This window comes from Ixodes scapularis, unplaced genomic scaffold (assembly GCF_016920785.2).
Source record: "Ixodes scapularis isolate PalLabHiFi unplaced genomic scaffold, ASM1692078v2 PGA_scaffold5__190_contigs__length_132052651, whole genome shotgun sequence".
In the NCBI taxonomy this organism is placed as follows: domain Eukaryota; kingdom Metazoa; phylum Arthropoda; class Arachnida; order Ixodida; family Ixodidae; genus Ixodes; species Ixodes scapularis.
Window position 1 is genome coordinate 100,358,553 of NW_024609880.1, and position 144,179 is coordinate 100,502,731.

A 144,179-nucleotide genomic window follows, 5' to 3' on the forward strand; every position below is an offset into this window, starting at 1 on the left:
CTGTAGAAGAGTCTTCGAGATGGTAGGTGTTATTGCTGAGGGACTCGAATAAAGTTGAGTTTAAGAATCATAACTCCCAATTTTCTTTGCAATTTACAGAATTGTTTACGCATCTGTTCTCAAGCGACAATCAGGGTTTTCGCCAGGGTAAAACTTTTTTGACCACCTAAATCGCAAAATGTTGCGGGAAGCTCCTCCCACCTCTTTCCACCTTAGCGGCTTAGCGGAGCGAACGCCGGAGAAGGCGCGACTTTCCCTTCCTCGTTCGCTCCGCTGAAGTGGAAAGGGGTGAGACAAACTTGGACTGGGATAAATTGGGATTTTACTAATCGTACATTGTTTAGTGCGTCAAAAGAAACCTAGTACACGGGTAGGTAGGATACCCCCCCCCCCCCCCCCCCCAAAAAAAAAAAAAAAATACTGCTCTTCGGTACAAAAATTTTAAAATATAGCGGTCTATTTCTTTCCTCCTTTCCTTCACCTTTTCCCTGTAGTGCACCAGCGGTGAGAGACTCCGGTTATCCGGATTCCCGTGGCAGGTGTTAAACGAGGTCGTGGTACCCTTGGTTAAAAAAAAAAGTAAAAGGAGGAGAAAGTAGTGAGGGCATTGTTGAGGAAAAACGGTGGTCACATAGTGGTTCCATACTTGTACAAGGTATGGAATTCCAGCTTTTTGTTCTCAGCCCCTCAAAAAAATTACACAAATTTGTTCCTCGTTGGACTTAAATTTAAACAAATTTTCCCGACAAAAATATACACTAACCCTTTTGTGACCTGTACCTCGTGCGTAGTGCGCAGCATCCCTTTAACATGTTTTCGAACGTATATGAAGGTTAGACTATAACCTGTCTCTTAGATCAAAGGTCCCTAAACCCCGGCCCGCGAGCCAGATCCGGCCCGCAGAGGCGTTCCGGCCCGCAGAGGCGTTCTGGCCGGCCGGTGGAAGGCCGCGGTCTTTTTAGGGACGCACAGCCCGCGGCCCACTGCTACGAACGCAAAAAATCAGCACTTGTAAAAAAAAAAAAAAAAGCAGCGCCGCGACATGCATCAAAAGCGCAAATGAATATTAGAAAGGATGAGAGAAACGGTAGTGTTGTGCGAATATTCGAATAGTAGTTTGGAATAATACGCTATTCGATATTCGCTTCGAGGTGAACTCTGAGGGCAGATTCACGAAGAGCTTTTTAGTTTACGACAACTTAGCTAGAAGTTCGTAAGTTAAGAACATCGTAAGATGAGGAGAAATCGGTATTCACGAACGCGTTCTTAAGTGAGAGGAGGAAAGCGACGTTGTCGTACGGAAAAACTAAAACTTACCGGTGCTGTTGCTATGGCGACGGCGTCTTCGGCAGCACGAACAACCAATCGGAGAGCTCGGCATTTGTTCGGAGCCGTTCGGAGCACGTGGAATTTCCATAACAAACACAGGCAGCCTTTCTGCCACCGCTTGTCTGGGGTTCGTGTCCGTGCAGTGATATGTCGACGCTATAACACAATTTAAACACGCCCGAATGCCGAGGCCGGGATGCGTAACCGCCCCCATTGACTGCTACGAACTCGATCGCTACGAAGTCAACACAACTGTCATCGTTGGTAAAAGACGGCCCGCAGTCGTTTGCAAAGCGACGTAGATGGAAACTAATTGCCGCGGCGTTTTTCGCGGCCTCGGAGATGCAGGAGCGAGCCGACGTTAAAAAAGATACGTTTGAAGTACGAGAGTGTCAGCAAGAGCCACGTAATACCTGGACGTGCGCGTTTGATTGAAGTGCTGATTTCGCGCTGTTGGACCGCGAATTGATAAACGCTTCGGGACCGATCCTTTGCAATGGACTTTTTCCACATACCGACGGCACCAGGCGGTGGCTGCACGAACTAAAAGGAAGTGACCTACCTGCGTTACCAATCGCTAATGGGAGCTACGCTACCAGTTTCTTCGCTCTCTGAGCAGCAGCGCCTGCCCAATGCGACTTGAAAGAGGGGCATCCGTGGCGTCCACCCAAACGTCGTGTTTTCCTTTCCGTCGACGTTCTTTTTTTGTGTAACACAATTATATATATGCTGCAGTTACGTGTTCTACTCGCTGATATACAGCCTCCTTCCGAATTTCCTCGATTTTTTGTTCCGACTTCTGCCGCTTGGCATCGGGCGCTCGCGCGTGCGCAGAACGCTTCTCGGAAAAGGTCCATTGCAACTCGATGCTGACGTGACACCCGGCAAAGAAAGGTTGGACCGGCATTGCGACTCACGAACTGTTATAGCGATCGACAGTGAGGTGCAGTCGTGTCAGAATAAAAATGGAATACTAATAACAAAGTGTACATGCCGTGTTGCGAAGGTAATCCATACGGCGTTTATTTGAGCTCGATATCACAGAAAACACGGAGAAAGAATCGATGAGAGCCACTCTTCGACGACAGCGTTCGTCACCGCTACCTCAGGAAACAAGGAGATGACAAGAGGAAGATATTGACCTTTTAATCTAAAATTGAGGTCAGCGATCAAACTATAATACGGGAAGGGTTCACAAGGGTCGCGCGGGCATATTCCATTCAGCACGCCAGCCGGTCGCGGGCAGACGGTCTTGGCCAAGGACAGTCAGAGCACCGCTGCGCCGAGTCGGAGTGCCTGCTAGGCCTATCCGAGCTCGCTCGGTCGGGGTCCGTGGAATCGTGGCCGTTGGAGCTTTTCCTGGGTGTTCGTGGATCCAGCGTTCTTGTTCGTTCGTCGTGGTCTGTTTCAAGCACGTTTTACTTTTTTCTTGCTGCTTGAAGTCGGGACGCGTGAGAAGCGCAGGTAGAAAAATAAACGTCCGTTGGTTGTCGCGACCAACTGCGACGCTGTCGGCCATACTGATTTGATCGTAAGAAGTGTGTAAGACAGCTTCGGAGCTGTCGTAGGATTTCGTCGTAACCTGCGCAAAACTTACAAATATTTCGTTTCGTGAATACGAATGTGTTCTTAAGTTTTGTCTTACGCACATTTTTGGCGTAAGATCGTTGCGTGAATCTGGCCTCATTCGTATTTTTGAAGTGTTGACCGCGGCGTGTTTGCGCCGTTCAGGGCACTTCTTACCGAGCACCGGTGCACTGAGGAGAAGCAACATCCGTGGAGCTCGCTTCCGGGGGTTTCTCCGCAGTGCAGCCCTGCTCGGAAAGCGCTCTCTACGGAACTAGCTCGTCGCGTTCAACATTTCGAAAAGTACGAATATTGTTAAGAAAAGCCCTGTTCCAAAGCGGGATGCCGCACGCACGCGCGTGCAGTGCGTAAAAAGAAACGAAAACTTTGTGAATGTTGATGCACACTACAGTAAAATTTTCAAAATTGAACTGTGGCTATTATGCAAGAGTATATGTTAGGCTGAGATATCCGGACAACCTACGTTAACCATTCATGATTGTCTTTTATTATTTTCTCAAATTCTAGATGTAATAAAGAATATTTGCATATAGCAAGAATATTTACAAATCCCCTCAATTAGGTATAGCTGGGCTTCTCTATAGGTTTAATTTTATATCAAACGCATCGTCTACTTGCCACTCCCATGTAGGCAATGGACTTTTTAAAGTCACAGTTCATAAATATAGTTAGATTCAAATTAACATAGCTTGGATATGGACAAGTGGAAGCTTCAGAACAACCTTTACGAGTTTAGATGGGTTTTCAATTAGACATGGTGCTGTAGTGAAAAGCTTGGAGAAACTATTCAATATTCGACTAGAAAATATTTGGCCAAGACCACTATTCGCTTCGAACTCAAAATAAACTCTTCGCGCATGCCTGGAAAACTGCTTCAAAACGCCGGTTCTTGCGGCATATTATTTATCGTACATTGTCATCAGCGGAATTAATTACTATTCGCAGTTCCCTGCTTCATGTCTGCGTAGCTATAATATATATATGTTTCACGAAAGGTGGACAAATTCAATACTGCAAAAACTATGCGTCGCGCGCAAAAAAAAAAAAAAAAAAAAAATCTTGTGTCGTTTTCGTTTTGGGTTATATGGGCCTATTTAGGAACATTATTGAGGTCCCGGATAATTAGATTGTTAATTATTTTTGCGTAATTAACTTACTTAAATTAAAAAATTGCTCAGCATCGTCGAAAAACACCAAATAAAAAAATTGCAGAACTATAGAAGGCACGCGAAGCATTCCACGACTTTCTAAAAAAGCGCACAAATTCGACGGGTTTTTAAGTTTCGATTTGCAATCGGAGCACCTCTCGGCCCCGACAGCACCGCGCCCCGGGGAGAAATAGTGCAACCAACCTCTGCTGCGTTGCGCCAGGACAGCGCAGCAGAGGTCTGGTTGCACAGATAGTGCTACAGAAAGCAGAACCTTCTGTAGCACTAATATATATATATATATATATATATATATATATATATATATATATATATATATATATATATATATATATATATATATATATATATATATATATATATATATATATATATATATATATATATATATATATATATATATATATATATATATATATATATATATATATTGTTTTTAAAGGGGTTATGAAACGAATTTTGGGCTGGGATAAATGAATTTCGATTAGGATTTTGCTAATAGCATATCGTTTAGTGGGCCAAACAAAAGAAGGTAGAAAGTCGAAAGCCTGATTTGCGATAAGAATATTTTAAAACAGCGGATTATTTCATACCTTCTTCCTTTCGAGAGCGCTCTGCCTTTTCACTGTGATACATCCGCGGTACCCCCAAAGCGCGTCACCCGGTTCAAACGTACGTCAGAACGGGCCTCACTTATTCCCTTCACCCCTAAGCTGACAGTGCGGTGGAAGCTATGCGCTTGCCGTACCAATCAGCCGCCTCCCTTTCATCACCTGACCTCATTCTCTGCGCGTGGGTATGCATGAGGGAGCGTAATCACGTAGCAGAAATGTGGCGTGCCCAACGAGCACGTAGCTTCCACAGCACTGTCAGCTTAGAGGTGAATGGCGTGGGGAAAGCAACATTTGTCCGAGTTTTGAGCGACGGGGTAATCTGGGGGGAGAATGGCGTTGTCCAGTATTCTTCTACAGTTTCCAACATTTTTTTTTCTATAATTTTATTCATGTTTCATACTAAGTCTCTCTTCCTATTGTTTCTTTCTTTTCTTTTACAGACTCGTGAATAATGGCGCACTGCATATTTCCAAAATTAATTCAAATGGAAAATTTTTCTTCTGCGCACTAACGACACGATGTATACGTTTGTTTGTTTGTACTTCTGCAGATGTCGATGTGCTATTTGCTATGGCAATCCTGGTGCTGTCTCGATTATAAATGCAGAGTCCTATCAATGCATTGCAAATAAACGTCGAAAAAAATGAAAGAGGTATCGTTCTTAACTCGGCCAAAACGTAGGTAATCAAGACAAAACCTATGTAGTACTAATATATATATGCTTTTTTTTGTTTTTTTTTGGAGGGGGGGGGATTTTGTTATATGTACCGTATCCTAAAACAAATCTGGAACGATGATTAACGCAATTCACGAGGACATTGCGATCTGTAAAACATACTAGCAGCAGTTTTACTTCACAAGTCTACTGCAAGGTAGTGTCACTGCAATCATCCCTTTGCTGCGCTGTAGGGAATCGAGATATACACGAAATCGCGAAGACCGCTCTGAGGATGCCGCTGCACCGCAGTCCAACGGTACGCAACGAGAAGCACACTCAACGGGGCTTACTAACCCGCACGGACACGCCACAAACAACGAGGTACACTGGAAGACTCTCGAATGGTGTGCGTTTGATACGAAGATCAACTCGAATAATACTTTATTCGATGAGATAATCGAAAGTTGGGAAAATTCGCACAAGTGTCCTGTTACGATCCGTCAGTTACCGAAGCCTCAGCTATCAGCTTCCGTAAGGGAAAATTAACTTTCGACGTAATGTCGCCACAAATTCCTCACATTCGGCTGAAATGTTGGATGCAGTCTGGTAAGCGTTTTGGCGCAGATGGCGCATTAATCACATCACTGGCACGATCATCGCCATTCTTTGACCTATTTGTCGTGAGTTAGTTTTCCCTGAAAGTGATATTCAACGTCCCGGGGAATACACCGCAACTTCATCATACGTGACTTATTTTTTTATTATTATTTTTATTTTTTAGACTTGAATTTTGTGAGTTCGGAAAATGGTGAACTAGGCGTTCGCGTCGATTTCGGGTGGTTTTTATCTGCAATATATCTCGCCATCAGTGCAAAACATCAAACAAAACTCCGCAACATTTTTTTTTTTTTCTTGTTTTAGAATTTAAGTGTTAAATGTTTGACGATAATTCCTGGAGGGGAACATAGGGGGACAAAGGACAGACACAAATCTCCAAACACAACTATAGTCCGTTGCAACCTAAGAACGAAGGGCGAGGGTAAGACGGGCCGGGGAGGAGGAAGCAGACGGAACGCTAAAGAGAGAAGGTTTCCCCCTCTCTTCTCCAGCATTCCGTCTGCTTCCGAAAAAATCCGCCTGGTTCTGGTATTGAACCAGGGACTTCTCCATTTCCAGTGGAGCGCTTTACCAGCTGAGCTAACTAGGAGTTCGACGTCAATAGAGCAAACGGGCTTTATCAGCTGCTACCAGTCTAACACCAACAAGGGCAAACGACCTGCATTTTAAGGTTATGATGATAATGCAGTTAATGTAAAGGTGCAAGCGAGCTGGACAAGAAGGAGTATAATAATCCCTCGAGAAGGGATTATTATCGCTATTCTTGTCCAGCTCGCTTGCACCTTTGCATTAATTGTGTTATCGCCAAATATTTAGTTACTGATAAAGAAAACCAAAATTTCAATTTCCTTTGCACCCCAAAACATGAAGCCTGACCATTTAATCGCTGAGCAATGCACAATAACATGGCTAAGCACGGCAAGTGAACGTCGAGAGACTTCTATCAAGGTAGTATCTTTATTTTTCGTTTCAATAGGTGTGTTTCAGAATTTGCAAAATCATAAAACATAAAAAAAAAAAAAACTAAAGAATATCTGCAAAAAACAGTTCTTATTCATGTAAAGAAAAAAAAATCATAGATTCGAAGTCAATTCATTAGGGATATGCCTATGACATAAATAGCACAGTAAAGTGATTTGTCATTTGTAATGTGGCAAACAGTTCTTGTTCAAGTGAAAAAGAAGATCATAACTCTGAGTTAATTTGAAGTCAAAAGTTCAGTAGATATGCATTATATCTATAACATAAATAGTATTGATAGTAAAGTATGATTTTTTTTATTTTCTTCAAAGAAATGAAATAGCTAGCTGCAGCATGACAAACTAGCCTAGCAAACAATAACACACAAAAAAAATATTGTGTGGATTGTTTCAGTAATTAACAGTAAATACCATCTTTAAAATATAAGGCACAGCAGCATACATATCAGATGTCATGAAGACCAAGTATTGCATATCAATACAAGCTTAAATTCGTTTGTAGCTCAGCATAAATAACCTTTGCACACACTGTAAATGTCATGTTAACAATCTGTATGAAAGTTCTAGTCATGACAAATAGATGCTAGCAGAAAAATTGATGGCAGTCACAAAGCTCTATCAGCATATTTAACCTACACAGAAACATCTAGCTAACAATAAACGCTTCAAATGAACACTCCTACTCCTAACAAATATGCAACATCAGCAAAAAAAAATGTGAGTGACACTAAAAAGCAAAAGATGCCAACCAAAATAACTGATATTCAAAGAGAAGAACACATTTATATTTCATTTTATGCATTTAAGAAGCACATCAAGAGCCAACGTTACAAGCTCAAGTCAAAGCCACTACCCGATATTCTTTTGAGATTCATCGCAAATAAAACTACCGAGTTCTCAGTTACCAAAGTAACCACAGAGAAAAGAGACACATACCCCTCACTTTTAAGAAAACATAAAACATGAGTAGTTAAACATGTCACTTGAAACACCTCATTCTACAGAAATAAAAATTAAAAATAAACACCAACATGAGATTTCATATTCCATGGAACACGTCTATAAATAGGAGAAAGAAAATGAGGAAAGCCACGCCGAAGTGTTATAGAAGGCATGCCACTCACACTTACAGCTCTACGTAAAACTACCAATTATAAGCTCTGCAAAAACAAAACAAAAGCAACGCAAATAGTGCTGCAGACCTTTCTCGAGCGGCGCCGAGCTTTTTCGGCTCTCCATAAAGCTGTTAGTAGGACATCTACGCTGACGGCACCGTTTCGGCAAAGCTCCAAACCCGGGCGGCAGTATGGCATATATTAACTCTGTTAAATGCGTGCACGGGCCGGGACGTGCCGATGCCGCGGCTTAAGAGCAAGGCTGCCAAGCGATGGTCTTGGAGCTGGTATCGTACGCCTTCTTCAGGCGCTTCTTCAGCTCGCTCGGGAACTTTTCGTAGCAGCGCTTGCACACCGGCTTCAGGTCCACTTCGAAGAACTTGGTCCTGCAGGAAGCCACATTTGGAAGATGCTTGAACTCGTAACCGAAGGGCACTACACGAGCGCTGCATTGGCGTTCGGCTGGGACTCCCGTCTCCTGCTGATTGAACACGAGCCCCCACCGAAAGGCGATGAATCACTTGTCGGGGCCCCGTTGAGGCCCCCTCCGGTTTGTTATATAGAAAATTCAGCCCTACAGTTTTGTTGCCTAGAAGGTGCCGAGTCAGCTCGCACATACAATGGGAGAGCGTGCAGGAGGCGAGGGGCAAAAGAACAGGCATATCCTTCAGAGGAAACGGGGAGACTCAAAAGAGCAGTGTCAAAGCTGAAGTGTGTGACTGCAAGAGATGCAACTTTGCGTTCCACCACTCCCGCCGAAGCAATAGCTTTGGCGGGGCTTTGTTTGAGAAAAGCTGCTATGAGTAACGACGTTTGCGCCGTCGACGCACGAAATGCGTATGGAGTTTGTACCGTGCAACATCGCTGCGAAGCAGCGCACGACACATGCAATACCTTTTGTGTTAGCACAGCCTTTTTCTTTTTAAGGTAGCCAGGGGTTTCTCCTAATGCACAAAGTTTCAGAACCAATGTTTTTAAAGTGTTGGCATCACCCCACTTTAGAAACCTGTAGCACATGCCATCGCCTCTTCAGCAGTGAAACATCGCTAACCTCCATGTTACTGCAGAAACTCTGGTCGACCGGGTAGGACGCTCCGAACTTACTTTTGGCTCATTTTCTGGTCACACACCGAGCAGGCGAAGTGGTGCACGCACCAGGCCTTGTTCAGGGCAGTAAACACTGCGACAAGAAAGCAAACAAGCCGTCGTTATGCCAACAACAACGAGCTACTTCAGTGACTGTTAGTGTCTGGCGAGACACCAGAGAAGAGGTCCCCGAAATGGTGTGAACAGGCCCCACAGAGAGTTTAGGAAATGCTGGCATTCACTGCTTAAGGGGAGACACCCCCTGGGAGGGTCAACTTCTGAACCCTTGGCTTAAAATTAATGAAATTTACAGGGTAGGCTGGTGGTCATAACAAAATTTCAGGTCTGTCGGTTAAGCGGGAAGGAAATTAGGGCAGCTTGTATCAGCAATATGCATACATTGTTTAGTTAATCTATTGTCGGAAAACTATCACAATGTTCATGATTTTTATTCGCTAGATATGTAGCAGAATGCCTAGGAGGTGCGCCTATGGAAAGTGATTTGTAAAAAGTAATTGATTTCTATCAATTTTCTCGTCTGCAAAATTGGTCAACTTTTTGGACTTCTGTGTCTCCGACAAAATGTCAACATTTTTTATAAAAGACATCCGTAAAGTGGCAAACAAACTCCATAGGCGCATTCCTTATTAAATTTCACCCACGAAAAGTGAAGAACAAGCCTTCTCTGTATTGCCATTATCAAACAATAGATTGACTAAAATGGAATTTATACCAAAAAGTGGAGTGGAGAAAAATGTGTTCAAAGTGCTCCAAACCCTATCTTTTCTTTAGCTTCGGTGGACAGAAAATAATCTATAAAAAATGAACTATGCGGTGTAAACTAGTGAAAATTTCTGGGAATACTCTCTGGATATAGATGGATGTAAATATGTCAGCTTTTCAAAATCTATGTTTTTTGCAGAATGTTTTTTTTCTCTGGGTAGTGTCCCCCCTTAAAGGGGCACTGACATATCAAAATCATATTTTTTTTTATTATCCGTAACGATTGAAAACTATGCTGGGACAACACCCTCGAAATTCGAAACTTTGGAATTCAGTATTTCTGAATTTAAAAAAAAAAACAATTTCCAAATGCCGAATTTGAAATTCCCGCGCGATCCGCGCCAGTGCAGTGAGTCAAATTTTGCGGTCTCCTGCGACTCGACTTCCTTTCGGACCTCCGCTCCACGCTATGAAGCAAAGCGCCGTTGCCATCGCGACCTGAAGCGAGGAGGAGATGAGCAGGCGGGATAGAAATGTGCCGGCGTGGGAAAAAAACAGTTTCTCCCCCAACTCGCCGATAATCCTCTGCTCGAGCGCCGTTAAGTTTTCCGAGGGAGGATACAAATCCACGAAGCGACATCACACCGAAATCCGATTTTTGGTATTTCAAAAAGAGGGGCCGTAGTGCGTTCACAATTGCGTTAAAAAACATGTTTTACGATTTCCATTATTAAATGTTATAAAAATGTCGCCTACAAAGCTTCTAAATTTTTTTATTTTTGACGTCGCCGATCAAAAGAAGAAAGGAAGTGAGCGTGGGAGATATAAACGGCAAAAATAAAAAGGCGTGCACGCGTGCAAAACATTTTTTGTTTGCAATGCGTTTTTTTTTTGCGTGTCTATGACTACAACTTGCATCGTTTTAGACAATTAAGAAGAAAGCGACCTTTGGGGTGTCAGTGCCCCTTTAATGGAGAAACTATAGACCTTTGCAAAAAGAGCTCTCTGGCCGCCACCATTTTGTAACTTGACCTATCAGTCAGATATTTCTGCCACCAGCCTGAGCTGTGCAAACCCTTCAGTTACGAAGACAGTGAACAAGCAGCACGCAACACGGACCGTTTGACGTTCTTCAAGGATTACTTCAATTGAGATAATCTCAGAAAAGCCTTCCCGGCTATGTACCCGGTCTTTGCAAAAACTAGCTGATAGGGTCGGGTCCGGGGCATAGGGACGGTGTAGACACGTGCGTTCATTTGCTTTGGTGTTGTGCAAAAAAAACAAAAAAAAACATGCCCCAAAACAAGCCGGATTCTGTCCAATTGTCGTGAAGTGACTGTCGTCGACACTGTACATTGGATATGCTGTGTTATTTGAGACCTTTCCCAAATTCTGTTCGGATAATGCAGCACCGTGGGGTATGTGCAACATATGTTGTTTGATCGATGAGACTAATCGAATTTCATGTTCTGAGCGAGGAATACACAAGCATTTCGGCTATCCTGTGTGGTCAAATATTTTCGACAGTTAAGACATTTGCAGATTGACACGGCTGAATGTAAAAAAATCCACATAAAATGAAACAAACATTCCAGTTGCATTTGTTCTGTCGCGCATGAACTCGCTAAAAATAGCTTTTATTTTTGTTTTTGTTCCCGAAAATAGTAAAATGCTTTCTTAGAAACCTCGAAAAATTCTGTTCGCCATAAAACATAAAAGAAAAAAAAAAAAGAAAACGTTCCAATTCACCAGCGTCTGAAACTGCGCCTACGCGGGTTGCCACAGCCCACCGACGAGAAAACCTCCCACCTAGCGCAGTCGGGCAACACTGACGTACACTCTCAAAACCAGGAACGCGTGCTGTAAATCACTTTGTTCGAGACTGCCGCTGGAAAGGTCTACACAGGGTGTATTTTTTTTACAGATATGTTTAAAAAAGCTGTGAAAGCTACACTTATGCGGTTTGTGCAGGTGAGTTACACAGGGGGCCAATCGCAAGTCAGTCGGCTAATTGGTAATTTTTTAAATTAACTTTTGAATTAGTGAATATAGACATATGGTCCCAATTAGAAACTTGCCGAGCATCGTCGAAAACCACTAAATCAACTCTTTTTAGAAAGATATAAGGCAAAAGCAGCATTTTACGGCGTTCCGTAAATATGCTCAATTTGGATGTGTTTCTAGGTTTTGGATTCTTATCGGAGCGCATCTCTGCGCCCGCGGTCCTGTTCCCAGTGGCCGAAATGCACAACACATGTGCACCATACTTCCCTCCATCCTACAAAGGAGGTGAGGCGGTGGCTTTGTGCTACAACCACCGGGGAGCAGGACCGCGAGCACGAAGATGCACTCCATAAGAAAGCGAAACCTAAAAACACGTCCAAACTGAGCGTTTTTTCAGAATGCCGTAAAATGCTGCCCCTGCCTTATATCTTTCTAAAAAAAAGTTGGTTTAGTGGTTTCTAATGACGCTCAGCAAGTTCCTAACTAGAACAATGTCTCTTTTCACAGATTAAAAAGTTCATTAACAAATTAAACTTATATAGCCTCTATATTATGTCCCCCTGGCCATATAACTCACCTGCGAAAACTGCATAAATGTAACTTTCACAGCTCTTTCTAAAACAAATCTGCAAAGCTTAGAAAAACAGCCTGTATGAAATGCAAATGAGGAGTTTTTTTTTCTTAAAAAAGGCAAATACAGAAACTAAAACTAAGCCAATTTTGGCTGAAATTCGGAGTATATCTGAGGGTCCATCGTTTCCAAAAGGTGTTAATCTGAAATGGGTCATGTTATGCGAGATAAACCAATGTAAAGGTGACTGCGGTACAGGGCTCAAACCTAGTCCGATAAACACACATTCCTGTTCATCTCAGTTTTGTTTCACTTGAATTTGGCTCTTTTAAGAAGAAAAGAATCTCCTCAAATACAATCATTACAAAAAACCTAACATTTGGGTTAGACTTACCAAAACTAAATGAAAGAGCATCCACCTTCGGTTTAGTAACGAGCCTTTTTACACTGTATAGAGCAATTTTAGAAAGACTGACGCTATATTGAATGTGCTGTAATAAGACATGATAGCATGTAACGAGCCCAACTGGAGGGAAAGTTTACGAAATCCATGTGGCAGCCCTCCCCATTGAATGAACACATGCAGACAGCATCTTTCCAGACGAGCACGCACCGTCCCCCGCGATGACGTTGTTGCAGATGTAGCAAAGGTTCCCAAAGAGCTGGTGGTAGTGGGTCTCGCAGTAGGCCAGGCCCTTCTTCTCGTAGTGCCGATGTCCAAGGAAGGGCTTCTCACACTTGGCACACACAAAGTGCTGCAAGGAAGAAAAGAAAAAACTTCAAATACAATATCTTAATCCTGCATATAAATTAGGGAAACACAGCATGTACAGCACGTTTTAACCCTTTCCCTACCATGGACGACCAGGGTTCGTCCACACTGTTTGTGCCGCTCCCCCCGAAGTCGAGCTGGGCTCGTCCACATTGATTCGGGCCCCAAAACGCTACCACGGACGAACTGGGCTTGTCCACATGTTTCTAGTTAGCTTTGCCGTGGATAGATTAGATGGCGCTTCACGGAAAATGAAAACATAGTATGTTTCTGAATTTGGCAGAAAATTGTTCCAACGTAAAAAACAGGGGATTTAAAAATGGTGGCGTAAACTTCTGGTTGCTGCGTTTGTAGTGACGATCTTGCCTCAAAATTGGGGCAAAAACAAAGATATTGTGTGTCTCTTCAGATTGGGAAGACGAGGAAATGAATCTTTCGTCGGACTGCAAGAGCGATGCATTCGAGTTATTGGATTTTGGCTCAGATGATTCCGATTTCGATGAGGACATCGTGTTGGCGTGTCGGCATTGGACTAGAATCAATGTAAAAACTCCACCTCCAGCCCCTCCACGTTTTGCGCTTACTTTGCGTGCAAAGTGATGTGAACTGTCTGCAGTACTGCTACGCCCGGCCTGAACGTCCATGTGCAAGGTGATGTGAACTGTCTGCGGTAATGTAGTAAAGCCGAACTTTAGACTTTTTTTCTTTTGCAGTATGCTCAAAGATCTCTCATATAATAATTTTTTTGGCATTTGTTTTTGGCCATTGTATTGTATATTAAAATTATGGGGCACTTAAAAAAAATCGGTATTTTCAAATCATTTTTTTTTTAATCTTTGTGGTTGGCAAAGGGTTAAGTAGCGCTGACACGGACACAAATATAGTGTGACAAATTTAGTTGCAGTACATGTAAAAGAGTACCATGGCATGTCGGTGTCAAGTGACACTGCGTCACGCGACACCATGTGACCTGACATCGTATCCTATGACGTCAGGTCACGTGAGCACAGTCACGTCAATGACATTGCATGAAAACGTCTCCGCTAAATTTTGTAGGCATGTGGCGATTTTAGTGGCATCGCATTACGATCTCCTCAGATATCCCAGCCTTTAAACACATTGCGTGTAGAAAACGGATACAGATCCTTTCTCAGAAAGCATCAATACGACAATGCTACAATAAAGTCACTCACTACAGCCATAGCGCACTACTGCCGCAGCCCAAATAGACCTGACCACTTGGTTACCTGGTCCCACATGAATATACAAGGAGCTAGACACTGACTAGCCAACAGATAAATTGCGAAGTACAAATGATGCAGGAAAACTTATTTGTGCTGTAGTCTGAAACGCTATACGACACCACTCAGTTATTTTATGTGCAAAAATAACAGGTCACTGCCATGCAGCATCAACACGTGAACAGTATCAGCACCTGAGCAGCACTGTCCGTTACCATTGCACCTCCAATCAATGTTTGCAGACCCAATCTCCCCCATTATGAAACACAAAGTTCTAAAGAAAAGTTATTTTCTACACTTTGTTTTGAGCAGTCTGGACTTTTGGCAGCCATCTCATCCTTTTACAACAATTTACTGCCAAAGACACCCACCCAGCTCAGCAGCCATATGACATGCATTGACCAATGGCCTTGTCGAAATGGAACAATGAGCAACTCTTATCGAAGGCACTGCATTCTTCGGGGATGAATCAGTTCCGCACATATAGCTCTCTACTGTAAAAAGCTTCACAGGACACAAGACTGTTTTTGTAGGAGCCCTGGAGTTTAGGGACAATGAGGGAAGTGAAATGTAAGGAAGGTAACGATCACAAAATTGCAGTTGTAGATTAAAGAGCTACTCCAGCTAAAAACATCCGAGTCATACTTTCCCCGCAATAAGTAAGATTGGAGAGTCTCAGTCGTGATGTCTATACCTCAACACAACATAAAGAACATTCGGAAAAGAAATCAACATTAGAAGCCAGGAATTTCACCCATTCCATTTCAGAATCACCATTAAAGTAGCTGTGCAACGATTTTAACGTTGAAAGAATTGGTATCTTCTCCTTTTGATATTGTTCACCTTGTCACAAATGACAGAAAACACACCTCCTTTCATCGAAATGTTGCGATTCCACCGCGTAATAGCGAGGCAAAACTTAGAATATTCCCCGACCTGCCGTCGCGAGCGGCGGCCATGAGAAACACGCGGCATGACATCAACGGGGAATCTTGTAGAAAGATAGCAAGATGTGCGAATACCTGCTCGATAAAAGATAAATTTTCTATAAATCTTGTCGTTCCAACATGTACATAAATGCGTAAAAAACCTGGTATCATCGACAAAACTTTTATATACGGAGTTTTAGTGGCGCCACCTATCCTTGGTCCACAAAACCGTCAGCTCTACGTGCTACCGCGAACAGTTGCCAGAAGCCGGAGCAGGAGGGGGACAGGGCCGGACGGGTATGGCCGGACCCGGATGAGACTTTCCTCCTTTCACCATATTGTTTGTGCGGCGCCCGCCCGCACATGGTCATGCGGTCGCGAGCAGATGAGTTCTCGCTGCTCACTGATGGCTCCAAGGAGAGAACTTTACCGGAATCCCACGCCTACCCCATCAACGTCACTACGCACGTGACCCGTAAGACGACGTACGAGTTGAAAGGCGGCAAAAACATGGATCTTTTTCATTTTTTAAAATAAAAACTAGGATATCCAGGCAGAATCTGTTTTCTGTAGTTCACTCCAGAAGTGTCAGGCATCAACTTCCACAATTATTTATGCAAAGCCCTGAAATTGTTGCACAGCTCCTTTAAAAAAAAGCTGAAAAGGTCCTTAGATTTTAAAAAAGCTTTGAAAGTTTTAATGTAGAACCATTAAAAATGACGTCTTAAGTTTTCTTTAGATCTTATTAGTAGAATTGTTACAATCGCCTATTAGAATTTTGAAATAGACCCACCCGTTTTGGCACACCGAGCGCAAGAGTGTACGAGATTGAAGAGAAAAACTAGCAAGAGCGATGTCATCAGCAAAGTCAAATGACCCTTGCTCACCAATGAGCCAGCTCAGGGATGGCGTCACATGCCATCGTCGCATGCCCTGCGGCAATCACTGCACATACTTTTTTAGAATAAATATGGTTTATGTTTACTTTCGTCTAAGTTAAGAAGGAACACTACCCAGAAAAATAAATTTCTGCAAAAAAAGTTGACTTTGGAAAATGCCATATTTACATCCAGCAACATCTAGAGAGAATTCCCAGAAAGCTTCATTAGTTTACACTCCGTACTTAATGCCCTATGGACTGTGGAGTTTACACTCCACTGTCCATAGGGCAGTGCAACTGTGGAATCGTTTTTTGACTTTGTGGATGTCTTTTCTAGAAGATGTTAAGATTTTGTCGACAACATAAAAGGCAATAAATTTATTTAATTTTTCACTGTGATAATAGCATAAAATAAATTACTTTTTGGAAATTTTGTTTTCACTGTTGCACTTTCCAGGCATTCTGCTGCATATCTAGAGTAGAAAAATGTTGGGTATTACATTAGTTTTCTAGCGATAGTTTTCCTAAACAAAGTCTGTGTGTTCCTGATAAAAACGACGATAATTTATTTTACAATTCATGTACACAGATGAAACTTTTCACTGCATTCTGCCTTGCAACTGCCAGTATATAACTGTAACTTTGTGACAATGTGAACGGGACTTAAAAGAAGATGAGGTGGTGGGAGCGCGCAAGAGAGATGCACTCGTGGCAGAGGACCGAAGGCAGTGACCCAGATTGAATGTATCGCGACACCGGTGAACCGGACAAGCGAGTTAAAACCCGGACAGGCGTCGAAAGGCCTGTGGGGGCTGAAACCAGGCTTGCTGGGGATCTGCCGTCTGCTCGGAGTCATCGCCCTGAAGAATAACCATCTAGGCTCAAGGCTGCTGTGATTCCCAAGAACGAGCGGCACCTTGTAAGCGGAACCCCTCTGACTGACCTTATGTGGACTTGTTTATAGCTCGCTGTGCTTCCCATGCTTCTTGTTCTTCTTAATGTTTTTGTAAATAGTATCTATTCTTTTTCACATGCCATTCTGGAATCCCGAGTCCTCATTCCACCTTTTTCCATTACAAACTTTCATTCAAATTAAGTCATAGGTTCAAAAGTTGACCCTCTTGGGTAGTGTCCCCCCTTAAGTGCGACAATAGACCGACCTCACCAAGTGTTTGGCTCATGCGTGACACCGCCAAAACTTTAGTTCACAGGAGGAGGCACTCGGCAGTGCATAAGACGGTTCTTGCTGTCTCGTGTTCTGCAAACGCAGAGCTCCAGCGAGCTTGCCATATGTGCAGAAAGACTGAAGTTCCCTCGATGCATTGCGGCAACGGTGGCGTGGCCAAACTGGCCAATGAGATCGATCCACTGAATTCACGGGACAGAAAGCTATAGAGGTCCGCTCGTAACTCAGATATCCCGAAAAGTGCTTCCCTTTAACCAGATGGCTGCTGGCGATTCTCGGCTATGACACATACTTTGTGCTCCTTCCTTTCCACTGCTACCAGGAGACCTGATTATAAGCACACAGACAAGGATGAAGGAAGCATAAGAAAAGGATGTATGAGTGAAAATAGATTGATTCATTAACCCATGCAGTAGCACCAGGCCAGAAAAATGCAAGCTCTGGGTGTACCTCCACGTGCCAGTTCTTGCCCAGGGCTGTAACCACGCGTTCCTCGATGGGCCGACGGCAGGCGCCGCAGATGGGGATGCCCATCTTGTCGTGGCAGCGCAGGCAGTACAGGTCCCCCTTCACCTCTCGGGCTTCCGAAGTCAGCTCCACACTGAAGCAGGGAGCCACCAGATTCGAGCCATCAGACCAAATGGGTTACGCACAAAACAAGAGAACAAGGCATCAAATCACTGAGATCCCAATCGAAACGTGGCTTTCAAGAAAGCAATGTTTGTTGTGTTACTAAATGATAGCTCAGCTACATGTTTCTAGACTCAAATTACAGCTTAAGATTCACTTCAGTGGCCCTCCATGAAGTCGAAGGGATTGAGGTACCCAAACTGACTACATTTTCTGGATACCCAGGCTTCACTCATTCTGACATGCTACAGTAGGCTCGCGATAATTCAAACTCGGATATTTCACACTTCCGCTCAATTCAAACAAATTTCAAAATTTTGGCTGTCCCGCTATGTTTTTAATGTATTCATAAGCCGCTTAACTTGAACGGCGTTTTCGTGTATTTCAAACTTTTTGTTCTTGCAGCCCCGTTGAGTGCGCTTCTTTCCGAGCATTGGTGCACTGCGGAGAGACAACACCAGCGGAGCTTGATTCCGCAGGTGATGCTTCTCTGCACAGTGCACTGGTGCTCGGTGGGAAGTGCACTCAACGGGGCACCATGAGCTATGAAAACGCAAGCATCATGCCGAAATTTCCACAGCAACTTGCGAGGAACCCGTGACGTGGCGGCACAGCATAAGTCCACGTCACAGCGTCTGCGCAAGTTGCTATGAGAACCGCCTCGCGGTGCCCGTTTTCATCCCTCACGTGTCCCCTGCTTAAAAAAACACTAACAACCCCCTCGCCCCCCGCACCCCCCCCCCCCCCCGACCCCCCCCCCCCCCCGCCCCGCCCCGCCCCGCCCCGCCCCGCCCCGCCCCGCCCCGCCCCCTCTCCCCGCCCCCCGCCCCCCCCCCCCCGGGCAATGTATTATGGTGTGAGAAGACAACCCCATCAATATTTTGCTATAGTGTCATTTGCATTTTTAATAAATTCAAAAAACGCAACTGCTCGAAACCGAAACTCGACTGGGGAGGAAGAAGAAATATAGGGGAGGAGAAGGTTACCAAAATTCTTGTAACTGTGAAACTTGTTTTTTTTTTAAATCAAAGTTTTTGGAGTTTTTTAGAAGCCACAAAAAATGGGTACCATATTTTTTGTCCATTTCTAGTATTAAATGTGTGCCTTGGATGACCCAAAACTTTGATTACCTTTGGTGGTGGTGTCTAAACCATAGAAAACGGCACGTGACCACGGAGAAGAGAGTGAGCGTGACTCAAACCAGCCAGTTCTCGATCGGCGGTATTCGGGCGGAAAGAAAACAAATTTCGAGCTGCAAATAGTGTTCTTTGTAGTTGGGCTCTCGTATGTCACGTACAAATAAAAACCTTGGCGAGCATAAATACCCTGTCAATGTTCCTTTGATAGTTCACATCAGACAACGTTTTGGCCTGATAAACAAGTGTAATTTTGTTTTGAGTTGTCGCGTGCTGTATCAGTGATAGAAGAAGCATTTGAATCTTCTGTAGCAGGTTCTGGAGCATTTAAAATATTGGTTTGGAGCAGCCGCCGACGCTTTTGGAGCAGATGCCAACACCTATTAGCACATCGCTCGAAAAAAAGAAAAAAAAAGTGGCTGCATTTCTATTTGAGTTTGACTGTGATAATGATTGACAGTTCCTCTTTGATACTAGGGCATATTACTTATCACATTCTGTAATAAAAATAAATAGGTTGCAAAAAAACATATAGCCTTCTTTTTTTTTTCTTAAATAAGGCTCTGGTCAGGTTGGGGTGCATTTAAAACAGGCCCTAAAAATGGTTGAAAGATAAATCATAGCCCGACCCTTCAGTTGCGATAAAGCCTCCCTACCATCCCTGTATCAAACTCAGTAGTTAAATTGGCCCGTAAATATAATTTCTGCAAAATTACAGCAAAAACCAGCCTATCCGATACGCCAATAAAAACGCATCCCCCAAGTTTTATGTACCTGCCAAACTCTAGACACTAATATCATAAACTACACAAACAACCACTCACAAATATTATGAAAGCCTACACTTGTGCTTCACGTTGAAACCAGAATTAAATCAAAGTTCGCTGCTTGCTCATTAAACAGCTGCACAAGAACTAACAGTATTTATTCAAAAATAGACACCTGTTCGTTTTTGTTTTCTCAGCTGCTTTTTCATTATTATTATTATTATTATTATTAGAGATTAATCTGTAATGAAGACAAGGAAGGTTGATCTGTAATATCCCTGAGAATGAATTCCATGCCTATTGCACTAACCCTCCAACAGGTCAGCCGCTGCTCCTAGCACTCCGGTGCAAAGCAATGGAGCCCGACGCATGCACGCTCGTGTGTGGCGAGATGTGGTGAAGGCTGACACGAGAGGCACAAGTGCCACGGTACTCTGCAGCCACGGCACGAAGGCATGAGGCACAAATGATAATCGAGTGATTTCACCAGGAGTACAAGACCCTGGTTCTGTTTTATCGCAGTATACCACCATCCTACTATTTTGCAAAGTTTTCTCAAGACTTTCAGCTCCTGACATCGCAGACATCGTAAGGCAATTTAGACCACGTCGACGAACAACTGGCCAGCGCATCAACCGGCCAGAGCGAATGACCTACAATCCCTATACTTTGTTTCACCTGAAGTCGACGCAACAGCCGACTCTACAAGTCAATGGGACTAATCAAACAGCGTAAAAGCACGACATCTGGGCATTCATCTCCCTGTACGTGTTTTTTCATCGGCTAATCCCATCGGGTGCAGTGAATGCTTCGTGACTCGCGCTTTTAGTATGTGTGTTTGAGGGTGTATTCGTGCGAGCTTTCGAATGTACTCGGACCTAAGATGAAACAGATTATATGGCAAGCAGAGACGTCATAAAATATATTCCTACCATTCTTCTTTCCCTCTACTTTTTGAAATATTAGGGCCGACCAATTTTAAATTATTTTTATATTTTGCTTTAAGCCCATCCTGGTGCAATTTTGAGCGAAAATGGTGCTTTGGCGCAATATGTAGCAGACTTTCGTTTATGGCGCAATTTGGCGGAAATGGCACGGCACTTCCATCACTGCTGTATAAGCAGTCCATGATAAAAAAACACTTTTTGAGAGATAAATAAACTTATGTCATACATTTCATAAATGTTTCATGTGTGGCATACCCACTTACGATGAGTAGGCCTATGAAAAGAAATCATCAAATATCTGCTTTGTATGTGTAGCCATTCATATGGCAAATCAAAATTTTATCTTGCATCATATTTCGATAAATTTCTGATAATTCAATCTTTTGATAATTCAAACAAAGTTTGTGGCTTGCTGGAGTTTGGATTAATGAGAGTCTATTGTATTTAGTGCCTCTAAATTAAGAGTAGATATTGAGAAGGCAGCAAACGAAGGCGACGCTAAAATCTACATTCAAATCTCCCTACGCTTTCCAGTGGCACGAACCAAATCCTGCCACTGGCGTCACTTCTTCGGTGTTGCCAATAAAGGCTTTCAGTTTGAAAAAATGATAAAGAATAAAACTAAGATTTCAATAACTTAGCAAAAACTATTATTTTGATGTAATAATTAAGTTGCTCGTTCAGCCACATCTACTAATTCATTGAGTCAATTTTGTGGGAAATCTATGATTATGAGAACAGCGTCGGAGTACACCTTTGATGGATGACATGATGCTGCTTACCCGCACGTGGTGCAGTTGAAGTGGTAAGGGTGGTAAGGCTCGCCCCGAAACTTCAGGGGCAGATCGTCCACAATACCACTGTGAGAAGTGGAAGGTAAGGGGTTAAGCGTTATGCACTCCCTTTTTCGGAAAGAGAGGGGGATTGCTAGAAGGAAAACCTTACTCACTGGCATTTGTAGCAGATGTACTTTCCGATGGCAGCTGCCTTTTCCTTCGCGTTACACTCATGGCAGAGGGCCCTGAAAAAGAGCCAGCCATTCATAAACTGCTTGGCAATCAATTATCAGCCTTGCAACTACATACTTCCAGATAAGGCCCCTCTTTTCGTGACAATTTTGTAATTTCTAAATACACAAAGCTATGCATTATCGAGTGCACTTTGTGCCATCTATGGGATATTTACCAGGAAAGCAAACTGTTTGTTTTTTCTGCTGTACAAATACATTATGCATTACAGAGAGCCTAGACAAGGCCCAAGCATAAGGTGGCGTTTAGTTTTTTCAGCATTACTTTTTATTCCCGTTGCATACACCCCAACACATTTTTTTTGTTTTCACTGCAGTAAAAACAACAACTCATTTGTTTGACTTAGCTCTCATCCCCTCTGACCGCACCCTAAAATATTTTCAGGGTGACTACGCAAAAATGAAAGTAATATTTTATTTCTTCGCCATTTTAAAACAACCGGCAAGGAATCGAGACATTTCTGAAAAGACGAGACCCATTTCTATGCTCCATTCAGCCCCGGAAATTTGTGTCATCTCCCCAGCCTGACAATCCTGGATAAACAACTGGTGGAAGTGACCGCCAACATGGTGTGATATCATCACAGGCAAGCCGTGTATAGACGGGCGCTCACGGCAGGCTCCCCAAAACGCGACTAAGCGTGGCACTCACCTCCCAGCATTCTTGATGAAACCCTGGTCGGCGAGCGTCATCTGGCAGATCTCGCACCGGAAGCAGTTGGGGTGCCAGTTGTTGTTCATGGCCTTGATTACGCGGCCAATGATAAACTCCCCACACTTGCCACAGCACGGAGCAAACAGCACGTGGAAGTCGTGCTCGCAGTACTTGCGGCCCTCAAACTGCGTGCCCCAGAGAAGCATTGCGCCATGTTATAAGGCCCTGCTCTTATAAGACGAGTCTGAAAGCCCCTTTTTGAGAAGGTGGCTTTCAGACTCTGTTTTGACAGAACAGCTCTAATAAGAACCTCCAGAAAAAGCAGTGTGGCCGACGCATAAGTAGTTAAAGGCTGAAGTGCAAAAAGCTTTTGTGCCTAGCTGTAAATCCTTTCAGTGTTCTTTCACGCTCTTTCCTCCTCCTTACCCAAAAGAAGAAAATCAGGGAGCTAATCCTTGCAAGAAAGAAAGAAGGGTTTTCTCCTTTCCGGTTACTCATCCAACTTTAAAGGCCGACGTACAGCTCGCGCTTTCCACTTCTTCCCGCCTCCTCCTTTCCTATATCCTCTCCAATTTTTACCTTGCCTCAACCTGACACCCCCCGCAGCTAAGGAGAGGAGAAGCGCCAAAAAGAATTATCTTCCCTGCAGAAAAATGAGGTTGCATGTTGGCCTTTAAGCACAAAATGATTCTTACAGCACAATAACTAAAAGGTAAATTTTCAGTTTCAAAATTAATGTGAGAGAGACAGTGGTCACAAATGCATACAAAGGCAAAATCACATCTCAAGGTCCACGAGCTGCAAGTTCGAGAATACAGTGGGTCCTCCCGCATTTATCGGCGTGTCACTGACTACACCAGTGCCCCCTCTCACCTCGTAAAATATTCCATCGGGGAAAGGCCGGAAGCACTGGCAGCACCTGAGGTGAAAAATGAACCAGTCGTCAACGAAAGTTACCCAAGTTAAATGAGGCAACCCAAAATTTGAGACAAAGTCACCAAGCCGAGACTCACACAAAGCACGCCTGGTGCCAGACCTCGCCGTGGGAGTTGACAATCTTCTCGTGAGGTTCGAACCCGTCCCCGCAGCGGGTACAGGCCATCGTCTCGAGCGACATCAGGAAGTTGGCTTCTGGTTGCCTGGAATCGGCAACAAAATGTCTTAGCAGAACTCTTGCGACACAAACTTTGAGAAGTGTCTTGTGTTTATTTTATGTTTCTTGTCAAGGAAACCTGTGGTGTACTGCACCCGCAGAAGACACAAAATCTGATGCCGATTCGGGATAGCATGGTGCAACATTTTTTCTGTCCGTGACACACCCGTGTAGCTTAGTCGTCGACCTCGTCTTTTGGAAGCCCACGACTTTACCATTTCGGCAGTCTGCGAGGCTGGTTAAAAGTAATTTTGTGACATATGTCCGCAACCCATGTTTATAAAAAAAAAAAAAAAATTTTTTTGAGGTAGTTCAGTGTTTTTAGGAGCAATTTCGAAATATACTTTCGTTTCGGGTCAACATACTAAAGTATCAGAATTGCTCTCAACTCAAAATATGTCACGAAACGTAAATATCACACTAAACTTCTTTTTTTTTTCTTTTTCGGGGAAAGGTTATCTTGTGACATTCACACACTTAACAAAAAAGGCTTTTAAGAGTTACATGTCCTTTAAGTATGAGCATGACGTTGAAACACGGAATAAGTAGAGACTAGTTGAAGGTGGGGTTCTCTCTTCAACATCCACATAACTCCGGGAGTCGCAGGGCAAAAAGTTTGTGCACCCTTGGCCCATGACACAAGACTTTCAAGTATGACAAAGCCACAGCCGACTTACAGCGCACTGTACTTATAACGATACCACATATAATGATGTACCTCTTATAATGATCAATTACTAGAGGACCCTACGTTTCTGCGTGGGGTATCCAGTCCGGATACAGCGAGAATCAACTAAAACAATTGCATTTTCGGGTTTTATCGTTATAAGTGGTTTGCACTGTGTACTTTCATTCCTCCTGCAAGCGTCGCTCGTAGAATAATTTCTATATTTCTCTAGATCTTCACCCCGACATCGCAGAAACAACCGTAATAGAGTCTCGTAATTAACCCAACAAACAGAGATGAACCCACTCCTCCGTCTCCTCCAGAACAATGCCCGAAGTGCCGGGGGACGAGTATAGGCCCTCATTTGACCTGGCCGTAGAGCTGCCGGCCCCTCCGAAGCCCCCGTTCCGGTACTGCAGGGACGAAGACGACGTCGACACGGAGTCGTACGACGGAGTCATTGACGACGAACTAGTCCTCTTGGGCGGCTCCGGCGGAGTGTTGTCGTAGTCTGAAGAGTTGGTTGCATCCGGACTTCTCAGTGACCTGGTGACCCTCGATGGAGGCGTTGAGAATGTGACGGGCGGTGGTTGTTCGGCGAGGTACAGGCCCCTCATGCGGTCGTTGAGGTGGTCCTGTCTTCGAAGGTACAGTGGACTCGAGTCCATCTGCCACGTCATGTGCTCTCTTCTACTCCGCGTGCTGTCACCGGGCAAACGATTCGCAGACATCTTATGTTTTGCGACTCGCTTCCGTCGTCGAAACTTTCTCCTTAGTGCGTCGCGCCGTAGCGCACAAGGACGACTGACCACGCTACGTACTTCAAGGCCGTGTCTAAAGCGTACGCAAGGTATACAGGTTTTTTGTTTGTTTGTTGATTTTTACTGAGCGCTTAGTTTAAGCTCACAAGGGCGGCGGACCCCAAACAATGAATCGTGCTCACGACCTTTCTTTTTTTTTTTTTTTTTTTCCGCTCAAACGGTGAGCTAGATGGAAGCGTGTGAAACGTATTCAACAAACCCAAAAACCAGCAAGCGAGCGTACGATTCAATGCACGCTCACAAGTTGGTCGTGCCGCTAAACTATTTTTTTTTTGTTGTTTTTTTCTTTACGGCAAACAGGGGAGTATGTTTTTTAGCCCTTCACAGCTGGCGTTGGTTGTTAAACAGCTTTGAAGGGAGGTCGCATGTAAAGCTAACAAAACAGACAAAAAAAAAAGAACACGAAACAAGAAAAAAAGCGTTTCGAGATAGCGAACGCGCTGCCCGCTGCGAAAGCAGCCGGGGTTTTGATAGCAGCAAGCGTCACGATGACAAGGTTGTAAGATTAAGAAAGCGTAACGGCCGCGAGCTCATATTTCCAGCGATAAGGTGGATCCAACTTGCACAAAGGAGCGCCGATATGCCAAGCTGCCGCCGATGAGTCATTCGCGGCTCCGCTGTTTTATCCGTCGGCGGACGAAGACATTCGACGGCGACACAGCGAAGGGCAAGGAACTCTCGGTCGATCTCACACGGTTCAAAGTCGCGTGCAGGTACGCGCAGTAACTTTTTGAGCAAATCGAAAAGCACGCAACGAATCGACGAAGGGCGTGTATTTCTCGTACGATCTCCAGCGGTGATGATTTTTTCCCGTGGTGCATCGCGACTCCGACAACACCCCACCGGAAATCTCTCTCGCCTGTTTTGCGTCCACGGCAAAATGTAAACAAAATTGAAGATGTGAAAGAAGTCAGCTAGATAACAGAAAGAATAAAACATGGAGAGGACGAAACAGACAAAACACAAAGGAGTACGAGTGCGAGCTTCTCGACTGAAGTAGAGTTTGATGTTTGATCCCCATGCATTATCCCGGTACCTTAGCCGCGTGCTTCTTGTGGGAGCACGAGCGTTTGTTTCGGATATCATATGAAGCGGTGTTAATGAACGCATCTGTGATATTGTTCGGCTTCCATGTGCCTAAAAAAAAACATTTGCATTACATGGGGGAGAGAAAGAAAAAAAGAGACACCTATCACTTACTTCTAAGAGGACAAAACTTTATGAATAATTAACTATATTTATCTTCCAATTAAAAGCTTGGTCGGAGTTCATACGATTTTCCTGCAGTGCGGAGAAGAACGGGGATTGAACGAACGCAAAGTTTTGATAGCATAGAAGTCACAAAACTATTGCTAAATAACATGGTTACATCGATCTTCTTTCAACGGACATTCTTTTACTCCACAAATCCGTAGAAATGCATGACATAATATTATTTCTTTTTTTATTTTCTGGCTCGAGATTAATATAATAATTATAAATAATAATAATTATTTAAATTGAAATAATAATAATAAAGAAAACGGTGTTCTGATTTGACGAAAAAATGTTCTACATGGAAACACGCTTCCATTGCCTCCGCGGCTATTTATAATTGCAAAATAAAAGTTTTGACAGATCCGTAATTGGATGACGATATTTTTGAAATAAATAAATAAATGCAGCTATTCTCGTGGAAGGGCCAGCTATGTCTTTCTTTTTTTGCGCAAGGACCAAGAAAAAAAGTCGCTGCCACGCATTTGGAGGTGTTCCCTCCGGTTGGTTGCAGGAAAGGCGAAGCGCTTGAAAACGAAACCGGAAAACGAATTCGCGCCTACGCCAGTAACCCGATCCGACGAAAAAAATATATCTGACGAGGAACGTTGTTCTTCACCGACAATCTTAAGACGGAAGAGCTAAGTTTGTGACATACGTAGACATCCGCTGAATACGTGTGAGATAAAACAAAACAAGCATAAAATATGTCGCATTTCACGGATTCAACGTGGGACGTCCGTCCTGCGGAAAAAAAGGAGTTGATATGGCTCTTCGCTTCCAACACCTACGCAATTGACACGACTGTGTCGTCAAAACGTCAAGTGCAAAGATTTTGAAATTGTGTTTAAACCGCTGCGACAAGCCACACACTTTAAGCGAGAGTTAATTCTTATCAATAAATGGTTGCGTTCGCTGTAATTTTCTTTAAGAATGCACGTGATTGATGTAATAAACAAAAAAAACAAATTGTATTATTGTTACGATCAAGTCTCGGGATGGATACGTTATTTGGCAGCAAGTAAAAAGAAACTGACAAAAGGGAGCACGCGCAAATTGATGTTTCGTTGGCGCGTGAGTAATTTGTTGTGGTAACCCACTTAGCAAATTAAGACACACCCAGTTAGAGCAAACGATCGAAGCTCTGGATTTAGCTGCGCTCGTAATCAAAAGTAACTCCGAATTGCAGCTAAAATATGAGAGAGCGGATATTTCACTTTCTACGATTTAAACGATAATGAAACCGAAATTCTGATCATTTGGCTGTTTTGCGACCTCTGCGGAAACCTTCGCACACTAGCAGAAGACATCGTTTGAAAAGCGTCGATCAACGCATTGTTCCCAGAAATGTTGGATTAAAAATGATCTCACTGACCTGATGGAAAATGACCAGTCGAGGGACTTTCCGGCGTTGTTGGTTTCGACGAGTTAACAGGTAAACATCCAGCAGTTGTTATTTCTCACCCAATCATTCAATGCGCTACTAATTTGGGCATGAGCCATGATAGCGTTCCGCAGTAAATGCGAGCAGATTCGCATCAACTACAATTTTCAATGTTGACTTTAGAATAAATTGATATTAATTTTGATTTCATTACTATCAGTTAAAAGATTATTACAGATGATGTAAAACAAAATGCAAAGTAATTTACTGCGGGCCTGGGCACATCTGATCAGCGAGCGATTCAGCTTTCAGACATGGGCGGTTGCGTAGGTATCGCGGGGAAGCATTCCATTCGTCATTGATCCTGTCGTTCGGCGTCGTTATCGGGCCAGTTCCTGCGGAAGGATGAAGCCGGTGTTTCGGTGCAGCCACAGAGAACGAGACGCGCAAGACCCAAGCCTGCAAGTGACCCGGTAGACGAGGGCCTCCCCTCCACCACACAGGCCGGCAGAGCTCGAAACATTCTTTCTGATACGTAAAAAAATTTTCGTCCGCCACCTCGCAAGAAAAAAAAAAAAAGAAAGGAACTCAAACATGGCCGTCAACATGGAGAAAGTCGGTGTGATGTTCGCCGGTGCGATTGTCTCCTTTCTAGCGAGTGTGTGTTGGGCCAGCGCGCCCATGGACATCAAAATGGACGAAAAAGCGCGCAGCATCCACAGGATCGACACGGTCAACATTCTCGTGTACACGTCTCTGCTCATCCTGACCGTGTGTATCATTTGGCTCTTCAAACGTCGCCGGGCCCGCTTTCTCCACGAAACGGGGCTCGCAATCATATTCGGTGAGTCCGCGACCTTTTTACTTTTTTTGCGACGGCGGCGGCGAAACAGTGTCAATGTCGCTCGTCGCGACGCATCGTAAACCAGAGAGCGGACGACGGCAGCGGGACTGGAAGACTTTGTCCCCCTCCAACGTCTCTGCTTTACCCTGCGCCTACCTGTTCGCTCACACATTGGCACTACATATATCAGTTCACGGATTGTCATACCACTTGCGGCTTTACGCTGTGTTTCATAGCAGACAGCAACAATTTATTTATTTTTTTTTTTTTTGTGCGAGCGAAGGGAGAGGTGGGGGGGGGGGGGGGGGGGGGGGGGGGGCGGGCGGGGCGGCGGCGGCGGCTAGCGGCGGCGGCTATCGGGCGCTCGGTACCGAGGGGGTGGGACGGGCAGTGGTCGTTTCACCGGTGACGTGCAAAAACACGCGCTGAGTTCCGCCGTTTCACCGAAGGTTAACGAGCACCGACCGGCTCGTGTCTGTAGCTCCTGGAAACGGTGTTTATTTGCGCCGAGGCAACCGGATCTCTTATCGATCCGCCGTCTCGTGGGGTGTCCCGTCTGGTACGAACAATCCCATTAAAGAAAACTCGGCTTGCGCAAAGGAGAAAAAACAACTAAAAAATTGCGACCTTTATTATTTTTTTTTAATACGTTGACGCGTCGAGCAATGCACCCACGCTCTTCTTGTTTCCGTGTGTTCCTGAATGCGAAGACGTTCGCGGGCTGCCTTGCGTCAACAGCTGCCCGGAACTGGCGAGAGCTTAAGCCCCTTGACGCGGTCTGTGTGCTAACATGTGGCCTGTCAATCAAACACTCCTGAACCGGGGGGTTGATTTGGGGGAACATTCTATACCGGCTCTTTTTTCTTTCTTCTCTTCGAGCGTTGGTGAATCAAGAATTGTTGCCTTGTTAACCCAAGACACTCCTAGGCCGGGCAGTTGCTGGGGCAAACAATGACAAACTGTTTGTTTGTCACTAGTTGAGGTTCAAATTTGGCAGCTGCTATGGAGCATGACACCGATTTCACATACCCCGCACAGTTGTTTGTCGAAACTCTTCCACTTGTTGGAGCCCCATTCAGCAAAATGTATACACCATTACATTGCAGTCTTCTCTAAATTGCAGGCAGCTGTGTTCACATTTCATTTTTGTATAGTAAAGAGGAGTGCCAACTATTGCACATTTTCATCTCAGAGGCAGTAGTGAAAGAATTAGTTTGGCCTCTCACAGTATTACTAATTTCACCCTTTGTGGGATGAATTGTGATCAGTTGGTCAAGATGTATGCATTTCGTGTGCAGAAAGCGTCTTTGTTTTTCCTTGGACAACTAAATCTTGTATGAGCTACTTCATGCATCATATGAGCCAGAAACTCAGCCGGCTCTCGGTTATATTTTATACAAAACGCTTGGTACACTTTAGTAATGGTGCCTTAGGTGCAATGAGGGGACATGAATAAAACATCTAACACTTTCATAATTTGGGCCTTTGAGAAATGGGCTGGCAATATTAAGCATACATTGGCTACACCAAATTGCAATAAGACCTTTTTTATGCTTCCTGTTCCTGCATTGGCCGGCAGTCCTCTTTCGAAACAGTAGGAAGGTCCCACTCAAGGCATGTGGCCTAGACAGCAATGACATGCTTCAAACATTAAATGTATGTTGGCAAAAATATGTTACAGCAAAGGGGAAAGAGCCATGAACACTAAAGTACCTTTATTTGAGCAGTTTTAAATATTTTTTAAAACTGATAGTAGCTGCTATTCTCACTAGTGCATTGCAAAGTATCTTGATGATAATGTTTTTGAATAGAATGTTTCATAATTCCTGCTCATCGATAACTTGAGCAAAGACAAGCTCGCTTGCACAAGTACAGTAGCACCATTCGACTCTTCTGTCCTTATCTATTATTTCTCAGAACAATGCCCAATTTCCTGTTGCTATTTTGTGTTTTTACCGTTGTCTATTTGCCTTTATTGAAGTGCCTCAAGAACATAAATAAAAATTAGCTTTGCTCATTGCCATTCTGAGTGAAGTGCTTGAATACTAGGGCTATATGTGGAAAGTCAAGGTTTGTCCTCTGTTTTCACTCCTTTTTTTTTCTTTCTTTTTTTTTTTTTTAACAGGTGGCATGTAGAATTTGGACAAATTTTATTACTTGTATATAGATTTTCATCGCAAGTCTTTCAATGACTGTGCCTAATTGTCATTGCCATAACTTTAAGAGGGCTAACAATTTAAGTAATATTTTTGCTCTGTGTCACCTTTTGATATAGCTTATTAAGCTTGCATTATCATGTTAGGAATACTTTGTCTGCTTGCTCCTTATTGATTGCTGCAGAACTTCCCTTTGGCTTTATCTCCGTGTTCCTTTTCTTATGTTTTAGGTGAAGAAACCTCTAAAAATGAAGTCTTAGACTTGTTTTATGCTTTCGGAGATTTGTTGGATATCACTTCAAAGTGGGGTTTCACAACAACTATTGTGATTTTTCTTTTAAAGCTGGTAGATTGATTTAAGCTGTAGGCAGCATAAGCCACAATATTACTGGGAACCTGGGCATGTAATGTTCCATAATATTTCTAGTGTAAACATTATGCACTTACACACAATCATTGTTTGCAGTCAAGCAAGGGTGAAGATCTTTTCATAAAATAGTAGAGAGAAAGTTGACAAGGCCAACAGGTTTGTAAAGCAATTATGGATGACACTAGCAGCAGTAAATCCACTGGGCCATTGCAGCTCATTTGCAGATACAAATTCTGAAAGATAAAATAAATAGAAGGTAAAATGCAGATATCCCTTGTTATGATAGTCGGCATATTAGTATAGACCTTTTCTTTGTACTCTCGACCCCAGCCACCTAATAAGCGTATCTGGTATGGGTGACGAAAACATAATCCAACATTTCAATGTGAAAATAGTAAAAAAATAGAGGGGAGGTAAAACGAGAAAGTGTGGCGGTTATGCTTATATCCTAAATGCCTTCTATTCACGTGGCAAAGGCAAAGGCAAAACAATGTTTTCGCCCCTACTGGAAGTGACGACAATTGAAGATGGCGGCGCACTTGCAAAAAAGGTCTATAGCTATTCCATGAAAACTTTCCGGATTTTTTTTCTTCTACTCTTCGCATACTGTAAAACCCCTATGTTTGCAAGCGTCTTTAATTCACAAATTTCGTGACTTGTAAAATTTGTGAATGTTAGGGGGCACGAATATTTCTATTGTCTAGAAAGGCAAATCCCAGCCTTTATAATTTGCAACACTTAATGGTCGCAAGTACAAAGTGCGCCGCCCAATTCACAAAAAATCTGGGCCGTGAAAATTTTTTAGAGTACTTTGCTTGCAAATGTTTTTACCAATATTTACAAATTCATGACTCATCTGTCTTGTAGCTTAAGTGGTACTACAGACTCTGCATGAAACGTCATTAACACAGTCTTAACTTAGGTGCAGCTCTGCTCATTCTAGGTTCCCTTAAAGGGGCCCTGCAACAACTTTTTGACTGGTTTTTAATTTGCACCAAACCTGAGCGCACTAAACGTAGTAACTTAAGGAAACTTTTCTTTTCTCAAATTTCGCTTTATTTTAAAAGTTATAGGTAAATTAAGATTACAAAAACAAGCAAAAAATAACCTCCTTCATGACGTCGTAGGTCCTGGCTTGAGTGGCCGTGAACTAGATGAGGAGTAGTGAGCTCAATGAGAGCTCACGGCTGCCGCACTCAGTGTCGACGGCTCGAGAGGGCGCCACTAAAGCACATGTTGGATAGGCTGTATACGAAGCGGGCGGCCAGGTCGGCTCGCAATGCTTTTGCTGCGCGATTAAAGACTAATTCGGCATGACACTTCATTGGCCACAAACGACAGCAAACACGGGGTAAAGATCAGTTCCGAACGGGAGCCACTTCGCTCTGCCATACCGCCAAATGACGAAATCGCCAGCCAAGCCCACGCCGAAAACCTTCGGAACGCTCGGAACCGATCGGATCCTCGAGCCGGTATACGACCGCAGCGCCGCCGCATACATGCGGGACCTTTCTACGCTTGCCGTTCGTTGGCGCCTGATCCCACAAACTCTTTCTAGTATGCGCCGTTTTTTTCCGCCGCTTGGTGGCGGGTTTGTCGACGGGTCTTTTCTTGTTTCCGTACATTATAAACTGCATTTGTTTCTTTTTTGATATAAAATACAGAACAAAAACTAGTTTCATACATAATTGAAACGGTTCGCGACACTTGCATTTTGTATCTCGACTAAAAAAATAGTGTTTAGCGGCTCTGACCAGTAGTAAGCCGAGGACCAAAGATGTCACATATCGCGCGCTTTCGGCAGTGCGGGTCGCCCTTGTAGGCGGAACAGGTTTCCGCGTCATCCGGTTAAAATATGATGCACTGATATTTAGTTACCCTTTCCGTGCCCGCTGGCTTGCCTGAACCCCAAGAGACGTGGAAACCGCAAAAAAGGTAGAGGCTTAAATATGATTGCAGGGCCCCTTTAAAGGGGTACTCCGGTGATTTTTTCATGGTCGCTGATTTGCCTCAAAATTGGCTCAACAGACCGATAGACATGGCCCTACAAGTTCCCCAAGTATTGTGTGAAAAGAAAAAGGAATTCGCGAAGTTATTCAATTTTCAAATTTCGTTTTCATAGTGTTTCTCAAACCGGGAGCCCCTACTGGCAACATTGAAGTGTGACGACAGAAATGGTACAAAGTGGGCAGTAAGCCATGTTCCCAACTGATTACAAGACGTTTGATGGTGGGAAAAGAATGTTTGGTAACTGATTCACTGAGAAGCACGCAAAAAACGCTCGACATACTCTGTTTAAGACTACATGCACGACCTGGAAGTCTGTACCATATGTGACGTCCCACCACCGAAGAGCGCGCAAAAATTTGAATGCTGGTTTCGGCATCATCTTTATTTACGGTTTTCTCAATTGCTATTTTGAATTTCGAGAAAATAAATAGCATACCGTGACGACTGAAATCCGGTTAGTCGGAAAATGAAATTTTTTTAGGTAGCTCAAGAAACGGCCGGAGTACCCCTTTAATAATGGTCTGTTTGTACTTTCAGCTCTAACAAACAATACTGTCAAAAAAGTGAAAAGTATTGTATTATAAATACAGAGCGCAACTTTGCAATTTTTTTGCCAGGATTCACCTTGAGAATTAGTGTTATCTTCTATCTCACCTGCTAGGAGAGCTGCAGACTTACTGGTTCTTTTAACCCTTTTTTTTTTATGTTGAGGTGCTACTCGTTTCTAGGTGACACATCTGTCGCTCTGATCTAGCGGTTTCCGCTGGTGGTATGAAAGTGCCCTATTTTATTTGAAGCCCAGGCTAAAACTACTTAAGGTCCCATGGTTGTGTTTACTTGATGCCCGTAATCTTAAATTGCTTGTAGGTTATTATTTGCTGCCAAGTCCTCAGTGTCGTATATTAAAAAATTGGGAGCAATATTGTCCGACTCCACTCTCTGCAGTGTCCCTTTCATATCCTGTATCTTGCTCTAGAGTGGTTGACTGCTGGTGAAAATTCAAGATGCAGCACAGAAACAAGCAAAACAATTAAAAACAAAAATTGGATTAAGTACAATTGCACACAACGTTGAAGACAAAACGGTGCAATTTATCTTTGTAGTGAGGCATACCTATGTACGACAGGATTGAAGGAATGGGTGCACGATTGTTGAACAGCGGATCACATAAGTTGGTGATTCGATAGAAGGATGCAAAGCTACAGTGAAATTTTGTTATCATTAAAGCTTTAAGGAGCTTTTTTTTTTATTGAAATCATAAGTTTAACATAAAATATGGGGAGTCAAACTCGGAAGCTGAGACTATTTTTGTTTGAATCTACACTTGGAATGTTGCAATTCTAATACTATGCAATTTTTGCAAAAATAAAAAATAAAAAAAGATATTATGGAGACCTTCTTTATTTTTTTTATTTTTTTTTTTGTAAAATACCGTGATTTCAAATTCTATCTTTTGTCATTGTCATGCACAGGCTTTGACATGCTCTTGAGGTCGGTGTTTAAGTCAACCTTGATGTCGCTGAGATCTAATATTGACCTTCCCCCATGATCTGGATCTAAACAGAGGCTGTAGGTAGAAAACAAGATAATCTAAACCCTGAGAAAAGAAGGTAATGATCTCAGAATGTAGATTATGCTGTTTCCTAAGCAGCTCACCTGTATACTTCCTCGTCTCACTGTAGGTAGGGTTTTGCTAGGCGGGATACTTGGAGACTCCTCTTTCAAAACCAATGTTTCGCTATTGATAAAGACCTCAGTTCATGTCTTAAGGGGGAACAGAGACCCACTGCTGCTTTACATAATGTGGGCTATTGTTTTGAAGTTTCTACTCCTTTTTATCCTGCAATGTCCCATCACAATGTAAGGTTGCTTTCAGTACCCAGGTTCATTCGAAAGTCTGCCGGAAAAAGCTGACCCTGCACATTGCAATCTCAAATTTTTATCAAAAGTGTATTTTAATGGAGATTTTTAAGCCAGGAAATTTTAGGGTGCGGCTCCCCTCCCATGAAAAATGAGACCAACACCCCTGCCACGGCAAACAACGACGCGGACGACCAAGGTGGCGAATGTTTTGATTAAAATATCTCCCAATAGGCGCAACGAGCAGGTGACACACTCAGCCAAAAGCAGACGACGCCGGCGTCTGCTCGCTGTGCCCACTGGAGGATGGTGCCATAAGCGCTACCCTCGGTTAACTATATAGCCTGTGTCGACGTTCGCCATTGTTTGTCGCAAATTTGTCAGTCTCTTTTTCGCAGGAAGGGAGCTGTGCCATGAAGGTTCACTTTGTGAAATGTTTCAATGAAATACACCTGTAGATTTTTTCAGATGGTTGTAAAGCTACCCTGGTCATTTACGCTGCCCTATAGTTTTGTAGAAACAAGTATCATATTTTCACCACACCCGGTGCATGGTCTGCAAAGACTAATTTTGTCTGAAAATGGAAATGTTTTTTCTTAGGTGTTCCGCGACCGGTGCATACTCTGCACGTAAAGAAATCTTAAATGCAGTATGGTTTAAAAAAATGCCTGCTTTATTAACGCACAAAGAAGCTTGCATCATACAGAAGTCAGAGTTAACAAAAGCCGCCGTGTCTTGTCATAATGAACAATCTCGAAAAAAACTAATCCTTTTGTAGTTTGCACCACAAAAAATTTACAAGGTTTTTTCTATCGCAAAATTTTAAACAATGCACCGCCAAACGCTTATTCTTCGCCCAAATATAGCGCTAGAGGTTTCGAACCAGATGCCAAAGTAGCCTTAACCGTTGCCTTTTTCAAAAGTTATGTGATTTATTTTTAATTTTCAGTGGGAAATGGGGCCCATTATTGTCCATTTTCGGTAAATATCATAGAATAGCTTAGTGTATCAAAAGAGGTCTATCGGCCGCCATTTTCCCATTGAATATTTCAGAAAATCATTGATAACTTTTGATTAAGGTAACGATTATAGTCCTGAAACTTTGGCATCTGGTTCGGACCACGAGGGCTACATTTGGGCGGAGAATGAATGTTCTGTGACAGAAAGTTTATTTTGGTTAAAAAGAAAAGTCAATATTTTTGGGGGGACACCTTGTAGAATCTGCGGACTACAGTCCTGGAAATGCAGTTTGTGACGTCGGTGCTTTTGCCTTGCAGGGCTGATTGTGGGCGCCATCGTGCGCTACGCAAGCGACGAGACGGAGATGTCGCACGTGCGGGTGCTTCCCGTGCGGGGGAGCAACTACAGCGACGCCTATCCCCCGGACAATGTCTTTGTGCTCCTGGAGATCGCCAAGACGGACGCGAACCACAAGGAGAACAAGACGTACGCCTACAACTTTCAGGGGGAGGTCACCGACGTGGAGAGCAAGAAACTCAACCAGAAGGTGGGCGCTCTCTTTGCCCTGAAAAGCGGGCAAAGTCGGACGTTTTTCTGGTTGCTGACGAGAACGTCGGAGCGTCTTTCAAATGCTCTCCCTTGAGTGCATGCTCAGGGCTTGCGGGACACCAAAGAGTTACCGTTGGCGACAAGCTCACGCAGGAGACTGGACAACAGAGTCCCTCCCCCCTCTTCTTTTAGTCTCGTCCCATCGGTGATAATAGCGCACGAAACACATTCTAACGGAACTAGACCTCCAAAACTTGTCCTCCGGTGGTCCGTCCTTTAGTCATTGGCTAGAAATGGCGAATGGGGCATCGCTAACCGGCAGTGTAACAGTGCCATGTGTGCAGCAGCGATTCTGTGTCGTTGGTCCTTACCGTGTAACATAAGAAAATGCACTACTCTTTTTTGAATTAGGTACAAAAGAAGGTCCGGGATGCTAAATGTAAACGCCTAGTTGGTGACAGGCTATAAAAACACTAACTTCTCTCCAAATTTTTTTTTTTGCCAGGCAATTTAAGATGTTTTTGAGTACTACCCAATCAATATTTTGCTCCGGCGTCACATATACTATTGTTCATAAAGAAAAAAATGCAACTGCTCAAAACTGAAACTGGACTGGGGAGAAGGCAGAAATGTAGAGGAGAGAGTTACCGGAAGTCACGTGGCTACACCTGACTGTATTTTCTTCTTTTATTTTCTTACCCTTCGGTTTTTTTGTTGTGTGAAGCAAACGAAAAACGTGCACATCGCACAAAAAACGCAAGAGTCAAGCACTTCACACTTGACGTTTGTGCGTTTTTCAAGCTCTTACCAATTGTTCATAAGACAAGCAATGTCTTCAGCCAGGAGAAGGTGCGACAACTCGGCGACACCTGTGTGCATATTAGCTCGGTGGTCGGGCGAGTTGTACGGAATAAATCCTAATTGTTTTGATTGGTATTGGTAATAGTTTTCTCTTTCGAAGCTAGACAGATTCGCCGGTACCGTGAACAGCAGTTCTGAAGTACAGGGCCCACGCCCGTTGTCCACCGCCATCACTTGGTCTGCTTCGCTCAGCCATCCAGCCTGCATCTCCCACAATATGACGCCATGTTGAGAATTATGCAGAGAATGCACCAAGTGCTTCCGGTTCTCTGTGCAGCTTTTTTTTTTCAATCAACGCATTTGCAGCTTTCTAGAAGCCCCAAAAAATTTGTATCATATTTTTTTTCCATTTTTAATATTAAGTGTGTGCTTTCGATGACCCACTACTTTGATTATATTTGGTGTCTGTGCCTAAACCGTAAAGAACGGCATGGGACCACGGAAAGGAGAGTGAACGCGACTCAAACCGGCCAGTGCTGAACCGGCGGTTTTCGAGCGGAAAGAAAATAAATTTTAAGCCTCAAATTGTGTTCTGGGTAGTTGGGCTCTCGTATGTCATGTACTCATAGAAACCTTGGCGTGCATAACTATCTTGTCATTATTCCTTAAGAGCCCAGTAGGTGCTTTGCCTCAAGCGCATGCACCCAAAAATCCGGCGAAAAGCAATGAGCGCACGATTATAACGTTAGAAAGTCAAGGTAATGAAATATGATTCAAAACTTCATCAAATTACATCACAAGTCACATCAATTAAACAAATTTACAAAATCTACAAAACAATTGCATTTCATGCATTATCGGAAGGTCTCAAAGGCATCATTTTTTGTGTAGGGCATGTGCTCCCAAGTTGCTCCGCTCTATATTTACGAGCTCTGCATTGTGGTATTAGGGCCCACTCCCAAGTTTCGAGGTGCATCGCTAAAGCAAACAAACAAAATTAAATTTGTGGCATATTCAAAGATGTCATTGAGACGTGCAAGTGCACGCTGCATACGAGCACCATGGCCGAATAAATGAGAGAATCCTCCTTCGAGAGACATTTTGCAGTCTCCGTTACCATTGTTAATGTTTTACGACGGACTGCCCATTTCCTCGCAGGCAACGTTTGATCCAGAGATATTTTTCAACATCATCCTACCTCCCATCATCTTCAATGCAGGGTACAGTCTCAAAAGGGTGAGTGACCTCGGGCGGTCGTGCTGCACCCGCGCAGCTGCACGGCTACGGTGGGAGTGTACGCAGTCTTTGATTTGACAAACCTTTCTTTTTTTTACAGAAATTCTTCTTCAGAAATTTGGGCACGATCATGACCTACGCTTTTGTGGGCACTACAATCTCTTGCTTCGTTGTCGGGTAAGTCGACGCAACTTTCTTTCTCTGGCTCGCGAAAATGGGCAAGCGTTGACTACCCTGTGTTCACTGGCAGCCTAAGACACGCAGGGCGTGGCAGGTCCCCGCCATCTTACCGTTCCGCAGCCAATGAGGTTGCAACGTTGGCCGACAAGAACGAACCGTGGAGCAAGGACCGTGGAGACGATGAGCCACGCCCTGCTGTGTTTCTTGTGCTTTCAGTGACTTCAGTCAAATGAGAAAAAGTATTTAATAGGGACATATGTATATGCAGGCTGCTGTTAACTTTTTTTTCATAATGGGGAAAATGTCCGTTTTGTGCGACTTTTGGCTGCACTTTATTTTCCCAGCGAAACTATTTGGTTTACAGTATGACGCCATACATAAAAACTAATTTAAATAAATAAACTTTTGAATAATGCAAACATCAAGACAGACTTAAAATCAAATGTAATATATATTTTTGTCACATGATCCGTTTAAAAAAAGTTGGTCCAAACCAGATAAAGAAAGGACTACCTACACAAAAAGTTTTGAGATACTTACCGAGAGATGGCCCACCTAAAATCGATAGCAAGATTTGTTGAAAAAAAGGTGTAAGCTAACTTTCGGCGTGCCATAAAAAAAAAAGTTGACAAAATGCTAGTTTTGGGGACCTTCAGAACTTGCAATCGCAGGAAGGGGCGACGAAGCAAAAGACGGCTGTCCTTCCCAGTCAGCAATGTTCGCTTATCTCCCGCCAGGGTTAAGTAACACTGTATTTGCAGAGGTCACCATTGGCCAGGGCTCCGCAATTGCTACATGTGGGCTATCTTTCGGTGTTTCAGAAAAAAAAAATAGCAAATCGTGCCAAAAATAGAGGTGGGTTATCTTCTGGGGGAGGGGCATCTCTTTGGATATTACGGTAATGTTTTCTTTTTTCACAACAAAAAACTGCAAAAACCAGAGTTCGAGCTCAAAAAGATTTTGATCTACCGAAACTCAAGTCAACCCTCATGACTGGCATGCCATCGGGCTAAGCACTTTCTTAACATGGTGAAGCACAGGTCACCAGAACTGAAGTACGAGGATCTGGCTTCGTCACCAGAGCCACTGCTGCCATCGGAGTCTGAAAAGTTGATGGAGGATTCGCCAGAATTGCCACGCTCGGAATCGCGTGTCGGACTTGTGGAAGCAGCCGTGGCTGTCGGAAATGACTACGACGTGCCATCGGTTTCACGCTCTGCTCAAAACTCGCTGCCACATGGGAAGAGAACCACAGAAGCCGAAACTCTAGCCTTCAAACTATCTACAAGATGCTCCGCGGGAGTTTTGAAACGGGCCTCCACGCCCATCGATCGCGGGTGATCGCCACTCTACGGGCATGGTCAGGAAAAAGATAATTAATAGCATATACTCCTTGCCTTTTACATTTCTTGATCTGGTATAAAAACCTGAAAACAACAATGTGTAGTTTGTGTGGGTTATTGTTCAATTTCAGTTTTATAACAAGGCACCTTCTTAGTGTTTCTTTGTATCTTCTTACTTCTTTGCCGGTTTGTGTGTTCAAAGATTTGTCTCCTTTTTTATCTTTCCAGGGTTATTCTTTACTCATTCTTGCTGCTCATGCCCCACCTGGAGTTCACATTCAATAATTGCCTGTACTTTGGTGCCATCATTTCTGCCACAGACCCTGGTGAGCGCAGCCACTCGCTGCCAATTGTAGGGGGCACTATTACAATCAACCTAAGTCAAAGATAAAGCTTATTATTTTTTTTATTATCGAGGTCAACCCCCCTTCCTTTCCACCTTTAGTTTTGTGCGAATATTTGGGGTAGCAGGGAATATGACATCGCATAGACTCGCACGTGCCTTACCTCCAAGTTTGTGGCAGTTATTTCTTGGTAGCTACTTGCTCGGTATTTTACTGTCAGTACATAGGGAGCGAAGCCCCCTTTAAAGAATACAAACTAAATATTTGGGAACTAGCTCAGAAATGAGGATACAGGAGCAGGACGATATTTGTTGTCGGTTGCTGGACTTTTCGTTTGACTGAACCCACAACAATCTTTGTTCCAGTAACGGTCTTGGCCATATTCCATGACCTTCACGTTGATGTCAACCTGTATGCCCTAGTCTTTGGAGAGAGCATCTTAAACGATGCAGTGGCCATTGGCTTAGTGTCGTAAGTGAAAATTTGATTTACTTCTCTTGACGTGTTATTCTTTCTGAGAAGAATCTGTGATGTAATGGAGGCCCAATTGAGATGGAATACTGCACACTCAAATGTGCTGCCTCGTGGCTTTCTATCCGCAGGGCAATATCAAGCTACGAAGAAAACAACAACGAAGGGAAGGAGTTTGAAGTGACCGCAGCCTTCAAAGCTTTCGGCAACTTCGTCTACATTTTTCTGTGCTCCTTTATAATTGGGTCTCTCACCGGATGTGTCACAGCTCTTATATCCTTTGCCTTCTGTTGGGGAATAGGGAACAGTCTGTTTGTGAATGTGGAAGTAGGGGCCTGCTTGTGAGATGTGTTTCTACATAAAAGCACCTTCATATACACCACTGCAAGCAAGGTATCTGACTTGCTGCCATTTCTCTGCCAATGTGAGCAAGTATGTGCCCTTCTAAGCTTGCCAAGTTACCTTCAGATGCATGTTGCATGAGCTTGCACACATGGGTCACCAGGCAAGACCCTGTGCTTCCATTTATGTATATAGTAGGCACTTCCTTTCTTCCATACCCCTCTTGCCTTTTTCTCTCTTGGCCATTTTCAACTTTCTCTAGCTTCCTCGCTCTTCCTCTTTCACCCACCGTTCTTTCTCTCCTTTCTCGTAACCTGTGTTTTCTCTTGATCACCGATACAATAAGCTGGTAAATCAAATAAAAATTCAAGAAAGTTTATTGATTTTTTTAATGAGAAATGGTTATTTTGTATCTTTTGCTGAGGTAGAATTTGCTCACATCCTACTATGGTATTGTTGTATCCCATTCCTATGTGCCAACAGTTTTGAATGGCAAAAACATACTCTGTGTACACATGCTTTCAAAAGGGCAAAATTTGAAGCAGACAATGTCCTTGACTGGAAGCTCTGCACATGACCAAGTTCACGAAGCTTTGCGACTTTCCGCTGCTGGAGAGCTGCCTCTTCGTGCTCATGTCATACACCTCCTTTCTAATTGCCGAGGCATTAGATCTGACGGGTAAGTTGTGACGCGGGCACAAGCCATTGCCGCTCCTCACGTGGGCTTTTAAGTCTAGCCTGTTGCACTGTGCGACAAAAGCAGCGTCTGACGCGTGTGTCAGTTTCACTTGTTTGAATTTCAGGTATTGTGGCCGTGTTGTTCTGCGGGATCTGTCAAGCCCATTACACCTACAACAACCTGTCGGTGGAGTCTCGGTTAAGAACGAAACAGGTAAGCAACAATGGCTTTCTCTGCTTTTCTAAACTACCTGTTTTTATTTCTGTTTGTTTAATGAGTTTTCCTATGCTTTTGAGAGAAACAGGATGTGGCTTGGAACCCGTCTAAGAAGGTTTTATGGTTTGTCAAATGTTCAGCTCCTATTAGAATTTATCCAATTAAAAAGTAATTGCTAAGGTTAACATGTACTTTCATTTATATTTATTTTCAAATACTATCAGTTCCTGATGGGACTATGATAGGAGGGGGCATATACACTATCTGGAATATAGAAAAAAGGCAAGGCAATTCACTCTTGAACAAGAAAAACATGATAAAATTTCATAAAACAAGATTCTCAGATGGGTTATCCAAACTGCATAAAACAAACTCAACAATCAAGCTGGGCAACTCCTCAATTCTAAACGTTTCAGAATATGAGGGGGGGTTTTCGCATTGAAAAGTGCTGATGAACAGCTCTACATCACTTGTTTCCTGGAAACTTGGACATTTTTCACACAATGTTACTTTAGACATGATCAGAAACTGAAACTTTGGCTGCAGCGGGAAACATGGGCTTTGTGTTGTCGAACATGAGGCACCCATGTGACACAAACCATGTGTAATCCACCACGCAAATGGGCGCTGCGCAAGTGTACCCCGCACCACAGCAGGCTCTGCATCCAACATTGTCTGTACTACTGCAGACCTGACATTCAGAAACAAATCCGAAATTCGTAAGCAAAAAGGTTGTCGGAGGTAGTGGTACACAAAAACTACGTCGGGATTTAACCTCTGGCAGACAGCTGGCGTGGCAGGTTCACAACACCATGCCCAGCACACACACACAGAGCATAAATCTCTGTGTCCCTGGTTAGTTGACTGTGCACTATGTCACTTGCCAGATTTAGCCGATTTTGTTGACTTGGTATATCTCGAACTGTATTGGCCATTATAATAAACATTTAGACAGAATTATGTTGTAATATTCGACATGCAGACTTTCTATGTGATGCTGAAGAAATGTGCACTCTTTTCACAATAGCAAAAATACAAGTGAAGTTGTTCTTTATGTCCTCTAGCAATACATGTTGAGCCATCTCATTTTTAGCAGAACTTGACACTTCTTTAATTTGCAGTTGTCCAGCATGCGAGGTATGCGTTTCTTTGTGTTCGGAATTTTGATGCGACTGACATTGTGCTGTCCAGGGAAATTCCTGTTTTGTCCTGGGTATGTTTATTACCATTTATTGTTGTGCGAGTATTGAAATTTTCAAATTGTAGTGTCGAATAATACACTATTCAATATTTGCTTCGAGATGAACTGAAATATTCATATTTTTCGAAGTGTTGATCGCAGCGGGATAGCCCCATTAGACGTGCTTCTTACCGAGCACCGGTGCACTGCAGAGATGCAACATCCGCAGAGCTCGCTTCCGGGGGTGTTGCTTCTTTGCAGTGCATCGGTGCTCGGTAAGAAGCGCACTCAACGGGGCAAGCCTGCCATATTGAAAGGTTTGGTAAGTACAAATACCGCAGCCGCGTGCTTAGGAGAAAAGTGCACTTTTAAGGCTGGATGCACACACCTGGTTTATTTTGAAAAAGAACTGCAACTTTAAGAATGTTAATATCTACATTCCAGTAAAACTTTCCAAATTAAACTGCCTATTATACATGAGTAAATGTTAGGCAAAAATGACCTTACAACCTGTGTTAATCATTTGTGATTGAACAAAAGATATTTTCATATAGCAAGAATATTCACAAATCCTTTTGATTAGGTATAGCTGGGCATCTCTATAGATTTCATTTTATGTCAAAGGCATTGTTTACTTGCCATTCCAAGGTATCGGACTTTCTAAGGCCACAGTCAATAAATGTAGCTTGATTAAAATTAGCCTCTAGTTGAACAGGTGGAAGCTTGGGAACAACCTTCACGAGTTCAGCTGGTTGTTAGTTTAAGCATGGTGCAGTAGTGAAAGACTTGGAGAAACTTTGATCTTAGGTTAGAAAATATGCGGCCAAAACCACTATTCTCTCCGAACCATTCACTATTCTGGTGTGACTATTAATATTACTATTGCTCAGGGTTGTGTCATCTACAGGGTGTTTTGTGGGAGGATGTTGTAAAGGGATAGTATTGCTACTGGTGTACCATCAGCTGTGATGTGGTGCCTCTGGTAAATAACTTTCCCTTCAGATGCCTTTATACCGGCATTTTCTCTTTCTCTTTTGCTTTGCAGCTGTTCGAGCTGTTAAATTTCCTTGCGGAGAATTTCATCTTCAGTTATATTGGTGTGTCTATGTTCACGTACAAGAAACACAGATGGGATGCTGGCTTCATCCTAGTGGCCTTTGTATCCTTTTCAAAAAGAAGTTTCACGGCTGACAGCTGCCACAAGCTGCCATAGCTGTCTTTGTCAGCAAGCTGCTGCAATTTCTCGTATGCTAGTTGTACCCTAGTTTCTCTAGTGCCTTTCTAGTTCTGGGACAGCAAACGTTTTGTTCTTTTTTCCCCCGAGTTTATGTTTAGATTGAGCATTTGATAGTGCTGTTCGATACAGCAAATTTTAGCTGGGGTGTTTCACTCCGTTTGACACTGTTTCCTCGTATACAACTTCTGGCATTGTGGCATTTCAGTTGTATGCTCGCTCTAAGATCATTTACAGCTTCTATTTAACATTGAGCTTCTGTTTATATTTTTATATTGTGGTTCGTTTGCCCTCTAGTTCAGCCACACAACTTTACAGCCTTCTGATGCACTGAAACATAAATGTAAAAACAATATAAAAAAAACACGAAAGTGGGCAGTTTTTTTGTTTTTTTTTTGGCATTTTATGTATTGATTTTAAACAATATGGGAGAAGGGGGCAGAAATCCTTTTTCCAACATCTTCCAAATGCTTCAGACACTCCTGTGCTAGGGTCAAATTTGCCTGCAGATATTTTTATGGACTTGAATTTGTTTCATTTATAACATTCAGTTTATATTCATGGCTGTTGTAATCACATTTGTTTGTTTCTTTTGTGAAGTTGCAGCATTGCATGCAGACTTTAAATGTGCGATGTGCGAGTGTTGCATCCATAGTCAGTTTTAGGGGTGGATCGGATGGTAGTTTCTACCAATTGATCCACCCCCAAATGGCAATGGCAGATGGCACTCTCTTCCTTAACCATAGTGTACAGCTAGCAATAGCTGTTGGCAGAGCAGTGTACATCTATCCGCTAACGTTCCTGCTGAACTTGGGGAGGACAAACAAGATCCCGATAGCCTTTCAGCACGTGCTCTTCTTTTCAGGTGAGGCTATTATTAAGAATGTTTTCTGTGTTTTGTTTATTCACTTCAACACACTGCTGGTGAACAGAAACCAGGGCCAGTTGTTCAACTCATGCAGCTAGGGCTGAAAATGTACATGATGATGAATAGTAGAAATACCAGTGCATATGTACACAATACGGAGAAGATGGCTGTCATTCTAACAAACATTTATTATACACTTGTCTGACATCTCTACCTGCACATCCTTGGAGCACGATGCAAGTATTCTTTCCTGCACTTGTATTTTCTGGGATTCCTCGTATCGGCCACGTCGACGTCTAAAGTTTGATACAAAACATTTTTTTTTTCACTACTTTCTAATCAAAGACAAGTTTGTTTTAAACGTTTGACTTCAATTATGTTGCCTCGGAGGAGTTGGTATGATATATTTATTGTCAAAGCAGACCTTTATGCGCACATCTTTAACGTTACTTAATTTCACGAATCTCCAGTTGGCAGATTCAAATCCCAACTGAAATGCCTGCTATTTGACAGAACTAAGATTTTGGTTACACATTGAAGGATTCACAGCTGATGTAAATTAATTTAAGTCCTCTGCTGGAGTGTGCCATCTGCCCAGGGAATCAAACCTGTCATTACTCTAGTTTGGTTCAGATTAGGGTTCAGTAGCTCTGCGTTTTGTTCCGATTCGGTTCTGGTTCTGCGATGAATTCAAAATAATGGTTTGGTTACCGTTTTCACGAAGTGCGAACCGGTTCAAACCTGTAAAAAGAGAAGTCTACAGCTCCAAGTCATTAAAGGGAAGCTGAAGAGGTTCCTGAAGTATTTTCTGCTCGTGAATCTTAATATTACGTTAGTTTTCTCCGAAGATGTAACTAAACTCGAGAAAACACGGAAAGCCTCCGACCAGTCGTTACGTCGCACCCAGATCTTTTGGCCGCCAAGCGCGTGTTGCTCGTGTCGGCAGCGCATGTAATTGCAAGCTTTCTAGGTATATTCACCCGCACTGACATGCACCAGGCGTGACGTCTTTTTCTGACAATTTTGAAAATAGCAAGGGTGCATGAGCATAGCTTTGGTAGGTGCTGAAGATGCACGAGAGCGGATGTTTCGAAAACGCCTACTATGAAGTCGCGCTCCGGGAAGGAGACGTAGTGGTACTTTGAAAACTATTTTCTGCTGCCTCCGTGTACCAAATTGAAAAAAATAATCTTGATATCCATGGTCCTGGAGGCCAAATGAAGATGATTCAAGGGTTTTTCCTAAAATTCAAAACCGTTTCAGTTTTCCTTTAGGAATTGTTTAACACAGCACAAGAGAACGGCTAAAAAAATATATGCTTAATTTCATTTTGTGATCTTAACTTTATTGAAAACTTTGTTCTACACAAATTAAGTGGTCATAAGACACTGAGAAACAGTACCAAAGTGCAGTACTCACGTGTGAAGTTAATCAGTCGGCACGCACAGAGACACAGTAATGGTGGCACATACCATACTCGCAAACTACCACCCCACAAGCCTAAATGCCTTGCTTGAACGACTTAATTAAAGGGGAGAAAGGCAGTGAAAGGTAATCTAAAAAATATTAAAGTTAAAAAAAAAAATGTTTGGTCAGCATTTAGGGTTTTGGGCTGCTCTGGACGATTGGCGTCCCAGCGACCAGTATTACGTTGAACCTTTTTCCAATGAACAGGTAACCACCACAGGGTATTTTGGTTCCGTTTTTGGTTTAATATTAAATGCATGTTTTCGGTTATGGTTTCGTTCCAGTTCAGTCAAAAATAACTGCCTTGCTCCGGTTTTCGGTTTGGGTTTGGTTCGACACCCTGCATCCACCCTTTGTTGGATGGGCCCGCAGGTCCCCGACACTTACTCGCTCTTGGTTCGTTGCCTTGTACATAACCTTGCTTTTGTGTTGCAGGCCTACGCGGTGCCATGGCCTTTGCTCTGGCAATCCGAAACACTCTTTCGGAGCAGAGGCACCTTATTCTCACGGCCACGTCCCTCATCGCCATTGTGACGGTGATCGTGTGTGGTGGCTGCACCACGCAGCTCCTGGCATGGCTGAGCATTCCGTGAGTCCCCAAGACGTCCCAGTTTTGTGGGGTCGCTCATCAAATCTTTGGTGCTGAGATTAAGTTTTGTTTTGGGTAACTAACTTGTAAGAGAAGTGACCATATAACTTCATCCATGAGAGAAGCTCTATACAGGAGAAAATAGCTTCCCGTATGAAGACTCTAGGATTGCCACAATAAAAATTCCACATTGTCCACGTCTCTGGACAACTTCAGCCTCTTCTGTTTGCACTTTCAGATTTTTGCCCACACTTTGGTTTTTCTTTTTTCTTACCTTGCACTTTCTAACATGCATGAGGAGTCTTTGGAAGTCCCATCATTGCCTCATGCCAAATTGGTCCCCACAAGTATCTTTTATTACTTATATCTACCGAAAAACTGAGGTCTTGATAGTGTGGTATGTTAAAGGGGCACTGACACCCCAAAGGTCGTATTTTCTTTTATTGTCTAAAACGATGCAAGTTGTAGTCGTAGACACACAAAAATAAACGCATCGCGAAAAAAACTTTCCCTGCTCACCTCCTTGCTTCTTTTGATTGGCGACGTCAAAAATCGTGAAGTTTAGAAGCTTTGTACATGACATTTCTATAACATTTAATAGCGGCAATCGTAAAACATGTTTTTTAACGCAATTGCGAACGCACTACGGCCCCTCTTTTTGAAATTCCAAAAATCAAAGTCCGGTGTGATGTCTCTTCCTGGATTTGTTTCCTCCCTCGGAAATGTTGGCGGCACTCGAGCAAAGGATGATCGACGAGTCGAGGAAAAAAATGGTTTTGTCCCGCGCCGGCACCCTTCTATCCCGCCTCCTCACCTCCTCCCTGCTCCAGGTCGCGGTGGCAACGGCGCTTTGCTTCGTAGCGTGGAGCGGAGGTCTGAAAGAAAGTCGACTCTCAGGAGACCGAAAAATTTTACTCACTGCACCGGCACGGATTGCGCGGGAACTTCAAATTTGGCATTTGGCAATTGTTTTTTTAGTTCACAAATACTGAATTCCCAAGTTTTGAATTTTGAGGGTAATGTCCCGGCATCGTTTTCAGTCGTTACGGGTAATAAAAAAAAATATAATTTTGATGTGTCAATGCCCCTTTAAAGTTTTTAGACATCAATCTTAAAATTGGAGTCAAGACATCAGTGTGAAATTGGAAAGTCTAGGCATCAATCTGAAACTGCAGAAAAGTCTAAACATTGAAACATTTTTAAACATTTCTTTATTTCCATCAACGATGGAGGAAAACCAAAGGAAGAAAGCTGCTATTTGCAGCTTGACCGGTCAATTTTGAGTCGATTTTGAGGTTCTTTTAAGAGAGTGTTACCAATTTTCTTTTGCAGTTAATGTTTATTTAACTCATTAAATTGTGTCATCAGTAGCATGTAGCTTGTGGAGGTTTGATTAGGAAGCTAAGTTTCTGTAAAGCGGACACCAAGGTCACTTTAAAAGTTTGTTCTGCCATGTCTTAGTCTTTTCTTGCGCTGTTTATGTTCCAGAGTGGGGATTGAAGAGGAACACGAGATGCTTCAATTCACAGGAGTGCGGCCTGTGAGTAGAGCCTTGCTATATTTCAACATGGCAGCCCCTTTTGTCGTGATCAGTGTTCATCTTGCATTTTGCTCCACCCACATTGTGCTTTCCTGGACTTACCTAGGTAGCACTGCAGTCACTGAAGCTAATGGGAACAGCAAGGATATACAGCAAGCAAGTGTTCCAAGATGTCTTAGGTGCATCGTAGTGCAAGGAGGGGCTCTCCTATCAAGTGGCAATGCAGAGTGTGCAGGGAATGCATAGTGACAGGGCAGCCAAATTTGCACCTTCACTGGTTGAGGTCGGGGGGAAAGAGAAGCATGTGGATACTTATAGTGGGTAAACAAACGCACGAGGTGCGGAAGGTGCAAACAATCTTGCACGCCATATGACAAACTTGCATGCTGTATAGCAAGAAAAGAACTTGTTGAATAACTGCTGCGGCATATTTTGACAACTGGCTACAAATGTATGATTGGTGTGAGCAGGTTTAGACTGCAAATTACCATATGTTCCGGTGTATGAGGGTAGATGGAAAAGTTTCTGGCATCGCTATTAAAAAAAACCTAAAAAGAAAAGAAAAAAAATTTTTAAATTGTCTGATTGGGACATGCGTGTCACAAAATTAATTTTTCTTGAAAAGAAAATTTTTTTTAGTGCAATATTGATGGCACGAGATGCGATTTAGTTGGCAGTAACCTCCTTTCCTCTAGTTTTCTCTAGGCATTTCGGGCACGTGGAGGATAGGGGAAGCGGCTTTGCCTTCATGACCAAGATGGTCATTCTGGAATGACCAGTAACGTTATGGACTTTGCGCACAGAATTTTTAAAAAATCTCTCGCCGTCAATATTGCTTTAAAACATTTTTTTTGCGTAAAATTTATTTTTTGACACACGTGTCCCAACCAGACTGTTAAAAAAAAACATTTTATTTTCAGAGGCCTTTTCTGGGGTTGATTTTCTTTTTTCTTTTTTTTACAGCTGAGTTGTTAAGGGCTAATTTCCCAGCTTGGTGTCCGGTACCAAACAAATGTTGACACAAAACTCTAGACAGCTACCGCCATCTATGAGCGAGGGCGGCAACCATACAACCAGTCTGGTTGCCGCCGCTGCTCATAGATGGCGGCAACCTTTCCAGCTATCGTAAAAGAATGGATAGTTGTGCGAGTCGGTGGGAATTTATCGTAGGAAACAGCGCGCAAAACAGACAAGGACGAAGAAGGGAGACATGGGACAAGCGTACAGCTTCGCTAGTCTTCCTCCTTCACCAGAGGGGAAAGGTTGAAAGTTTTTTTTTAATATGTTCATGTTCTTGTGTTGACCTGCAGGCATGGTTATTCCTCAGCTGTGTATCGGTCCTCCATATACAGGAATCGAGCCACACCTTATTGCTGTAGCAAAACTGACCCCTACGACACTATTGACACAAATTTTAGGTTGCTGGGTACGCACATCTGTTTTTTGGGGCTCATTCTATAGTGTCCTCAATCTTTGAACCTGGTTGTATGTAGTCACCGACCAGGTGAAGGAACGTTCACACACTCGTATTTGCTTACGACCGAGTTCTTGCGATCTCTTGCGACGAGAGAACACACTGCCCTGTGGCGCCGTCTATGAGGTGGCCCCTGAACTCCATTTCACGGTGTGAAGGTTTCGCATTATTTGCGAGATCAAATGTATGTGCCGCCTAAGAGAGGTGGTTGTTTACAACATTGTCATGGAAATGCCGAGTCATTCTAATCGTGTTAATGACTATAGTGTGACACTATGATCTTGCGGTATAGATTTAGCAAGCACCCTTTCTTTCCAGTTTCCTTTGTGCTTTGCTGTTGGCACTTTATATACTTTTTCTGCCATGGAATCTCTTGTTCTCTTGCACCTTGCAGGGTTATGCTGCAACCCAAAATGGGGTGGTAAGGCCTTTGCGTGTTTGCATCGCACACTCTGTAGGCCCTGCTTGCTGGGTGGTTCACGCCAGGCGCGTAGCCAGGATTTTGTTTCGGGGGGGGTGGCCCACCCATGACAAAGTGCTGTATGAGGGGGAGGGGGGAGAGGAGGACCCATGCAAAATGGAAGATTTCGGGGGGGCCCGGGCCCCATGGGCCTCCCCCCTGGCTACGTGCCTGGTTCACGCGCTGTGCTGACACGCTTGGAAGTGGGACTGCACCATTTTGGCACTACTTTGACAGACTTAAACCTGTGATTTTCATACGCGTCTTGCTTCAGCACAATCTGGGAAATTTGGAAACGGGGGTGGAAGGTAGGGAAGGCCAGCAAGATTTCTTGTACAGATGTTGGTACAGGAAAGAAATACCTTGTTTTCTGTTGTAAGACCATTACTACGGGGCTGGTATCTACATGGCCTGCAGAAGGAAATGCCAATTTAGTAAACACGTCATCTGTAGTGCACAGCACATGTTGTTTTAACGTGACATTAGCATTTTTTTCTTACTTTATTCCTACATGTATATATGTGTCGAACACAGTTTTAGTGACGTAGTTGCTGCAGCACATATACACTCTGCATCTTTGATTGCAGTATTTCATTCATGCAAGTGGAAAAGCCAGTGATTGCATGTTTATGCTGTGTTGTGCTCCGTTTGTAATGTCTGGTACAATGCTTTTCTACTTCTAAATCTTGTATTTGTGTTAATGACATTACAGTTCATATCAGTTAATTAGGTATGAAGTGATTGGTATCTCGTTTATGTGTGTCACGAAATGTGGAAAGCTAACTCTGGAACACTCTTGTTGTATGGTTTTGTGGAGGATTTTGGTTGAATACTATACAGGGTGTTTCGTAGAACGCAGGCCAAATTGTTCCTGCGAAAAATATGCATTGCACAGAAAAAATTTCAATGTGCTATTTATCTCTGCTCAAGGACCCGTTTCAAAAAATTTATAATGTTCGGTATAATGAGTTTGTTTGTTACTTCCAAGTAATTACCTTTTGAATTACTGAAGTTGAATGTACGGTCTCAATAAGAAACTTTCTGTGCATCATTGATAACCACCAATCCCTCTCTGTTTAGAAAGCTTTAGAGTATGTACATCATTTTACGGTGTTTTAAAAATGAAAAAAAAAAAAACACTGAATATATACGTGTTTTTAGGTTTCGGTTCCTTGTTAGAGCACATCTTTGCACCAGCGGTTGCTCCCCCTGTTGTCAAAGCACGGAGCTTCCGCCTCCGGTGATGCGATTGCTGTACCGCTTGCTCCAAACTGCACATAAGGGCTTACCGTGCTACATTAGGGAGTTTTCGTAGATCTTTTCCATTATCCCGCAACGTTCTTTGCAACCCGCTATGAGATCTGGGACTCTGAAGGCAAGGCTAGCGTAGATTATGCGCAGTAGTAGCATCTTCATTCCAGAGAGTGTATTGGAGGTGGGAAAACGATCTACAAAATCTTCCTATTTAGCCCAAATGTGAGGAATTTGTGCCAACATTGCACCAAAACTTGATTTTACTTTATTAATACTGAAAATATTGCTCATACCCAGCTGCACATCCACATCATTATGGTAGGCCTGTGCGAGTTTTCAGAACCTTCGAATATAGCTGCAAATAACGTACAATCCTATCTTCTGATCGCTCCTTCAGTGTCAAACACTGGCAGTACTCGGAATTTTCGCATTATCTTTAATGTTCGTAGTTTGCTCTGTTGGATAAGTTAGCTTTATTGAATGCCCTTCTCACCACACACGGGTGTACTACAGTAAGGCGACAACCGCGATGTAAGCATCGTTGTTTTGCTTATTTGCTTTGCTGCAGCGCATGCGAGGGCTGAAGGGAAAGCACTCCCCCAGAGTGGGACGTTAGACGCACGAGTGTAGGGCATATTGAAAAAATAAATACAAAGGAACTCGTGAGTCTTCATGTAAAGCTCTTAGTTGCAGTAAAAATGTTTGAATAAAAATTTAGCAAGAATACTGGCAAGAAAAATTACATTAACTGCTTTGTAGGTTTATTTTTATTTCAACTCTCGTTTAGTTGTCACTTTTATGTAGGTTTCATCTGTTCGAGGTACAGTCAATAGAATAAATTGAAACTAAATTAGGTGAAACAGTGTAATCAAGCTCGGGAATAACCTTAACGACTTTAGCTGGACTGTTCTATGAAATACTCATCATTCACATGCCAGTCTTTATCATGAAGTTCTATATACCTAGTGTCATTGATGTTCATATCAATGACAAGTATGTCTTTTTTTTAATCTGTCTAAAGATTTTCATTTTTGTTATAACCTTTAGAACTTGAACCAAGCATCACTTTGAATGTTCAAGATTATTCCAACATTCTTTTAGTGGAATATACTATTTGGTTTACATTTTATTGCTTGCCTAAAATGACCATTCACAGCAGTCTATTCAGTCATTCATTTATCAACATCATGTTACCATGACTAGTGCTTCTATATGCATCTAAAGAGCTAGCTCAGAGTTTGAGGGAATCAAGCCTGTTGTTGCACCGAAATGTAAGGGCAAAGTAGGCATGTTTTCTAGTTGGATAGGCCCAACACACAAATCTCCTCATATAATATGCTCAGTGGTACGAATAAAAATGAAGTGTGTGCTTCTGCTCCCAAAGTTCCTTATGTTGCTCCAGAATTAAATTTTGGCTGCTCCAAAAGGTGCTCCAAAATTACTGGGGCCAATCGCATCACTGCGCCTCACATGCCTCGTAGGGGGGAAGGAAGTGCAATGCTTGGCGGCAAGATTGCCGCAATTGCAAGGTTAAGCTTCGATTCTTGGGTTCACCTCCGTTATGCGAAGATTTGGTAGCAGTGCATGTTAGTTGCACGCCTTGGCAACGGGAGGGCAAGACTGTTGGCGCAAGGACACACTTCGATTAAAAACCAAAACCTAGAAAGGCATCCGAATTGAGTTTGTTTTACAAATGTCGCACAATGCTGTATGCACCTTATAGCTGTCCTAAAATGAGTTGCTTTGGTGGTTTTTGATGGTGCCAAAGAAGTTTCTAATCAAAGTCATACCTTTAAAGTTGCGAAATAAAAATTTAGTCACTTGGAAGCAGTTAGTAATCTAAATATACAGAATGTTATTCATTTTCCCAAATCGGCCTTTGGGCAGAGACCAATACGACATTAACCTTTTTTCTGTGCAATGCATACTTTTTGCATGAACGATTTGGACCGCATTTTGATAAACACCCCACATCATAACATCTCATTTTGTTGGATTGTCATTTTTTTTATTTCTTTAGGCTGGATTAGTTATTTTTGTTAAAGTTACTTGTTCTGCAGTGACAACACACTATGGTTGGCACTATGAATTGGCAAAAGACACTAATTGGTACACATCTCATGACATGTAATTGGCTAGCATTGTCTGCTTATTTGCCACTTAACTTAGTTAACTCAATTGCAGTTTAGAATGCTCAAGTAACTGGGGTATTATAACAAGCCATTAGCAAGTTCTGAAGCTACCAAAGATTTTTGTTTGTTTTAAAAATAATGGTGCACATCTTTTTTTTTTTTATGTAATCTCTTATATCAAAGAAATCTGAATCTTTTATAAGCCTTTTCCTGTTTACTCTTATTGCAGGCCCAACAGGTGCAAACGCCACCAGAGTTAAGAAGCCCTCCACCGCAGCCCGAGAGCAAGACGCCGTACGAAAAGGCTTGGCTCGTACGCAAGTGGTACAACTTTGACGTCAAGTATCCTTTTTTCATGTTACTGTTCAAACCTAGGTTTCCCGGTTGAACTACATGAGATTTTAAACCTAGCTCGTTATGTCTGACAATGTGAGGTCAGCTGATTGCGTTTTGTATATTTGAAGTTGGTATAGTAGCAAACTATCAAGAGCTACAGTCGAACCTCGATATAACAAACTTCAATGTAACGAAATCCTCGATTTAACGAAGTATTTTATTTTTCATAATTTCTTGCCCATAGACCCCATGTATTTTTAGTCTCTATATAACGAAGTCTATTTTGCTGCTATTTCAATTTAACGAAGCGCCATTGCCATAGAAGGCAATAAATAAATAAACTCTAAAAAACAACTTCGCAAAAAAAATTGTGGTTAAAAAAAAAAAAATTATGCGCAAACGCGAGCGCTTTGATAGGTTACTTCACGGGGACAGGCCTTCCAACGTTGTTAGGCTGCCCGAGGATGCGGCGCCGGTAGCGCCGGCGAGGCGTGCGGCAAAGCGGATTCCGCGGGGCTGGCCAGAAAATGCCGAGCAAAAAGTTTGCACGGCATAACAGCATCACCACTGACATTCACTGATCATCATAGTCCACTGTACCGCGGGTAGCGCGGGAGCCAACTTCAGCGGGGGAGCGACGTGATGGCGCGAACGCACGGGCAGTGCCATCTAGGGGAAGACCGAGAAGACCGATTATCGTCTTGCGACCGTGATGTAAAGCAAAGGCGCAAGCACACTGTGGGCGCAAGTAAACAGTGCGGGCAAGAGTGCTGTGTAGGTTGGAAACATTGGCACCGCCTAAACTAAACAGCTTTATTTTTCAACCGGGCGGTTCACTCACGTGCTTGCGGGCATAAGGAAACGTAAAGTTCTTTCTTTGGATGAGAAAGCAAACGTTTTGGACGCCATCCTGAAGAAACTGCTGAGATCACGAGCACTCGGGAAGTGCTCGACGCAATGGACGTACTGAGGAGGTACAGAGCCGTAAATGTAGATATACGGCTCTGAGGAGGTACTGTACACGGCGTCGCATGGGCAGCAAGATGCCGTGCAAGCGCCCTGGGCGCTCGAACGCCGTATGACGCCGCTGCTACTGTCGGACAAGGCGCAAGCAAAGCTCGCGGACTACTTTGCCCCTAAATAAATGTCATTTTCGGTGAGTTTTCATACCCGTAAAATGTTTCGAAATTTTTTTTTTTCGCATGCTAAAGCCAAATTTTGATTTAGCGAAATTTCAATGTAACGAAGTAAATTGCGAATTTTACTGACTTCGTTACATCGAGGTTTAACTGTATTTGTTATTTATTAAAATTAGATATGATGCACTTTGTTTGGTATTTCAGCAGGATGATGTAGAGTTCCACCATTTCCTTCAAAGTAGATATCAGTAGAGCACAGGCATGTCATAAATACACAGCTTGAATGTTTTTATACTGTGCCCAGCAGGGCTCGTAGGAAGTTCAAAGTTCTATCAATATGTGGAACGTCATTTGTACGTTCTCGGTTTATTTTTTTGCGACTGTTAAATTCAAGTAGCTGTCAAAACTACTTGCATAAGTGCGTGCGAATGAGGCAAGACCAAGTTACAGGTTCTCATAGCAGTCTGGAGCTGCAGCACTGCAGACGCTGCATTAGCCTTCACAGTGTAGCACAAAATGCTCAACGCCGAGCACAGTTGAGTCCGTTTATAACGATCTCCGTCGGATGCAATAACTGGTTTGTGTCATAGCAGGTACAGTGTAGACCGCATATAACGTATGTTGCGGGAGTCGCGAAAATCCGCACTATAAGCGGTACCGCGTTATAACCAAAACATCAATTTTTCAGGCCAAAATACATGCCATGAGACAACTTACCTTTGTAAAACTATTTTATGTTAGATGAAAAATAAAGCTTAGTTTGAGGAGTCTTTATTTCACCAGACTAGTACACTTCTCTTTCAAGTTTGCTCACATTTTGAAAGAAATGAGCGACTTTTGCCTGGCTCAGCCTTTCAACGGCGTCGCGGGTTGCGGACGGACGTTGCGAGCGTTCAGGATTGCTAACCCTAATCACTTTTCTCTGGTGATGAAAGCGCGTGAAAATTCGCATCCCTTATACGGTACGCGCCAGTGATATCTTCAACTTGAGCACACGCATGAAATGCTCTAAATTAGAAATCCGGGCGATGTTCGAAAACACAAATGCTTAGAAGGCACCACTGTAGTCGAAGTAAAGAAACACGACGACACGGGCGTTTCTGCTGTCTTGAGAGTGCCGCCACGACATCGCCGCACGAGTAGGTGGATCTTCCCTTCTAGTACGTGCTGGGTTATCATAGTGATTCACAACGAAAATTCAGTCTAGGATAGCGCTTTTACGCGGAACGATGAGCTTCCACCCTGCTGTCTACGTCGACAATCTCCAACGACGCCATGTTTGCGGATAGAAGAGCCGGCCCGCGACCGGCATGCAACGTGCGCGAAAACTTCTCGACCTGCGATTGGTCTGTCGTTGCGGTTGTTTCCAACCATAGAGATCATTTTCCAACGCAGCGGAGGTATGGTTAGCAGGGACGCACGCACATGAACGACACGTGCGTGCGTCCCTCCATCGCTATGGCAACTGAAGCCTCTCTTCGCTTCTCCCCGCTTCTTCGAGCAACCTCCTTGCCCCGCGAGTGCTGCTTGCAGCTCGTGCAGTTATCTAGTGTCGCAGAGGAAAGCGTGCTCGCTCCGCCGGTCAATCGGCGAGCTGTTCCAGAAACCGCACTATAACCGGTATTTCCCTTCGCGCGCTTGCATTTTAAGCGGTATGTAATTACATGGAGTTCTATAGGAGGCGAACCGGTGGTTTAAAAAAGCCGCGTTATACCCGGTCCTGCACTATAAGCGGTTACGTTGTAAGTGGTCTATACTGTAGTTTGTTCAACCAAAACTTACATAGAGTGAATTTCAAAAACAGGACTTCGAAACGCACAGTGTTAACGCCAATTGTACAACAGACACTACTTGTTACACGACCTTTGGTGTCCTGAAAAGAAGTCTACAATCTGGAAAAACTAGATGTAATGTTGTCGGCGGGCTTATGGATAGGACGATAGGCAACTTTTATGCAACAGTTAATTGCGCAAGAACGTCCTCCGACTTGGAGCACCTGAACTTGTGCGGGGAGGTGAAGATCATTCATCCTTTTGCTGCTTAGGAAACGGTGAAATGCACACCGGTCTGGAACGAGCCTGAAACATTTGGATATGCCTATGCTCTTCCGTCCGAGCTTAGAGTTGTATCACACTAAAAAGACATAATTTTGCTTTCAAGATGTGGAAGAAAACCGTTAGACCAGGCACAAATGCATCGTGCCTAGTACGGGCAGGAGCGCAAAACAAAAAAGAAGCGGTGCTTACAGAAATGCAGCAAGCTGAGATTACCGGTTGAATAACAACACACAGCGCACGCTGCATGTGTTTTAGCTTTCGGCACACCAGCATAAGCAATGGACTTGTGGACTTTCAAAGTCCACATCACACCTAATGCGGCTGTGCAGCTACCGAATACCGCACTCCACTTTTCAGCAAAAAATGAAGATCAGTGCTGCCACCACTTGGGAAGTAGACAGGTCTGTTCTCCTTAGCTTGTCTCCGATAATAGGAGAGAGCGCAAGGTCGCAAGGTTCCACTTGATGGCAGAGCCGTATATTGACAGAGTTTGGCCAATAGGTGGAGTAAAGGCCGCCGCCAGCGCTAAATATTCCTCCCGCAGTTAGAGCGTAAACTAAATATGCGACAATGCGTCGACCAATCAGCAAATTGCGACGTCACAATATTAGAAACATTTAAGGTGTGAAATAGAAGCATTCAATATCGCAACAGCACGATGACGACGACGTTGAGAGGATGCCACACCGGGCATTGGCGGTGCCTCAATCTAAGCCCTGGGCCTCGGTACCTCGGAGGCGGCAGCTTTCTGCTTTGACCGGGCTACTACCCCCTTGTAGCTTTATGCTTCGACCCCAGTGAGCGACATCACCATTATGCTCCTGGGGCTCCTTCGTGCAACCGTGCACCGATTGAACGGCAGGCTGCAGATCCCCTTGGCCCACTGCTGATCCGCCTCAAGGAAATGTGGACATCTTCAAACTAGACTGACATTTTCCGCAATAGCAACAATTTATCTCGTCATCATCTTGCATGTGCATACTCATTGCATTATCATGGTCATTAGATGCAGCACTGTGGGCCTCCATGGTACGGGCTGTTGCCTTTCCGCGGTGCCGCGGCTCTTTAGAGCCGAATAAAGACATTACATTACATTAGCAATGGTCGCAACTACGAGTCTGCTCTGGTTTGGAACGCGCATTCATTTATTCGACCGTTGGCTTGATGAAAACCTCACACGCGCCAAGTTTTCAGTCACCAAAGTTACACCTTTTTACTCTAGGGGCTCTAAAACGGCTTAAATTAGTTGAGTCGCATTTTTAAAGCTCACGACCACCGCTAGGGGCTGTTTCACGGCCTGTGGTTGGCCACGAGATGCTCACCTTTTTAAACAATAGAATGGCCAAATTCTCCCAATAAATGGCTCTGTTTAATGCCCCATCAAGCAGAGCAGAGAGCATCAAGCAGAGGCAAAATAATTTATTGAGTTGCGGGGTCTGCATGGCCACAAAAGGTGCCGAGGCGGGTTTTAGAAACATTTCCATTCTTTTATGATAAAAAAAAAAAAATTCTGATATGCTCAGTTCAACGGTGAAAAGAAGTCTGATGTCGCTGTGGCAACATCCACGCAACGAATTATGCTAAGCTTGTCCCAAAAACAGTAGACTACCACTGCTTGGTCGCCATTTCTTATGAGCACGCCAAAAAGGGGGCATGGGGGCACATGATGTTCAAACAAAAAAAATTAAGCTGCCAGCAAAGTGTGCATGGAAACGGGTGCTTGTCGACTAATCTACTAAGCATGAAGATGGATTGCAAGGAGAAAAACAAGTGCAGCTTTTACAAGCTTGGTCTCGCAGGTTTGCAATGTTGAACCTTGCCGTGCAGTTTGCTTGGTGCTTCAGGAAGTGGGTGGGGATGATTTTAGGTAGTGCAATGTTTAAGAAAGGGGAACAGGATGCTGGGAAATCCCCACCCTCCCAAACATGCATCACGAGTTCTTCCTTTCAGCTTATCTCTCTTATCTCCTCTTCTGTTCCTTTGGCTAAATAGCGGCTGCCGGTTTGGGAGTTTTAGGGGCGAAGCTCCTTAGGGTCTATCCTTGTCCGTCCGGCGTCCGTGCTCACATCGATCTTGCTGGTGCTCGTGCTCGTGAGCTCACATGCTTACGTACTCATGTAGGGTAAAAAAAATTGATGAAAAGAAAAAAAGAAAAAATGTTTGCCCAGTCGACAGGATTTGAACATGTGCGGGGAGACCCCAATGGATCTCTAGTCCCATCGCCTTAACCACTCGGCCACGACTGCAGGACGAGTAGGGGGCTCTGAGATGTGGTAGTAACTCAAGAGCTGGGGATGTCATGGATGAAACGTTGCATGTAGCCGCTCAATGTCTATACAGGAGAGGGCGCTGCGGTCAAATGCATATATAATCACGTTAAACTTGGCATGCATTGGCTCAACGTTTATAGACGAGAGGGCGCTGCGGTCAAATGCTCAAATGCGTATATAACCACGTTCCATACCACACATTCTCTTTCTGACATGGATGAAAACGAACGAAAGGCTCGGCATGCTGCGGCTCCGCATGCTGCGGCTCAGCGTCTACGCAGACAAGCACCACCAGAGCTTCGCCCCAATCAACATCATTCACCACGTGGAGATGCGGTCAATTTCCTTTCCTTCGAACATTTTTTTTAGTAGACATACTGGGGGACGGGCATTCGCGCATTTTTTTAAGGCTGCTCACGGTCACAAAGTTCGATACAGCCATTTAACTATTCGTTATAAAAGTGTTTAAAAAATTTGGGCTTTCTATATAGACAATAATTCGGTATACGTATTGGAGTTAGTTATATACAGACTCAAACTGTATAGCTTAAGCATGTTTGTTTGTTTTTTGTTTTTGTGATGTCCAGTTGTGCTTTCTATGCCTTGGCAGTTTTCCAGTGGCCAGCTGTTTGTGGCATTGTTTCTTACAAATAGGTGATGCAGCACGCAATAAACAAAGACAGATAGGCAGTAGACGGGGTGAGCACAAGAATAATACACAGCCTGAACATGGCCATGCAGTGCCCAGCAGGGCACATAGAAAGCTTGGAGTTTTATTGATACGTGGAACCCCATTGGTACGTTCTTGGTCATCTCTGTCCTCATTCATTGCGGGCTGTAGCACCAATTTGTAAGATTGAACCGACTGGCCTGCATCGCCACTTTGAAGCTTGTTCCATTTGCGTGGTGCTATAGTACTTCCCCCCAAAGGTGCCTCTCTTTCTCCTGTTCGCGAGAGGAGGGGCGGCGTATGTTGTTATCCCCCCTTGACGGCCCGCCAGATTCATGAAGCCCCTGCTGACGCACAGCCGCCCCACGCTGCTCGACACGCTCCCCAAGTGCTGCCTCCCCGTGGCCCACGTGCTCACCTCGACGGAGCAGCTGATGCAGGTGAGCAGGCGAGCCTGGCTGCCCGTTGCTCTGGGGCCCTTTGAGCTGCGTGCCCTGCGTGAGAGCTGCATGCACTTTCTGGCAGATGAACCAGGCAGCAACTGGTGACTTTGAGGGTTTCAAACTCCCACTGCCAACTAGTGGAGAAAGCGAAGCCGCCGCCACTGCTGTATTGGGATCGGATTGGCTCCGGGCAGCCGGCTTTGGCTCTGGTTCTGGCTTTGGCCCTGGCTTTGACTCTCGCGGTGCGCAAAGGGTGTGACTGTCCGACCAGCAGCGTGACTTTGCGCATGTCCTTGCTTGCACGCCGCCTTCTTTCCTTCTGTGTTCAGCCCCTTGTGCTCCCTGTGTGCAATCGTTTGTGCTGATTGTCCCAACTGTTCTTGTGCCTCTTGTCCTTTTTTTTTTCTTTTGCTTGGTATCGTTTTTTGGCTTGATAAAATGCCAATTGCCTGCTTGCCTACTGCTTTTTTTCTCAATCTCATATTTTATTCTTTGGTGCGTCGTGCGTACTGTGATGCTTGGTACTTTTTTTTGTATTCCTGGCTGTTTCTTTTTGCCTTGCATTCCAGCATGTTTGTGTGCGCAGCGTCCGACCATTAGGTGCATAGGATTTATGGGGCCAGCTCTTATTTTCGTGTCCGTGCCTGGAGTGTAGCCTTGGCGGCGATGCAGCGCCAATGGCATCGTGGTGTTCACGACTTGTGCTGGAAAGGCTCAGAGTCCTTGGAGAGGAAACCTTTGGGTCATAGTTTTTATGCGACACTGTGATGTCATTTGACACGTTGACGTCACTTGTCACTGCGACATCATTTCACATTGACATCGCGTGACGACGTCACGAGACACGATGACAGCAGGTGAAGCCGTGATGCTGCATTGTGACATCATGTCACGTGACACTGATGCCATGGTGTCGTGTGACATGACTTCATGCTTTTGTGATGGTCACTTGACCTTGACATCACAGAGGACCTATAAATGCTCTGCTTTTAGAGCACCTTTGGAATACACCGAGACGAGCAGTTATTTCTGTCTGTTTGTGTGTTTCTGAATGTCCGTACGTTTGTTTTGTCCTGTTCACTTACTTCCAAGGTGGCTGTAATGTTGCCAGCTTACGAAAATAGATTAGTGGGAAACAGAGGCGCCAATCTGCTCTTTTATATAATACTCTGCTTTACTCTTGAGCTTTTGTCTGAACTGCTTTTTATCCTGGCAAAATGGTGTTTGTGCCAGCACAGGGTCTTTGAAAGTGGCTCGGGGCTTTGTGTTCGTAAAACTCTAGCCATAGCCACAGATTCATGCTTATTCTTAAAATGAGGCAGGTAAATAGAATTGAAGACTGGAGCACATATCAGTTGAGCAAGTTTATTAGAGGCTCCAACAAAATGTTTTCAATAAAACAGTAAAATGCTAAAGCCTATGCATCAGCATACAGGCTGCATTCTTACATTTTATGTGTAATGTTCCATTTAATTCATTTTATTTCAATCACCCCAAGACATCCGAGCGTCCATAGCATTACATATGCACGAGAGCACAATATCGCATCTTCTAGATGAAACACAGTTATCAAAGGTTGGTAAAATGAATCTCCCAGGAGTCTTCAAGGAAATTCCTAGGAGTCTTAGAATAGCAGCTAACATTCTCCAAAAAGAATTCTGTCTTCTTCGGCACACATATTTTTTAGGGTTTTGTCATCATTCTGACAGGACACCAGCATGCAGTGTGGAGGCTGCATCCCCAACTTGTTTGGTAAAGCTTTTTTAGAAAGGCAAAGAAAAGTAGGCTGCAGATCTTATTTGGTTGTTCCAATTCCTTTCTTTACAGCTAATTCATTATCTCACCCGAAGTACTTTCCATTGCCATTTTCTGCTTTGCTGGGATGACTTTGGATTTCGCAATACGTTAGGTGACCAGCCCACTTGCTAGTTAAAGAAACCAACCTGTTCATATTATGGGACTTAGTCGCTTTTGCTTGTCACACAAAGTCCACAAAGCGTAGCAAGCTCATTCTTTTTTTTTTTGGGCATTGTCTAACATCAAAAGATCTCATTCAGAACCCTCGCAGCAAACCCTGATCAAGCACTTTGGCACAATCAAGCACACTATACCATAACGAAGCTTGCACTGTATGCTCGATTGGCTACAGTCTCAAACCCCACCCTTTCTTGTTCCAATTTCAGTGGCCGTTTCGCAGACACTCTTCCACAAATTGCAATTTTATGACCCATGCCAAAGCTCCACAGTGCATCTGTTGGCGCCTTATAGCCTTCATCGCTGATGCACCAAAAAGCCCCAGATTCATTAATTAATTCGTATCTGTCGCACTGGTCAAACTGACACTCCGCTGTGGCCATGGATTGAACCTTACGCTAGCTGAATCTCACTGCAGCAATTTTGCTTTCGCTTCGCTTTTCTCAATTTCGATGCTGTGTGGTCCGCGCCCGCCTCACGCCGGCCTTTCTCGCGTCGCATTTGAGTGCTCGCTTCCGAGAGTAATTGGGAGCTGCCCTCCCACCCCTCCCCCCCCTTGTCCACCCCCTCGCTGCCCCCTTCAGGAGGACGCTCGGCCAAGGGACGATGACTCAGACACTGACCTGTGCCTCGATGAGAGCGACTTTCACTTGCCCGAGCGGAACAGCGCCTCCATTCGGGGATCCCTGTCCAGGGTAAACCCCGCTCTTGCTCCCCAGGTGTTTGTCATTGAGAAACCCTCGCAGCGGTCCCCGCTCCCCGGGGGAGACCAGAACGGGACCCCGCTGACCCTCCCCTTCTCATCGTCGTCCTCTCCCTTTGGGGACCTGTGACCACCGCTGGTCTGTGCCACATCTTCTGGACCTAGAAGCCGTCACCCTATCAGTAAAAGAAACCCGAGCTCTAAAATGAGAGATGGGCGGCATTCACAAACGCGCCATATCTGTTCAAGCGGTTCGTCTTGCCTTTGGCCCATCTTCTTTAGACTAGGGTTTCGTGTTTTCGGGCTTTCATTTTTTTGTCCCGTAGATTTGGGTTTTTTAGGTGTCTGTGTTCGTTTGCTTGCGTTCAGGGAGCAATGTCTGCATTTAGTGGGGCTCGTGTTAAAGGGATACTACAACGAAATTGCAACGCTTATTTCTTGGTTTGTTCATGTTCAAGGGAGGAGTACCGCTTCAGACACACCAGTCTGTTGTTAAAAAAGAACACGAAAAGGAATTATAAAGCAAATGAAACAATTGGCAAAGAGCACCTGGTGGATGTCGCTAACGTCTCGTTTGTAATGCCCTTCTAGGAACCTTGACAGGTAGTGACAATGCCTGTTTCACCTCCGGCCACCACGAGAGGAGGGGAAGAAGGAACTCCCCTCTTACCAGGACACTCTTATTGTGTGTCCCAGACGTTGCTATTGTTTCTCAACAAGGTTATAGAAGATTAACCCGTCGCTCAAAATTCTTACAAAAGCAGTTTTGGGGTTAGTTGTGGGTGGCCCGATCACTGGCATGCTTCGGCTGCTTAGGTGGCTGAAACAGCTAGGACATCCTCTCAACGTCAGCCTCGCGGCAGCTTTGCTCGTCCCGAGATAATCTATGTCACGATTGCGGCGGATGTCACATGCTCTCCGCTGGCTGCTCTCCGAGCGCTCGCCAGATTGGGCCATTTTTTAACGAAAAATACAGCCATCCAGGCTCGAAATACAAAACGTGTGATTGTAATTCGCATCGTATTCAGTCTATTTCTGAACACGATGGGTATATTTCAAATTTTGTTGGAGTATCCCTTTAAAGAGAATGGGACACTTCTGCAGGATTCCTCCACTTTCGGAAGCATGCACGTGATGCAAATGCTTGGAAAAAGGTCACTGTACCAATAAGAGAAGAAAACAAGATTGCAGCTCCTAAAGAAAAAAGCAGCCTCGCAGAAATTTCAGTGCGGGCTGTGTTTTGAGTCAATGCAAAAAAAAGCTGTAGACAAAGATTTCTTTCTGTGAAGCTGGATTTTGCTTGTTCAAGGACAGTTTTCCTTTGGCGTTTTTCAGTTTTCACCAGATCTTTAATCCGACTCAGGGATGACTTTTCCAAGTTTATACGCATCTACCGAAAACACGATTCCTTTATATTGGGTAGTTTTAGGACCCTAGCTAATTTAGCTAAGTGAGAGCTCCGGCGATATCACTTTGCATTTTGCTGTGGCTGACATTACTGGCTAGTATTCCCAAAGATGCACTTCACTGCTGACAAGACGGCAGCTTAGCTGCTGCATACCCTGAACACTGAAGTCCGGTCCAGAAGATTGTGACCAGTGCCTGTGAACTGTGATTCTGTTTTTTTTTTGTTTTGTGTGTGTGTTTTTTTTACTTGTTCAAAGTGTTCCTTGGACTGTGCCGCACAAATGTCTGTGCGTTTGTCCACTGTCTTTTTGAGTTGTCTGTGTCGCACAAAACTCGGGGCTTCCCCATGTCTGGTCTCGGCACTTCCGTCGTGCGTTTTCTCGATTGAGACCGGTGACCGTTGTGTCCTTTCTGTGGTGAAATCTTGGCAGCATGTCGATCTGTAGATATCGGCACCTGCTGCATTGTGGTTGAAGGAGGCGGGTCTTAGAGCGGAGGAGTTGCCGAGAACAAACGTCGTTGTGATTGACAGGGTTTGTAGTAAAGTCCTATTTTTCTTTACTGAGCCAGCAGCCCTGTGTGTTTGTTATTTGGCTCTAACATCATGTAGCTTGAGCACCTCGGGCAAAAACTTGAAGCAGACAAAGCAAAAGTTTGAGAGAACTTGTTTGACTCGACTGGGAATGGATGTATTTTTCTCAGCATCTCGAGTGTGCAGATAATGTAATGGTTTTCTCGACATCTGACCCATACCTGCCAACGTTGTTTGGCAGGCTCTAATTTTATTGAAAAAGAATAGGGACATTCATTCTGCACTTTGTGCTCCCACGGTGCCTTTGGTGCATGTGCACTCATACAGCACAAACACTCTCCAAAGCTGTATGCCCCTGTGGCTTTTGCAATGTTGCATGAAGGCATTGGCACCAGGTGTCAAGATGGCAGCTGTCGTCAGCACCATGTGAACCAAACCAGTAGCTGGGTGAATAATTATCAGTGTCCACGATCAAGCAACAGTATGTGTAACGTTCAGTGTCGGAAAATGGAAATCAAAGCTTTGCAAACTCAACATATTTTTATAAAATAACTGGAATATTCAGTAAAGCAATCGTTGCATGTTTTACAAGGCAGCCTACTGAACCGACAGCTTGCTGAAAACATTTCGAGGCAGCATTGTATTTTTTCTACGAAATTTATTTCCTATTCTGTGTTGGTTCGGGCTTTATCTCATCCTTTCGTGAAAGGCATGCAAAACTTTCCGCATAGTTTTTGAGTGAGCGTCTGTGCTAAATGGGATGGCGCCTATGCACTGTGGAATCGTCGGGACATTTGGAGGGGTGCTTGAAATGAACAGATGCTGGCATCTGGCTTTGTCATATTTTGGATCATCTGTAAACATTCGCTTCTTGACCTTGGAGATGCCTAGTTTTAAAGACGTCACCTATTTATTGCAACGGCATGTGAACGGGCGGGAGGTTCTTTGCTTACGCTCTATGTCATCTTCACCGTGCATGTATTAGGTGGCAGCTTTTGGCTCTGCTTCAAGTTCTTAAATGAAGAGTGCTTGCTGGCTTGTGATTAGGGTGTTGCAGAGATAGTTCACATATTTAATTTCAAGAGGCATTTCAAGAAACTCTCGTCTGAATGGCGCTCGCACACATTCTTGGTGACACCAATAGGTTTTTTCTATTTCCATTGTAGAACACATTTCTGTATGTGTCTTTATTGCCTTTGTTTTCTGTAGGTTGTTTCACACTATTTTTGTATTTATTTTTTGTGTCCACTTCCACAGTCGTTTGGTTTTAAGCCTCCAAATTGGTGGGGCTGCACTCACTAGATAATGCCAAACTAATTCATTGAGAACTGGTTATATATTTACATCTAAGTGTTGCAGCACAGCTAGATTTCATATCAATCTTGGAAATCCCTACAGTTGGGGCATGGGGTGTTTTAACATTAATTTATTATAGCATTTCAAGATTAACAGAAGGGACCATGAAATATTGCAAACTTTGTTTAACTGTAGCGAAAATAAGACTTGCTATGCCACACAAGACAGAACAGGCATCACTCATGTTTCGTGTTTGTTTTTCTTGCTTCATACTTGTCAATGAATGTTACGAGTAGCTTTGGCAAATTTCCCTTTTAAAACCAATTGAGTTTGGTTACTTTGTGCGTAATTTCAGCATTCTAATAGAAGCTGGTAAAGCATTATTTGCACAGAATTTTCTGTGTGCATTTTTGCTTGTGCACTTAGGTGACTGCATAACCTGCAATGTTGCGCTGGTTTTCGTCCCATTCAAATATGGCCATCGGATGTCTCTAGTGTGGTATCCATGCAACTCATCCTTTTAGCAAATAATACCAAACCTTGCTCTCATCTCTGGGAATAAACTTAAAAAAAGTAGTGGAACTGTTGCTTGGTTTCTTTCTTGTATGAGTAGCTGGAGATAATTGTCGAAGGAAATCTCTATCTCAGACTAACTCAAGAACAGACATACTCGCTAGTCCTTCCTAAGGTATTAGAGGCTCTCCATGAGATACCCTCACTCACGGGTAACAACATACCCATAAACACCCTATTGTTTACTGCTTTTAAGAACATGCTAACATATATTGTTATGTGACTGCAAGGCTTGTAATATGTACATATACTTCTTTTCTGTTTCATCTTTTAGGGTGACAAACAAGATTGCCTAGTTCCTTTAGAGAAATAGTGAAGTGCATCTAACAGACTAGCAGCTGGTGTGTGCAACCCTTAAAAACTGTCCAATAAATTTCATCTGAGCTAAAAGACCATCCTGTGTGGCTGTTATTTATTAAGCACCTACGAAGTAACATTCTGCGCAGTGGTGCTGAAACAACATTGAACCGAGCACATGACGAAATGTTTGTGGTCGCTGTGAAGGTTTTTTGGAGCTAAAGGGACCACGTAACAAGTTTGGATGGCAAGTTTATAAAACACTGAAGCGGCTGTAGTAATGATTGGCTTGTGAAGATTTGGTTTGGTTTCCTGCATATTATTGGAGATTGAAAGGATGAGTTTTGAAGGGATGAAATTTGTCACGACGAGCGTGACCCAGGAAAGTTGCACTTGTATTGTCGTTCTGTTTGCAAATCGTAATTGCTCAAATTTTGTTTTTTATGTTTTTATGTCAAGTACTTGAAAACGGAAATTGTTGCCTGTTCTGTGTTGTGGGAGTGTCAAAAGGTGCTTGGCGTTGTCCGTTTAATGTCTGAAAATTGTTTCATGGTCCTTTTGGCTTCATTACACTGGTTAATGGCATTTGATGAGTGGCTGCAAGCAGCCTTTTCCTCCAGTGTATTTTTATCTGTAGATAACAGTGGCCTTAGTTTTGTGCTTAACCTTGATGGTGTCACTCTTGGAGAGAACTCCTTTTGTGATCATGAAGTAATTTATCTGGCTAAAGGAAACATATAATATTTGCTTTCTATATATCCTTTTTTTTGTTTGACCGTAGGAAAAGCGTTGTACTGCTGCAAAATGTGCATTTTATTTGTTTTTGTAGGGCGCACGTTCAGTGGTAAAGAAAGCGCCCCTCATGCTTGGTTATTTGTTTCTCTGCAACATACTCATTTATCTAGCCTAGCTACCAACTCTACGCTCGGTGTGAACTCGCGGTGTCGTCAAGAATAGCAGCCTAGTGTCCGCGTCGTTCTGACTCTGTCAAAGTTGCTCACACGAACTCGTAGCTTTGTTTGGTGTTTTCACCCGAAAGCGTGTGACTGCAAAGTGTATGTGCGCAGCAGTGCAGGGGTTGCTGCACTGCGCAAAACCAAGCTAGCCTCGACAACGTCGTGCAGGAACGTTGACACAGAGTGTAACTAGGGCATGGATTGTGTATGTATGTCTCGTGTTTCCTGTGCTTATAACCCCATCACCAGTTTAAAACGTGGGAGGCTCCTGTGCACCTAAAAAGGACATTTTACATGTCTGCGTTTGAGTGTGACCCTGTGTGTTGTGCCCGCTTGTAACCAATTAGCGTATGACTAGACAGATTGTTTTGTGGTATTTGCGAGGTCAGATCTATTCATTTGTCTATGAGAAATGATGGGGTCGGTTACGACATTGTCAGAATCATTTCAAGCCCACGGGGAAAGAATGATGCGAAAAATTGGGGTATGTACATGCGGATCGTAAGTACTCCAGGGAAACCCAGTAGGTGGCGCCAGTGTCTCCTCTCGTCGTAAGTGGTCATAAGCGGGCACGACCCACTGGACCGCACTCAAATATAAATATCTGGACCAGCCTTAACAGGCACTATATGGAAATGGGTTGAGAGAGTCTCTGCAGAGGTGTGGGGAAAAAATGAAAGGGTTGCCTGCATCGACAAATTGTTTCTCTTGTCCGCGTGGATTGACGCATCTTTCACGCGTCTTTTGCAGTCAGTGTCGTGTCGTGTCCCCTCCTAGTCTTGCGTATTTGTTCTGCATGATTTCATGTTTTCTTTCTTTCTCGAAGGGGAGTACGAATATGAATGTTTTTGGAGATGCCGAGCAGCCGCAGACTAATTTCATGTGATGAAGCAAATTCAAAAGTGCCGAGGATTTGAGAGCATGGTTTGTGTACCCTTTTGTTTCTCCTCCGATATTTTGCGGTGCATGCTTAGCGAGGACTGTTTCCTTGCCAGCTTTGTTGTGGCAACTTGTCGTTTTTATCCTGTTATCTAAACTTGGTCGCCAGTCTTCTTTTTTTATATTTAATTTTAGTATATTTTTGTTAATGTCTCTAATCTTGTAAAGGGTTTGCATGCCTCTGATTTCACATGTATTTAACGAGCATGTTTAATTGGTTTTTAGACTGTTTTACTGTAGCTTTTAATATATACTGGCTCCAATTGAGAAGATGAGACCTGGCGTTCTGGTCCGCATAAATAGACTATTAGTCACGGTAAGCCGAAACTTCGTGAGAATGCAATACAAGGGTGGTGATAGAATGCAAAAGTTTTGAGAGCATGACACTACCTGGATCAAAAGATATAAGAGAAAAACAGGATTTTTCTGTGAACCGACATCCTCTTAAGACTAATATTCCTCGAACCAAAAGATCGCATTTTGTACACCTTGTGAGCAAGAAAGGCACCCACAACCTCATTTTTTTGGTTTGATTTATTTTAGGCTTAGGCTTCATTTAGAAATAACAAAGTATCCTATTAGGCATGTGGTTAGTTTTAAGCCTGACAACTTGAAGGAGGAAGTGTGGAATTCATCATAAAGCATCATGCTTTAATGGCACCCAAGACATTAGGAAATGCAAGACTTGGATACAAATCGAGTAAAGACTCTATGGAGCTGTGTGAGACCTTTCTAGATATCTAGGTATATGACAGGTGAATCTGCTTGCATATAAATAGATAGCTGAGCTGGCAAGTTTCACTTGTGGACTACCTTATATTGGAGTTCACAATACATAATGTGCGCTCTCTGTTTCGTGCTGTGTTCCTGATTGTTACACTTAAGCATTTAACTCCATTGCTCAAGGTGGGAAGAGATTAGGCACTGTGGTAACATGCAAGTGCCCGAAGCAAAGGCTGTTCAACTTTAATGCAGTGGAAGGTTGTCGATTCTTCCCATTATTTTGTCTAATGCTTTCCTAAACCATTGTGCAATGCATTTGTGTCTGTTGGCTTTTTAAAAGTCTCACATTCATATTTATTGTTACGCTTTCTGGCATTCACAACTGCAAGCAGGACACCACACACTACATGGTTGCCCCTTTTTCCAGGTTGTACCTTTGGGTGAATAGGTTTATACTCTAGGGAGCCTCTCCAACCAAAATTGCCATTTTTCATTCTTTTTACGATGTGTTTTAGACCACACAATATGGTCATTCGCGAAGTTCAGCTTCAATATCTTGCAAATTGAACACACATTTGCTTCATTTACTGGCACTTTAGAGCCTTTACGTGTACTTTTTATAGACTGAGAAACCTGCTCTGCTTCCTGTAGCAGTTGAAGGGAACATGCGCAATAAGCGCAACATGACTGAATCGCCGGTGTCGCAGCATCTGGTTTGAGACTCAACAGCGGAACTCTAAAAAAAAAAAGCCGTTAAATATTGAAGTATGAATAAAGCCCCACTTCGAGCAATGCTGAACACTGGCACAACTTAGCGAAATTAGTAATAAAATATTGTCCAAATTAACATGCACAGAGACAGATGTGATTGTGAAGCATTTTGAATTTAATCAATTTTAGTGTTTCCCTTAATGCGATGGTCAAGTATAACAATGCTTTATATATATATATATATATGAGGAGATATCGATTCGGTGAGGAGGAAGCAGAGAACCTTACCATTCAAATTTATCAAAATTATACTTTTTTTTTGTGACTCATTGATTTAAACGATGCTATGCACCACTAGTAATTCACAAATGGCAAGTTGCACATGCCGTGCCGTGTACTAGCCACTGACAGACGGAAAGCGGCAGGATGCTAATTCAAATCGTTCCACCTCTGTGCCCTCGGTGATAATATAGCTGCATCGGAACTCTAATTGTAAAGCCAGACCTCGCACGTAGCTCATTACTGTCGATTCTTTTTGCCAGTGGTGTTAAGGCACCGCATGATATCACGCCCTTCAATGAATTTAGCCGACATAGGTACTGACAGCTCGGCAACAACGAGGTGATTTTCTCGATCGCCACTCCCCCAGCGCGAGTGCACCGGATAAAACGGTGCTTTGGCGACAAGTCCGACAAACCTGCCGAGTCAAAGCACCATCAAAGCCGACGAGTGTGCACTGGATACAAGAAAACTAAAGGACACTCGCTTTCATTCTGTACCTGCTGTGGTTGCCGACAAGACGAGAATGGCACGTCTCTTTCGGATGCCCGACTTCTGCATGCACTCGTTGCTTTCCTCTGTGCTTTGGCTGAGCATGCACACCCAAATACTGTGAGGTGCCAAAGCGTTTCTGAAGAAGGGGAAGCTCGCCCTAGAGGCGAGGCAACTGAAAGACCTCCCGGCCGTTCTCGTCCTTTCGGCGGTTCTAGTGACTCTAGCGGGACTTCTTTCAAGCCCGCCCCCTAACGACGTGGCGTGTCTCTTTCACAGAGTGGCTCCATGGATGAAGGGGACCTAGGTCTCGGGGGTAGCCTCGCAGCTCTGACGGGGACGCGAGTGCGTCTCATAGGCATGCAGGGGGACCCCGTCTAAAACCAATGACGCTCACCCATTCCCTGCCGCTCCGAGCAAGCTTTTGCCGCTTAGGTGGGTGGCCAACGTGCGCTTGCCGACCTTCTGACTACCGAAATACACCGGTTGTTTGTTGCCAGCACCATGTGCGCCCCCGAGTGTTCTGCTTTTCGTGGATGGAAGGTCGGCTCCTCGGTGCATTTCTCTCTGCCACGAAAGGCTGCTTCGGCAAACTGTGGCCTAGTCGTTTTTTCGAGTTTTGTACCTGACGCTGCAGCAGCCATCGCGCTCGACGTGTCATGCGGGTGTGGTCGTTGCCTACGTATTGGTAACAGGTGGCATGACGGGGTTAAGTGTGCTACGATATTCGGACCTATTAGGCACAGGGAGCGTTGTAAGCACTGCTGGATATCTCTAAATAAGAGGCTACCCAAGTACCGGAAATTCTCTCACGTTTGCGTAGTTGGAGGTTCATCACTTGTGTAACCAACCGTCCCATGGGCATGCATAATGTTTGGTCAGGGCAATCGACGGTGCCACCTGGCTGTGCCGCACGTAGATGGAAAAGCTTCAGGCTCGTCTGCCATTGTACATATGTGAGAGGAATCTAGCTTGAATATCGGTGCCTGCCGACATGCGCGTGTAATTGTCTGCTGATCTAACTGGTACTTCTGCTCTGCACGTCTTGGGTTTTTATGTTTGCCATAATTCTGGTTAAATATTTCAGCTAGCCCCCAACTTATTTCCTTTATAGCTTTCGGCTGAAGAGTGAATGATTAAAATGTTTCCAGAACAGCTATGAGCATGCAATTTCTGACCTCGCTACATCTTGGTCATGTTCAGGTGCTAGACGTTGAGTTGTTCATTTTAATGAGTACATTATCAGGTTGTGTCAAATACGGTGATTCTGTGTATTCAGTATGAATAGTAGCACCCCAGTAAGCTGTTCTGCAGTTTGTGGCTCAAGGTCACCCAGGTTGCTTCTCCTGTTTAATGGCAAAAGATTGTTTCAGGCAAAATGCTGTTCCTTTGAGTGCTGCTTTGTGTTACTTGACAGCAAAGTATGTTACTTGCTGTGACAACTATGGCTGAGTATGTCCATTATTTTCATGATGAGTGCTTATCTCAAAAATTATTTTGAGATCACTGGTGTCAAGGTTTGTGATTGAGACGCCCTTTACATAACACGGTATGCTTGGTCATTTATGGTGGACGTAACTTGTGTATGTAACATAATCGCAGCATCATAGTTTTTGATGAATCCAAATCTTTTGCATAGGCCTCCACATTCCAAACTTTCACACAGAAGTGCATAGGAAAACTTTTGTTTGTTTCAAAATGTTGCATGGTTTTTTGGTTCATGTGACATAAATCTGGTAGTTTTCCTGGGCCTCTAGAACATATTTTTTTATAAAGTGAAGAAACAGGCCATTCTGGTTGTGTGTTATTCTTTTACGAGCACCCCTGTAATGTTCTTTACATTCTCTAGCTGAGCTTCGTTGAAACGGTCAAGGAGTAAACAGCACTTGCAAGGATCATTTTTTTATGAAGCTTGACTGTACAATGTGATGTTTTTTTTTGTTTTGTTTTTCGTATTTATGTACATTATTTCAGAATATCGTTTGTGCTATCTTTAGTGAGAATCCCTGAAATGAGCTGAGATGCTCTGCCAGGCATATTTATTGTTTTGTTTTAAATTCCTTCATTAGGTCTATTACTAGAGTCTGTCTTTGGGGCGGTATTAAGAAATAACCTGATGGTTACCTTTTCTATGTTGGCTTTTGGCTATTCCATGGGTGCCCTGCAATAACAAAACAATGGTGCACAGATAATATAAGGTTATTGCTTACTTGTTTGTAATTTTTTTTTTATATTTGACTGGGTTTTGTTTTAGCTAAATTGAAACCTCTCCGTGCGACTGTTTATTGTATTCTTTTAATTAGCTGTATTTTCCCTTCCTTTTTATTTGTTGCCACCATTGCAATTTGCTTCAAATATAAAGGGTTGCTTTGTAATTAGCTTAGATGTGGTGTGTTTGCGTTTTCGATGGACACACTGAAGAATTGCAGTATTCACTGCGTGGTGTACACCACTATGTCTAGTCGAGTTTCCCTCTTTGATTCCATTGTTAGCTGTTACGCACCTATTCAAAGTCATTTTGGCAAGGTGAGTTCATGTCAAGCATTTTGTCCTTGCAAAAGTGCTGGATGCTTTATGTGGTGCAACTTTGTGAGGTATTTTGCTCAACTTCATAGCATGAACACGGTTAATTGAAGCAGCACTGTGCACTTGTTTGACTACATTGACACCGGCTTTGGATATTGGTTTTGTTTGTGTTTAATCATAAAATTCACCATAATTAGCTGGTGTCCAATTGTGTTTGCTATGGTTCGGTTCTTGGGTTCCTGCACTCGGTAAATATTGGTTCGTTTCTGGTTTCAAATATACGTAGGCTGTTTTTGGAGTTTTAGTTGGGCAAACCGAACTAAATCAATAATCCAGGAACATACGCTGGTGCACTTTGCATCGTTGTTGTGGTCTTCACGAGAGATCTGTGGAAAATAAAGATTTTGCTGTATGTCATGTTTCACTTGTCCGTTATGTGTTCTGCTATGACACGTGCAGGGCCGTAACCAGGGGGGGGGGGGGGGGGGGGGGGGGATAGGGGGTTCTGACCCTCCCCGAAATTTTTTTCTGGGTACGGCCCTGGTCGGTGCACTTGCAGCCAGCCGATTTTAATCTCCACCTCTGCGCACGCGCAGTGGCGGCGGTTGGCTACCGGATACCAAACCGGGACCGGTTCTCCGGTTTGCTGCAACTCTCCATTATATACCACCGATGCACATGATTCATAGGCGAAAATAAGACAATAGACACTTTCAAAATGGCCGCCGTTGTCCCCGAAACCCCCCCCCCCCCCCCCCCCCCCCCCCGGAAATGTTTTTCTGGGTACGGCCCTGGACACGTGTTTCATCAACTGCATTTTTTTTTTCTCCACTTGAAGATGCTTTGACTACGGATATTGAAGGTGAGAAATTCAGGCTGGGCTGGGCTAAGCTTTTACAAATACATGCCAACGTCAAACATGGTATCCTAATGATTTATGTTTTCAGTGCCTGTTCACATCGACGCAAATCGACGGACCCTGCAGAATATGACTTTAAAAAGATGCGCGAATCTCAGCGGTACCCTAGCTCCCGATGTGCGCGACCTTTGACATTTGAACAGCGGCAGCGATACCCCCTCTCCTCCGCCTGCTCTTCCAACTCTTCCTATCGTGCTCGCAGCTTCCCTTCTCCGTTTCATTTGAGCGGAATCGCCAAAATCGGCTTAGAGTGATCAAGTCACAAGTACTTAAACTGTCAGGCAAAAGTCTGGCCCTATATCGGACCCCTTGAAGTGCACTGATTGATAATCTAATTTCGGTGTTTTTTTTGTTTTGTTTTTCTTGTTCTTTTGGTGGGGGGGACTGTAGGTTATCACTAACGCCGTGGTGCGGCGTGGCGCGGCGGTCGCCGGTCGAAAAATCAATAACTCGCTGAAAAGCTCGGGACGCGATGAACGACGTCGAGTGATGCCGTCGCGTCCCAGTTTTGAACTTCTCGAGGTCCATATCCCGTCCGTAAATGTCGCACACTCCGAAACCAGTGCAGTAGGATCGAGGGTACGTCTTCTGCAGCGGAGATTTGCAGGGTAGGCGGCTTGTCGCGCGCGCGCTGTGTTCATGCACTGCCTCTTGTGCGGATTTTGATCCGGAAGGATACATCGAGGAACATCCGAAGCTCTCCGTGAGTACTTTTTCTGTGCATTGTTTCGATTTTGATCTCGCATCTAGCGGACACGGGTGGCGCATTATCCCTCTGTCTTTCGGATCACTGGGTGGGATCGATCCTTTGGCACCGCCCCCATCGTGTCCTGGACATCCATCGTGACGGGACTGTTTGTATTTGGGTGCGGCGTGGTGGCTGGAAGGCACTGCGTGTGCACTGCTCCGTGTGTGCGTCCGCACGCTGTGCGCGTGCACCAAGCGGGTTCTTCGCTGGAGTAGGAGGAAAAGCTTCGTTTCAACGAATCGGACGCACAATACCCGTAGAGAAACGAAAATTAAAGTCGATTTTTTCCCCGACTTTTTCTAAGAATTGAAAGGTTGTCATAGTGCGGTGAGCAATGTCCTCTCTCGGGAGAACTGCAAAGAAGTCCCGACGTCGTTTGCGCGGTATGTCACGCCGTGTAGAAAATATCTATGGCGTGTACATATAAGCAACATGCACGCAATTTTTTTTTTTTTTTTTTTTTGTTTTGTTTGTCCTTTTCTCTTATCGCATGTGTGTTTTGCATACGAATGGGGCAATCGGACCCCTCGGGCAATAACGCCCCTTTAAAAGGTGAGGAGATAACATCTTTTTAAAACGAGAACGTTATAAACAAATTGCCAGCAGCTTTCTTTTTATATATAATATGTATGAATTTTGCCGTTATGTTTGTATTAGACATAGTAAATAAACTTCCATATTCTTGCAGCGAGACCCGCATTATATCATTCAACGCGTGGGCCGTATCAGAGGAGGAAATCATTTGAATAAAACAAAAAGCAAAAAAAAAAAAAAAAAAATGCTACAGGAAATACTCAAAATTGACATCCCCAATGTTTCGCCAAGCATCATCCTCATAATACGTTTATTAAACTGCTGCCTTCTGGGGAGGCCCCGGGGTAGGCGGGGAAATAAGGGAAGTGGGAAGTGATGGGTGACGCTAATTAAATTAGCTATGCCGACCCCGGAGGAATTGTAGGAGGTGGATGAGTGATGCTCTAGCTAAAGAGTAAGCCCAATCTCTCTTCGAAATGTCGGAAGCCGTTCTGATCGCACGGATCAGGAAGAAGAAAGCGCGCGCGAGAAAGACCTACGTCCGGGGCAACCTGTGGCGAAAGAGGCATGCCTGGATGTCATGTATGCTATGCCGAGCAAATGTTTCCAAAAAAAATTACGGCCTAACAGGCTTTTTTTTTTTTTTTTTTTTTTTTCGATTCTGAGGAAGCATAATAAATTAGGCCTGGACAAGGTGCACATGCAGATGCTTCATCACTGCAGTGATGTCACTGCTGTGATTGGTCCGAGTCATTTCGGAGCAACGAAAACAACCTTTGGTGCACAAGCACACACTTCATTCTCATTCACATCACTGCGAATACTACGTTAAGATTAATCTGTTGGCATATATAAATTAAAAGACAATGCCTCTACTTTTTTCCTTTCTTTGGGCTACGTTGTGTTAGGATCCATTGCAATACACGTCTGATTCCCTCAAACATCCACACAGCCGACACTGTGTGTGCAACATCCCGCTCTGGATGAGTGCGTTTCCCCTATACACGTGGGTGCGCTGCGGCGAAGCAAAACACGCAGAATCGCGATGCCAACTTTGTGGCTGTCGCTTCATTACGGTCCACCAGCGCGCGTTAAGAAGCGTACTCAGCGGAACAAACGAACCCGCCAGAACAGGCCACGTGACAAATAAGTACTGCGAAACTTCCGAGTATTGTCAGTGTTTGATTAAGAGACCAAATGAAAAATACCTTATTTGGAGCGATAACCGAAGATTCTGGAAATTCTCTCAAGCCTACCGGGACAACCAGGCAGTATAGTGGGAGATCACTGGACCTGAGCTATTGTAGTTGGCGCAGAGTTGTCACATTTTTGCTAAATGTAGCAGAATGTAGAAGGGTAAGCACGTTTGCGCAGTTTTGCGTGAATGACGCAGTAATCTCATCACTGAGTTATTTCCTTCCGCTAAAAATGACGTGTAAGAGGGGGAAAAAAAACGATGGCACGTTTCTTTGGGGGGGATACCCGCGCATGTTTGTAACCAGTGGGCTCGTCTATACAATGTGTAAGTCTAAGTGGGTTGATCGACTTGGCAAACAGTTTCGTACTATGGCCTGTTGCTGCATAAGTTCTGCAGAAGCTCCGCAGCACACGCTCGGTGCCTTCCGTTCTATCTGCAGAAGTCGTGTTGGCTGAGAAGTGCAGGCATCGTGTGGTAGAAAGCAGGCCAGTGGCCGCGACTTCCGGTCGAATCGAATACGCCAACTCTCGATCTGTGTGAACGTCAAAAAGCGCATGTCACTAGGCCTTTTTTTGTTTATGATTGGTTCAGCGTTGATAGAACACGTACAGAAACACGAGGGATGGTTCGCTTCTGACGCTGTCGATCGGTTCCATTAACTCGTAGCATCGGCTGCGTCTGGACTTAACCGTAAACAAAGCAGTGTTATTAGAGCCTTCCAGTGTCACTATAAGGAGTATTCACTGGGCGCCATATTTGGGGGTGCTGTACAGAGCGCATGCTCAGAACGAGCCCACATTAATAAGCTGCTAAGACCGGCAACCTTGATGGTGCTAAATGCACGTTGCAAAAGAACTGCGGAATCTCGCCATCAGCACGCGCTCAGCATTCGCGCACGCAACTATGGCCGCCAGTGAACTAAAGGGCTTCTGGCAGGTGCCATGCTTCAGAGTTCATGCCCGTGGAAAATGCCTCGCTCACTTCCCGAAAGAAAAAAAAGAAATGAACACGCGCGTGGATGGGCTGCGAAGATTGCTCGCTCTGCTCTGGAGATGTGATGGTGGGAAAGGTGCGTATATTATTAGTCGATAGACGCCGCTTTCACGCTGTCCTCTTGCGCTAGATAGCACTTATAATGACAACGTGGCCTATGAAATAATTATTCGATTACTCCCTAATGGTAGTTGTTACAATTCGAGGTGCTGTTCTCGACATTTGCGACGAGAGTATGACGTCTGGTGCCTGCGCTCAAAACCTCCCCGTAAGATGGTGTTCAATACCCACCCCCGCTCGTCTCGATCCAAATGATCATCGCACACCGGCGTGCGCTCGTGTAATCACCACTGCGTGGTGCAAGTTAAAGACCCCATGCACTAGGACTGCAGTGGCTAAATTTCTCAGCTGAGACACCGGACGCCCCTGGGGCTGTCTAAGTTTCCGCAAATACTTTTAGAAATCCCTACAAGTTTGTGGTTGAGAGAAAAAAAAATAAGAACAAAAAAACTTTTTGGGAACAAACTGTCATTAACAGCAAACGTCAGGGATTGCGAAAAAAAAAAGTAATTAGCAAAAAAACTTACTAACTTTTTTAATTAGTAAAAATAAACCTATGGTTTATAATAAACCAATTGGTCAATCCGTGATTTATTGTGCCCCAAACAGCTAGCAAAGCCTTAGGAGGGTTACACTTGAATTAAGTGAAAGACAATCTGACTAAAATATTTTCACACAATAAAGTGAGCCTCAGTAGTACTTTTTTTTTACCATGCGAGGGTAGTGAAAAGGTCCACGTCAGGGTTAAAATACTTGTCATACATGTTCTGCATCCGAGCCAACGGAGGACTAGATTCTAAGTTAGAAGGATAAAAAAAAAACGTAGACCGTTTTTTTTTCGCTGAGGAACATGAAGTGAGATTCTACCCAATAACAGGTGGAAATCAATAACAGCGTTGAGCAGCTTATATATATATATATATATATATATATATATATATATATATATATATATATATATATATATATATATATATACGTGTCTTGAACCAGTCGTCTAGTCGAAGGAAGCGAAAGACCAAGTGTATTAAAAAAACTCACGTAATCATAAAAAAAAAAAAAAAAAACTCTTTATCTCCAATGCGGCGATCATAGATCATTCGTACATATCGTCGCTGTGCGCACTCCGACTTTAGCGTTTGACTGACGCCCATGGAATTCCACACAGTAGAAGCAAAGTCCAACCCCGATAACACTAACGCGACCGAAATGATGCAGTATGCAGGTTTAACTGCGAAATATTACGGGTAATGCGTGCCATTAGAAATTTGCTGAACGGCGTCGAAAACCCGTAAATCAGTCACTTTCAGGAGGACTTAAAGTACGTGCAAAGCGCGGCGGGTTAAACTTACCACTCGTGCAGCTAGCGTAAGGCTGGCGATGCGGAAACGCGGATAAGAAAATCGTCCGCGTTTTCGCATCACAAGCCTTTTTTCTACCTGCTGCACGATTGGGTGCTTTAGCGCACTCCCGCGCTTTCCACGTGTTTCAAACCTAGATTTACTGATGTAGGGCTTTTCGTTGACGACCAGCAAGTTCCTAATTGGTACCGCACGGTTATTTTCACTTATTAAAAAGTTAATTCGTAAGTTTTAAAAAATACTTTTGCTGTTCAATGTTTTTTTTTTTTTTTCTTTTTTTGCAGCCCCTGGCGTCGGCTGTGGCTGGTAATTTGTTCCCAAAAAGTGTTTTTTTTTTCTTTTTTTTTTCTTCAACCACTTTATTTGTATGGATTTTTGAACACAGAATTACAATCCCCGTGATTTTGTGAACAAGCTTAACAAACAACCACCATCTCCTTCGCCATTTCTTTGCATTTTATTTTTGTTCTATGTGATGGCCATATGATAATTATATTCCTGAAAACGAAATAAGCGTAAAACAAAAATGTATATTAAAAAAAAAAAAGAAAAAAAAAAGGGGGCACGGATTGGAGTCGTTTGCGAGAATCACCGGGACATTTATCTCGAGTTCAATTAACACCGTTAAATGTAGATTATCTTCTCTTTAGCCCGCTGATCTCTCCTCTCATTTGCAGGCAAAGAAGTTAATCGCACCTAATGCCTCTTCGGGGTCACTGCAAAGTGCATATTGCGGTCAACTTCTTTTCATTTTTTTGAAGCCCCTAATGTATGTTTTTTTTTTTGGCAGCTTTGTGCACGGACTTTAACCAGGTGTAAACAACCCTACTCACTTCGTTCTCGATCGCGGCGCAAGCGCGCCCTGTTATAAAGTCTCGACACCCGACCGGGTGACGTTATTGATTTTGTCATCTGTTCCGTGTCGTTTGATTGGCCTTCCCCTTTTTTAGAAAAACGAAGAGGAGCCGCCAAATAATGACGCCTAAACGACGCCGCCAAAGCGAGAGCTGATGGGAAAGATGGGGAGGAAAATGGAAGTCGGTAGTAGAATTCTTACATTTTTTTTTTCATTTTTTTGGTGGTGGAAAGTCGGTGGCACTAATGAAATTTTGGTCACTCCAAGCAAAAGACTGTAACGAAAAACGAACAACAGTAATTGGAAGAAAAAAACGGAGGAAGGAGAAATTTCGAAGGTCGCCTATCCCGGGAGTTCTTTTTATTATTTTTTTTTTCGTCGCTCTTTCATTATTTATTTATTTATCTGTTTTCATATCTTTCCCCATTTTCGTGTTCCTATCACCCCTCGTTGAGGGCTCTTCTGTTCCCTATACTTTTTTTTTTCGTCACTTTTTTTTTCTCTTTCGGTTCTCCCCATTCAATATAAGATAACCCTTACTTTTAATAACGTATTTATGCTAAAATTTTTAGCCGACGCGAGAATGCAATAAACTGTCGCCGCGAAGCGACAGTTTATTATTATTATTATTATTATTATTATTATTGTTGTTGTTGTTATTATTATCATGACTTTTTCACGTAAGACGCATAATACCTCTTGTTTATATAATATCCACGGCGAAATCCTGTCTCGTGTCGATGAAATGAAAGATGTCGGTGTCATCTTTGACCCAAGCCTGAGGTTCGGTGGCCATGTAACCAAGGGGGTCAACTCGTCTCTCCGCACTTCGGGTGCCGCATGTCGTGTAACGAAAGAGTTTAAAAACCCGCCTGCGTTTCTCACATTGTACTGTTCTTTAGCGAGGTCAGAGCGGGAGTACGCCTCAGTTGTGTGGAATGGAATATCCCAAACCAATTCTGTGGGGAGTGAGCGAGTTAAAAAAAAGTTAATTTTCTCATGAAGCATCGCTTTCTTAAGGAGGATCTACCTCGTAAGAATTATGAAGATGCCCTAAAACTTTTTTTTTTTAATTTCTTAGCCTGCACCGGCGTCGTGAGAAAGCAGATTTTGTTGTTTCTGTTTAAGGTCACGCACGGCCTAATTGATTCACCGTGGATTCACAATACCTATTGTCTCAAGTAAGTCTTAGAGTTCCACGCGCACGTAGACGTCTTCAGTCTTCTTTTTACATCTCTCGAGGTTTTAATCAGCTAGTCCCAATCCTCAGGTTGGCTGAATGTTATAATCGTCACTCGGAAGTACTTGATATATTTGAGTCGTGCTATGGGGCTTTTTACCATATGTGTGCGTTGCAGATGTCTCGCTGCTTCGCATTTACTTTGCACGCTTCAGCTTCCCTTCGAACATCTGATTCTCACCAGCAGAATTCCTATCTTTGTTACCCTTCTGCATTTGTTGGGTCGTGTGTAAATTTTTTTTTATTAATTTGTAGTTGTAAGTGTGTCAGCACCGCGAGGTTGTTCCTGGACACTCAATAAACATTGATTGATTGATTGATTGATGATAATGATTATTATTATTATTATCCTCTACTCACTCACGTTACTTCAATTCACCACACTTTTATTTAAAAAAAAATATTAATAATAATAGTTACTGCCCTTTGCGTGCGCTTACTTTTTCAAGCATACTGCCAACTCTTTCGTTCGCTTAAGTGATTATTTTCGCGAAGAGCGAGCGAAACCACAATCGCCCGGTATAGAGGAGGCTATGCACAAGCGCAATATATAATCGTTTCACTTCACGGACTTTTCGACAAGAGCCCGCGGGAGCGTTTGGGGCGTAAACGAACGCCCGAGATGCGCGATGAGCAGACGAACTTTCAGGCCTTCTACCCCGTTTCAAGCCGACGCTACGAATCAATCAAGCAGCATTGAAAGTGCACCGTCAAAGGCGCTCGCTGTCTTTGTTAGTTGGCTGTTACCATACCGGCTAAACCGATCACGCACAATGCACTTTTGGCGGTACTTATTGATTCCCTCCATCCGGTCATACAGTTTTTTGTATGACCAATTTGCAGTGTTGGGTAAAGTATACAGCTAGAAATTACTTGAAATAAGGTACGAAGGAAATGAAAGGTGTTGTGCTTGAAGTAAAGTATACTAAGTACACCAGGGCCAAATGTACTTAAAGTGCTATAAATACGATGTGTACTTTCAAAGTAAACTACAAGTACTTTTTAACGCAATAATTTGTGGTGCCCTTTCATTCCCCTATTCAGTGTTTGTTTTTTTAGTTTTTTTTCGTATGCATTGCACTAGGGGTATTCGGAGGTCCATCAGTTATTTTAGGAAATGGCGGAGAAAATTGGATTAAGCGGAGTGGCCACGTGGTAATTATTTTCGAAAAATGGCGCTAAATGCAAAACTCCCTTTGATTTCTGAATTTGGCGCCGCTCGCATTGGCTCGCACCCAGGGCTTAAAGTCTGGCGGGTCTCAGGGGGTCTCCGACCCCCCCCCCCCCCCCCCCCCCCCCCTCCCCCTGATTTTAAAGGATGGTCTGAGACCCTGCTCCACAGCCCCTGCATTAGTGAAATCAAAATCATATATTTTACTATAAAATAGCTTGCTTTCAGAAATGTCACATTTGGGGACTAGCAATTTGACGGTTGCAGATACAGCATGGGTAGAGTCAGCAGTGGGGTTTATTTTATGTACATCTCGTAAGAACCCCCCTTACCTTCCTATAGGGACACCCCTCAACTTACGGGAGACTTTACGCACTGGCTTGCACCCAAGGGGGTTTAAAACATACTAGGAGGAGAGAGCATGATGTCAGCCTCGCAGCTTCCGCGAGCAATACCCTCGCGGAGGGCTGTCCTCTCCTAATATCTTTAACCTTCTCGCTCGCGCTGACAGAGCGAGAAATAGCGTGAGTTCGAAATGCCGCGCGCGGGAGAGCCGCCCCCAGCAGTACAAACAAAGCGATGCGTTGTCTTCTCGTGTTTTCGGTGAGAGTAGAACATCCCTTCCAGTATTTCTTCGAAGTTTTACAAAAGCATAACTTTGCCATACAGATTCAACGAGAGCAAATTTGGGGAGTGTACTTTAAAGTCGGGAGTTGTACTTTCCTCGGAAAGTACCGGCGAAAAATACTAAACTACAAGTACATATACTCGGAGATTGTACTTCAAATAAGGTACGAGTTTTCGAAACCTACTTCTCGTAGTAATGTAAGTACAATGTACTTAAAGTACTTCCCAACACTGCTATTTTGACGGGAGCGTCCATACATTGATAAAAGGAATAACACACCTCACACAGCGTAGCGTTGTGGCGTCTCGCGTGCATGTTATTACCGCACGCAAGCTATGAGATGTTGCGGCATTAGAGTCTTAGTATTGCGTATACACTTTGAAAAAAAAGAAAATCAGGTCGTAAAAGATCTCTAAGGGTTCATCGCATATTTTGCACCCTAAAAAGTCATTTTAAGGACCTGCTTCCCTCTCCAGAAAAGAAAGAAAAAAAATTTTCGTGAAATTTTTTTAGTTTTTTTTTACGATGGGAGGTTTTCACCTATGCGAGAGGTCTTCATCGCCCGGTTGCCTGTTTATAGTGTGCCAGGAGGCGATAGTGCGTGAGGCGAAACCGTCCTTCACGAGCTGAAAGAGGTCTCGGGGCATCAAAAAACCTTTCAAGAACAGATTTTTTTTTAAGAGCAAACGCAAGCCGTGTGCGTTTGCGTTAGCGTTGCGTGCTCAATATGCTGCGCGTCCTCCACACGTACGCCGCAACGCCGCGAGCTTTACGTACCTACGCTCGCTATCGATTTTCGCGTGCGTACGTAGCAGTCCTCTGCGTTTCCGTCTCGTTGCTATCGTCGCGTGCGAGACAGCGCGAGAGTCAGATCGGCTTGAGCAGGCAGCGTAAGGGCAAAAGAAGGCGGAATTGTCTTCTGACCGGGCCCTGGCACCTGGTTACAGCACTTTGCAGAAGAAAAGAAACAAAAGAAGACAAATACCACTCGCGAATATCAACGGGACATCAGACAGATGTCGGATAATATGCGAAGACCAACAAAGTTGAAGTAACAACTGCAGACGTCGAGGCGGTGGTAATATACAAATTGCTAAACGTTTTTTTTTTTTTTTTTTGTTTTCTTTTTGTATGTTTTAAACGAGCTGGTATTTGAGTCAATTCAGCTGTGACAGGGTGTCTGTTTAGTATACATTCGGAACGAGATATGCACTTTGCTGAAAACCCTAGTTTGTACGAATCTCACTTTGTACGTAATGGCTGCACCTTAAATTGTAGTTTCCTGGTGTTTTAGGATAGTTGTTATTAAAGAAAGTAATTGATTCTGCCTAATTTCTTTAAAAAATATTATTGATAATTTAACAATTATAATTTTCTTGTACTCTTGAAAGAGTGGCATCGAGTGCTGATACCTTTAAAGGTTTCCGATAAATCGACCGGCCTTCTTTTGTAAGATAAGTAACTTTTGCATTAGTTCGCATTGTTGTCACCCGTACCATTATACAATACTGTAGGCGTGAATAGATAAGGGATAGTATAGTTGTTAGTGGGCACATCTAGATGGCGCTACAACTGCTTGCGTACTAGGATGAATACATGCATCTCTTTGTCTCAGGGTGAAGACATCCTTTGTTGCACTGAGTGGGCCCGCACGTGACGCGTTGATGCACTTAATGCGTCAATTATGCGGTAAAATGGCGTCTAAGCATTAGCCAAGGCTACGCGCTCGAGCTGAGCCACACCAGATGGCGCGCACTTCAAAATGCGTAAAATAAATGGAAAGAAATACGATTGGGCGGAAAAATGGCTGAGATGTCACGACTCAAGCAAAAACGCGGGTGTGTATGGAGCCACTCTCATTCTACTAAAAGCGCTGGCTTGACGCTCTCCGCAGCGTTCCGCTAAGAGCTTGCGTGCGTCGTATACGCAGTGCTAACGCAAGGGTCTGTACGCTGTTCTGCAACTTTCTATTACCCCATAAGATCTAAAAAAAAAAAAAAAATATCGCGAGGCAAGAAATGTGAACATAATCAGCCACTATAACATGCGCAGAATGAACTTGAAAACGTAATGTTATTCCACCAAAATGAACTTCGTCGTGCGTGGGGCTCGCCGTTATACTTGCAAAAGAAGGTTCACATAGTGTGTGAACCCAAAGCTCGGGCGCTTGTTTTATGTGTGTGTGTGTGTGGGGGGGGGGGGGGGTTTGGGGGGGGGGGGGGGTCATTGTACCTACTCTTAAAATGTTCCCGAATTTTTCTTATTCTCTTTTTTTTGTTCCCCGGGCGGTCATTTGCTCGTCACATAGAGAACCTCGTTTGCATTTTATTGGAATGAAGCCAGCTGTCGGAATTGAGCAAGCGACGACGTTGGTGACGACGTTGGCGACGACGTTGGCGCGGTCCGTCGAACCGACGTAGCCCCGAGCGCATCAAAGTTTTCTTCGAAACGCGAGCTATATTCGTCTATGGTGTCACTGTATACAGTCTCCCGTATTGCGGCCCCCGCCATAAATAAAATATACGCGTTTTCTTGAAACCACGCGCCGCCTGTTCGACTCGACTGTTTTTTTCTGTCGTTCTCTCTCTCTCTCTTCTTTTCTCTCTTTCTCTCTCCTTGTGACCGTATGTTTTTCTTCAATATTATGCTAATGTGGCGCGACTGCGCGGCTGGATCGCTGCACATGTTGCCGCTCTAGATTTCGGGCGTGTGTGCATTACATGCTTGCGCGTCGCATATATCGGAACGTTTTCGAGAAAGATGTGTGTGCTTTCTATATATTAAGTTATACCGTATATAACCGTAGACGTAAATTATTATACGGACGAGAGCTTATGGTAATTCGTTGTTGTATTTCGGTTTCAAAGGTCCGAATTATACGGGAACACACACGCAGTGCGCATAGCGAAAGAAAAAGAATCGCGGTTATTTCGCGGTTTCTGCGTGCAATCTTTCTTACGTTTGCTGAGCGCTTGGTCGTGAAAGAAAAATTAAATCAGCAGGAGCGAGACGCGCTGGACTAATTTAAATAAAGAATGAATTTTCGCGGTAGGAAAAATAAGAAAAAAGTGTTTTTTTTTCCTACAAAGATATATTTTTTTTTAGAGAAAAAGAATAAAGTATGTTGCAAAAATCAGGTCTGTCCCGCTGTGTGTGGACATGTTTATAAAAAAAAAATGTTGAAAACAAAAACATGTCACTTCTTTAACTGTCCTATCTGAACACTCTTTCCAGTGTCTTGCCGTGCACCTCTTTTGTCTAGCTTGTTTTCTCGCCTCTAGCGTGTAGGAGTGTTTTCCTACGTCGTACGCCACGTAATGTTTTGATCTATACTAATACACAATTTCGTGTTTCTGATTTTTTTTTTTTTTTTATATCTTTAGTTTTGGTAATTACCCACAAACTTCTTGTACACCCGGGAACGCCATGTCGAATATGTGATGTCTTCTCGTTTCAAAAACACCTGAGCCAGCTTTTTTCTTTTTTTTTGCTTTACATTTTTACAAGAGTTACTTTTTGCGCGCGCTGTCGTGTTGTTCGGCTGGGCTGTGGAACGCCTTCTAACATGCGCTGTCGCTCTGTTGAGCGGCGTATCAGGCGCTGCGCATGAGTCCGCAGCTCAGTGACTCAGCATTTTTCGCCCGAATGATAAGCGCAAGAAAGGTCTATATAGACCGTTTTACTGAAAGAGGGCGAGAGAGAAAAGGGGAAAGGGCTACCGGCGCTTTCCTCCTTTCTGATTGTGTAGAAAGAGTGAAAGTCCCGGATGAGAGGCTTCGCCGGTGTTGGATGTCTGCTGTGCCCCAACTTCGTTCGCGCTTTCTTTCCTGTTTTAAACTCGCAAACTTAATTAAAGCCAGAGGCTTCGATGGCAACAGTCGCCCGGTCATCGGGACACCATTGCTGGGTCATAGGGTGCAGGGATAAAAACAGAAAGCATAGAATACTGTCCGAGGACATATGTAGCTTGCATGGAAACCGGCAAGGCGAGAGCGGCTGCAATGTCTTTGAGCTCCATCGCTTTCCACATGACCCCTGTCTCCGGCGGCAGTGGATTGCGTCCGTAAACCGAAAAGGCGTTTCCTCAACGCCGTCCTCTCGACTTCGCTCGGAACATTTCGTGAATGGGGCGCGCACCGAACGCTGTACCGCCGATGAACATGGGGTACGCTCGCAATGTGCGTGCGAGTTTTCTCATGATAACTGCTGTTTCAGTTTGTAAAATTTCGTAACTGAATTTATCTTAATAGTGATAATTTGCAGTGCTGACTGACTCGATTTTATCATCTACAACACTTAGTTGAAGGCTCATTTCCGCCGCCGGGTGAGGCTGGAAATTGTTGAAAACGTAGTTCTATTGTTTGTTTGTTTTTTAATCGCGATCTCCTGCGCGATACCAGAGAGCCGGCAAAAGCGCTCCTTGAAGTGCCGCTGGTGGGTTGTTTCCGTTGACTAAGGCGCTTCGAGGCGCTTGATAGTCGCTGCAGGAACGTCTCGTGTGCTGCGATCTGCGTTTTCGAGCCCAGTGTGCACGTTTCTTTGTTTGAGTCATGGCATCCGCCAGTGTGGCCACGGGGGGAACAGCGGCAGCGAACGTGCCAGCGATAGAAATTGGAGCTGAGTATTAAAAATAATGCATCAAATAGTAAACTAATTCGTGGCTGCTTCGAGGCTTTCTGCGGTTCGATAAAAGTACATCTAGAGCGTCTTCGTCGTTCATACACAAGGAGATATAAGAACAGGGACACGAAGATAAAAAAAGCACAGCAAGACGAGATGTAGCAGCTCCGGGCGTTTACAAAGTTAACTGAGGTTCCCGTTTCGTGTATCGCTTGTTGATTACAACTAAAAGCGGCTCCGTTGAAATAGGCCCATTGCAAGCAAAATAGTATAAATGGTTCATCATTTCCAGTCATGCGGAAAGCAACGGAGCTTAAAAACATTCCAGCCGTACTTGCCTTGCCGGATTCCATGCAAGCTACATAGGTCCTCGGACAGTATTCGACGCTTTCTGTCGTTATTCGTGCACCCTATCACCCAGCAATGGTGTCCCGATGACCGGGGGACTGTCGCCATCGAAGACCATGGCTCTAATTAAGTTTGGGAGTTTGAAACGTAGAAGAAAGCGCGAACGAAGTTGGGGCACTGCAGACGCCCAACACCGGCCAAGCCTCTCATCCGGGACTTACACTCTTTCTACACAATCAGAAAGGGGGAAAGCGCCGGTAGCCCTTTCCCCTTTCCTCTCTCGCTCTCAAAATGGCGCTACCCACGATAAAACGGTCTATAGACCAGTGTCCGATATCCTAGCCCCCAGCGATAAAAATGGGAAATAATAATCTCAAACGCAGGCTCTTGTAAAGAGGGGGGGCTGCGCATAAAACAATATTTTTGCTTTTTACAACGCTCTTGGCGTCGGTGCGGTTCTTGGAGCTTCGTGACTGTGCATTTCTTACCTTCTTGCACTATACTTCGTTTCACCTTACGTCCGAGCGCGGACGATGTTATGAGCCGAAGGGCCAATCAAACAGCGCAAAAAGCGCAACGTCATGACGTGCTCCCTGCGCTTGATAGGACTAGCCGGCAGAGGAGCACGCAAAGAGGGACGGCGAATACCGGCTATTCCTATCAACTGCAGAGAGCACATCATGACGGTGTGCCTTTTTCGCTGTTTGATTGGCCCTTCGGCTCATAACATCGGCCGCGCTCGGACCTAGGCTGAAACGAGGTATACGATATGGGCAAAGGTTTCTAAAAGAAACTGAGCCTTTCAAAAAAAACGCAGCCCCCCCTTCTGTGTCATGACGTCAGCATAAACGAACATGGCGGCGCCCATGGAACAGAGCAGACACTGGTCTATACCTTAACAAGGGTGGTTATCATCTGAACCCGTTCTCGCTTCGACCTTCTTACTTGGCCCTTCTCAAAACAACCATTCTCAGAAAGATCTTTTCTCTTGAACCTGTCGCATTTTGTCCTTTCCCGTTTCGTCTTTCGCATTCCGACCCTCCTTATTTGGGCCCGTTCTCGTTTCATCCTTTTCACCAGGACCATTTCAAAACAGCCATTCACAAAAATATCTCGCTTTGACCCGTCGCACTTGACTCTTTTTATACCAAAATATTTTTTTAGGGTAATATTAATACATTGATATAATTTGTGTGTGTGTGTGTGTGTGTGTGTGTGTGTGCGTGCGTGCGTGCGTGCGTGCGTGTGTGTGTGCGTGCGTGCGTGCGTGCGTGCGTGCGTGCGTGCGTGCGTGCGTGCGTGCGTGCGTGCGTGCGTGTGCGTGTGTGTGTGTGTGTGTGTGTGTGTGTGTGTGTGTGTGTGTGTGTGTTACCCACTACCGGCATACTCTCTGCTAAGGCAGAGAGCATATGCCGGTAGTGCGTCGAGGTCGTCGTGCGTTGAGTGCGTCGAGCACGTGCAGTGCTCGACGCACTCGACGAGGTCGTCGTGAGAGCAGTGCGTCGAGGTCGTCGTTAAAAACTACTAGCTGACAATAAAACAGACCAACTATTTATCGCAGCCCGATCATATTCCGAAATGTCACGTTGTTAGAGGTCTCTTGAATTGGGACAGTGCCACCACTTCTATAATGCAGTGGTTCTCAAAAGATGGTCTGAGACGACATCCTAGGGGTCCGCGAAGCCCTGTCTCATCAGTCAGGCGCGGCAATATTAGTTGTCTTTCTTCACGTTGAGAAGAAACGTTCCAATTTTCGGCGGAGTGCTCTCGTGTGAATGTCAATGAGATAAGTCTACTTCACACTAGCAATTAGTTATATTCATTTATTAAATCATTATCATGATAACCTATACCTTTCTATTTCCTCACCCCGAACGGGGTCCTCCGTCATCTCCGCCTTTCTACAAGGCGTCCGCAAAACATCAATGTTTGAGAACCACTGCTATTATATATGCTATTTCTGTTCAAACAAAGTTTCCAAATTAAATGTTCATTGCTTTTTTTTTTCTCGTTTGCTTAGAGGAAGGGAAGCAGGCATCAATGTATGATTCTCAGTGCGTACCTCTACACATAACATATATCTGATGGTATGTGGGGGCCCAAGCAAGGAGGCTCATCAACAAAGCCGCGAAGGCATAACGACGTTAGAAGCATGTCGAACTAGTGCCATTCGGTCGTAGCGCGAACGGGCGAAATTAGAATGGGTTCATTTGCGAAAAACACGATTCGGATCTTATGAGAAGGTTCTAACGAGAAGGACCAAATGAGAATGGGTCGAAATGGGCAAGGTTCAAATGCGAATTGGGCGTTTTGAGGTACACCCCCTTAACAACCTGACGATAAAGGGCGATTCACACACTTGCGTCGAGTCGGACCAAGTGCAACTGGAACAGCTGCGTCGGTTCCAACAAAACGGGGTAAAAAAAAAAAAACGGTTTTGTTGGAGCCGATGCAGCTGTTGCCATAGCAACCCTCGCACTGAGTCGGACTCGACGCAAGTGTGTGAGTCGCCCTTAACATCACTTAGAAAATGGGCTTTAGAAGTCGTAGGAGACACTTTACGGGCGGAGTTATTAACTCCCTGCCGGACTGCACATCACATATGTTATATAGGCTCGTCACGTGACCATCGTCCGCTAAATTTGGCTAAACGGAAGCCCGCCAAATTTAGCGAATGTCCCTTTTTTTTTTTTTAGTAGGTCTTTTTTAACTACACTTTTGAACGCAATCTACGTTAAAAGGAGCTATCAGTAATATAACATTTTGCTTCGCACGGAAATGGTCTACACGAAGGACGGGGAGGATGCGGAGGTCAATCAAAGTGAACGAAACAGGCCAACGGCACGGACTCCGCCAGCGCGGGACCGCGCGTCCAACATGTTTTACGCTTCAATAACGAGTGCCGCCCCTCTTGTTAGGCCCCGCTGCTCATTTCTGTTTTCTTTTTTTTTTTTTTTTTTTTTTTTTTTGGGGGGGGGGGGGGGGGGAGGGGGGGCAACTGGAACGCGCATGGCCGATAGAGGCCCCTCTTTTAATGAATGCGTAATGAATGCTCCCTAATGATGGCGGCTTGTTTCTGACGTCCCGACTGGCGAGAAGACCGCGCACACAGCGACCGCGGCGGGCACTCGCCAGAGTTTTTGATGGATTGCGTTCGTCGACTCGAGCCACGCGGAGGATTCGCGCTTTTGCCGAGTGCGGTCGGTGTGTGCATAATCAACGATCGTCGTGGTTACACTTGAGGGTTGGTGCGACGCGCGCGCAACAGGCCTTCGTTGCCAAGTGGAGCCCGGCTGTTTATCCGCGAAAAGGGGTCGGGCTCAATCTGCGCTTTAAGCAATCTAAAATAATGTACAATATTTATTTATTTTTGCAAAGCGTTTTGGAGAGCTAATTGCGGTAATAAAATGCAGCGTAATTCCTTACTTTTTTTTTTTACGTTTTACAGCATAATACTTACATAAGCCAATAACGCTTTTGTGTGGAAGGCGGCAGTAGTAATACAGTGGAAAAATTGTTTTTTTTTTTTTTTTGATCTAACGAGAACACATTTTGGATATTCAACAAGAAAACATTATTTTTGTAATATTTCTTATTTTTTGCATCTATTCGCAGCGACAGACGCACGGAAAACGAGTGATACCTACTAACGATTTGGTGAAACCATATTGGTTTCTATCGACACTATCTTTGATCTGCTAAGAAATACGAGTTAGAAAGTTCCTTTGAGGTGAATTTTCCCTTAGTATTATTATTTTTTTTTTATCTGCGGAGGGATTTGGCAAATACGAGTTAGAAAGTTCCCTTGAGGTGACTTTTGCCTTAGTATGTTTGTTTGTTTGTTTTTTATCTGCGCAGGGATTTGGCAAGTGACGAGGCTGAATTAGACCTGAAAAGACTTTCTGCACTATGGCATCGAGCATAATGAAACGTCATCTTCAGTGTCACAGCGCAGTCAGTTTTCCTTTTCTTAGGTCTGAACATATCTTTTTGCTTCGCCATTCGCCGAGATTCATTCGTAGATTAGAGCAAATGGCTCTCCCTTAAAGTTCCTTGATACTTTCTTTTACGAGTGACGGCAACCGACACGTATGACGAAACTTATTCCGCTGGAGTCTTTCAGTTCATTCTGTTGCTGTGCGCCGCCATTCGCTTCCTAAAACCTGCACCTTCACGCTGTCGGCGCTCCAAAGGATGACGTTACTAGTTGTAGGGAGCAAAACTGCACATCCCATCGAGGAACCAAGGTCCACCAAGTGTTATGCGGGAAGGCAGAAGCTCCAGATTTTTCAGGGTGTGCCGTTTACAAGTTTGCGAGAGAATCGCCATACATGAACAAACATACAAACAATGTCTGCGTTCGCTGACACAATGATGCGATTGCTGCGCCATTTGTGTCCGAGTGCGCCCAAAATGCTTACCCTGCTATACATCCTGCTACGATTGACTAAAACGTCAGGAATTTGCGCTGATATTAAAACTATTAGGCGTCAGTATAGACTGCCGGGCAGTCACGGTGAGCGTGAGAGAATTTTCGGCTATCGCTTAGAATAACGGATCATTTCATTTTATGTTATTACGAAGCACGATACTCTAGGACATTTTTGCGGTATTGAATCATTCCTGGCGGCCTGTTAGGGCGGGCAAATATCTTCGTTTAGTGCGCTTCACACCGCTCACCGTTGCGCTGTGGAGAAGCGATACCCGCACAATCATTGCGATTCCGTGTACGATTCCGTGCGATTCCGTGTTTCAGCGTGGCAGCGCGCTGAAAAAAATAAAAATGATAACTTTGTGACTACTGATGGCGAAACTCTTCCCAGCTGTAGAATTTGCGAAATAAAACCACGTTTCGTCTGTATGGAAGACAGCAACATCCTAACGAAGTGCTGACGTCAATAATTTTTTTTTTTTTTTTTTACTTCGAGGTTTAAATTATTTTTGGGTAACTTGGGCCTGGGCGAAGAGACGATAAATAGCATCGATTAGGCGTAGATGGGCTACACTTGAGGTTTAATATTTATATTTAGTTAATACATCTATATATTCACTCATCCTAATGAGTTCAGCAGGATTGTATAGGCATATTTATTGTGCACGTGATAATTAAACTCCTATGTATAAAATATAACTGGCGCGCGTAGTTATATTTCCTGTGTACTTCAATGAGGATCTTGAATGAATGCTAACAAGTTCTTGCGCGGAGGTGGGAAGTCGAAGGAACACCCTCTTTTTGTTGTAGAGACCAACACATAAGTCTTAATGTAAAGGATTTACTGGGGAAATAATAAGCACGAAGCGCATGCTGCTGCTCCGAAAGTCCCTGGTGTTGCTCCAGAAAGGCGCTCGAGAAATGAGTCGAACGACCATACCACCGCGAATATTATAAAGGCTCGCGGTCTGGCGTTTGGTGCGTTGTACAGCCCTGTGCTTCCTGGGCCACCTCGTAGTTAAATGCAGTTCCTGGGCTACCTCGTAGATGGCGCCAGCGTTCCCGTGCGTTCTCGTTTGCAAGTCCGGCTTCAGGGCGCTGCCATCTTGCTTGGCTGGGGTGCGCTTGGACCAGTCATAATCCGATTACGAAGCCTTGCTATGGCGTCGTAATCGGATTATGGCCGCGCCCAAGAGCGCACCCCACAGAGGAAGATGGCGGCACCCTGAGACCGGACTTGCAAACGTGTATAGAGAGCCTACATTGAGAAAGAGGATTCGTCTCAAACCATGCAGGAGCGTTTGCAATTTAATGGCGGACGCCTCCTGCGGAGATTGGTCGCAAGTGCGCACGCGCTGCGTTTTAGCGTAGCGAGGAGGAAAGCAGGCGGAAAGGCGGAGAAGCTCGCAGACGATCAACGCGTTCGTCCCCTTTTCGCACCATCGTATTATCGCAAACGCGGCCCATAAACCATATGACCCGGATCGAGCTGTTGACAACTCTCTGAAATCTAGGCTCTCTCTAAAACTTGTTTTCACCTCAAGAAAAGAAAAGGGAGTTTTGCGCATTGTTCATACCCGCGCGAAGCAGTTCCTACAATATTTGGTCGTAGTAGGAAGGAGCGATGTCTTTGACCTTTGAAACCTGTACGCCTTGATAAGATAGCATATATACTATATGGGTGTTTTCATCTTAAATCGGGCAGGCTAAAAAGGTCTAATCTTTAATTTTCACAAAAAAAAATATATATGTTTTGGGGGTATTTCTCAAATTAAGGAGGGCGCAAACCGCATGTTTTCCCGATTTTTTGTTCTCGAGTTACGAGCCGTAGAAGCCGCAGTGGCAGAAACTAGTGTTTTTGCCTGCCGTCGCAGGTCGCGTGTTTGAAACCCTCTGCTGACGCTATTGCTTTCTCTACACCCTTTTAACTTTCCCCACTCATTTAGTAGGTATTATAAAGATACCTTGACGTATTCAAATATTTGTAGGAATTTGATTGTTTTCTAAAACACTTGTGAAACTCGTCACTTCGGTCGCTTTTCGGTCAAATTTGACCGGTCATTACTTTGTTTGTACTTAAGGTAAATTTTCTTCCTTTGGGTCTACAGAAAGCCCAAAGCATGTCCATTATAGATATAATAATATCGTTATTATCTGCCGAGTAGCCGCTCCGCTACCTTCACGTAAACGTTGTGAAAAATAACAAATGTTCACACATTTCACGCGATTGCGGCTCAAACAGAGGACATACAACCAAAATATTACATTTCTAGACTGTTTTTTCTTGTAGTCGACTAATATGTCTAAAAGAATTTTAAAAAGAAAAATTTACAAAAATGAAGTTTTTGAGAAAATCGACCTCAAACTTTCAACATTTGTTATTTCTTACAACGTTTACGTGAAGGTAGCAGAGCGGCTAGCTGACAGATCGTAATGATATTATTATATCTATAATGGGCTTGCTTTGGGCTTTCTGTAGAGCCAAAGAAAGAAAATTTACCTTAAGTACAGACAAAGTAATGACGTGTCAAATTTGACCGAAAAGCGACCGGAGTGACGAGTTTGACATGTGTTTCAGAAAACAATCAAATTCTTAAAAATATTTGAATACATCAAGGTATCTTTATAATACCTATTAAATGAGGGGGGAAAGTTAAAAGGGTGCAGAGAAAACAATAGCGTCAGCAGAGGGTGTCAAACACGCAACCTGCGACGGCAGGCAAAAACACTAGTTTCTGCCACTGCGGCTTCTACGGCTCGTAGCTCGAGAACAAAAAATCGGAAGAACATGCGGTTTGCGCCCTCCTTCATTTGAGAAATACCCCTAAAACATTTTTTTTTTCGTTAAAATTAAAAATTAGACCCTTTTAGGCCTGCCCGATTTGAGATGAAAACACCCATACATAATCTAAAATTAACCTAGATCATGGGAAAATAAGCGCCGAAGGAACACGGACCACGGACCAAGAGTAGAATAACAACGACACAGGGCGCACTGAACGGAATTTATTAGGAAAGAACAATCTTATAAACCAACGGGGGCACACCAGCAGACATAACACGTCACGCTAGTCCCCGCCCAGCCCACGTTTCAAATATTCAAACTCATCCGTAGATAGAGCCAGAGAAGTATCGCTAATGCATTTGTCACCCCTACTCCTAATCTCAGGTGCGCCCTGTGTCGTAGTTATTTTACTCTTGGTCCGTGTTTCTTCGGCGCTTATTTTCCCATGATGTACCAACTGGCCCATTTAAGCATTTCACCTACATATATCTTAATTCTTTACGTAAGAAGGAAAATTAGTAATGCTCCGCGAGTAACCGGACTTTTTTTATTATTATTACGGTTTTTGAAATGAAAACAAATATAGTGTTTTTTCGTCGTGAGCGGTCATGAGGGAGCGAAAAATTGCGGTGGCTTAGCTCGGCTATGCCAGGATATAAGTAGCGTGAGCTTACGCGCACAAAATGAGAGGCGCTATCAAGCGGCTCCGGTGCAGCGTCAGACTTGGCTACTGCGCAACGGAGGCGCACAGCTGGGCACACGGCGGCGCCAGTGCGTCTGCCGCGGCTGTGACGTCACTCCTCTGGAATGCGCAGACCGGCGAGGCGGGCGCGGCGGCGGCGGCTGCGGCGCGCCAGCTGTGTGCCGTGTGACGTCACTGCTCCTCGCGCATGCGCAGCACGGAGCACGGCTTATTATGCGAGCCACGCGTAAACTGCTCAACTTCGGCCAGTGTAGCTCACGCTACAAAACTGCGTAACGCTTTATGGATGCAACCAAACAAAGGGCGATACAACCGAAAAAAAAAAAGAAGATAAAACTATACTCGTATTCAATTCAAGAACGTCAGTAATAAAAGAGTCCGGCTCCTTTCGAAACCTTACTAATTTTCGCCTTTCTGTGTTGAATTAAGATAGTAGTAGGTGCATCTTTAGATTCGCTTCATGTTGTTTCATCGAGACTTAAACGTTTCGAACACCAAACGCATCGTTTCTTCCTTCGACAACCAAATCTTGTGAGAACTACTTCGCGCAACGCGTGTGTAATGCGCAAAACGTTTTTTTTTTTTCTTCTTTCTTCTTTTTGATGTTACATTGTGTATATTACAAACGGATTCCACTAAATAGTTAAATAAGCACAGTTTGCTGAAGTTCCTTCTTTTTTTTTTTTTTTTTTTTTTTACTCGATATCTTTTTTTATAAACGTGAGACTGGAACGTGCCCGTTTCTCGTTTTTAATCTGCCTCGATCGCACCTATCGACTCAAGATGTCCGACACGGCGGAAAAAGCGAAACGAGCGACACAAACTTGGCTCTTCTCTTAGCCATCGTGCTACCTGCTCCAACAATTAATTAGCGCGACTCACCGAGACGGAGAGTGCTTAACCGTTGCCAAAGTGCTCGCAAACTACTCGAGGGGGAAATCGCCTAAACGGATATTCCGCAACCAAGCGTGTGCCACACCACACGCGCACTTGTCAGCAAGCGAGCGAACGAACGAACCAGGGAACGAGCGCGCGCGTGTTTGGGTAATCCGGGAACTTGTGCGACAAATAAAAAAAAAAGGGAAAAAAAAAAGGACAGCTGAAATTGAAGAGAAGAAACAAAAAACGACTCTTCTGCAGGTGCAACGGAGCATTAGCCGCAAAGGCTCTCTCTCTCTCTCTCTCGGGGGAAGCAGTTGTACGCCGTTTCACCCCTAAGCTGACAGTGCGGTAAAGGCTACACGATTTCTGGACCAACCAACCGCCTCCCTTTCACCACCTGACTCCACTCTCTGCGCGTGGTGGGTATGGGCGAGAGCGTGATCACGTGGCTAAAGGTCGCCGTATGACTGGCCCAAGGAGAGCGTAGCTTCCGCCGCACTGGCAGCTTAGGTGCGAAGTAACTATACATACAGAGGACGACTCGCGGAGAGGGGATTAGTGCACTCTTTCGAATGAGAGCCCTCTACGACGCGACCGTCCGTCCGCACTCCGCGTCTTCCTCGGCGTAGCCCCTCCGAGTGCCTACCGTTTGGGATTAAAGCGCTAGGACTTAGTTGCCAGTTGAAGAAAAAGAAAAAAAGATCCATCTGACTCGCTTCGTCTGCAGGCCCGGAAGTCGTTAGAGATAAGTGTCGCTCTGCTTTCGCATTTTAAACTGACGAAAAGGAAATATTAAAGGACGCATCAGAACTTTAGTTAACTTTGTGGCAACAAGGAGTTTTAGCAGATCGTTCTGATAGTTACAGTGGCAGTGCCCGATACTAGAGTTTTAGTGGATCATTAGAGAGCTTTAGCGGATCGTTTTTTCGCCCCGATAACGATACCTCCTCGCCCCTTCGGCGGCCTTGGGCATGCATCTTATCGTTATAGGGTGTCGTTATCGGGGCGAAAAGACGATCTGCTAAAACCCTCTATTCTCATGACTTCGATAACGATACCAAATTCTCCGCCACCACCTTTGCGCGTGCATCGTATCGTTTTCGGGTATCGTTATCGTGGATACCGGAGATATCGGAATGATCTGCTAAAAGTCTCTGCTTGAGAGTGCTAGTTCCGACACCTCCGATAACGATTCCCGATAACCATACGCGGCATGTGCAAAGCGTCGGCGGAGTATCGGGTATCGTTATCGAAGTCATCGTACCGATCTACTAAAACTCTCTAGTAGATCGGCACGCTTTGCATTTCTTAAATTGCCAGGAGCTATAATAATATAACCCGAGGGAGGTGGGGGAGGGGGGGAGGGGGTACGCATGGTTTAATGTTACTCTCGGATTAGTAGGGAGTTTTAGAAGATCGTTCCAGTACCTCTGATAACTATAGAGTACATGAGCAAATGCTCCGGCAAAGTATCGGGAACTGCCATTGCACCTGTCGGAACGATGTACTAAAACTCTCTAGTATTCGGGGGTAACGTTGAGGGTGCATCAAAATAGGGCCGGACGTAATACTTTTCAAATTTAAGGTTACTAAGTGGTCGACGTCGGTTGACTCCACCCTGCGGATGACAGTATAATCCGCGTGTCGCTGTTTGTATGTTAAGTGTGTGTTTTGTAGTCATACTTGGCCCGCATCGCTCGCTTAATCTAGACCGTGTTAAATTAACCCTGCCTGGGATATTCGGGGTAACGTCGCAATCGACGTTTCGGTGTTGCTTGTAGTGCTCGGTAGATGGGAGCTGCACGAGCTCATCGCCTTACAGATTTGGTGACAGGGATTTCGGGACGCCGCTCTTTAATGCTGAGTCACTGGGCTGTGGATGGATGAGCGACGTCTGAGCTACTGCGCGCTTGTTCAGAACGCGCCAGAAAACCCACTGGAAATGATTATGAATGTCTAAAGGAGAATGAATCCGCCTTATTTGGAAAATTGGTCTCAAAAACCCCCAAAAAATATTTTTGAAAATATAAAACATAATATATTCAGCACATTATCGATTCTTGGGGTTTCCCGCAGTCGAATGGCAAATCTCGTATTTTTCTTAATTTTTGAATTGTACTCTTTTGGACTTTGTTGTTTCTCAAAAATGGGTGCCAGCTGCCTCCGAATTTTCTTTTTTTTTTTTTTTTTGTAGATGTAATGCACATCTTAGACTGCATATTTTGCTGTAATATTGGGGGTGGATCCTGTTTAATTTATGCAATCCTAACGATGTGTTTATACCTTAGAATAAGCTGTACACTTCGATTAACTTCGATACTATCCGTAGTGGCAATACATCAAAAAGTTTATTCAACTGAGGATCCTGCAGTTTATACGTCATCATCTTGAAAGTTTGGCTCAAGAATAGCCGTATATGATAGAATAGAGTATAATAATGGCAAATTGCTCAAAGCGTAATGTATTGGCGTTGTGGCCACATTTGTATATGAACTGCAAGGACTTCTATGGGAGCGCTTCCGTAACCGGCCAAGAGATGGCGCAAGCATACGATGGCACAAATTTCTGGGGATGAATATTCGTGTTTCCCAAAGATGATACGTGTTCTAATACCTTTTAAGCCGCATGCAGTTAACGTCACATCCTTTTCAGTCAATTTCTGTGTTGAACTTTATCCAGCGCAAAACGGAGCGCCCCCTTCTGTTGTGATATTATGCGAACAGTCACTATAACCGATTTAAAAGGTTAAAAAGCGCAACACAACAAGGACAATGAAGACACGAAGACGACAGGACGGGCGCTAACTCACAACTGATTTTATTAGAAACAACACTGTCACTTTTATACACAAGATCGTATGCGATCTTGTGTACGATCTTGTGTATAAAAGTGACAGTGTTGTTTCTAAAAAAATCAGTTGTGAGTTAGCGCCCGTCCTGTCGTCTTCGTGTCTTCATTGTCCTTGTTGTGTTGCGCTTTTTAACCTTTTAAATCAGTATGAACCAACTCGCCCAAACACAAGTTTTAATTCACTATAACCGAACAGGGCGTTGTGAATTGTCTGGAGCTTTTGGGAGGCGCGTAGTCTACGATGATTTTGTGTCCTCTCCACGTCATCGAAAGCAAAGAAGTGAAGGCGCAAAAAGAAAAGGCCCGCACAGATCCGCTACACCAGCACATTGACAGTTTTTTTTTTTTTTTGGAATGTAGCATTTTGACCTCGGGATTTTGCCTAATATTGTTTGCGCCAAGAATCCGGTTCTTTGTAATAATGTGTTTACCCCTTCGCCGTGGGCGAGCAAGCTGACGAGTTATAATTTACAGACAACCAAACCATGAGGGGAAAAAAAAAAAAAAAAGAAAGATTCGAATCGAGGTTTGATGTGACGTAAAGATGTTTTCAACATCTGAGGAACGCCAGGCCTTGCGTCTTGTATGTGCAGGTGGCACTGTGATTCCGGTAAAGCTTACTCTTAAAAAAAATAACAACTTTTTTTTTAGAAACGATTCGTTGTTGATGGTTTATATTTTCGTTTTTCTCCCAGTGAATGAGAACGGAAATGTAACGGATTACAATCATTTCCTTACACAGATAAGTAAGGAAATTACTTTACAATTACTTTGTAAACTATGTAATTATGTCCTTACAAAGTTACTGATAAACGTAAGGGATTACAAGTAATTTCGTTGCTTGTAACGGATTATGTGCAAGTCTGGGTGAAACAGAGTATAGTACGGGATCATCAGCCCGATCATTGCCAGAAAACAAAACTTGGGAGAATGTAGCGTCCTAATTTTGTCTGAGAAAACGCGTCGTTATTAAATAGAGATTAAATACGTCGGAAAGGCAAAGGGGGCAGACAAAGGAAGTGGCGTTAGCGAAAATGCCGGTTTCGGGAGAGAACTTTGAGGAACGTACTTCTCTCAACCTTGCACCGACGTCGGTCGTAATGTTAAAGTAAGGTGCCTCGGCACTTAGACTTTGCCAGCGACTGCTTGCTACGCGGAAAGAGGACAGATGGCATTCTGAGTCGAGTTAAATTGAAGACGTTTCCTTTCACTCTCTTTTTTTTTTTTTTTCTTTTTTTGACGCAAAAAAGAATTGTACATACTCGGAAAGATTCGCTTCACTGCATCGCACCGCCGCATTGCGGGGGAAACAAAAAAGCGGGCGACGGAAAAATACTTAATAATAGCCATACGAAATACGGACCTCCCCAAACAGGCGGCTTCGAAAATGGTATCGCACTTTCTGAGAAAAGGACCCCCTTTATTTTGGTTGTTCGTTCGTTCGTTCGTGTGTGTGTGTGTGAGTGTCTCTGTGTGTGTATTATTCGCGGCGGCAAGAAAGATAAAGCACGAGGACGATTTAAAAGATGAAAGCGGCGGCTGACTAGAAAGTGAGGAAAGTACACTTTCTTACCTGCAGTCGCCCAAAAACGCTTCCATCAAAAATATCTTTTTTTTTTTCTTTTTTTTTTGTCCCCGTTTTAGATTAAACTTTTCTTTAGGGTACTTTTAACTTTTTAGGCGTTCGGGGCCGCCAATCGCACCGTTCGTACTGCGCCAAGCAACGGTAGCAGAAAGCTTCTGTATACACCGTCTCAGCTCACGATGGACCGCAGAAGACGCTAGGAGCCTTCTGAGCCAATCACACGTCGTGCGAGCGTCACGTGACATTTGGAAGGGCCGCAGTGACGCGAGGGGCGTGCAATCACGTGATTCATTCCCAGCGCTGCATTGGCCTATATGGAATGGTTCGTCGTAGTGCCAGCTCCGGCCCATAGCGCACAAGATGAAAAGGAGTATAGATTTCAGTTACAAATGAAAGTGCAAGGTAAGCGAAAAAAAAAGGGATCCAGTTTAATCGATGGAAGCTCGCCGCTTCCAGTGCTGACGGCGTGTAGGCAGGAGGTATAAGGCAGGCTAAAGATTGATTTCATTTATTGGAAAGTTTGAAAAGAAAGTGGCGCCTCGCGGGTCGTGTCAAATATCCGAGGTTCGAAACTGACCCCTCCGGAGGGTTGTGGAATGATGGATAGATGGATGCATATGACGGAACCCTTTACATTGGGCGGCAGTTAGCGCCACCTATACCCAGTGTGACGTGGGTTCGTGAAACTCTCCCCAGCTGGAAGAACAGTCTTGCGAATACGTTTCCTTGATCACTTTTGATATATCTAAGAGGAGAAAGGAAAAAAAGAAAAGAGTACTAGACTTGAAATATTAATTGATAAGGGGAAAGGTAGCGGGAGAAAGCTTCAACGGCGAGTCGATATTTTAGAATGGAGCCCCACTATGTTTTTCTGGGTATTTAGCGTTATTTTGGAAAATAATTTTTGATAAGGAACGTGTTTGAAGCAGGAAAAGAGCATGCACGAATGTGGCATATCGCTTTTATGCACCGGAGCTGAATAACGTTCACAAAGCCGAACGATAAATAAGGATTAATAATTAGAGTACCTCTTTTTATAGACCATGCAAATAAAATATCACACGAGAGAACAAAGAAGGAAGCGGGCTTTCGATTACTTTACACGTGCTACACTTAGTAAGTCACTCGTTGCAATAAATAAGTCAGTGCTAGTCACCACATTCACCTCATCTGGTAATCAAAATTTGTTGTAGCTCTTGAGTTGTTTTTGCATCGTAGGGCGAAAAACAAGTGTTGTCGTTATTACTGACTCTTCACACCTTCTTTGGCTCACCAAAGTGATCAGATAATTTTTTTTGTAATCTATCCTGTAGAAGCGGGGAGCTTAGAAACTCAACTAATGCATAGACATACATCCATTGTTATAATATGGTTTCATTGATGGCCACCTCATTTAACACTCAACTACTGAACAACCATTCGTTTTATTTAATGTCAAGAGAGAAAGGGGGGGGGGGGGGGGGGGCTGTATTGGCATACTTGTGAAGTACATAAATGTCGGTGCTTTTATCCAGTTTTTACGTATATAACCCCCTCCGAGAAAAGAGACGCTTTCAGGCAGCTCTGCATGACAGCCGCCATAACCGACCTTCAGTTTTTGTTCCCTCTTATTCCGTTTGCTTCGCTTCATCATTTCCACAGCAGGACAGGTTATTGCCGCTTTAGGTGTTGTTGTGTCCTTCTCCCCAGAGTAGGCCTTTTTGGAGGCTCGTGAACGCCCGCTTTAGTTGATCGGCACCTCGGTAAGACAAGAGAAGGTCGGCAATGACGGCTCAATCTGGCGCGTGTTTAAAGCGTCTATAAATTGAATGTTTGTCTGTTCAACACAGATTTATTCAAACAATAACAACACAGGAATGAACCGTATAAAATACGTTAAAAAAAACATTGAGGTCAAGGTTAAAAAGAAAAAGCCACGCCCTTCTTTTCTTAATCTGCCGCCGAACAAGTTTATAGCTGCAGCAAAGCGCTCATAAACGAGACAGAAGCGGCACCGCGCGCTTTCTCCCTTTCTCTTCGCGTAGACCCACGCGCGTCGTGTTGTTTTGGACTCCGAATTCGGTGGTCTTTATCAACCCAGTAAAGCTAGGCCGCACCTCAGCTCTACGCCCCCCACCCCGGGACAGATCATAAAAATCATAGTAAAACAAGCAAGACATAAAGTAGAGCGTTTGTCAAACGAGCTTAACGAAAATAGGATCAGTCACGCGATGATCTGGGCAAAGATAAAACAGAAACCATTTGGGGAAAGCTTCAAAACCGCGGGAAGACATACATCCAGGAACCCATAACCTTTTCCCATAACTTTGGTCGTAACTTGTGCCATTTCCTCTCCTCGGCCTTCGCTCGTTCCTGCCGGGAGCGCGACTCATAAAAGGAACGCTGGCTTCTGTTCGCAAGAAGCTGCGGTTTTTAGGTGTCATGGATTGGTTTGTTGGTCTATTCGTTTTTTCTTTTTAAGTTTGTGCCTTACACCCGTATTTCTATTGATCGGTGAATACGCGGATGCGATCTACAGACTTCATTTCTACGTGGCGCCATGTCCGAATAATTCGACGAGTCTCCGAACGAAACACGAATTCGAGAGAGAAATGGGAAGGGGCTACCACGCGCTTTCCTCCTTGCTGGGTTGGGCCAAAAGGGGAGGAAAACGCGGATGGCGGTCACGAAACTGTATTTCATCGGACATCGTCACTTTTCAAACGTCAATAGCAGACTGAAAAAAAAAAAAATGTCAGCCTTTGTTTTAGTTTGGCAGCACGGCCTCAAAATCCGACGCGCACTATAGGCGGCGCTGCGGTATTCAAAATGGCCACAATATGCGCCCCTCCTGTGCGCTGCCATCTTTGTTCAGTGGACTGTGTAGTTCGCGTTTCGAGCACCAGCAGTAGTAGCTCTCTTCCACGGAATATTAGACGCCGCGCATGCGTCCACGGCCCAGTGACTCGGCAGTTTTCGCTTGTGTGACAAGCGCTGGAGAAAGTGTATGCAATCAGTGACAGCTTAGGAAACACTGGTTGCATGCAACCATCTTCAACCATTCAATTCTTAGGGGTTGTATTCCATGAAAACCTATTATGGATGCCACATACCGATTCCGTAAGAACAACTCTTTGTCGAGCTGTTGGTGTTTTAAATAGATTAAGACACTATCTTCCAACAAAAGTGAAACGACAAATTTATTTCGCCCTCGTGCACTCCCGCTTAAGCTATACTCTTTTGAGTGTGGTCAACTACATTCTAAACAAATCTAGACAGTATTTTATCCATACAAAAGCGAGCATTGCGAGCAATTGGTAACATGCAACTTCTTAAAAGTGCAAAACTTGAAAGTATAAAACAGCGAGGACGGGGACGAGAACAGGGCATCTTTCAATCCACGAATCCATAACCTTTTATGCCCATGAAAAGTGCCACATACCAAATGCTCAACGTAAGAGATCTACATAAATACAAACTATCACTTGAAATTCGGCGGCATATTCAGCTCGATAAATTGTCGTTCCATGCCAAGTACCACGCGAAAGAGAGCCCGTGTAATTTAAGACGACGAAAATCGCGTTCGCGAACGAATTATGGAGACCAGGGGTTCACTTTCCTGATACCAGACCATTTAAACCAGCACCCGCATATTTTAGCTACATTGGATTGCGTACGATCACTCTATCAAAATAAAGATATTGTGTAAGAACATTTACTCACAGAGGAATACTACCAGATGTGTTTGAAGTAAAATGCTTACTACAATTGATAACTAGCAAATGCCTTTTCATGCTATATTGTTTTGTGATGTATTTGTTTTGTTTTGTATAGATTTTTAGTTTGGAGTGAAATTGTGTCGCTTTTCATGTGTTTCATGTTTTTGATACCGTTTCTGCCAAAAGGGTGGCATGGCACCGTCAGGCATTTATGCCTGTTGGCATCTCTATACACTTCTGTCTTAAATAAAGGTATAAAAAAAAACATCTACTTATCTTTAGGCAGCCCGTGAGGTTGCGACATCGGCCGATAAGAACGCCAGAGAACCTATCACGAAGCAGAAGCGTGACCGTTCTGAGCCATGCCCTGCTTAAAGGAGCTGTGCAACAATTTCTGTGCTTTGCTTAAATATTTTGGGAGTTGATATCTCGACCTCCTGAAGTAAAGAAGAAAAAACCGCTTTTGCCGGCATGACCTAGTTTTTATTTTAAAAATGGACAAAGATGGAGGTTTCGGCACCTCTCACCTCCTTTACAATCTTCCGAGTCACGTGTGCTGTGACGTCAATGGGGAACGCGCTGTGTTCCAGTGAAGCTCTCTCTCTAGAGCCATCAGTGAGCAACAACGAGAACTCACCCGCTCGTGACCACGTGACGACGTGCTTGCGCAGCGCGATCAACATGACGAAAGGAGGAAAGTCTCATCCGGGTCCGGCCATCCCCCTCCGGCTCTCCCTCGTCCCTTTCCGGCTTCTGGCGGCTGTTCGTGTTAGCGGATAGATCTGACGGTTTTCTTGACCTCGGATAGATGGCGCCACTCAAACTTTGTATAATCAAAGTTTTGTCGATGATACTAGGTTTTTGACGCATTTATATATAGGTTGGAACGACAAGATTTATAGAAAAAAATACCTTTTATCGAACAGGTATTTGCACAACTTCCTATCTTTTTAAAAGCCCCCCATTGACGTCATGCCGCGTGATTCTCATGGCCGCCGCTCGCGGCTGCAGGTCGGGAAACATTCTAATTTTGGCCTCTCGATTGCGCGGCGGAATCGCAACATTTCGAAGGAAGGAGATGTGTTTTCTGTCCTTTGTGACAAGATAAACAATGTCAAAAATAAAAGATGCAAATTCTTTCTACGTAAAAATCTTTGCACAGCTCCTTTAAGCTGTCAGTATGACTATCGTAATTAAATCTCGCGCCTAACAGACTTCTTTCCCTCTACGTTACTGCCGACGTAAACTGAGCCCCAGAATCCTCTTCTGCCGGGAAGAAAACCGGTTCCCAGTTTCCTTCTCTCCATTCCTCCTCGCACTCCTTTCTCCTCTCCTCCCCACACGAGCGTCTCTCTGAGCGACTCCTCGCAGAAAGGAGTGGGGTTTCTCCGTTTTTCGAAGGGAAGCCAGGCATTAGGGAGAGTTTCCTTCTTTCTGACTGTTCGTGTGCGAGAATTTTAAACAATTCAGAACGCTCACTTGAAACGTGACGTCTCGCGTGGAATGAAGGTGATTAAAACATGACATGTAAGGCGAATTAAAGGTCGCCGCATGTCTTAAATGATTTCACTTCATAAAGTAATTCGGTTGCCTTAAAGAAAAAAAATATTAAAGAATTTTAGGCGGGGTTCGAATTTACCACCCTTCGGTTGCGAGCCAGACACGCTACTAACTAGATCACGCAGACATTTTTTTTTCTTTATTGCCGTTTTATACATGACCATATATACACGTGGGTGATAGTGCAAAACGCCGTGACTAAGAGAATTCCCAGACCGCCCTAGGTAAGACGGGAGCGCCTAAAATCGTTTTATTGTCATTAAAAATTCTACGAGTGGAATCCAGTCTGGCAAGCACGCTTGTGCCTTATGCATTTCAACCAGAAAAGCGATACTTTCGCGAAAATAGTGCCCCGCCTCGCGCGCGTCAATATCGGCATGGCGCGTAGCCATCCGACACCTCCAAATACTGTGCAAGCCCAATAACATTAGCATATCAAAGGGCACCCCGTCCTCATTTTCTATAGGAAGGTACCTGATACCGCGTGTACGTCTAACGGAAAGTCTTTCTTCAGAGTGCGTTGGAAAACATCCCATAGGAAAACGCCGTCCCAGCACTCCTGAAAGACTTACTCGGTCGTTTCAGGTTTTTTACGCAGCAAACAATGGTCGCCCCACGGGACAAAGATTCCTTTCGCCGCCATTCACGTCTCTACAGTTAGCGTGCCGGTGTGCAATTTAAAAAAGGATGTCTTTACACCCGGTGGAACTATCGTTCTCTTAACACGTCTTAAGACGTCTTGTCCTGGGCCTGCACAATGCACAGCTCTGTACAAAGGAACTGGAAATACAGCATCACAAATATCCCGGTAAAACCTTTTACGCGACGCTTCGCTTAAGTAATCGAAAGAAAAACGCGCTACCAAAAATCGACATGAACCAACTTCTTCTTTAAGGTAACCATGAACACTACCTGGCTCACTTGACGCAGAAACAATAAACTCAGGTAGGGTGCTACTCAGTCTGACTTGGCAAACGGTACGTAAAAAGGGGTCACTGGCGTCGCGGAAGAAAAGGAAACGATTAACAATCTGGCGCAAAGACAAATTTGACAGTCCTAGTTCGCCATCGCGGACTCGCCGGAACAGGTTCATACGACTCGTACGTTCCCATGTCGAGCCCCCTGCACGCCACGGCAGACACGCTTGTACTGCTTATAGGAACGAGCGGGAGTTGATAGGCTTCGCTATCGCGTTCCACTCCTTATTCGTCCTCCTGTAATTTTTCAACGAGCTGATATCAAGAACACCTTGTCATCGTCTGGGCCACCGTCAGCGTATTTTGCCCGTATTTGTGCAATCGCACTTTTCTCGTCGTGAAACCTCTTGACTCCGGCCAAACTCCCGTCAACGATGAATCCGTCCAGGCACACACGCTTGTCTCCAGGCTACTCAGTAGGCAATACTCTCGAGACGTTTGTCAAGTTGACGTAACCTCGTCACGTGATACCGTGACGTCACGTACTAGGAGGTCAAAGGTCTTGCGTGACGGTACGTATCCTTTCAAAATCCGAGAAAAAAAATTCTCCGTTAAAGTTTGTTGGGCCGCTTAGGAAGTGGAGTCTTCAATAATACAAATATGCGCATGATCACATCCAAGTCTCGATCACCCGTCAAACGGATGTTAAACAAAACAAAAAATATAATGAAGTGAGCAAGCCTTGAGGCGCCTAGAAAGGACTGGGTATAATCCGTCTTACGATAAGATAGCGTCGGATGAAATGTCTTTGTTTGAGGTGTTCGGGATGAACTGTCCTGAGATGAAATTACTCGGAACGAAGTGCGGTAGAGCATAGCCAAATGTAAGCGCTCGACGCCGGAGACGATCTTTCACGTGCTTCGGAACAAAGGGAGAAAAAGAGCAACAATAGCACTTCCCTAAAAGTTCATCGATTGCAATTACTCTCGGTTAAAAAGTAATAAATGAATTACTGAATTACTTGACAAGAAAAGTAATTCGCAGCTACTTGAAAAAGGAACCGTTACTTTTCCGATTACTTCAAACATTCAAAACGACCGATTTTTCTGCCGGTTCGGAGACGGGTCTTTGGTATACTGTCCACGATTGGATTATAATCACCGATTTATAAACTATCTTCTTTATCACCGAACTTCGGTAAACCATCCTCCAGTTAGATACTTCGTTCGAGGATTCCTTTAAAGGAAACTTGTACACAAAAAGGGCGCCATTAAGAAAGGGAAAAGGGGGGGGGGGGGGGGGGGGGGGCGTAGTAATAGTTACAAGTAATTTTAGTACTCTTTAAATTAATCATATTACTCTCGTCATTACTTCCTAATTAAATGTACACGAATGATTGCCAAATAACTCCAAAGCGAAATAATTGATGACAGGTAATTTGATTGCGTGTAATGAGTGCCGTACAAGGTCTGGACCTTACGACCGACCGCAGTGGATGCTACGACAAACCATCGAAGCCAATCCAAGGCCGGGCGAGTGTCGTCACGTGACCTTAGAGAGAGAGAGAGGGGGTGCAGAGTGACAGGCAGAGGGCGTATCAGGCGCGCTACGTTCGCAGAGCTTCGATTGGCTGAGATGGCTCGTAGCGGTCTGCCGTGGACGGACGTGAGGTGGAACGGTAGAGAGTTTTAGGGAACCGTTTTTGCGCACATCCCGTACGGTATACGACGGGCCCTCCTCCGTTACGAGATGCACTTATGGCTGTCTTTCGTGGTTAGCGCACGCGCAGTGCGTACCGGAGGGCCCATCGTATACCGTATCGGATGTGCAAAAACGGCTCGATAAAACTCCCCAGTGTCTGAGACGTGTTTGTTCCTGGTACAACGGTCCTATACGTTAATGATTTTTTTTTTACAAGTGGCTTGCAGGCATGTTTTGAAACATGCATACATGGTATGAAGCAAACATGTTTCGAACATATATGCTAGTGCAGGCATGTTTTGAAGCATGCATACATGGTATGAAATGCGTGTTTCGAGCATATGCCTGACGCGTTTCCGCATATAATTGTCGTCATTTCTGCAGCGAACACTGCGTCTGTTGAACGATATATGCGCAGTAGGAATGCGCGGCTTAAGACGGACGCTTCCGCACTAAAGCATCATAGGTGGGCCTTTGAGCATGAACAACGGCACTTGAGTGTCAAAAGCGAAAACGACTGGATGGTTGAAACAGTGTATATATACATATATATATACGACGATCCCGACCATTTTTCCTGACCCATATAGTTGTCCGCGCACGCGGGACTGCGGCGGTTTTCATACGACATTTTCATGCCGGAAAGATAAAAATGGGACAGATACGCACGATAGCGACACGCACTAAACAAGAAAAAAGCCACCTAAATGGAGGCACTATCTTCAAGTAGATGCTGAAAGAGCGCCCGGCTGAGAAGAAACAAAAAAATGGCTCCTCCATCAAGTCGCCACCAATCGATAAGTATATGCCCGCTTTTAAGCGCGGCCTCCAGCGTGTGTCTGTGTGTGTTTGTGTGTGCATTCCGGATGCCGAATTGAGGGCAATAAGTTCCCCTCGTTCCCTTATTTGCCTTTCTGCTTCCCTGTTTTGGTATTTACGTGTATATCCCCTTTTCTTTCTGTTTTGTTTTGCTCGAATCCGGCTTTTCAGTTTTCTCCCTGGGGGGAGATTGCTTTTATCACGAGGAAACGCGCGCTTTTTTTCCTTTTTTTTTTTTTCTGAGAAAGAGAGAGTACGGATTGCGAGCGAGTACCAAAAGAAGAGATGGAGGAAGAGAGGGAAGAGGAGGAGGTGAAAGAAAAAAGGATAGGGATGAAGGAGAAAGCTGGTCGTTCTCCGTTTCGCACTGAGCCGACTTCACTTCTTCTGCTCGACCCGCGACAGAAGCAGAAAACCAAGAAGGGAACAATATCGCCCCTCCGCCTGTTTGCATGGAGCAAAAGATGCGACAGTCAGAGTCAGACAACAATAGGCCTTGAGGCGTGTCCGCACAGAAATATGACACAATGTGTCTCGTCTTCAGGACTAACCAAAAACTGAGAAATAATAAAAAAAGAAGAAACATGAGACGAGAAAGAGAAAGGGGGGAGGGGGGGGGGGAGAAGGATTTTCGGAGGTGTGCATCGCTCTAACAGGGAAACCACATATTCTTAACTTACGATTTTAATACTTTTTATTTATTTAATTACCTCTAAAGGCCCACGGGGGCATTACATGGAAGGGGGGAGGGTACATAGGATGGTCATCATAGTCGCACAATGTTGTAATTGTATGAAAATATAAAAGGAAACGTAATCACGCTAACAGAGCTCAGTAACGCGTAACATATAGGGTGCATGGTCACGCACACCAGCATGTAGTAAGTTCTTAGTCATTAAAAAGTAAAACGGAAGAAATGTACAAGTGCTACCAAAAAAGAGGGTACGTAGAAAACCTTATAGTAAAGACTTACTCGGCGATCATGAAATTTAAAAGTGGAAATATTAAAGCACCAAAACGTACACGTGCTACTTAGAAAAGAAAAAAAAAATAGATGTCATGATAACGAGACATGTGACAATAAAACCAACGTGTCGTGGTTTGTTGTCTGTGCGATTTCGCTTGCCAACTCATTCCAGACGAACAACAAACGAACAGCTGGACTTATCCGTTTGTTTGTTTAGCACTAAACGAAAGTTGATTAAGCGATGTCACAGGCAGATGTCGTTATTTCATATAATGTCTGTTTTATCTAAGTTGTGGTTCCGTGTTTCCGGCGTTCATTTTGTTCTCCTTAATTCGGAAGTGTTTCTCGGCGTTTATTTTCCCCCTACAAATTCGGTGCATTTCGGTATCTATTTTCGGTGTCTGACGTAGCGTCGGAATTTATGGGTGCTTAAGTTCAAGAAAACGAGACACGGATATGGGCATTCCCCAACCTCAATGAGGACATGGCGTGACGCCGAATATTTGAAAAAAAAAAAAAAGAAAGAAAGAAACACGTCTCTGTAAGAGAAGGAAACAAGATGAAGGGGGCGTGGTTCCAGGAAAAACAAATCAGCCTCACGGACAGTTCAGTGTAGGCTGTGTTCTGGATCAACACAAAATAATGCTGTAAACAAAAATGAATTTCCGTAAAAGAGTATTCTTGTTGTTGTTCTTTTTATTCTTATTATTACTGAAGGACAGCTCTGATTCGGTGTGTTTCGGTTTTTCTGCGACTTCGATAAAACCGGGCTCAGGGTCCAACTTTCGGGGTTCATCGGTATATATCGAAAACACGTAACCCTATAGTAATAAGTTCCCACGTGGCACACCAGAAACGGCGTGTTTGAAGAAAGCGATCGTTCTTGTACATTTCACACGAGTCGGAAAACCTCTTTCGATGCGCCATCTAAACGGGCCATATTCATCTGCTTCCAGAATTGGATGTGAGATTCCTTTAATCCCCTCTGCACATTTTTTTGTGTGTGTTTTATTTTTTTTTCACACATTTAGAAATAGGATCAACGTCGATGAAGCTCCCGAAAACGCTTACACGTTCCCCCGTGTTCGAATATATGTCTTGATACAAAAAGGTCAACGATATACAAAAAAACGACAAATCGAAAAAAAAAAAAAAAAAGCATTTCCCTTTTAAGTTTGGGCGAGTTTCTGACTTTGCTGGATTCAATTTCCATTCATCTTAGAACGAACCCGTCGCAAGGCTCAAACCGTTCAATTTACAGCCCTGCTAGAAAGAAACACCAAAACGGCTTTTGTTTTGCTTTTGTATAGCATATATTTCGCTTGTATCTGTCTCTCGATTCAACGGACAGCTAGCGTCCACACGCAGCAGTCTCCTCGTAAACCGCCTCGGGATAAAAAAAGGGAAAAAAAGAAAAAAAAAAAAAAGAAGATGCGATGGATATAGGGAGTTAGGAAAACAGAGGGGGATTGGGGGAAGGGGGAAAGGGGGGGGGGTGGCAGATCAGTTTTTTATTCGGGTTTTGGGTGACAGCTGACACGCCAGCTGAGACTGCTAGCCTGCAAACATCGTTTCCCGATTCGGGATGGCGACTCCGCCTCTTGACTGTCTTGTCTCGTTCGGGCTTCACAGTCGATCTTCTGGGGAAGAAAGACGAGCCGAAAAAAAGACAGATTTCTTGGCGGAATTAGATTTGTTTCTGTTTTGTTTTTCCTCTTTGGAATCGGCGCTGTTGCAGCGTGGTTTCGTACATCGCCGCTGAGTGGCGCGCATTGCCTTCCCGACTGACTCACCTCGACGTGGACTGCGGCGAAGGCTACAAGCTCGAGCTTGTAGTTTGCGCTTTTGTATACCTTGCTGTCAAAAAGCTAAAAAAAAAAAAAAACTGTTTTTTTTTTTTTTTTTTTTTGCGCACGCGCAGATGGTGTGGAAAAACGCGGGCATGTTTGTAAACAGCGAATTCGCATGTATAAGGCAGAAAGCTCTCGCTGGAGGTGGAGCTACCACTGTATTCTTATCATGTCATTGACTTTAGTAATATTGCTCAATTGAGTTTACTGAATAGCTGCAAGTATTATGCGCATTCTAACGTGACTCGAAGCGTAGGCTTCGAGTCACGTTAGAATGCGCATAATACTTGCAGCTACGCTTCGAGTCACGTTAGATACTTGTCCTACGCTTCGTCACGTTCAAAAGCGGCAAACATTATGCGCGTTTTAACGTTACACGAAAGGTTAGTTGCAAATAATCCCCAGTGACACAAGTATAACGTGAAATGAGATATTATTTTTTGTCAAATTTACATCGAGCCTTCTTTGTTACTTTTGTCGTCACAACGTTTACACCAGAAAGATATGATGTCGGATTTACCCGAGTAAGAAATGCACTACTTAAGAACAATACGTACAGCCAATCATCGCGTTCTGTATAAAAATAAATAAATAAATAATGTGGCGTATGACGAGGTTGAGGACACAACCCTCCGTGAAAATCCGATCGCCGCAGATAGCATTTTCGCGTGAAAACTTTATTTCTCTTCCATAAATCGCTGGCATCTCTCTGTTGATCGCGGTGATTGGCTATTCGCGTGCTCCGCGGGAAAGCGGACCCGTAGGCTTGGTTCGGATACTCGCTTTGTTCGGTGGTTCAGAGTCTACCACTCGTGTAAATACGGTAAACAAACATAAAATCCTATTTAATTATATTTACTTTAAATCATTCGAATTACGCTTCAGTACTGACTACTACTGCATGATGGATCTTTAATAACCGTTTTGTATCAGTCGTACAGTATTGTCCATTTAAATCTCCTCTATGGAGCTGACCTAAACAACGAGCGGTTTGCAGGCGGACTTTCTTCCGCTCGTATATATATATAACAGGTCCGTCGTATGAAAACCGTTAATTCTTCCTTCTTTCCCTTTTGTCTTTCTTTTCCCGCAGCAGTGCGGGGATGGCGTGATCGGTCATGGAGTCCCTGCGACTCCAGAGGCAGCGCTGGAAGTCCGCGCTGCCCCTGCTGTCGTCCCAGGGAGACGGGTCTCCGCTCGACTCGCTCGTCGAGAGCTTCCGCAAGAACGGCTCCGTCTTCCTGAGCAGCCTCAGCGTCTCCGAAGAGCCGCACCGGTGCCGAAGCGCCGCATCCCACCCGCCGCCCCACGGCTCGGCCGCCGCCGGCTCCGGTCTGTTCGGTTCCGCCACGGCCTCGCCGTCGCATCTCCACTACTATCACCACCACCAACACCACCAGCAACATCAGCAGCAGCAGCAGCTACTGCTGCTGCAGGGGCAGGCGTCACCAAATTCGTCGTCGTGCTTCGAGTCGTGCGACGGCGGGGACTTCGGATTCGACACCGACAACGGTCAGTGGAGACTCTTTATCACCCTGTTCGCAACTTTTAGCGATGGCGGTACTGTTGTGTGAGAACCGCGCTTTCTATACTTTCTTCACCCTTAAGCTGAGACTGTAGCCAAAGTTACAAGCGCGAGCTAGCCCGCGCTCCTGGCTTTGAGACGTGCATTTCTAGCGCGAGTGCTCATTCTGTGGAAGAACGCTTCGAAGCAGCCACCTCGAGCTATCGTGCGTGTGACTTTGGCTCCAGTATAGTTCCTGGATGATCGACCACAAACCAAATTTGACTTTCGTTTTTAGACAGCTTAAGGTCGGTCTGCCTTTGAGGTGCAGCGACACTGAACCTCTTCTGTAGATGGGAATACCACTGCTAGAATGGGGTCTTTGACGTGCATCACGCAGTAGTGATGCACAACCGCACGCCCGCACGATGCTCATCCAGATCGAAACGGGCATGGGGAGGGGGGGGGGGGGGGGGGGGGGGATTGAACTCAGGATCTTTGGGTTCTGCAACGCGAGCTTTCGCTCCACGTTCTCCGAGTTGCGGTGCACTAACACACTCGGCCACCAATCCCGTTTCTAAATGCTCGATTTCGCGGTAAAGATGCTTCATTTTACCTTCCCGATATGAAATTGTGATCTAAAACTCCAGTATCGCCCATATTTTAAACCAAAAAAAAAAAATAAAAAAAGAGAAGACACTATAGTTACTTACGCGTCACAGACCTCACCGGTTGTTAGGCATAGATCATCCGTATGACGGCCATTGTTATATGCACCACTGCGTCCAGGTAAAATGTCTAGCAGCTACGGCCCAGTCGGGACTCACTTTTCCCTTCTATCGCAAAGTCCGTCCATCAAGTTCTGTAGTGGGAATCGCTGGGTGACTTGCACTCATGTATGACACAAGTCCCTTTCGTAATGTTGAGAAAAAAACAAGTTGTGTGACATTTATAAATAAGCGATCCGCGAGTATGGGAACCGCGAGCAGACGGAATGGCTGATTTACGAAACAGCGCAGAGCTATACTGCGCTTGTGCAGTGCTGTTATGCTGCCCGTATAGACCCTTGCATCGCTTACCACCTGGGCAAAAAATGCTGAGTCACTGAGCTGTGGACGCATGCGCAGAGTCCGATATACCACACAGCAGAGGAACAGCGTATGCTCAGAAGGCGTTCCACAGCCCAGCAGACAAAGATGGCAGCGCACAGAAGCAGCACCTCCTAGGCAGCTTTCAGGCCTGCGCGTCACGTGGCATGACGTCACGTCCCGGAGGCCTGCACGGGCGCTGATTGGATGTGAGTGCCGCGTCAGCGTTCGCGTGAGACTATGATAGGAAACAAGTCCCACGCGAACGCTGACGCGGCACTCGCGTCTAATGAGCGCCCGTGCAGTCCTCCGGGACGTGACGTCATGTCACGTGACGCGCAGGCTTGTAAGCTGTCTAGGAGGTGCTGACAGAAGGCGATTTTTGCAAAGGCCTATGCGAACAGTGTACGAGCGCGGATAGACACACCTCCCAGATGACAAGGACAGGGATCTGGGTTTTAAATACGTCACCTACCAGAGGCCGGCGCGGGGTGCTGATTGGACGCTGACGCGGCACTCGTATCCAATCGCTGCCTCGCGCTGGCCTCCGGTAGGTGACGTAGGAACTTTATCCATATGACGAAGACTAAGCGAAGAAACGAACACGACAGGACGAAGCTGTACTCACAACTATTAGTGAAAAGAAAGACAGAAAAGAATGTAGCCAAAAAGATTACATCAACAAAAACCTACTCATCTACCAGGCACCACATTATCTTCGGAGCTTAAACACTTCAAACGACGCTATTCATATTAGCTCGCAAAAAGCAAACCTCTTTATCTAACGGAGCTACCGACGGCGCGCTGACGCATAGGTCTCCCAAACTGAAAATTAAAAGATGCTTCTGTAATACCTCTTTTTTTTACTTGTACATCAACTTTATCGCAATTATGCATACGCTCGCACTTCTTTCATTGTGTTGCCAAGTGCCCTCCGACAGCGGCCCCAGGCGAATATGAATGCACCCTAAACCACCTATCATTCAGATACCTGCCCGTCTGTGCAACATAAAACTTCTTACAAGGTGGGGGGAGTTCGTAAACAACGGACGAAACACAAGTCACGAACGGTTTACGGTGCGCCGTAACGCATTTGGCTCTTGGACGGCTGTCCCCATCACCAACCCTAGGCATCACCAACACTTAGCTGAATTTTGGAGGTGCCGAGAACACCACCGCGAGCACCTCCCTCTTACTTTTTTTCGGATTATGATAGACGCGTTGAACCTACGGAACAATGATTATGCGCTTTCCGACAATTTGTTTTTCGACCCTCTCCCCACCTTTAGCCTTTTTTTTTTTTTTTTTTTTTAAGGAATTTGCAATTTTTTTAGAAGGGTCACCGCAAACCCCGACGCCCTTAGTTTCCCCGCTTGCATGCCATGAGACTGTCGATTGATGTCGTGTGTGTACACGACTATACTTAAGAGCCGAAGAAAGACAAGCGACGGCAATGCCTCCCTTCACGACTCTTGAACGTGGAGATTGGCAGTTAGGAATGGGCTTCTTAGAACGGGGCCTCTAAGACCGACTGGCCCAACACTTGTTTTCACGTCGTCTTCGTCGTTTGAGTTGATTTCATCGTTTATAACTTTTACCAACTCGCCCAATTCGCTAGATTAGTACATGTATATTATAACCCCGCCTCAAGCTGTAGATAATTGCATTTATGCTTATGTCTGCGCCCAAATGAGTAAAGTACAAAATGGAGTCGCTGCATAAAAATATAAGTGGTCGCGTATGCTAATGTGTATCATACTTTTTTTTAGAGTTCATACTTCTGGCTCGAGCGGCGTTCACTCGACAATTTTTTTCCTTTTTAGTGAAGTCCGGTTGTTTGTTGTATCCCTACTGCATGGTGCACGTCAAAGACTCCAGGCTAGCGGTTGTGCTGCACCGGCTAAATTTCTCATCTACAGCTGAGACACCAGACTCCCACTAAGGCTGACTAACTTCCCGCTGTCTGAACACACATACAATACAATTTACTTGCCACATTAGGTTTTTTTTTTTTTTTGCAGCACTTTACATTCGTCACATTTGGCGCCTTTGTTTTACTGAGTTTACTGATCTACGATAGAGAGCCGAGCTCGAGTACCGGAGACGTTTCCACGCACTGGAGTGCAAGGGCAAATAAGGCATCCGAAGGCCCTTCGATGTTTTCAACTCGAAAGGTGCAAATTTAGTTGTACTTGTAATTCGAATTCTGTAAGTCTTAGTGTTCAATATTAGGTAGCACTTGTAACCACCCTGTTTTCCGGTTTCTAAGTCACAAGCAGATTAATCGTTAGTTGTTTATACAACGAAAGTTTCATCTGCCAGAACATGACGACATTGTTACCCACTATAGATCATAAATTTAGCCAGTGCAGTATAACCGCTAGCCCGGGGTCTTTAACGTGCATCACGCAGTAGTGATGCACGACCGCACGCCGGTACGATGCTCATCCAGATCGAAACGGGCAGGGGTGGTGTACGCTAGCCTCCCTTGTTATTGTTACGGAGACGGCGATGAACGGCTTCGTGAAACATGAAACGCGAATCCGTGCCGTTCTTGCTCGGACTAACGTCACTGGATCCTGAGAAAACAGCACAATTGCCTTCCCTGCCTGCTTGCCGGACACAAACAGATAGTAGCACACAGACGGCCAAACCTCGCCGGGTGATTTGCTGGTCGGTCTCAGTTTCCAGGGAAATCGCGATTTTGATCCATTCAATTCTTTGAAGCTTCGTAGGGCTCGTTCTAATCGAGTCGCGCCAAGTTCTCCATGGAGTTTCATTGTACTGAAAACGTTCCTTATCAGAATAGGCGTCTTTCGCACTGTGCATGCAACCAGCTTATCAATCATGCTCATCTTCGCAGATATCTTACAGTGGTATTGTTGCTCTTGCATATTTCAAGGCTGGTAAATTAGTTTTCAATGTCGTCGCATGCGGACGCCGCATGTGGTAACGGTGCGAGGATGTGCGCTTGCAACAAAGTAGGAAACTGCGCCAGTTGGTAATCATTAAAGATGGTTGATGAAAATCAGCTTTAAAAAAACGGGTACGACGAAGAGAGGAAGGAACACGACAGGACAGAGCTGAACTCGCAACTAAATTTATTATTTGAAACGATAAAAGAAAAAAATATACACCAGTCATATATCTTCATCACACACACATACACTTGTCATCCCGACTGCTCGTTCTCGGGCAAAACGTGACTTCACGTTCGTGAACACTATCCAGACACTTCATCGAAGATGCCAGAAACGTAAGATCTTTCTAGGACAACGCCGCAAATGGCTCGCTCGCAAACGTCCCTAGATAAGGCTATGCGAAGTAGCGACAAGTCCTCCTCCTGTCGTCTGCGCGGTCCGTCATGTCATAGCCTCTATAGACCCTTTCAGGCAACATTTCATGGGCGCCGCCATCTTGACGCCACGTGACCCTGCCGCCATAGCCGCCCTTCAGTTTCTCGCCGTTCCTCCGCGTTGTGTGCTGCGCCGGCCACTACCGGAGCTTTGTTTTCGCGTTCTTTTACGTTCCGCGTTGAAATCGTATGTTTTCTTTAGGTGTTTTCGATATTTCGGGCTTTCATTTAATCATTTGATATCTATATCTCAACATAGCTATTGTATTTTCTTATTTACGAAATGGAATCGGACAGCGAATGGACCGACGATACAAGATTATGGCTTCAGAGACCATGTAAGTTCATCCCATTGTAACGTTTTTCTCGCTAATAAAGGGCAGTCAACACCATTGCGACATATGCTAATTTCAACCGACGCACTAAGGCTATCACAGTCGCGCTCCTCGCTGCATCTGCGCGCTCGTTTCCGTAAAACCGACCCGCATGTAAGCGATTTAGCGTGCGACGAGACGAGCGACGGCGACAACGACGAGAGTCAGCGACGAAGATTTCTCACTGTCGCCTGTTGCATCGCTCGGATTTTTGGGTTACTCTTCTAGAAAACGTCGCTCACCGTCTTGGTCGCTTGCTCCCGTCGCTTCCGTGCGGTTTGCCTCGTCGCCCGACTGCAAGAGCGACAGGGAAGCGGGTCAGCGTCGCTTGTCTCGTTGCTTGTCGAATCGCTTGCACGCGGTTTATACTTAATATCGAGACGCCAATGGTTCAGTGGTGTGTGCATGGAAATTAATTGAGTATAAACCGCATGTAAGCTATTTGGCGAGCGACCAGATAAGCGACGGCGACCCGCTTCGCTGTCGCTCAGTCAGTCGCGCGACGAGGCAAACCGCATGGAAGCGACGGAGCAAGCCACCAAGACGGTGAGCGACGTTTTCTAGAAATTCCAAAACCGAGCGATGCGACGGGCGACAGTGAGAAATCTCCGGCGGGTCGGCTTTACGGAAACGAGCTCGCTCATGCAGCGAGAAGCACGACTGTGATAGCCTTACTGCGTCAGTTGCAATTTACATATGTTGCAATAGTGTTGACTGCCCTTTATTAGTGACAAAAACGTAAGAATGGGATGAACCTACACGGTCATTGAAGCCTAATAATCTTGTATCGTCGACCCATTCGGTGTCCGATTCCATTCCATGAATAAGAACATGCAAGAGCTATGTCGAAATATAAATATCAAATGATTAAATGAAAGCCCTAAATATCGAAAAGACCTCAAGAAAAACCAAGATTTTAACGCGGAACGTAAAAGAACACGAAAACGAAGCTCCGGTAGTGGCCTGTGCAGCACACAACGCGGAGCAACAGCGAGTAACTGAAGGTCGGCTATGGCGGCCCGAAAGCGCGCGAAGGGCGCGCCGACTGGTGGCAGCTCGAGTAACTGACTCGCTGAAAGCGTCTATACTCACAAAGCCTGGCAGTTCACCGACGGAGCCATAGAGTGCCCGGTCGCAGATTTGGAGCGCGTGGATTCTGTAACACAGAGCATCAAAGAGCCATTTCTCAGGGAACCTAGACAACAGCGCAAAGCTTTTGCAGCGGCGAGGACCCGAAACACACTTTTCGCTCGGGAGAAGTGTGTTTCGGCGTCTCGCCGCAGTGGGGCGCCAAACACCTGGCTCTCCTCTCATCCGTTGTATGCCGCTCCACCTTTTCCATTTCAGCGGCCGCTTCTCGTGGCCGTCTTGCAGGCTTTGTCAGTATACACCATGGCTATGCTCGAAGTCTTCCGAGTTACTCCGGCGGGGACATCACGTGACGATTTCAGACAAAACAACGCTGGACGCGGGTAGGTTTTCGAACGCCAACCGCTACTTGAGGGTGAGGGCGAGTCAAATCCGCCATATTCTTCCTAAGCAAAAGCGGAACGCGGACAGGGACCAATGAGAGTGCGCGTCGGCACATTAATCGCTGTCGCTCCTTAGCATAGCGCTTATCGAGGTACATTAGCTCGCACCGCGGGCCTCCATTTATTAAATGTAAAAAGCCTCGATAACTTCTCTCGTGACTTTCTCCATGTGCTCTCTCAAGACCCTCACATTAGTGAGTTTGTGCCAGGCGGCCTTCTAGCCCACCGGCTCCGCCCGCCGCTTCACACGTCATAAACCGACAGCGAGTGGCATTGCGTGTGCGGTCGGCGCGGCGAAACTGCGTCGAAAAATCCAGCATATGTGTATTATAATCGAAATAAATTGGCGACTATAATAAAGTGCATTCTGTCGTTTCGCAACTGAGAGTAACTCTCAATATTTTCGTCAACGAAACGAATCAGAGATTTAACCCTGTGGTAAATTTCCGCAGTTAAGGTGTCATTAAATAAGAAGAAATGCATGAAGCCCCAAAGGCCGCGCCGTGGTACAAAGCGCACCAGCTTAAAGTCGTCAAGACAGAAGAAAAAAAACGACGACTTCTAAAGGGAGCCAATTATAATTACAAATTACTCGGTAATATATTAAATGACAATATTTCAATTGCTCTAGTTCAATAACCATCCTCGTGTGAGTTGACTGCGGTATGTAGCGGAGCCAATTATAATTACAAATTACTCGGTAATATATTAGATGACATAATTTCAATTGCTCTAGTTCAATAACCATCCTTGTGTGAGTTGACTGCGGTATGTAGCGGAGCCAATTATAATTACAAATTACTCGGTAATATATTAGATGACAATATTTCAATTGCTCTATAAATAACCATCCTTGTGTGAGTTGACTGCGGTATGTAGCGGAGCCAATTATAATTACAAATTACTCGGTAATATATTAGATGACAATATTTCAATTGCTCTAGTTCAATAACCATCCTTGTGTGAGTTGACTGCGGTATGTAGCGGAGCCAATTATAATTACAAATTACTCGGTAATATATTAGATGACAATATTTCAATTGCTCTATAAATAACCATCCTTGTGTGAGTTGACTGCGGTATGTAGCGGAGTCAATTATAATTACAAATTACTCGGTAATATATTAGATGACAATATTTCAATTGCTCTAGTTCAATAACCATCCTTGTGTGAGTTGACTGCGGTATGTAGCGTAGTTAAAAAAAAATAAGCTCAGTTGTCAAATTTTCAACAGATGTCGCCAATCGTAACGCAGATAAAAAAAAATGGCAAAGCATTTTTTTTTTCTTTTTTTACATACACTATTTTTTATGCCGGGCGCGTGTACTGTTCCGATTTGCAGCACTCTTCTGTGTGTTCTTTCTGAGTTCATGGGCTGAGATATTTCGTGAAGCGATAGCAGCTGGGACTGAGACCGTAACGTAAACATTTGCGTACGTTAAAAAAATCTATGTTATATGCGTTCTCTTCAATAATAAGCTAATAACGAATAAAATTTAAGGTACTATAAAATCCGCTTGTATCAGTCTCCTCTCCAACGAGGTGATTAATCATTCCGGTGTACAGAATAATTAAAAAAAAAGTAATCATCTTTCAAGCGCTCACAGAAACAAAAGCGCAACTAGCGCATATTAAATTTGATCGATCACATATGAAATGTCTTTCGCACAACTCCCCACAAAATATGTCGATACACAAATAAGCTCTTCTTTTAACATTTTAATTGTATCAATTCACGAACTGAGGGTAACTTTAATATTGTCGCACGAAGGAATAATCGTCTAAAATTAATTGATGTCGCGGTACCGCGGACGACATCTAATTTTTATGTTTTGTTCTCCTTCCTCGGTTCGCGTGAACGAAGCCAGGACGTCGCCTCCTCTAGAGAGCGGCCTCCTAAGACCCGCATTCCACTCATTTTCCCCGGAAACCCGGGCGCCTCTCTGGCGCTGTCGTCGTCTTAAAAAGGCGTCGTCGACGACGACAGTCGTCGACGACGACAGTCGTCATTCCCCCGTCTCCGTGTCGCCCTTCGTGACTCCCCATCCCCCCCCCCCTCCCTTCCCCCTCCCTCCTTGCTTCCAAGATACCCAAAAGCCTGTTCCATTGATTGCTCGTGTGTCGCTGGAGCCTCGAGCGGAGGCGTGGACCCGGGTCCATTTCGACCGATTTCTGGCAACCTTGTTTGCCCGGATTTCCCGCCACTTCCCTTCACGTCCCTTTAACCCTTTCCTCTGTTCTCTTCTTTTTCTCTTTTTTTTCCCCCGTGGTCTGTGTTCCCTAAACGTCTCTTTTCTTCTGTAAGTGCGCCGTACCTCCCTGTTCGAAAAAAAAAAAAAAACGAAAACGGGGGCTCTTCCCAAGAGCTCGCGTTCTTGTCCTTTTTTTCGATCGGCACGGATGTGGTTTACGTTGCCTCTATTGATCATTGATTATATCTTTTATTGTTGTTTGGCGTCACCCTAATTACCGTCTGACTTTCGCCGTCGTCGCCTCTACCGATTCGCTCCTCTTGTCCGAACGTTACGCTTCTGTTAACGCCGTGAGCTGCAGTATCGCTACCCGGTCAGATCGACGCACACGCTCGATGGCGCGTGAACGTAGCTAACACGCTGCGGCGCGTTAACAATGTCCGCGCGAGAACGAGAAAAAAAATGAAAAAAAAAGGTACACAAACACAAGATGATGAAACGAGGTCACCCCCTCCCCCTGCCCCCACCAAAGAAATAAATAAATAGCTAGAATATGTCCGAGTTTTATAACGACGGTTCGGGAGCCATGAAACGTAGGAACCTCTGTACCTCGTAAGGTTGTGACGAAGGTCTGTTGTATGTGAAAACCTTCGTGAAGTACTTAGCGATATACCCTTTTCAAAAGTGCGCACCGTTGCCTGTCCGCCTGTGCTTGGACACGTACTACTCGATCTGAGCAAATATTGGACACGAGGGCCACGTCAGCGTTCGGCGTGAACTCGGGGAGCTCTTATCGAGAAACGAGTGTGACGTCAGCATTGGGCAAGGACTCGGATCCAATCACATTCTTGTTACCCAAGAAATGGCGACCGCGAATGATGTGGACTTTTGAAAAAGGTCTATCGTGGATTTCAAGCGGAATAGCGAGATTAAAAGTGCGCCGAATAATGACGAGGAAATTCGAGTGCCATGCGAACGCGTACGTTTATTTGCGGGCGCCTTACTCGCAGACGTGAATTCTTCTGCTTATCCTAATGACCATCGGAATAATGTGGACTTTGAACCGATGGAAGAAACGGTCCAGCTGGGACACTATATCGTCCGCTTCGTGCCCCTAATAACCTCCGCGTTTTTCGCTTACAGATGTCGTTCTTTGGACTTAGTTTGATGGGTTTCGTTTCTCTACATGGATTTTGTTATGCAGACTTCATTATTTTGGCTTGGTTTAATGCGTCTTGTTATAAAGACTTCATTATGTTGGCTTAGCTATACGCATCTTAATATGGATTTATTTACATTGATTTTCTTATTTTTTATGGTTTTCATTATTTGGGTTCCGTTATATGAATTTCGTTCTACGAATTTTATTGTACGGTGTTCGTTATATTGCTTTCGTTATGAGTTTCTCCTCGTACTTATCAAATACGGACTTCGTTCCATGAATTTCGTTATATGGGCTTTGTTATATGACTTTTGTAATATGCGTTTCGTTATATGGGCTTCGCTGAGTTCGTTATGTGGGCTACGTTGTGTGGGTTTCGTTATATAGGCTCCGTACATGGGTTTCTTATGTGGATTTGGTTATATGGGCTTTGTTATTTGGATTTCGTTATATGAATTCTGTTATGTGGATTTTGTTATATAAAATTTGTTTTACGAGTTTCCTTACATTAGTTTTTCCTCGTACCCACCGAATGATGCCGTGGTCTCATGGGCCGCTTAGACAAAGGCGTTCACCCACGTCTTCCCCCCTGGACCCCCCATGCTTTGCTACTGAACATGTCCTGAGCGTGAAAGTGCGTTAAACTATAATAGAAAAGAAAATCAAATAGACCGAGGCCAGCAATAAAAAGAAAACGTTTGAACAAAATCGTCATTTACATTTTTGCATTCGGAAACTGCTGGTTTCCGTCAAAGAAGAGTCGTTCAAAGAAGAAAACGTATATCTTTAGAAACAACGCCAGTAAATTAAGAAGTATGAAAGTAAGAAAGTCAAACGAATGCAACTTTTCTCTCTGTCGTCGCCGTTGATCCGACCTCATTTGCATGTGCGCCGACAAACTCACTGCGACTGAATCGGTAAAAGTCGACTCTCAGTTCTGAGTATAAGCTTTTTTTTAATATAGTTCTTTATTTTTATATGGTATCTGTATAAAAAATGTAAGACATAAAACAACGAGACGAACAGTGTATGTAAATCACATTCCTTTCTTTCCTACTCCCAGCGGTATTGGTATGCGGTTTTATTTTTTGTGCGTGCGTGTGTTTTCTCCTTCCAGTTTTTTTTTTTTCCGTCGGCAGCCTACACGTCGAAGACAGGGCCCGTACGTCGTCGCTTGTTTCGCGGGGATTGGACTTTAGCCGTCTTGTTTCACGTGCGCGGAATGCGTTATGCGATTGAGATGCGAACGCAATCGGCGTGAAGGAACCGGGAAACGAGCTGGCTGCATCTCACTCTATTCATCCGTGACTCCCGTCTTCGATTTATTTGCATATTTGTTGTTGTTTTTCTGGCTCGGGGAAGGTTGGTAGAATACGTGGCACGGACATCGCGTCTGCTTGTTCATAGTTGGGAAACAAAACGCATCTCAGAGTTTCGAGTGATGTCATTTGATTCCATACGTGTTAGAACGCGGAACACCGGCGTCCAGCGTTTGGTTCTACTCACGTATTCGAACGCGTTTAGAGTCCAACGACAATGAGCGTCCGCGAAGCGCTTCAACGCAGAAGGAGCGTCTGCGAAGCGTTTTTTTAGACGCTTCGCGATAGCCTCGATATATTCGCGCGCGAAATAAGATTAACTTCGGCTCACCATCGCTCGGCATCACTGGGCGTGTGCGGGTAATCGAATAGAACGTTATTTGCCGCTGAGTAAGAACGCCGAAAAAAAACAAAAGTAGGACCGTGGCGCGAACGTCAAAGTAAATTCGTACCTGGGTATCAACGCCACGAAGTTTAGAAGAGTGCGTGGTGTTAATATTAACGTTGCTTCGGAGTATAAACAGCCCTTTAGCTTCGTGCTTCAAAAGGGGATATTGGCGCAAAATCGATTGGAGCTTACACTTAGGCGAACTCCGATTTTATTTCTCCGTCCGTTCCACTGCCCTGGTGTGCGTGCGGCTTTCTGCTCGCGAGCGAGCTTCACATGCTCTGCAGCGCAAAACGAGCAATAATTTCCTTCAATGACATAATCTACGGCGCCAGATAGGGTTGCCCAACTTTACGAATAAATATGGACCCGATACGTTCGGATTCGAAATTCGCTTTATATAAAATTTGAGCTTCTTTTTATTATTATTAATATTATTATTATTATTATTATTATTATTTAGATGCTTTTATTGCTGCACTGAAATTTGAGGACGTGCGTACACTTGTAATAAGCCCAGATTCGAGATTGTAGTCAGGTAGCTTAACGGTTGGCATATTTTGTAGCTTGAATTTATTTCCACGGTGAATACAATCGCTCATTCGAGTAATTTAAAAAAAAAAAAAAAAAAAAGCCTTCTTTTATACGCAGGTAACAAGCCTTTGGTTTCCATCGTAAATTCAACGGAACATTCAAAATGCATGTCTCCCTTTTCTTTCACTTAAGTTTTATTTTAGTTTTGAGTGTATGTACGTCTGTTGAAAAGACTTGATCACGCAAAGAAATAAAGCGTCATCGTTTAGTTTCTAAATACCATTTTAGCAATTGGATCCGTGCATCGAAAAGATTACGGCGTAGACACTTATTCACAAATTTCTGCAAGCACAGTTGTCTTGTTAATAAATGGGTTCTCTTTTAAACTGACTTTGAAGTGAGTTCTCTGTCACACTTGACTTTGAAAAGTTGGGCTGCATTATTGACCGAGTTCAAAAAAGAAGAGTGTTTGGAGATTTATGTTTGTCCTTTGTCCCTCTTGTTCCCCTTCTCCAGGGATTACTTTCGTCATTCTTGTCCAGCTCGCTTGCACCTTTGCATTTAATTGCATTATAATAGTAAGAACCTATCGTTACTTTTGAACCGAAAAAAAAAAAAAAAAGAAAAGAAGGTTGGACTGTTAAGAAAGAAAAAAAAAGAATCGAAGAGTGTCGAGTGGTTGTTTTAGAAAGTCTTGATTCCAGCAACTTACACCGGCAAAAAAAAAGAGGGGGGGAAACATTTAAACGCTTTTTTTTTTTTTTTTTTTCTGCGCGCCACGAACGTTGGCAAATATTTGCTCGTGCGCGTTCGCTTCGGGACGGGTGGTGACAAACGTATTTGTTTTCAGTGCGGAAACGAGGCGCGGATTATAAAAATTAATGAAATGATAATGATTACCCCCTGTCGGCGCCCCTTAATACAAAAAAAAAAGAAGAAAAACGAAAGGAAAACAAACAGAACGTAGCAAGCAAGAGCGTTTGGATCCCTCCCCGAACTGTCACGCTGGGACAGTTCGGTAACTAGGTTTTCCCGCACGCAGACTTTGTGTGCGGCGAAGCAACCTCTGCAGGGGCCGACGGAGATTTCGGGATTATACTTTCTTTGCACTCCGCTTCTCGTTTTCTATACTCTCGTTGGTTCCAGTTGCCAGTCGTGTTTTGTTTTTTTAGGATTTTAATTTTGTGTAGAACATTCCGATTATGCCCCGCTGAAAATTACCTTTTGCAAACCTTTTTGTGATGCTTCGACTTTTTTTTTTTCCTATTGAAGCAGGGTTGTTTGAGAAATTATAAGCCTGAGAAAAATGACTTGGGAATGAAACGGAAAAAGCAATATGTTTTTTTTTTTTTTTGTCCGCGCGTTCTGGGATGGTTCGCGTTAGTAGCGTATGTAAATGCCCTAGGGTTATGTGCTTGTGCGGTGCGCTTGAGTATGCAATGATCCAAACTTTTGTTTCTTTATTCGTGTTCTTTTTCTTTTTTTATGAGACCTGTTCAAAAACTGATATTACTCTAGGTGTCGCAATATGTTACCGCTTGACTGTGTATAGTATGTTTTTTTATGAATAAGTATTACTTTGAGTAAGGAATATAATCCATACCGATCGTTAGGAAAGAGACATTCATTTTAGATACACGCGTTACGCCACGACGTGTGCCAACACGGCACGTAGGAATGACCTGGTCGCTTATGCACTCGAAACGTCGTATATTACCTCAATTGCAGTGTAATGCATTTTACTGCTTTTTTTCTCTCAATTACCATATTGCTACTCGATTTAAGATTTGATATATCGCGGAACGTAGTCATAAGTTAAGTTGAGCACAGAATCACATATGCATATATGCTTTCGCTCTCACTAGCACTTTTTAAGTGGTGCAGACAATGTGTTAAAGATACACTAGATCACTTTTAATAAAAACTGAGTTAAGAAGGTCTAATTTCCTCTCTAGATTTGGTTATCGAACTGAAATTGGGCAACATTTAGCGTGCACTCTTAGTAAAATCTAGTAAAAAGTTAGTAGCTGCAGTAGTTACTATCTTTTTTCTAACCGTTACTACTTTTTTACTATCTATTGCCTACCTCAAGCGCGCGACAGGTAGGAACTGCAGCTGCTATCCAGGGAAGCGAGAACATGGCTGCTGTAGGGAACCAATGGGAAAGCTGTTTTATAGACTCTTGCAAATGATTACTGTCTGTGCCGTTAGTTCTTAGTAAGATATATATTCCTTGGGATGTTTCGCAACAATCTTGAAGAACAATATTAGTGCTAAAGCAGCACCACATTTGTAACATCGTCATTGATCAACTAGCTTCTTTTAAATGTTCAGTATAAAAGACGCATAGGTAGCGATTGGGGGCAGCGATTTGGGTTGGTGTGTCGTCCCGTGTCTGTTGTGTGTCTGTTCTGTGTACTAATGCCTTGTCGGTGTAAAATGTATAATACGTGTGCAAATGTGCATGTAAACAGCGCGTAAATAGAATCTAATCCCCGCGTTAATATGTTTTCTTGCCAATTTTAAATTTGATGTTGACTAACGCCAGCGGAGTTCGAGAGTCTGAGAGCGACGTTTGGCACCACGCATCGTTAATAACTCCTTCGCTATTACAGTGTGCATCGACGAGAGAGGAAACTTCTCACCTTTTAGGGGCGAAGCTCCTTAGGGTCTAACATTGTTTGCCCGGCGTCCGTGCTCACATCGATCTTGCAGATGCTCGTGCTCGTGCTCGTGCTCGTGCTCGTGCTCGTGCTCGTGCTCGTGCTCGTGCTCGTGCTCGTGCTCGTGCTCGTGCTCGTGCTCGTGCTCGTGCTCGTGAGCTCACGTGCTCGTGTAGGGCAAAAAAAAATTAAAAAAAAAGAAAAAAATGTTTGCGCAGTCGACAGGATTCGAACCTGTGCGGGGAGACCCCAATGGATTTCTAGTCCATCGCCTTAACCACTCGGCCACGACTGCGGGACGAGTACGGGGCTCTGAGATGTGGTAGTAACCCAAGAGCTGGGGATGTCATGGATGAAACGTTGCATGTAGCCGCTCAACGTCTATACAGGAGAGGGCGCTGTTGTCAAATGCGTATATAATCGCGTTAAAGTTTGCATGCATTGGCTCAATGTTTATAGACGAAAGGGCGCTGCGGTCAAATGCTCAAATGCATATATAACCACGTTACATACCACACATTCTCTTTCTGACATGGGTGAAAACGAACGAAAGGCTCGGCATGCTGCGGCTCAGCGTCTACGCAGACAAGCACCACCAGAGCTTCGCCCCAATCAACATCATTCACCACGTGGAAATGGGGTGAATTTTTTTTATTTTTTTTTATTTTTTTTTTGCCAGGAGAAAGGTTTTTTTTTTTTTCTCAAGGAAAAACAGGTACTGCTTAGAGGTTTTAGCGATTACTTAATCTTGTGAGAGTTAGTGCCAGTTACTAGCTAGACGCAGTGAAAGATACTAGGTTCTGTTGATGAGGTTAGTAATCGTTACTTGTTTCTTGAGCTAGCAACGTTGCTAACTTGACCGTTTCTAACTGCAGTTACTAAGAACATAGTAAATGATGTGACACGCAATTACTAACTTTTAGTTAGTAAGTACTACGAACTTTTTTCTAAGAATGTAAACCACGTTTATTTTGTAAAAAAAGAAAAAAATGGCATAGATTGCCGCAGGGTAGGCGGCGAACCACATTGCCACAAGTTCTCTGTCAAAGGCGTCGTGACCTGTTCATCAAAATTGTCGAGCCAGCTGAAAGATGAGCGAGGGTCACCTGAGACAGTCGATGACGGCACTTTTGCTGGGTTTTCTCCTTCCCTTCTTTCTCACCAGTGCCTGATTGAGACATCAGACCCTCGGGGAGGGTGCGTAAAAAAGAAAAATTGTGAGGTTAAAGGAAACATGCAAAAATGAGAATTTCAAACGGGGTCATAAATGTCTTAGAGGTTTCATTGCCCCTGAAAGCGCCGAACGTTAACTGAAACGGAATACAAACTTCATCTTAACAAGGTTAATTGCTACCGCTTTGAAAATCGTGGGGCGGAGCCAAAACACGCTTCAGGGGTCTGAAACACGCAGCCCGCGACTCTCTGGGACCGGGCCCGCAAGTATCTTGTGGCTGCGAGCACCCTTTCCTATGCCTCGAGCGCTGCATGCGCCATTATAATGACCTCTTCTGGTTCGTTCATTTTCACTAAAAACGTAGCTCTGCGCTCCTGTGACATTTTAACCTATTTTAGAATATGTTTGCTTTTAGATCGATGCTTGTATTGTCTTACATACCGTGAAGACGCGAGTATTTTCTTATAATTCTGCTGTAAGAATCGCCAGAAAAGCAGAAACTACCGTATGGAAAGACTTTTTTTCGAGACACATTACATTCGGAGAATTCCCGGGTGAATTGGGCGACAGAGTCACGATTCTCTGCTTGGTTTCTGGTTTTATTGAAAAATTCGAGCGCGTTGGCGCGATGGTGATATTTTAAATCTTGTAATCACATATATACTTGGTTTCACCTTACGTCCACACGCAGCGGACGCTACGAGCTGATGAAATTATTCAGACAGCGTCAAAAGCGAATCATCGTGGAGTTCTTCACGTTTCTTTACGTGCCCTATGATCGCTGAACTAATCGTAAACAGGAAAGGCAGAGTGACTTCCGCTTTTGGCGCTGCTTGTTCGGTCTATTTGCTGGTAGCGTCGTCTGCCTCTGGACTTCGACTAAAACGAAGTATACCTCGAACCCAAACGAGTTGTATGAAGAAATGAAAGCTAAAGATGGCATCGGCAAAGCGCCTATTTTACAAAAACCAAATAGCACCAGATTTGTTCTTTTGGAAATTTCTGGGTGTCGCTGAAAGAATCCGCTGCTTTGCAAAGTAGAACACCATTATTGCTGTTCTCTTTTTTTTCTGTTTTAAAATTTATTATCCCCTCCCCCTTCCCTCTACCCTGCGCATGTTGGCCCTCGACATTTCTGGGGTGGGCTATCTGGCTGTCACACTAAAACGAGTTTGAGACCCCTGCAGATGGATGGACCGACGAACAGCGCAGAGGCCGGGTTAGCTTTTATTATTTCCCTAGTTTTCATCGAGTCTGAAAACATTTGTTCGAAGATGGATCACGTGTATAGCAAAAACTGCAAGGTTTCGTTACAACGTTTCATTGTAACTGACAATGAATTGTGTCTATAACGAAGTGTAACACCGAACTTATCTAAATAAAAATGACCGAAGCAAAAGAAAAAAAGATCGTAACAAAATAACACAGATTACCCGACACGTGACACCAACGGCAATCACGTACCAGTTGTCGGCTGAAAGTTTCGTCGTCCGTTTCTGGCCCGCTCATTCTTCTTCGTTTTGGGAAAATGTTCATTGAATGTAATATAAGTCGGAAAACCGATGACGACACTTGTGCCGACATAGCAGCCCACTCGGTCAAAGCTCTGCGTACGGGTACCACACTGCCCTGTCTCTTTGAAGCTCCCGGCACAAGGCAGACTTCCAATCAATCATTGTCTTCCCAGTATCATTTCAAGACCCGTGGTTTCCTCGCTATCCCACATCCGTTACACCCTCCTTTTTTTTTTTCCTTTTTTGAATATGGTTAATTTTAACTCCCCGAACTTCTTTTGTCTTGAGTCCCGCATTTTCCCCCCTTTTTTTTTTTTAAATTTCGTATACAATGTTGTTTAGTTTCTTCTGTCTTTTTTTTTTTTTTCTTTTTCGTGACTCCGCAAAATCTGGTACCGCCCCGAAACCTTTTTATATTTATTTTTTTTCTCGTCATTCCCCTTTTTCTTTCGCTCATCTTTTGTCGGTTAATGTTATTGTTCATCATTCTTTTCTAGCCGCTGTTCTGGGTCGGCACCATTCTTGCGCTTTATACGTCGTTTCTTTACCTTTTTTTTATTACTTCTTATTTTCTTCTCTTGTTTATCGGAAGGAACTCCTCGTTATCGCGGCAGTTCAGTTCTCTTCCTTTGGGCACCCTCGAGCTATTCTGGGAACCGAATTAGGAAGTCAGCGGCGAAAGGCGCAAGGAAAAGAGGGAGGCAAGAAGAAAAAAAAAAACAATACAAAGAAATCATGCATTCGGTGCACACACTCCGATACTTTATCTCCCTTTCTCTCTCTCTCTTTCTCTCTTTCTTCGCCTCAAAGGAGTAGAGGGTAACGCCCTTCTCTACCATTAAAATAAAAAAAAGAAATAAACAATACAAGCGATGAAAGCAATGGAAGGAGCAGCGCCGGCAGCCTACACTTGTCTTAGGCCTACATGCTTCATTCATGCAAGGAGGCAGACGGATCCACCCTTTTTTTCTTCCCTCCCTTTCCCTTGAGGATGTAGGGAAGCGCTTATGACCCTTTTATGGGTCTGGGATACGTTTATATGTCTATACGCTCTGCGGCGGTAGATTAATCGCACTTTCATTCCCGCCGCCCCTTTTCACCACACCACTCTTCTTCATCCCGCATTTCTTTCCCGGTTTAGCCGCAGTTTTCTTTCTTGTTCCCCTTTCTGGACGGGTTCTTCCTAAATGCCACGAGCTAATGCGACTCTTCCATATTTTTTATTTACTTATTTATTTATTTATTATTTTTTTTCTGAAGGGGCTTTTGGCGCGTCCGCGCCTAGAATGACCCAAATACGAAGCATGACGGAGATCTTTACGTCATCGGGGCATTTCCACCCTCGGAGTCCCAGAGTTCACTCGGTTTAGCTCACATATTCATATAGGCTCCAGTTAAATGAACGTTCCACATATTTTTTCTGGACCAGGTCGAAATTTTGTGTTCCGGGGATTATATGTATTGCGTGTATTATACGGTTCTCCTCGCTTATTTGTTTTTTTTTTTTTTTTTTATCTGGAACACGGAGTCGCTACGTGGTTATTCATTCTACTTGCATGCCGTTCCACTTACCTTGATTCACTTAAACGCCAATCTGCTTCAATTCTAGCCTCCAAGAGGTTCCATTTTTTTTTTTTTTTTTACATTTATCGTTTACAATAACCAAGTATCTGAAACACTGCTCTGTATAATCTACGAAGTATTTACAAAAATGTAAAACGCTAATTCGTATATAAACTACAAAGTGTGTGGAACACCGTTCCTCCTGGTTACGCGGAAATTTTCTTCAAAAAAGTTTCGGTTATAACCGGAACATAAGTGGAACGAGATTAAGGGCCGGTTGCACCAACGCCGCTTAGCGCAAAGCGGAGCTTAGCCGGGAGCCTAAGCTAAGTTTTGGTTTCGTTCGTTTGTACCAAAATCGCTTATCGCTAAACCTAGCACTAAACTACGTTTATCGTAAGCGCTCAACATTGGGCGCTTTGCTTTTCGTTGTTTCTTAATCCTGGATTTCAAACATGGCGGCTGGTTTGTGGCGGTCGACCATGGAGAATAGAAGGGTAGGAGAGGGCATGACGTCAGCCGCGTAGCCTCCACAAGCCATGCTCCCTTGACGCCTCGCCTCTTTCTCATTTTCCTCCTTGCTCTCACCACATCACGTGACCGTAGCTAGCCTTCGTCTAGCCTTCGATCTGATAAAACCTACCGGACGGAGCGCGCGCAAGCCTGCAAGGAACCCTCTTGCAATCAACCATCCATCTCGCACGTGACATGTCACGCGCACCTATCGCCAGACAGATCTGCGGTCACGCTGGGCACAAAATCATTCAAACTTTTTATGACTAGGCTTCACCAATATTGCAACGTACCCCCTCCTAGTACTTCTAACCTCCTTGCGGTCGACGCGGTGGACAAAATTGGTTGTACAAAGTGTTTTAGGCTACAACAGCGTGAGAGTCTCGACAGAATGACCTTCGATTGTGACAAGGATGCAAAATATTGTCGCGTGAAGTGTTTATCGACCCCTGTTTTCAAGTTGGCTCTCCACTCTCAGAACGTGTTAGCCCTAACCGAGATACGTACGGAGCTGTGGGCCTCACGTCTGTCTTCCCGTTGGTTATTCTGTCAACGAGCCTATTCGTATGTACTTACTCTACTGATTTTCGCATAACTGTAACGTATTTTTGTTTAGCACTTTGTTTATTTCTACTTGCAACGCATATCCTTCAATCCGATCAGCGCGTTGAATAGTGGCAGTACATGATCTCGGCGATCAGCTGATTGTTGACACTTCTGTCGTTTGCATCAGATTGCGGCGCTCTTAAAGGAGCGGTGCAACGATATTCAATTGGAATGTTTTTCACTTTACACGAGCTTACTGACACTAGTGGGACTCAAGGATACTCGCACGCAACGCCACTGGCCAAGAAACTCCTTTGTTGCGGTGTAATTTCAAGGACAAAATCGATAATTTTCATTCAATCTCTCCTTTGCAAAATTTGATGACGTAACGTGGGGAACGGAGTACACCCAAGTGACGATATTTGAATGCGGTTCATAGATTGGATCCGAGCATTGCGTGGGCACTCGACTTGGGCCCGTGATAATTGCTAGCTCGAGAAGCATTCGGGTAGTGACCCGTGTCCAATCGCTGCAACGACGACAACAGCCGAGTCATAACAATGTCTGGAACTCAGCGCGTGCCTTGCGCTTTGCCAACCCCAGCGCGTGGCTATGATCAACACTGGCGGCATATAATCGGCTCCAGATCACGTGGCCGCTTGTTCTGGCTGCGAGTTGAGGGGGTGAACGCTGCTCGTTTTTCTTTAATTTTTTTCTGGGACTTCTATTGCATGAGGTGAAAAACGAACGTGTGTTTCATAGGTCATTGACGTCAAGGATCCGTTTTAAGCGGTATTTGCGCAAAGTATAAAAATTGTTGCATCGCTCCTTTAAATTATAAAACAGCGAAAAGTCAATTTCTTTCGTTTTCTGAGTTTCGAGACAATCTTCGGTGAACTTTTCTTGTCTCGCGAGCAGAATCTTGGCTTCAGAAAACTGTATCGTTCCATAACCGTAACTTTTCTGGTGATCGCGTTTTTTAGGAATATTTTGCTTTATAGCTTTCATTCGTGGCGACGACAACTCGACGACTTCTATTCGACGATTTCCAGGCATTTTCGCAGCTGCTGTGGCGAGTTCGTCACTGTTTTGAACTTCATCGGTCTCAGGCTTGACTTGATTTTAGTAGTCATCTTACCTGCCTACTTATTTTCGATGATGTTTTGTCTTCAGCGATGTAGCGAGTAGAGCGTCCTTCTCGCGTTCGGTGAGGTTTGGGGCCCCCGATGGCCTCATGCAAAAGCAAAGAACATGAGCACAGTTGGCTAGTGGCTAGTGGCTAGTTAGCGGATAAAGGAGCTGCGGAGCGGCCGTAGCGGAGACTTTTCTGCGCAACACTGAATTTGTATTTGTCACGTGATAAAATTCGGCGAATAGCGGCGCGGCGGCGCGTGACAAACAGAAACTCTAGTCGAACATAATGTAAAACGAAGTATTCGTTCTCAACTGCCTTATCGGGCTGATCGAAATTTAAAAAAAAAAGAAAAAAAAATTCGTTCTTTTTTTTTTTTTTTTTCTCGCAAAGATCAGGTTACGTTTTAAATGTTCACGAGGGAAACCCGACCACCAAAGTACGCTATCTTTTTTAAAACTTCCAACTCTTCGTTAACTAATCCCTCTTCGTAAAACGTTAACGTACATGTTTGTTTTTTTGTTTTTTTTAAGTACCTGAAGTAATTTTGAATAACTATATGTATCTCGGGGACTTCTTTTCTTTTTTCGTTATTGTGAAGGATAAGCCAGCTTACCTTTCCGACCTCTTATTTATTAAAATGTCATTTTTCTTTTTCTCACAGTTGAAAATCAAATTCATTACTTTACCAAAGCGCCCGCAAAAACGCAATAGACCTTTAGTGTACTAGAATACTTGGGTAGTGTTGGGACCGCAGCGGCTCGGCAACGGGAGCTCGTGAGGGCGCGTGTATTGACAGTTCGTGGCGGCGCTGTAGTCGAGTTATCCAAAAAAAATCGCGCAGCCCGCCTTTTTTTTTTTTTTTTTTTCACTTTGAGCGGGGCACGTGTCGGTACCACGATCTTATACACTCCGTTTCACCTTATGCTGTACCGCAGCGAAGGCTAAAAGCGCGAGCTCATAGCGTTGGCAGCTGCCCTTGGTGCACGAGAGCTTGTGCCGCCGAGATGTGCCCTAGAGCAAGGAGCTCGCGCTTGTAGCCTTTCCTGCGGTGCAACACAAGGTGAAACAGAGCATAGGGCACATAAAAAAAAAATCGGTATTTCCAAATATTTTTTTTTAATTTTTGCGGTAGGCAAATGGGTAATGAATGGTTTAATGGACCGTGTTGCAATTGCAGCGTTAAAAGGAGCCATTATTAAAGGCCAACCCAAGTTAAAAAGTTCGCGAACAAACAACGAGCTTTGAGCGAAAGCAACAAGGCGCTCGTTTTTGTTGTGTCTGTCCGTCCCTTCTCGTTTTCTTCCTGAAGCTTAATTATCTCTACCCACCCGCTCGTTCTGTCCTGAGATATTCATCGCTAAAATTTTCCCTTTCTTCGCTTAATTAAAAAAACGCGCGCTGAAAGCGCGAATGAGGTTGTGCTGATATTGATACGTAGAACTTAGCAGAGTGACACAACTGTTTCTGTCCCCTCGTCACTAACTCGACAGCGTGTCTTCGGTGGACTCGCCGGCGCCACACATCAAGACGACTAAGTCACTATCCTACGTAATATTTTCATAACGCGGTTTCTGAATCAAGCGAAAAAAGGCAAACTTTTACGATAAATTTCGCGAACCTCGTTGCCTTTTCGCGAATTGTCGAAATTGTGTTTGCCTTTAATAATAACTTTTTTTTTTTAAACTGCAATTGCACCATGGCCAATTAAACCGGTAATAAACAAGTTAACTACCAAATTATGGTTAATTATTAAACATTGCAACGGTTATTCACCCATTTATTGTCCACCGAGCCCTACAGATATAACGAAAGACGGCATCCACATATCTGTCACGTCCTTTTTTTGTAAAATATGTAAAGTTCTGTAAAAAAACAAAAACAAAAAACACCATGTATGTATGTATGCGTGAACCCGCCCCCTGTGGAACCAAGGGGTCTTTCCTTTTGAATACCCAGCTCAGGCGAGACTTACCTGGTTGTCAGAAAGCAGCTGCCCGTTAAATGTATTATTATGGGAGTGTGGGTTTCAGATGGTTTACCCTCAAGAGGATAATTCGCTGCACATTGTAACCATGTGTGCGCTGCACATTGTAACCATTATTGCAATGCCGTGCTGTAAACTATTACAACTTTTTCCTTGCCTGATCTACGTGTGCTCATGTTTTCTGCTCAAAATGATGTGAAACAGTTGCTTGTTTTCTTTGAATCTTATAAAGCATTACTTGTTCAGCCCACGTTGTCTCAGTTTTTGAGCTTAAGTTCAATGTTAAAACGCGTGATAAAAATCTTCATGACTTATAAGCCATAGGTTCACAAGTGACCGTCTGGTCGTCTTCACATGGTCGTGCCAGCCATGAAGAAATAAATTATTCTCACCCCTTTGCGACCGTCGCTTGGGTGGTTCGTCGCATAAATAAACACAAGAATGAGTGACAAGTGAAGCGAGCTGATTAAGGTCAAGAAAAAGAAGACGGGCAGAAAAGAAGACAGAGAAGTTAACTTCGGGTAATAAAAACATACTAAAACAATCTCGGACTTTAGTATGTGCCGTTTCGTTCCATTATAAAATAGGATAAGAAAAAAAAAAAACTGCTTCCGAGTTTTAGACATCCTTTTCAAATATCTAAGTTCGGCCTTCGCGACCAAAGAAATGGGCATTTCATTTAAAATGCTTACCATCCGGCAAACCGAAAGTCGCAGCTATTTCTACGCTGAAACAACTTGCAATCCGCTTCTTTAAAGTCGCAATTGTTTTTATGTAAAGGAAGGGTAATGTAGCTTGTACCGTCCAATACGTTGAAGCATCATGTTGCTAACGATTGTGCCGCAGCGTAATTGATGCCGCGGTACGAGCGCTGGCAGGTCGTAGCTGTATCAGAAATCCTATGTGCACTCCACCAAAGCGGCACCAAAGATTCATATTTTCGCGCGTGGAGCCGCGCATGCGCAGACCTTCTGGATAACGCGCCGGTGTCGACACCTGTCGCGATCAATACCACGCGCTTCGACCAAGCCCCTCCGGTCCCAACACTACCCAAGTATTCTAGTACACTGTACTATTACCCAAGAATAAAAAAGAATGCCGGGAACGTAGGTACGCGCGCTGCGCGTGCTGGCGTCTTCAGCTGTAACTGTTCGAAAACAAAAATAAAAAACAAATGGCACTTCGCACGCGCGTTCCACGGACGCTTTATTTTGGGTATTTACTTCGAATATTTTCTATAGGGAAAGCGAGCACGAGTAGCGCGTGTACCTACGTTCCCAACATTCTTTTTGATGCTTGAATAATTTATCAAAAGGTCTATTGACCCCCAAGGAGGTTATAATGGGCCGGAGGTGGCGTCCCTATCCCCAATGCATGGAGCGAAGTGTAACGGAAGTAGGCGTGGCCACGAGCCGCAACGAGCATATCTTGACCAATGGGAAGCCTAGTGAGTGGGCGCCGCCATTAATTCCGGTGCAAACAACCGCGTTGCGATGACATTTCCGTGGCAACGCGACTGTGCACCGAAAGTAATGGCGGCACCCACTGTTATTTGAAACAGCGCTTAACGGGAGACTTTTAAACCGGTATGGTCGGAATTGGATGAGATTATTATGAACGAACGCCTGGTTGCCCAGCAGAAAGTAAGTGACTAGAATTGAGACGCTCTAGACGAGGCACCGTGAAGGACTTGGCGGTGCGCAACGCATTTTTTTAATAAACAGCAGCAGCAGATCGCACGAGCGCGCATGCAAGCCAGGAGCGCACAGAACAACGGGCTCGCGCTTCCAGTTCTGACTTCGCTCGCACGTAATGTGGAACTAAGTATAAACACTCACGCTGCAAAGCATTTGCATCGTGGACGCCCACGGCGGACGCCGACCGCATCGAGAGCTAGCCTCGTGAAGCACACGCCGGAGCAGATTAGAAAGCAGACGAACCGCCGGTGCGCTACCCCACGGCCTCGGAACGGGTGCGCAAGGCAGTCTGGGATTAAACGCCTCTTCCGGCTTCACTCAGGCTGACGTCATGCCGGGTCCTGTGTGTTTAAACGTCCTTGATTGTACCCAGTGAAAACTGTTAATACACCACGTGAAATTAAACACTTTTTCAACGCTTATCACCCAGCCAAAAAAAAAAAAAAAAAAAATGCCAAGTCACTGAGCTGTGCATGTATTCGCGGCGTCTGACGCACCTCAAAAAGATAGATAGAGAGAGAGAGAGAGAGCTATTGCGCATGCTCAGAACGCGTTTCACAGCCCAATAGGCAAAGATGGCAGCAGAAGGACGCTGTAAATTCATGTAATTCCATTTTCTTAAACCACCCGAGACCCTTCGATTTTTTTTATTCTTTTCGTTCTCCGGCCAGTTTCGGGTAGGATTTAAAGAAAATGGTAGATCTGCACAGCTCACTTGCGCCATCGCTTTTTTTTTTTTTTTTACACGTAGTTTTGCTTATGACACGAGTAGGTTTTACAAATCTCGAAACAACAAAACTTGCACTGGCCCCAAGTGAAGCGGAGTCACTCTACGAGACTTTGCTTACTATCGCATGTTTGGTGGTAGCAGCGAGCGCGCTTGGCGCGAGCGAGCCAGCGCGTCCATTCGATCCTGCGCTGGACACGGGGTTCGAACGCCGCGGGTCTTGTTTGGAATACCCGGCTCCGGCTGGCGAACGCACGCACCACGTCTTCGATCTGTACTCCTCACCCTCCCCAATGCTTCCCCTCCGCCATATTTCTGTACATCCTTTGTGTATGTTTGTAGTTTCTGCTCTCCTGGACCGCCGATGTCCCGCGCCGTTCCCCTGGGATCGTCCTCCCCACGAGGGGTCGGCGTGAGCACGGGCTCGTGCGAACAGCTCTCTCCTCTTGCCACGTTGTTCGGAGAGCGATAGGTTTTTTCGGGGAACGACAGCGGGGAGTTGGGCGATGCGTGGGGGACCCGGCTCAGCGTAGCTGTCGCGCCACTCGTGATATATGGTAGAATCAGCGGCGGATTACGAGCGAGAGGGTGCGTCTGCCTCGGCTCTAGCGCGCGCGTTCAGAGTCGAACCTAGGCGTATATATACTCGCGAATTAACGTTTTAGCTCGGGCGCGGCAGGAGAAAACCGCCTGAAGTGCTGGCTTTCTCACGCTCAGCGACAACGGGAAGGTCCGTGCTGTCGTCCCTGAAGCCATCTGAATAGGTTCAGGCTTTGTTTCTCCCTATTCACTTTAAGGTGTGAGAATTGACGCCGGAAGAGAAAGTGGTGTCAAAACAGTGACCGTGGGTGGCACCGTTAAACTTTCGAGTCATTAAGAGGAAATAGGGTGAGGTATCGTCTCTCTATACAAAAGGTGAGATAGCTTTAGGAAGAAGCATGGATGGATGTATAAGGCCGAACCCGTTTAATCGGGTGTCTGCTTGTCACCTAGCTTTTAATCTCAACCGTCAAATAATATACAGCGCCTTTCAAATTGGAAAAAAAGACAATTGTAAAGGGTGTTTTTGGTTGTTTTTTCTAAGCTTAACGGTTTTGTTTAAAAGAAAGTCGTGAAAGCTACACTAATGCGGATTGTGCAGGTGCGTTATACTACCAGGGGGACATAATATAGGGGGCTAATCGTCACGATAAGCCTAAAGATTAACTAACATTTGTAAGTTAAGTTTTATTTTGTGAAAATATACATATTGTTCCAATTAGAAACTTGCTGGCCGTCATCAAAAATTACTACATAATTTGGTAATCATTAAAAAGAAAAGCGCGTGGGAAGCGCGGTAGTGCGCTAAAGCTACCACTCGTGCCGCAGGCACAAAGGCTGGGGTAAGAAAACGTGGATATCAGTGACGGAGAAACCGCGTGCGGGCTCATTATTAATGCGAAAGCATTAACTGTCCCATGGGGTGAGCCGACGTCATCAACTTTGAAGCCGCCGTCAAACGGAAACCAAACTCCCCTCTCCCAATGGAACGAAGTGTAGCCGCGATCTGAACCCTCCCAGCTTTGAAGCCGCGCCAAACGCTTCGATAAACGGCAGCTAAATTGCCCTCTCCCAATGAAGCGAATTGAAGCCGCGATCTGAGGCATCCCAGCTTTGAAGCCGCGCAAAAAGCCACGCAAAACGGCAGCAAAATTCAGCTCTCCAAAAGGAGCGAAGTGAAGCCGAAATCTGATGGATAGACTCCCATTGGCTGGCGCGCGGCCTATAGTGTGAGGAACGAGGCTCCCATTGGCAGGCGGGCGACAGTTCCAAAGAACGACACCCCATGGCGCTGCGGGCCCGTGCCGCAGCGCGCCGGTGAAAGGAAGCACTGGCTGCGGGGCCGGGGCCTCCCAGAGCCCGCTCGGGCAGACTCCTGAGCGGCTGCACGGCCATGCATGTCAGCGCGACGCGGCCACTTCACGAGAGCGCGCGCAAGAATGACACTCATGCTTTCGCATTCACAACTCATAAGAAGTGCTTAGGTGTACCTCGAGCCTTTTATAGCATCGGTATAGCCATGCATGCACCTGCTGTACGAGTGGTAACTTTAGCGCTCCACCGTGCATCCCATGTGCTCCGAGTCTTTTTAGTATTGACCAATTCAGTGGTTTCCGATGACGCTCGGCCAGTTTTCAATTGGAACCATACGTTTATTTTCAATAATTGAAACGTTAATTAGCATATTTTAGTTAATTATACGACTGATCGTTACGATTGGCTTCCTATAATATGTCCCCCTAGCCATATAGCTCCCCTGCACAAACCGCGTTACATTAGTGTAGCTTTCAACGTGATTCGTTCCTCTGCGTTCTTATCGGAAAATGTCACAGTAGGGAGTTTTAGGGAACCGTTTTCGCACATCCGATACGATACGATGGGCGAGTCTTCTGCGGTATCACATGCGCAGTTCGTACCAGAGGGACCATTTTACCGTATCGGATGTGCGAAAATGGTTCCCTAAAACTCCCCGATGCCTTCAACTGTAGACGACTATAGTTATTTCATTTTAATTATACTGAGGTCATTGGTAAATCGAGCACGCGCGGTCCATCGTGACGATCGGTCTGGTCTCGGGGTGTCGTAGAGGGCTACATTTTTTGGAACGTCAGACAATGCATTATGGTGCCTGGAACGCGTCTCCGACTGGTGTGTTTACCGCGTCCAAAAAGTAGTCCCTCGGTTTCCGCCTGATGACGTCATAGAAGTGTCATGTCGTCGCTGGTCGCGATCCTGGTGGTGTCCCAGCAGCTGTGGTGGATGTGGAGGACGCCTGTTCTGCTGCAGGTCGCTCTCCATTATGACAGTCCACGGAACCTGCAGCAGCAGGAAGTTGGGACGCCGTGACGACAGCGACACTCGCGTTCGCTCGTGCTTTTCGCCAGCATTTCTACGGCCAACTGCCAGGATCGCGAAATGCAACAGCATGACACTCCGACTTCTGTGACCTCATTTGTTGCCACTT

General features: G+C 44.4%; 3 protein-coding genes and 1 non-coding gene across 11 annotated transcripts in view; 2 read left to right on the forward strand and 2 right to left on the reverse strand.

Annotated features, from left to right (window-relative positions):
• Window positions 1-6,896: 6,896 nt before the first annotated feature.
• Window positions 6,897-28,024, reverse strand: LOC8033929 (LIM and senescent cell antigen-like-containing domain protein 1). Of its 2 annotated transcripts, none has more exons than XM_029966041.4 (10): window positions 27,895-28,024; window positions 23,638-23,763; window positions 23,498-23,543; window positions 22,622-22,809; window positions 21,892-21,963; window positions 21,725-21,802; window positions 17,913-18,063; window positions 13,068-13,209; window positions 9,175-9,250; window positions 6,897-8,456 (listed from the first exon to the last, which is right to left on the reverse strand). In XM_029966041.4, exons 2-10 carry the CDS (start codon window positions 23,739-23,741, stop codon window positions 8,321-8,323), a joined length of 993 nt encoding a protein of 330 aa, XP_029821901.1. In that variant the 5' UTR covers window positions 23,742-23,763; window positions 27,895-28,024; the 3' UTR covers window positions 6,897-8,320. The 2 variants fall into 2 exon arrangements, with proteins under 2 accessions (XP_029821901.1, XP_029821899.2); XM_029966039.4 differs by lacking the exon at window positions 27,895-28,024 and adding an exon at window positions 24,751-26,096.
• A 155-nt stretch (window positions 28,025-28,179) lies between these two features.
• LOC8033936 (sodium/hydrogen exchanger 7) lies at window positions 28,180-75,209 on the forward strand. Of its 7 annotated transcripts, none has more exons than XM_029995864.4 (17): window positions 28,180-28,747; window positions 36,421-36,650; window positions 38,612-38,689; window positions 38,790-38,866; window positions 40,441-40,538; window positions 40,922-41,027; window positions 41,159-41,300; window positions 41,943-42,048; window positions 42,173-42,261; window positions 44,490-44,603; window positions 45,432-45,543; window positions 47,449-47,602; window positions 49,091-49,142; window positions 54,692-54,804; window positions 61,266-61,374; window positions 63,936-64,046; window positions 72,539-75,209. In XM_029995864.4, the coding sequence occupies exons 1-17, from the start codon at window positions 28,498-28,500 to the stop codon at window positions 72,638-72,640; spliced, it is 2,043 nt and encodes a 680-aa protein (XP_029851724.1). In that variant the 5' UTR covers window positions 28,180-28,497; the 3' UTR covers window positions 72,641-75,209. The 7 variants fall into 7 exon arrangements, with proteins under 7 accessions (XP_029851724.1, XP_029851726.1, XP_029821874.1 ...); XM_029995866.4 differs by lacking the exon at window positions 72,539-75,209 and adding an exon at window positions 68,137-68,217; XM_040221068.3 differs by lacking the exon at window positions 72,539-75,209 and adding an exon at window positions 69,942-71,712 and having other exon boundaries at window positions 28,203-28,747.
• A 40,103-nt stretch (window positions 75,210-115,312) lies between these two features.
• The window catches only part of LOC8033628 (guanine nucleotide exchange factor DBS), a 177,543-nt gene continuing 148,676 nt past the window's right edge, over window positions 115,313-144,179 (forward strand). The window contains exon 1 of the mRNA XM_029966034.4: window positions 115,313-115,722. Within this exon, the coding sequence (XP_029821894.3) occupies window positions 115,329-115,722 (394 nt within the window). The 5' untranslated portion in view covers window positions 115,313-115,328. The remainder of the gene's footprint in view (window positions 115,723-144,179) is intronic.
• Window positions 130,536-130,617, reverse strand: Trnas-aga. The gene has a single exon. It is a non-coding gene; the product is annotated as a tRNA-Ser (tRNA).

Excerpts from the sequence above, each read along its gene's own strand:
- LOC8033929 (XM_029966039.4), bottom strand. The coding sequence starts at position 25,175 with ATGTCTGCGAATCGTTTGCCCGGTGACAGCACGCGGAGTAGAAGAGAG. Across the intron at positions 23,764-24,750 it reads GTTCTGGAGGAGACGGAGGA|GCAACCAGAAGCCAACTTCC; the intron begins GTGGGTTCATCT and ends TGCCGATTCCAG. Across the intron at positions 21,803-21,891 it reads TACATCTGCTACAAATGCCA|TGGTATTGTGGACGATCTGC; the intron begins GTGAGTAAGGTT and ends CACTTCTCACAG.
- LOC8033936 (XM_029995863.4), top strand. The coding sequence starts at position 28,498 with ATGGCCGTCAACATGGAGAAAGTCGGTGTGATGTTCGCCGGTGCGATT. Across the intron at positions 36,651-38,611 it reads GCAAGAAACTCAACCAGAAG|GCAACGTTTGATCCAGAGAT; the intron begins GTGGGCGCTCTC and ends ATTTCCTCGCAG. Across the intron at positions 54,805-61,265 it reads TGGTACAACTTTGACGTCAA|ATTCATGAAGCCCCTGCTGA; the intron begins GTATCCTTTTTT and ends ACGGCCCGCCAG.